Here is a 121,896-nt window from a genome sequence, read left to right as displayed (position 1 = left end):
TAATCTTCAGCTTCAAAAACTAAAGTTTTATGAAAATATAAGATAATACACATCCACATATCAGAATATTGTGGTATTTGCTAAATACAGAATATTCTATTTATTGTATTTATTTGCTTGTGACCTACCTTATTCTAAAGGTAATTTTAAAAGATTATTTCTCTACCCAAATTTTTCTTTAAGGAAGAAATTAGGGGACTGGGGTAGAGTACTCACCTAGCACGTGTGAGGCACCGGGTTCGATTCTAATCACCACATACATCTACAACTAAAAATAAAATATTAAAAAAGAAAAAAGAAATGAGGGCTGGGGTTGAGACTCAGCGGTGGAGCACTAGCCTAGCATGTGTGAGGCACTGAGTTCAATCCTCAGCATTGCATAAAAATAAAATAAAATAAAGGTATTGTGTCCATCTACAACTAAAAAAAATTTTTTAAAAAAGAAGAAAAAATGAAAAACTAAGGGTAAAGTAAGTGTCTGGATCTGTTTTCTTCTTTGTTAAACTAATTTCTTTACTTATTTTACTTATTATTTTTGCTTTGCAGTTCTGCAAATGAACCCAGAGCTTCTTACATGCTAGGCAAGCACTGGGCTGCTGAGCTATACCCCCAGCCTTCTATTACTTATTTTCTATGGTGTTAGAGGTCAAAACTGGGCCTTGTACATGCTAGATAAGCAGTCTCCTACTGAGTAAACTCCCCAATCCCTCTTTTATTTATTTTTAAATTGACTACTCAATAAAAATTGTATATATTTATGGTGTACAACATGATGCTTTTATTTAGGTACATTGTAGAGTGGCCAAATCAAGCTACTAACATGTTCATTACCTCATTTTTTTTTTTTTTTTGTGGTAAGAACACTTAAGATTGACTCAGCGATTTTCAAAAGAATAATATATTGTTATTAATTATAATTACCATATCATAGGACAGAGGGCTTGATATTATTCCTCCTAACTAAAATTGTCTATCCCTATTTTCAATAGAGGCCTAAAAGCAAATCTGAGTCATTAAATGGGGCTGAAGGTGAAGGTCAGTGATAGGCTGCTTGCCTAGCATGTGCAGTGACCAGGGTTCTATCTCCAATACTGCACCAAAACAAGTTTTTAATGTATTCGTTGAAGGATATGTGAACATAGAAACACATCATCAAGAGGAAACAAAATGAGGTGGCTTATTAGTTAAATGCTTAAAATTCTGTATGAACATGAAACATTTTATTTATTTATTTTTATTTTTTTTAATTGTATGTGGACACAATATAACCAACTATAATTCTATAATTCTTTATTTGTATTTGTTTATTTTTATGGTGCTGAGGATAAAACCCAGGGCCTCACACATGCAAGGCAAGCACTCCACCACTGAGCCACAACCCCTGCCCTGAACATGAAACATTTTATCATATAGAAATTGCTTTTAGAGATTCTTTTATTAGTATTTTTATACCTCTTTTAGTATTTTAATATCTCTTTAATTTCTCCTAAATTCTATAAATTAAAGATAAATCAATGATCAGTGGGTGGACCAAAGTCTATAAAGATGGTAATTCTACAGAGAATGGCAAAAAGGCATTCACTAATCAATTACTGCAGAGAAATTAGAACTTCTCAGTGAGGCAGCACATAGGCAGGGGCCTTGCTGGTCTAAGGGACTCAGCTGGTCCTTCAAAGGAAAAGGAGAGACTTTTCCTAACCAATTTGAATCAAGAGCAAAATATTGATTTTAAACTAATGGCTTGGATTTCCAATTAATAGAGTACTAAACCAACTATAATTCTATGATACTGTAGGATCTTGCTCTTTATTTCAGAAAGTATTGCACAGGTCCCATTAAAATTAAATTTATCTTTAATTCAAAACAAAGTTTTATTATTCATTAAAAACAGAAAAAAGGCCAGGCGCAGTAGCACATGCCTATAATCCCAGTGGCTAGGGAGGCTGAAGCAGGAAGATCATGAGTTCAAAGCCAGCCTAGCAATGGCGAGGAGCTTAGCAACTCAGTGAGACCTTGTCTCTAAATAAAAATACAAAATAGGGTTGGGGATGTGGCTCAGTAATCGAATGCCCCTGAATTCCATCCCTGATACCAAAACAAGAAAAAAAAAAAAAGAAAGAAAAACGGAGCTTGTTTAGTTATATGGAGATCAGATATCACAAAATCAAATATCCCCCTCATAACCCATACAAAATATATCTTTTTAAACTCTAAAAAGCCCTTTACAACTGGACTTGAGTTTGTGCCACATATACCATAGAATAATTAGATCCCACATAAAAATACGAATAAACCTTGGTTTGGGCCTTTTTATAGAAATAAGTTTTGTGAGTCATGCTTCTTTCTTCCCCCTTAACATGCCTGCCATTTCTGTTTGTGACCACAAACCACCTCCAAGTTATCCCCCAACCCACTCCACCCCTCCCCACCCCACCCCACACATAGTTGTCAGTTTTCTAAGACCAGAGGTAAGCATTGCCTTCCCTTGCACTGCTAGGCACTGGATACCAAATGTGACTGTGACTCTAAGCTCAGGACCACTCTCTCTTTTCATTCCTAGAAAACTTTCATATATTTAACAAGTAGTCAATCAATATTTACTGTATGCTACACAGTACTATAGCTGTCATTGGAAATAAGAACAAAACTAGACACACTTCCCATTCTTTTCAATATTATAGTTCATTCAAGTGAGACAGACATTACTCAAAAAATTAAATATGGTATTGATTATGAATAGAGACACATAACCTATGACATTATGAAGCAGGATCCAACTGTGTCAGAAAGGATCAAGAAAGCCTCTCTAGGATGTGAGACTTGAGCTGAGATGCAGAGGAAGAATAGGTGTTAGTGAGTCAAGGAGGGGAAGGAAGAGCACTCCATGATAGAGCCAAGTGAAATTTCAATTGGGAGTTAACCATGGTTGAATAGTTCTTGCCATTTAATTAAGTAGAATGTTTTCTGTTCTTTTTGATCCACGTCGCATCCATTTACTTATTGACTTAATTTATTCGGCAACTTCATGGCAGCAGAGGTAACAAGAGTGAGGATCAATTATAACATCAAACCCACAAGCATGGCTGGGTATGGTGGGGCACTCCTGCAGTCCCTGCTAGTTGTGATGCTGGCTTAATCAGGATTTTTTGCGGTTGGGACTAAAGGAACCGGCCAGAAGGACTATAGAGTTTCTGAGGTCTCAGTCCAAGGACAGCAGGTTCCATTCCTCAGGGATCAAAGGGAGGCTGAACATCATGGTGGAATATGTGGCAGAGGGGAAGCAGCTGACTTGATGAACAGAAAGCAGAGAGACTCCACACTCCAGATACAAAACATTTACCCCAAAGCCACAGCCCAAATGAACCACTTCCTCCAGCCACACCCCACCTGCCTCCAGTTACCACCCAGTGAATCCCATCAGAGATTAATTCACTGATTAGGTTAAGGCCCAATCATTTCTCCTCCAAACCTTCTTTCATTGTCTCATACATGAGTTTTGGGGGGACACCACATCTAGACCATAATAGATGCCAATGCAGAAGGACTCCCGAGCCCTGGAGTTGCAGGTCAACTGGGGCAACACAGTAAGATCTGGTCTCTAAATAGACAAATAAATAACCAAATAAAAATAAATAGAGGGCTGGGGTTGTGGCTCAGAGAAAGAGCACTCACCTAGCATGTGTGAGGCACTGGGTTTGATCCTCAGTACCACATTAAAAAAAAAAAATGAAAATAAAGGTATTGTGTTCATCTACAACTAAAAAACAAATATTTAAAAAAATAGAAATATACAGCATATTTTCCAAGCAACGATTTGAATGAATGAATTTGGTTAATTCTAATAATAAGCAGAATTTAATAAATAATAAAGATGGTTCAAAATAAAAAAAGGAGGAATAAGGATCAAGAAAACTCACTGAATTGATGATTACTGGGTGACCTCTAAGAATAGTGGGAACTCACTGAAATTAAGGCATGGAAGGCAGAAATAATGGATAGGCTAGGTAGGGCCTGGGGATGTAGCTCAGGGGGAGAACACTTGCCTACCTCCCTCTCCGTGTGAAAATGTCAAGTTTAACACTGGAGGGAAGGATACAAGTTTAGAGAGAGTCTTTGTCCCCAGCTCCAAGGTCAGAAAACTTGATGTAGATGTGGGAGACCATCACATCATGTGACCAGCATTTTTCCTCTCCTGATAGTTTGAGGCCCTGTTGGCCATCCCCCCAATGATCTGGCTACTCTTCAGTTGCTGAAGGTCTTGAGGGTAGAAATAATGCAACCAAATGTGTCTTCATGTGTAGGCGTGCCTTCCTGCAGCCCCATGGGTCGAGCTACGCTCCTCACCTGTTCCTTTGTGATATTACCCCTTGCCCTGTTTGGGATAGAATGTCCCATGGAAACACCCTTTGTGTGTCCCCTTCTCTTACTGTGCCCTTGGGTGTGGCCTTCCTAGATGTCAGTCAACCTGCTGACAGCAGACATCTTGAAGCTAGACTCAGCTCCTTGAAACCTGACTCCTTGCTTCATTTGAATGGCTTCTCCTCCATAAAAGGGGTCAGCACCTGCCCTCTCTCTCTCTTTCTCTCTCTCTCTGCGGACCCTTATGGGCAGAGGAGCCATCACAGCACCCCTAAAGAAAAAGGTATTTCTGTCTCTTATGTGGTTATTTCGTGAAGCCCAGTTCCCCTGGAGAGACCCCTGAGTGTTTAAGTCGCGAGCAACGCAGCATGTAGAGATCTTAGGTCTTGTTTCTCTCATGTTAAGAAAAAAGAAAAAAGAAATGGAGAGATGATGAAGGAACTAGAGAGAGGGTAAACCTCAGAGGGTGTACACTGCTAGTCAAATTTGGCTCACAAATGTTTTCTTTGGCCTGTATCTTAAAAGAGAATCTGGGTTAGCTGGCAACATTTTGTAAATTGTAAGATTTTCCATAAAACTCTGGATGTCTGTTATCTCTAGAAACTATGTCCCCATTCTCACAGGGCAACAGCAGGATTGAGCTATGTGTCCAGTGGCTCCCTGGGAAGGGACATGATTGCTTCAGTCCCCGCCCTGAAGTCTCAGGTGACTGACTTCAGGTATTGACATCCCCTGCCTGGTCTTGGCCATCATTGTTGAGGTCCTGGTTTTGCAGAGGAAGGGATTGAAGAAGTTGTGAGGAATGGTGGGAGAGATTTGGAGTAGAAAGATGAGCAATACAACTAACTGTGAGTTATCATCTTTTTACCTCTGGAGGGACTCCTCACTGTTGTGGTCACTGAGACCAAAATACCTGACAAGAATAACATAGAAGAGGAAAAGCTGATTTTGGCTCAGGGTTTTGGCAGTCTTGGTCCATACATGACTGACTCCATTGCTCTGGGCTGGTGGTGAGGCAGGACACCATGGCAGAAGGGTGTGGCAGAGGAAAGGACATGGCAACCAGAAAGCAGAGAAAGCTCTGCTCATGAGGAACAAAATATATACCCCAAAGAACACATCTGCAGTGACCCCCTCCTCCAGCAACTCTTTACCTGCCTGTAGATACCACTGGGGTTAATACCCATCAGTGGATCAATTTATCCACTGATTAGTTTAAGGCTCTCATAACCCAATATTGCCTCACACATGAGCTTTTGGGGTTTACTAATACTCTTTTGTGAAGCCTCTACTTTTTCTTCTCAATCTCATAGTCTTTTTGTCAGGGATCTCATTCATTCTAGAGGTTTCTGCCATCACCTCTACAGATACATTCCAAAAACCTCATCTCTCCTCTGTTTTTTTAAAAAAACTTTTTTGTAGTTGTGGATGAACAGAATGCCTTTATTTTACTTGTTTATTTTTATGTGATGCTAAGGATCAAACCCAGTGCCTCACACATGATAGGCAAACGCTCTGCCACTGAGCTACAGCCCCAACCCTTCCTTTATGCTTTAAAAATATATTTTTAGTTGTAGATGGACACAATACCTTTATTTTACTTATTTATTTATTTTTTGTGGTGCTGACATTTGAACCCAATGCCTCCCATGTGCTAGGCAAGCACTCTACCACTGAGCTACAACTCCAGCCCTCTCCTCTATTTTAAACCACATTCCAAGCATGTCATTCACTCAACAGCTGTTTATTGAGCACCTACTATTTGTCAAGCATTGTTTCAGACTGTGCTGACACAGTAGTAACTGACGAGATCAAAACAAATAAATACACTATGGAATTTCGTGTTGCTACCAAGTAAGAGAAAAAAAAAGCAAATAATGCTTTTTCGGGTGGACAATGTGGGTGGGACAGGATAATTTTTTTTTTCCAAAGGTGCTTTATAGCACCCATTTCTTCCCAAGATAGCACTTTTCTCACAAACTTGATCTTTGATTCCTTCCTCCAGCTTTTGTTTTGTTTTGCCAACCTCTATTGATTTTCCTTTCACTGTGTCCATAAATGCTTCTCTCCCTGTTTTTCTAGAATCTCACAGATGATGTCCTGTAGCAGACACTCATTGTCTCATGACTAGCTGCTTTTTGTGGCTTCCCACTGTTCTCCTTACCTTTGCGCTACCCACTTTCCTCCCCAGCTACTTTCACTTTGTAAACTATGTGGATTATTCTTCCTGGAACATCCCTGCCGGTGCCTCATTCTTCTCAATTTACCATTCCACTTAGAGTTCCAGGGAGACAGTGAAGTACAGTGGTCCAATGCACTCAGGCATTGGCAAAATTAATTTCGTGTCTCAGGCTCCTCATCTGGGGATAATTCTCATCCCAAGAGATATCATGGGCTGGGGCTGGAGTTCCGCAGTAGTGCACTTGCCTGGAATGTGTGAGGCACTGGGTTCGATTCTCAGCACCACATATAAATAAATAAAATACAAGTCTATCAACAACTAAAAAAAAAAAAGAGAGAGAGATCATGATGGTGGATAAAGAGGAAGTGTATAAAGTGCTAGCCCAATTCCAGGGGAATTTCACAGTGGATGTTTTTCTCCTTTTCATGACTAAATGAAGATGCTCTATCATCTTGTCTCAATCCCTCAGCATTTATTAGCAATTAATTACTATTAACATTCCTTTTCTTATGTATCTCACTAGTTTGACAGTTCTCACAGAAAAAATAAAAAACTTAGGTTTTCATAGGCAAAACCTTAGGAAATTCCGAATATTGTAGGCATTCCGGTCTGCCTTTATGGTTCTTCTAGTTGTGCCAACATCAGAGTGCCTGGTCAAGGGGGTGAGAGGGGCTGAAATCCAGCCTGCACTCTGCCACCAGGCCAGAGCTCTCAGAGCTGAATTCTTCAAGGGGAGGGGCAGGGGGTGCAGGAGAGGTAGACATCCATACTGACTCCTCAAGGTGTGGCTGGAACTTGCCTCTGTGCAGTCCTTCCTGACACTTGCCCATCCATGCCCACTTCCCTACAGTGACACATATGGTGTGTGATGATCATGGTATATGTATCTCTCCTGATCAGAGTTGACAGGGCCAGTGCTCTAGGGTCCAGGCACCAGATGCTCAAGGAAATGTTCAATGGGGTTATGGAATGAATGATGACTTCAAGAAAAGGAAGAGGGAGAAGCAGAAAAAATGCAGAGTCATGACAGAATTACAGACAAAAACGCAAGAAGGAGATTGAAGTGGGAGCGGAGGGGAGGCTACAATTCCTATTTAGGACTCTTGAGTGAAACCATTAGAATGCTACATCACATACAAAGTACAAGAGCTGTACAAACAGACTCTGGATCTGTGTTAGTCAGCTTTGCAGCTCTGTGACCAAAATATCTGACAAATACAACTTAGGGGATAAAAAGTTTATTTGGAACTCAGGTTTTTAGAGGTTCCGTCTATCATCTGCAGCTCCAAGACAGAGACATCATGGTGAGAGGGTGTGCAAAGGAAAGCTACTCAGCTGAGGCCAGCCAGGAAGCAGCACTGGGTGGGGGAACAAGGAACAAGATATAATCCTCAAGGGAAGGTCCCCAGTGACCTACTTCCTCCAGCCACACCCCACCTGCCTATCTTTACCAACCAGTCGTCTATTCAAATTATTAATCCATCAAATGTATTAATCCACCGATGAAGTTTCAACTTTCTTAAATCTAATAACATTGCTGTGTTGTCTAACATGAGCTTTTCGGGGGACACTTCATACTGGAACCAGAATAGCATCTATGGACGACTTTGGACTTTACTACAATCTTCTTTTATGCTGAGCGTGAGTTTTCCATCCCTGTAACAAATATTTAAGATAATCAACATTAACAAAGATTTATTTTGGCTCATGGTTTCAGAAGTTTGACCTGGCCCTGTTGTTTTGGGACCTATGGTGCATGGTACATCATGTCAGGAACGTATCGTGGAGGAGGATTTCCCTAGTGGCAATTGGGAAACAGAGAGACAGGAAAGCAGCCAAGGTCCCAGTCTCCCTTTCAAGGGCACATCCTCAAAGACTTAACTTTCTCTAACCCCTTCTCTTAACCCCTTTTCTTATGTGTCTAAATAGTTTGACAGTTATGTCCTATATTCTATTATGTCCTAAAAGTGCCAAGGGCTGGGGAACAAACCTTTAGCACATGGGCCTTTGGAAGACACTTTTGATCCAAATTATAGCCCTGGGCATGTGGCAAGTCTGAAGAACCAGACCTCCCATCGTCAGGAAAGGTGCCCTTCCTATTACTGTTTCATAGACTGAGGGAGCCAAGTCCTTATAATCTTTCAGAAGAGGGAGATTTTAGTTTTGCTATGATTTTGAGACTCAAAATTTTACTGAAGTTCCCACCAAATCACAACTGCTGACTGAGTCTCACCTCTCATATGATTCCTATAATATAATGTTTTCGAGGAAATTCTATTAAGCACTAAAACGTAACTCAAGAAATCACAGGAAAAGACAAAGACTAGTTTGTTTTTTTTTTTCAATAACTACAAGTGTATGTTTTGAAGCTAGTAAGCAGCTTCTGAATTATGGAAGCAACACCGAGTCTTCTTTCCTAGTGCCAGCATTTCTCTTGGAACTCACCGAAGTTTTTTTCTTTGCTTATTTTTTTTCATGGAACACTAAAGTAAAAAAAAAAAAATATATATATATATATATTTCATGCTTTTAAATGTATTTTATTGGTTTATTATAGTTGTACATAATGATGGGATTTATTGTTATATATTCATACATGCACACAACAATATAATTTCATCGGTATCATTCCACCAGAACTTACTGTACTCCAGAGTAAAGGATTAACTTTCTATACTAGTTTTGAGGAATACATAAGAATTCTATTGGTGACAGGCTAAACTTTAGGGAGAAAAAAATCACCAGTGTGCAAACATTGCCTGGTATGTCAATGAGAATGTACAGAAAAAGCAGAGTACACACAAGCATGGAGCCTGTAAATCAAATTCCTGCCTAGAGCCAAGAGAATTCCGTGAATTTAAAAAGACTATGCCAGAAGCATGAGCCAGCACTGCAGAGGGTACAATTTCTTTCTCTGCATTACATTCCCTGCATTGCGCTCATATAAGAGAAGGAAACTGAGCATCAGATAATTTATATTCTTAATATTATTTAAAAAAATAAAAACAGGAAAAACCCCTGAGCCACAAGGTATCAGTTCTGAGTACCAAATTAGTTTACTGCCAATAAAGTGACTATTCACCACAAGATTTAAGATACATGCTTCCTGGGGTTTTTCCAGGGCCATCTCAGCCTAATACCTAGTCTGGAGCCTATGTATATGGGCCAGGTGTAGAAATATGATTAAAATTTGAGGTTTAAGCCTGGTATTTAAGGTTTCACTTCCGTGTGTTTTAAACAAGGTCATTGTTCAACCACAGCAGAATGATAATGCAAAAACTGCATCTGCCCCAAAGTGCAGAGCTTTTAGAACTAGAAAAAGCAAACTCAAGGCCTTCCATTTACACCTCAAGAGGATCAGAGCCTCCTGAAAGGCTGGTTTTTGCACACACAAATGGAGCTGAGCTGAGGCTTTATTTTACTTTTGCCTTTGCACCAAATTCCTTTTCTGTGATGAGTTCAGGGCTGATGGGGAATCAAAGGCCATCAGGACATTGGTGGTATTTTCCAAGTGGCATTTTGGAGCGAGTTTTGGGAGTCCACTGAGACTTTAAGAGGCATGCTACTTAGGGGCAACCAGGCCATGAGGCAAGAAGGTTGTACATTAACATCGTTGTGTACCCACAAGGTTGTATCTTTATTAGATTAGATAATATTATATATTATGTACTTGTGTAAGGAAATTACAATCCACATAATTACATGACTAGTTTGAGCCACTGCTCACCACTCAGAGAAAATCTAAAGATTTTCTTCTGCCTGAGCCAGGACAAGCCTATTGCTCTGGCACTTTTGATGGGTGTAGGGACCTCCTTTACTTTGAAAAGCAAATAAGGAACAAATAGCTAATAACAGCGCCCAACAGGGCCCAGAAACAGCGGCTCAGGAGGCTTTTTCAGACTGATTTGTTGGTGGTCCTGTATTCTTGTTCTGAAAACAATCCATCATCGGGAGCTCAAGGTGCAGGCGAGAAGTCTTGGGGATGACGGGGGAAGAAGGAGACCTGATGTGACCCCGTGGGCTGGAGCCGCCCCCTGCAGGGTGTGATCTCCGGCAGGGGACGAGCCTAGGGTCGCTCAGGAACACGGAGTACGCTCAGGGCTGGGGGCCACGGCGCGGCGCGCGGCTGCAGGGCACACCCCCGGCGGCCGCCGCCGCCAGTTTCCGCGCACGTGGCTGTGGGGCCGGCTGCACCCCCGCCTCTTGCCCGCGGCCGCGCTGCCCCCTCCTCGCCGGCTCCCGGAGCGGCCAGCGCGCGCGGCGGCGGGCGGGGCGGGCCGCGAGTAGGGCTCGCTGGCGGCTTTCCAGGTCGGCGCACTAATACGGGCGATGAGGCTTCGCGGCTCCAGTCTGACTGACGCCGGCTGGGGCCGCCGTCGCCGCCGCCGCTGCAGCCGCTGTCTCGGTCCCCGCCGCCGCCGCCGCCGCCGCCGCCGGGCCCTGCAGCCTGTGGGCACGCGCAGCCAGCCAGTGAGTGCGCGGTGCTCGAAGCGGGAGCCTAGGGGACCCACTGCAGGGGGCGGGGGACAGCCAGACCTGGGGTGGGGGGCGGGATGAGTGGCATCGTGGGGACAGGTAAGAGATAGCCTCCTCGGCGACGCGCTGTGTGTGTGTGTGTGTGTGTGTGTGTGTGTGTAGCTGAGTTTTTTCTTTCTTCTGCACAGGGCAAGTGTTTGAGGTCCTCTGCTGAGTGGTTGGGCTCTTGGTCCTCTTCATCCCTGTCTTGCTCGGGAGAGCCTGTCTGGCGTGGGGAGGGTGTGATGGGCGAGGGGTAAGAGGGGCACTGCTCCGAGGACTTGGCCGCGCCGATCGCGGACGCCCAGGAGACGCGCGCGTTTATTCGCGCCCGCTGCCACCCAGGCGTCTGGAGCACCTGGGACCTGTCAGAGGATGCCTGTCCCGCGGCGGGGGCGGCGGCCGGGCGGGGCCGTGGCCTAGGGCGTAAGCAGAGATGCGCCCTGGCCGTCCTCCGGTGGCCCGAGCTCTGCGCCTGGGCAGCACCCCGAGAACAGACGCTCTGGATCCCGGACTGGAGCTGAGTAACCGTTTGCTGTAGCTGGAGAGCTGGGACAGCGGATAAATGGGTGTGTGTGTGTGTGTGTGTGTGTGTGTGTGTGTGTGGAGTGTGTGTTAGATTAGGTTGTGGCTCTTTGGAGGAAATGTTTTAAACTTCCTGGAAACCCTTTGGCTCGCTGGCCTTCTATTTTATACTTTTTTTTTTTTTTTAAACTTTGCTTACCTTTGGGGCACGCGAAGTGACGGGAGAAAGTTAGGAATGTTGTTCAAGTGTCGCTGGGCTAACGCTGGGATCGCGTTGGGAGCCGGGATGTTTGTCTTTTCCTTCGCCTGCCATTCGGTGCCAGCTCTCCGCAGAGGGGAGGGGGGCGAGGTGGGGGACAGATACAGGAGACTGACTGACGCCAGCTTGGTGATCGGAAGGAGGAGCGCGGGGGAAACATTTTTATGGATGGTTAATCGCTGACAAGTCTTCTCTTCTTCCTCCTCCCACCCTTGACCGTGAAAATTCGAAATGATAGTTTGGAAATACTCTGTGGACTTATTTCTGGGCTGGAATTGGTACCTCCTGAGAAATAAGCTACAAATGATGTAGATCTAGTTTTGGAACAAAATGGTATGTAAGTTCTTTACCCAGTAATTCAGTGGGATACACACCCACAGACGCTTTGGGTTGCTTTCGATGGATCCAATTTACAAGTACATTTCAGTGGCTTGCTGGATTTCTCGGATGATCTTTTTGGAAATGTGGTTTAGCAAGGATAATGGAGGATAGTTGTAAAGTCGTCAAGACATTTAATAGGGCTACCTCCTAGGCAGTAACAGTGGAGTATTCGCAGCATCTTCTGGGTGAGTGAAATGTGAGTACTCCAGACTGCTTTCTGCCTCAGGATGGCTGTCAGGGTGAGGGAATGTCATTGGATGTTTACATTTAAAAACTAGTGATCTATATTTAAAAAGGAAAGTAAAAATAAAACCCAAACACTTTCCCCACTCCAAATAGACAAAGATGGAATAAATAAGTTTCCCTTTGCTTTGTAGGAAACCACCAACGTGATTTGGGACCTGTTTCAAGTTTGTGGTTATCCAAGGACACTGCAGATAAGAAACCCATGTGGTCATTTATAAATAAGGAACATTTTAAATATGATAAGATGACAGAAGTTTTAAATAATATATCAGAAAAACAACTTTTAGTGGCCAGAATCACCTTCCTTGATGGCAGGAGAACTGTCCAGGAGACAGCCTTTAGGCCTCCATGTATTCTGACACAACCAACTCCCATTTTTATGCTTGATATTGGCTATCTTTGTCAGAGCTGTTTTATGCTGGAACTCTGTGGTTTCAAGCTATGCTTAAGAGAATGCCAACATGTTCTTGATCTGTGCAGACTTGTTTTTATCCGTACCTTGTTTTTATCCATGTTTACTGAAAAATCAAAGATAAAATTTAGGTTAACCCACTAATTACTTTCAATTCTCACATCTTCGACATCAGCCTTTTAAAAGTCAACATAAGCTATTTGGACTTTTTTCCTTTTACAGTCTTTTCTTCTTACTTGTATATCCCCAAATTACAAGTAATCAAAAAATATCCATAGATCTCAACTACTGCATCTCTGATTGACAAGGACATGGTATGAGAAAGAAAAGTTTTGGATTGTTCTTAATGAAACATTACTAAGGGTATCTGTAATTAATAAATAAATGGTAAATTTGTTTATCCTTTTCAGTCATGTGGTCAGTTGGAGGAGAAAATTATCAAGAAATTCTTTCCTAAGAATAAAAATAGTCAATTTTAATTTTGCAAATAGTTTAATTCTGATTAAAGAGTGCAATAGGCTTTGCTTAGTTGGAGGGCTAATGTTTAGTAAGTGGTCACTATAGCATGAAGGCAACAGATCAGTTTATATCTGACATTTACTCAGTAAAAAATAAAGTAGTAGTTTCAGTGTGTTCCACTTTAATATGTCAGAAAATTCTCTAGAGGATATTCTCTGATTTAAGGGTAGGTAAAGGTTATGACAAATAACTGGTTTGGGTTTTATTTTGTATACTACATTAAATGTTAAAATTTTTTTGAAGCTTAGTGCAGACTTTCTGTTTATTGTTTTGAAAACAGTAGAGAAAAATTCAGAAACAGGGAAGTGTCCCAAATAAAACAATAACTATAGCCGTATGTTGAAAACACAAATCTCAAATTGTTGTAATTCTAGCCTGTTGGATTTATATTTCCTTGGTTACTGTTGCTAGTGAGTTGAAAAGTTATTGTAAAGCAAAAATAAATAAAATGACCAATAAATTCATAAGTACTTGTTATAATAATATTTTTTTTCAGTAAAATTTTGTGTTATACTATCAACTGAATATGTGAAGAGTAATGACATAGCAAAATATAAACAAATATTCTCTGGCAATAAACTAACTTTTTAAATCCTGTAAATTATCTGTTAAGAAACTTAAGGGATGCTTGCTTGCTTTTCCTAAAGCTCTTTATCCTAGTACTTCTCGCCCCAAAACCATGCTGATCACCACTGTCACACTCATCTGCCTCATTCACCGGACTCTTTAGGTGTTAGCCTCAGGTCGACCCCCAAACCATTTTTCTGGGCTCTTCTTCCCAGTCCTTCCATATTTTATACTGCAGTTAAAAGAGTTAATTATAGTTTTCCATGCATACCCTTTTCTTTTCTCTGTAACTTTATTCACACTAAGGCATAGCATAGCCCTCCCTTGCTTCCGACTTCCCACCAGATCCTCAGCAATTTCCTTGGTGTGTATGCAGCCTTCAGATGCTGCCTTCTGTAGGTGGCTCTTGTGCCAGGTGTGACCTCCTTCCAACTTCTGTGGCTCTTTTTCTTTTCCACTTTTGTTGTGTCTTGAATTATTTACTCATACACTAATTTATTTCTTCCTCTGGTATGATCCTTACAAGATCCATGCAGGGAGGGGGTTGTGTTTCAACTATTTTTTTTTTAATTCCCATAATGCTGACCACAGAGCCCTATAGAGTAGTCAGTCAATAAATAGTAATTAAATGGCAAATATTTTCACTGAACCCATGGTCCCTTCTGAAATAAAAAAATCTGTAAAAGTATTTCACCGGTAGACTAGGTCTGAAAGGTCCATCTTTTAAGAAGCCAGTGTTGACCTGGAGCTAAGGACCTGTCAAGAGACTGTGACAAAAAGCCTGGGATCTCCCTGCCCAGTTGGGCCTCCTCTGGAATATTGTGGCTGAGCATTACAGTCAGGAAAGGTTCTATGATACCCTTATTGCATTAGCAATTTTCCATATCAGATTCACTAAATACACAATGGAAGCCATTTAGAAAAAAGAAAAGGCAGATTTTAATGTGATAAGGCCACCACCATGAAACTCTAATGTGATTCCATAGAAAATTGCTAACCATATGCTGACTCCCCCTCCCACCAATAGCCACATAAAAATTGATACTGTTTTAGTGTATATGTTTCAAACTCCCCTCAGAGAAAGAAAGCAGAGGGTCCCTGAGATGAGCTTAAGCTTTGTTGGGGTAGAATGTATAAAGGGTCTTATCAGCTTTGTCAGAGAACTGGGTCTCCCTTCTCCCTTGCTTCTTACCGTACTAAATCCCATCTGAACATTCATCATGTTGTGTTCATTGATTCGGTATTTATAGTGTTAATACACAATAATGTAAAAAAATAGAATCTGTGTATAAGTATCATGCCTGGTTAACATATGTGATTGTACAGTTTTTTTAATTAGTGGCTCAAGACAATACAATGATCTTGACATATCATACATTTGATTCAAATAGGGTATGAATTCTCATTTTTCCACGTGTACAGATTGCAGGATCACAGCTCTAATCAACTTGAAATCAATTTTCCAAGAATCAAGGAGAATACATTCTACAATTTAAATTCTATTTGACTTAAAATACAGAATTGTTAAGAAATAGATTACGAATGTGTCAGTGCAGGGCGGTAGGTCTTCAGAAGGCATAAGCACTGGAAAGGTTATGGTTCTTTGGCCTTATTTCACAGTCTATGTTTAATTTAAAGAAAAAAAAGTTGAACCCATAAAATAAATATAAAGGAGACCTACATGGTTCTGATTTTTCCTGTAATGACAATTTCAATTTCTTTTTAAAAATAACAAATATCAAATTCTGTTCTCTTTTTTTTCTTTTTCTTCCCCTTTCTCCCCGACTTTCTCTCACTCTCCCTGTGGACCCTGGTGTTCTCATTAGCTGACATCACTGATAGAATTATCTTTACATGAACTTCCCACTGGGGAAATTTAATATTTAATATCTGACCACTTCCTTTTTCTTCTTTCTGAAGTTTAAGTTTGAGGGGACTATAAATAGAAAATGTGCATCCCTCCATCATGGAATGGTTTAGGGCAGTGGTAGTGAAAAGCAGTCTTTGGTTTACAAACGTAAGGATTGCCAGAAATAACCATTTACTCCAGCACTCCAGTTCCCTGTTTTCTACCACTGGACAGAGGAATCTGGAATGTACACATATGCTGTGGGGTCACTCAGCTACATTGGTGACATCTAGGATTCTGAGTTGAGAAGGCTTGGAAGCAGGAAAGTGCAAACACTGTCTGGGAATAGAACTTGAACGCACTGATCCCAGGAGCCCATCACTAGATAATGCAGACCTTTCCCCTTCTAAACCCTATTTTAATCCATCAAATATCTTCTTCCATGCAGCCTAATATTTCTCATTTTAAACCTGTCAAATTGTTCAGAAGCCGGTCTTTGCTTAGTGTGTCCATGCATATCTTTGGACTTGTTTTGATGAAATGCAGGAAATGTTAAATGGTTAATGTAGTCCTTGAAGGATTGTGTCCTAAGTCCTTGTGGGCTGTAGAAGATGTGGAACAGACTTGAAGATCTGTTTTTGTTTTTGTTTTTTTTTAGCTGTTGATGGACCTTTATTTTATTTATTTACTTATATATGGTGCTGAGAATTGAACCCAGTGCCTCACACATGCTAGGAAAAGCACTCTACCACTGAGCCCCAGCCCCAGCCCTTACAGATCTGTTTTTTAAGGAGAGTTGGATACAAGTGTGAGCAGTTGTGTTGTCAACTTTTGTATCTAAACTTACTTGGCAGTGATCACGTTTCAGAAAATAGTGAGAACTCGGAAAAGGATTAGAAGATTCTATCTGTCTTCATCCATGTGGTAGCATATTTGATTTCTCCTATTACTTATGTACTTCGTTATAAATCCATGAATTTATCTTGCCTTTGTGTTTGCTGAGAATCGCATAGGAGAGAGTTGGTGTTTGACTGGATAGGGAGGGAGGAAGAGTAAGTAATTTTATAACTTTGGCATTAGTGCAGTTGTGAAGGTGTGAGTTACTCAGGAGTAAGGGGAGAGTGCTGTAGAAAGCAGGTGGACAGATGCCAAGGGTAAGCATCACAATTGGCCTGGGGTTAGCAGTATTCAGGGCTGCCTGCTTTAGGAAGGAAGAAGGTCTTAGTGGGCTGGCCAGGGAAGTCCATCAGCACTCACAACATTGTGTCTGTGGGAAAATGAATTCTGATTTCTAAGTGATAACCTAGAAATAGAGTACAGCTTCTTCATGAAGTGAAACCACCACTGATCAACAGTAGGAGTGATTCTTGTTAATGATATGAGTGACCACTAAAGCCAAAAATAGTGCTCAGGAATGTGGAAAGTAAGAAAATGTTTTAGGTTAAAAAGGTCTAAGGTCTCATGAGGTTTTCTTTCTCTTGATGCATTTTTATCATTCTTGCCTTGTTTTCTAGTGGTGATAGAATTTCATTTTCAGGAACAGGAGTTGTTTTTGCTGAATGCAAAAATTTTGTATACAGAAATGCTTCCTTACAGCTCATTGACTAATTATGTGTTTGTGCAAAGCCATCATTAGGTGTTGGCTGTGTTTGCAAACAATGAGAAGTTAGTGCCTAGATATTATTTTAAAGGAGTGGAATGTATACATTATACTGTTCTATGCTTTCTGTTGTCATTTCGCCTAAATTCATTGCAAGATATTCTAAGTACATATTTTTTGTGTGTGTGTTTTTTTCCCCCAGAATGTTGTGTGGATTTCATTTCGGGGGTTTAAAATATCAGGATGTTGTAGATGTAGAAATTGCTTTAGAATGTGGTCCTTGGAGGCTGGGGATACAGCTGGTAGAGTGCTTGCCTTGCATGCACAAGGCCCTGGGTTCAATCCCCAGCACACCACACACACACACACACACACACACACACACACACACACATGGGCCTTGTACATTTATGGAGCTTTATAGGCTATTCATGCAATCTTTATTTACTCTGTGCCTGTTGTATTTTAATTGTATACAAGGTTCCAAACCAGGTCTTGGGGGACTACATCCACAAAATGAAGTCACAAAACAAAAATAAAATCCTCGTCTCCAGGGTTTTATCACCTAGTTGCAGAGTATGAGGGAGGTCAGGAAAGCAGACATCAGAATGCTTCCCCAGGCTCCCAATACCTTTATCATATCTGGATGTATTTCTCCTTGTTTTTCTGGTTAGAATTCCATTTTTACGGTGTGTGAATTTTAAGTCACTTTTGACAAGGATAAGAAAGATGATCTCATTTGAGGTTTGAGAATATAAACAGAGGCAAAATAAAAGGCATAAGAGGGACAGAGGTTCTTGATATAGAGTTTTGTGAGAGTGTCAGGACACTGAGGGTATGACCAGGCTATGGGCCTTGTCTGTCAGGAAGTAAATCCTCTCTTTCTCCTCCTGCCCTGCTATGGGCATAGCATGAGTTTGAACCCCTTCTAGGAAACCTCCCCCAACCCTTTCAGCTGGCTGGGGACTCTTCTAATCACAGTTAAAATAGTGCACTTTTACCTATGTGCCAATCACATGTTTCGATTTCTGGTTTCTCCTGTGCACTGTAATGTCATGGAGGAAAGGGACTCTATCTGACCTTGAACTACTCAGCCCCAGCATATTAGCACTCTCATATTAGCATCCTTGACACCTTCCTTTCTCTTTCCTGAATAGTTTGGGGTTTTTTTGTAAGTAAGGTGGAAGGGGAGATTCAATTTGGATTTTAATCTTCAGACAAAGAATAATTATTAAACTTTAACCTGTCGCCAAGAGAACCTTTGAAGGGCATGACTAGGAGAATGACATGATCAAAGGGCCATCTGGGGGGGAGGGAAGACAAACTGCAGTGGTGTGCATACTTCATTTTAATGGCCACATTAACACCTAGCAAAGCAGGTGTGCTGGAACTTGACACTCCATTGCTACTGCTGCGTGGATGTCTGTCACAGTTATAAATCTGAGCTCCCAAAACAGCAATCTGAAACAGCTTATTACTGAAGTCTTCTCTGTTGGCTTGTAAACCCACCCCTCAGGCAGCCTTTGGCCAGGAAACTGCCCTCAATATACACATCAATAAAACTTTTAAAATTGCCCACACACCATTCTTTTAAAACATTTAGGATGTTATTTGTAGACACTTAACACTTTGCAGGTATTCGTGCTCCAGTGGTGTTTTATATAAGATCACTTTAATTTCAAAGAAATTCATTGTATTTTTACACAATTTATAAATTGTGTATTTTTTACACAACTCACACACACAATTTTTTACACAATTAATTGTATTTTACCACAAAACTGAGACAGCTCAGAGGCCCCTTCTTGACCCAACTTCTTGTGATCATGCCAGACAGATTTCAGACCTCACTCAAAGTAATAGGCATGAGTTTATTGGAAAGAATAGGAAAACGGAAAAGGGAGTAATTCTCAAGGGAGAGAGTGGGTCCTCTGAGAGAAAAGAAGGCTGGCATGCCTCTCCTGCCTTCCAGATTTATTGAGGGTCCTAGGGAAGTTTCCAGAGATTTATCCAGGTCCACCTCTTGACTTTAGACTGACAGCACAGGAACTGCACCAACTGCCTCTGAGAGAGGATGGGGTGGTGCTCACATAGCTGGAATTTAAGGAAACCGAGTCGCTGTGTTTTTGCCTCAATTTACTGCCCCCTGAATCAGTAGCTACCCTTTAAGTGGCCCTCTGCAAGCTTTCTTTGTGAGGGTTTTGATGTTTTAATTGCCAAGGTGATGGAGGTTGTGATAGTTTAGGTGATCAGGGAGGGGTCAGGCTTCCTGGTCAGGTGTGACATGATCTTGACACAATAGGTTTTCTTAAGGGGATGTAGTTTAGGCAGGGGGAGGTTTTGACATAACAAGTCCCATCTTTTAGGTGTTTGCCTGTCAGATAAGGCTCCCTGTGGTTTTCACTTGCCCTTCCTTGTTCTTATCCTGCTCACCCATTCCGTGATTCACTAGCTACCTAACAGTATCACATTAACAAAGCAGTGCAGAGTTAGACTGATCACATGCAGCATAATGGTATCGCGTTAACAAAGCAGTGCAGAAGTTAGACTGATCACTTACAGCTTAATGTTATCAATAAAACTGGATTTTACCTTCATTCACTCAACATTTAATTACTGGCCTTCTGCATGCTAGACCTGGTGGTATGGGTCATGATATGGCATGGCCTGTGGACTTTAAAAGATGCTCAGCATCTTTTGGGGAAAGCACATAACATATAAGGAGTCAAGTGTGACAAGTGCAATTAAAAAGGCATATGCTTGATGCTAAGGAAGCCAGGGCAGAGGACAGCCATGGCCACCACTGCCTGGGAGGCACACGGAAGGTTTCCAGGAAGCTGGCTTCTAGCTTTGTCCTGAAGGAGGAGCAGCATATAGCTGCACAGAAGCCCTGGGTTCAGGAGGAGCAGGTGATTATCTAGGGAGCGAGGGGAGATGAGGCAGAATGTGGGCTGGAGAGGCTACACTTTTGAAGAGCTTTGCTTGAAGTTGATATTAGGGTCATAGGTACACACCCTCACCCCATCGTGCTTGTTTTATAAATGTGACATGTATAGATACACACTTGTAGAGGTTTGGGGAAAACATTTTAAAGCACACATATTGACACTTGTAATCTCAATTTACAGGAATAGTGCTGCAGGTCATACATAGCAAGGTGTCTTGCAGGAGTGTGGTGGGATCCTCTTTGGGCTTGGAATGAAATCCTGTGAGGGGCCCTAACAGGTGGATGCTCTTGGGGAGATGGCTGATGAGGGCAGGTGCAGTTACCTGGGGTGGAACAGGTTCACTAGGGAAGTCTGAGGTGGGACATGTCTAGCAAAATGTGGCAGGGCCCATCATCAGGATTTGGTGATCTACTGAATATGGGATTGAGGAAAAGAAATCAGGATAATTTGCACATGAGTGGCCTTGTCTAGGGTGACTTCATGTTTCTGGCTTGACCAAGTGGTTGGAGAGTGGTCAGGCTTCTGGCTTTGAAGTCACTTTGCTGTTGCACCACTTGCTGGGAGCTTCGCTCTTCTGGTTTGGATCTGGAATGTCAGATGAAGGCTCCTGGGTTGAAATCTTGGTCCCCAATACAGCAGTGTTCAGAGGTAGAGCCTGTGGGAAGGTGATTGGGTCACCAGTTCTCTGAAACCCCCAGTGGATTAACCCATTGATAGATTCATAATTTGATGGCATTGTTGGCAGATAGTGGAAACTGTAGGAGGTGGGGCCAGGTTGGAGGAAGTAGGTCGCTGGGGTGTGCTCAGAAAGGGTATTCCCCCCACCTCATCTCCCCATCCTACCTTCCCAGCTGCCATCAGCTGACCAGCTTTCCTTTCCCTCACCCTCTCCACCATGATGCTCATCACAGGCCTAAAAGAAATGGAAGCAGCTGACCATAGACTGAAATCTCCAAAACTGTCAGCTAAAATAAACCTTTCCTTCTTTAAGTTGCTTTTCTCGGGTACTTTGCTACTGCAACAGAAATCTGATTAACTCAATCCCCCTCTCCCAGTTTGATGCTCAAATTTTCAGTAAGTTTGGAAATTATATAAATACACTTATTTAAACCAAGTCTAAAATAATTGCCTAGCAATACGAGTGTTTATCTTTTTTTTCCTTTTCATCTCTGATCTATTTTTGAGATTGTTTTTCATTTAGGGGGCATGTTTTTACTCTTACAATGAGGCATGCAGGAGGAATAAACTGAAGTATAACTATCTGTTAGTAATGAAAAATAATATTGCAATAGTTTACAGTTTTAAACTGCTTTGTCACACATTCCTCTCAGCATCTCTGTATGAAAGGTCCAGATTATTGTTTCCATTGTACAGAGGGGGAAACCACATCAAAGTAATTAATTACTTGAAGATCACAGTTAGTAAGGGAGCTAGCATGCAGACTCAGTCTTCTTTCTCTAAATCTTGTATTTTATGTATTACCTCATGTTGCCTCTTGTTCATGGAAGCACTAAATCATGGGCCCTTCCAAACTCAATAAGTATTTCCAAACATATACCAGAAAGAATATAGGTTGGAATGCTGGCAAATTAAGCTTAATAGTTTGGGTCACTTTTAAGGAAGAATTAGAATGCTGTATTTTTTTCAGGCAATATTTTTAGTATTGGGCACATATTTAAACATTGTAATGATAAGCAATTCACTACCATTACGTGGGCGTTCTCTTCTGAGTTGCTTACCATTACAATGTTCAATTATGTGCTCAATACTAAAAATATTGCCTGAAAAAAATACAGCATTCTAATTCTTCCTTAAAAGTGACCCAAACTATTAAGCATGTCCTTTAGATTTCTTCCTTGCTGGCTTCATGCCCTTTCTATTTTGCCTTTCCTGTATATTGGCATTAATAAAATAGCAAACAGGAATGGAAGAGTTATTTTGTCTTCAAAAGAAGTGGTTGCAAGCCACAACATTATCTAGCCTCTTTTTTTTGTCCTTTAAAAAATTTTTTATATGTTCTTTTTAGTTATATATGACAGTAGAGTATACTTTGACATTATACACACATGGAGTCTAACTTCCCAGTCTTGTGGTTGTACATGATGTGGAGTTACACTGGTCCAGTGTTCGTATATGAACATAGGAAAATTATATTTGATTCATTCTACTGTCTTTCTTATTCCCATCCTCATTGCCTTCCCTTTATTCCCCTTTGTCTCTTTAATTAAAAAATAATAATTTTAAGGCTGAGAATGTAGCTCAGTGGTTGAGTGTTTGACTAATATGAGCAGTGCTCTGACTTTGATCCCCAGCACCACACACACAAAATAATAATTATCATCATAATAATAATAAAATAAAAATAATTTAAAATTTCCATTGAAACTTAAAGATCTCAGGGCTGGGGCTATAGCTCTGTGACATGGTGCTTGCCTAGCACATCTGAGGAGCTGGGTTTGATCTTTAGCACCACATAAAAATAAGCAAATAAAATAAGAGAGCCTGAAAAATGATTTAAAAAAAGAATCATTAAAAAAATGAAATGATGTCTAATACACTTCAGTGATCTGGCTGAAAAATCAAACTATATGAGTGGCCAAGAGAACTGTACCTCAGGGATTAAATGACTCATTCCTAAATGACTTATTAAGTGTAAGTTCCAAAGACACCAGTCTACCTTAATACTTCACAGAACAAGCACAAGGATGCCTGGTGTAACCAAGTCATCTTTTGGGCCAATAAATCACTTTTAGTTAGGGCCTTCAGTTTTATGTGAAATGCAGTATTAATATAAGAAATCAAGTTGTTGTTGTAGTTTTTCTAATTTCAAAGTGAAACTATGTATGTATTATTGGCTTTTCCCCCCACCCAATTAAATTTACTTACTTATTTACTTTCATTTTGTTTTTCTTATTTTTGTCACCTATTTTGTGGTCTTTTATTAGATGAGACTCAAACAAGCATTATGTCACTTCTTCTGAATTACATGTACCGACATCCAGGAGTGATGATAAAAATATTTTTAAAATGAGCTCCAGGATACTTGCTAGGTCGGCGGTTAGGTTGGCTGTGCCATGAGGCCTGGGACGCCTCGGCTGGTAACCGTGGGCGAGTTCCTCTCTAGCTCCAGTCTTAGCGCAGTGCTCGGACTGTAGCTGTGTCTGTGTGTTATGATGCCGTCTCGTACTAATCTGGCTACTGGAATCCCCAGTAGTAAAGTAAAATACTCAAGGCTTTCCAGCACAGATGATGGCTACATTGACCTTCAGTTTAAGAAAAGCCCTCCTAAGATCCCTTATAAGGCCATTGCACTTGCCACTGTGCTGTTTTTGATTGGCGCCTTTCTCATTATCATAGGCTCCCTCCTGCTGTCAGGCTACATTAGCAAAGGGGGGGCAGACCGGGCCGTTCCTGTCCTGATTATTGGCATTCTGGTGTTCCTGCCAGGATTTTACCATCTGCGCATCGCCTACTATGCGTCTAAAGGCTACCGGGGTTACTCCTATGATGACATTCCAGACTTTGATGACTAACACTCACTTCAGCCCTGAGACAAGTCACAGTGGAACTAAACTCAGCTTTAAGATATTGAACAGAAACTATGGCTAAGGGCTGAGGAGTTATGCAGTTTGCAGATGTTTGACAAAACAATGGCCAGAGTTTATGGTTCCATCCCAAAAATGTTCATTGAGCTTAATTAGCTAATTAGGAAACGCTGTGTTTTTCATCTGGCCGTGGCAAAACTCAACAAGTTTTTCCACATGAATTTGTATCATGGAAGAATAGCAATGCTAATTGGGAAAACAGGAGATTATCCTGTAGTGGAAAGTGTTACCATTCCCACCCTCTTTATATTGAGCATTTCTTTTAAGTAGTCTTCTTTGTCAATTTGTTATTGTAGCAAATGGAAGAGTGTGGTATGTCTAATTTCTTAGTTATAAGTAATTTATTTTTAAAATATCAAAAGATCTTATCCCCTACACTTAACTCTACTTTCACATTCTGGTGGAAGACCTCCCTAAAACCACATGTTAATGTGGATCCATCTGTAATATTTTTTACTTTGTTTCTTAGTGACAGGAACCAGGAATTTTTTGAGCCACAGAGTAAGTTTTCAAAGTATAAGCACTGTCTTGACCAGCTCTGATCTTGTTTCGCAATAGGATGGCCTGCATATAATTTGAGTCATTCTATCCTTTGTAGATCAAGATGTTCTATATATCATGCCTTTAAAGACTGAACTTTTGGCTGTTCCCTAATGAAAAAAATGAAGATAAGTGGTTATTATTTAGAGTGTATAACTCTTTTGGTAGCACCTGGTACTATACTGTCATTCTGCTGAAGATCTCAAGACTTGGCTTGGATCCCTGGAGGACCACATCCTTAGGTTGATTCTATTTCTTTGCTTGAAAAAGTGACTTATGTTCAAAAGAAATTAAAATGTCAGAATCCAAAAAAAAAAAAAAAAAAAAAAAAAAATGAGCTCCAAATATTCTTGTGTTAAATAGTGTACTTAAATCTGGTTAATCCAATGATAGTCCTCATGCAGTATGTTCCATTATATTCCTATTCCAGGAGGGATCATAAAGCCAATTTTATAAATGAATGAGCTTCAAATTATTTGAAGTCATGGAGATCCTGGTGTCTTAGTAAGTTTAAACACAAATTTTAATATCAAATGTGTTAGTACACAAAAATAAATTTATATTTTTGCTTTCTTTCAGATTGCTCATAGTTGTTGAACCTAGGAATATCTGTTGAATTTAATTTTGTTTTGACTGGAGAAGGTTAATAATTTGCTTTATAAGATTAGCTGATTCTGAGAAAAGAAAGTGGAATAATATTGATTAATGGTCTATAAATTTATTGTTGTTTGGCTCTGAGATAGAAAATAGATAATCTTATTTGAAAAACAATCTCTGCAGAGATCATTCCATACTTTCCCTGTTTTCTCAGTGTTGAAGCAAATGCTATTTTAAAAATAGCACTTCCCTCTTTCCCCAAACCACTGCCATCGTCGAAAATTGATATGTTTACATGAATTGGCATTTAGTACAGGTAAAGACCCGAAAGGCAGACAGAGCATAGGGACCTCACAGAGTGTGCTGTCCTTCAGAGAGTGCAGGCTTTTGGAAGGAGGGTCACCTGTATAATTGGGCCTGTGGGATATGAAGATCTTCCAGCATTTACTTTACAGGGTTTCTGATTACCATGCACCAGTGGCACATTATTTTCCTTTGGAAAATTCAAGTTTATCAAAAAACTCCTCTAATTGGCAAAAGGAGATTTCATTTGTAAAGTCCTTGAAGAGGTGATGAAGCACATTATTACAACATTTGGAATGGAATCTGTCTTTATTGTGATAAAATATACATTAAAGTTACAATTTTAAACATTTTTAAGTGTACAACTAACTCTGTGGCATTAGCGTCTCTTGCTTCCTCCCAGTGGCACCTCCCTCCCCAAGTTGTGACACCCAACTCTGTATTCAGACATTGCCAAATGTCCTCTAGGATGCAAAATCACACCCCTCTTCCTTAACTGAGAGCTGAGATCCAGTGTGTTAAAACCCTGAGCTGAGTTCTCATAGCAGAATGGTGAAGAAAGAATGAGAACAAGAGAAATCCCAAGTAGAGAGAAGAAAGGAAATTACCAGTAATTAACACATACAAGCATCTATTCTATTCTAGGCACCGGACCTCAGTGTCATAGTCATGACATGGGTAGTTGAATACCCATTTTATGTGAGGAGGTACAGATATGAATGACAGTCGCTTGGCTAGCATGTGTTAGGTCCTGGGTTCAATCCCCAGCACCACCACCAAAAAAAAAAAAAGTGAAACTGGAAATGTATATGAGGCACTGCTGAGAAGAATTCCATCTGGGGAAGTCACAGAGACCTGTGATCTGAGCTGGGTTTGAAAGATGAATAGATGTGTTACCCCTTGAACTGGGTTTTGCAGTGAAACCAGTGAGGCAATGAATCACCCATGCGTATTGGTTATTAAGTTGAAGATCCAGCTTGAGAACAAGATCTCTTAGGCTGTCATGTCTGTCCCAGGAATAAAAGGCCTGGAACATAATTAAGGCTGAGATGATTGCCTGGAGCAATTGTGCATTTCTTTGAGGCTTGAGTAGAGTGGTTAACACCTGGAAATCCCAGAGCTTTGCAATTTTAGTGATGGTTTATATACTTCATGTACTGTTTTATATCTTCATTGGTGAAAGAGTATCAGGAGGTAGGTAGCTTCCTTCCTTCATATGTCAGACTCCCTGCCAAGTTTTGACAACCCATTGTTGATTTTGAAAAAGTTAAATAGTAAGAGGCACAATTGCATCATTTGGTTAACAGTCCTTTATTATCAATTCCTTTATTAATCAACAGTCGCTATACTGTAATGGAACCTAGAAACAGATGGGACCATGTGGGCTTAATTTGTAGAGTGGCAATATATTGCTTCCTGTCATAGCAGCAGTATTTGCTGTTATGTTAGATAAATACAATTATTCAGTGGCAGTTTACATAATATATATTAACAGTAATGGTGCTTTCCAGACTTCCATAGTTATTTACATTTTAAATATTTTAACATTAAGAAACAAAATAATATGCATTAGAGAAAATTGCTGCTGAATTTCTTAAACTGCATGAAATGTTCCCTGGAGCTCTGCTTTTTCTTCACTGGCTTCAGTCCCATTAGCAACAACAGTGTTCAGACTTGCTGATGTCACTGTGCAGTTATTTAATTTGACTAAACATGATTAAAGTGTTTATTTAAGATTTTGTTCAGAATTTTTTACAAAGGTCACTGTGGCACTTTTTGCATTGCAGTGTATATTTTCTGATATGATTGTAAAATTTTATTAACTCTTCAAAAGGAATTATTTATATGCACTAAAGGCTTTGGAGAGTCTTGAGATAAGATGCAAAAGCTAATTTCTCTCTCAGTTCAGAGAAAACAATACATTGTTATTTATTCTACTTTACCTTATCCAGTGTTCATTCAGTGTGACAGATTTTTAGTTTTAGTGCAAGGGAATTAGTAAAGACAGAGTTGTACACAAGACTAATGGCTGCTGCTTGCTTTTCCTGTCAAGGTTTAGTACTCCTCCTTCCTGCCCCCGGGACTCTTCTCTAGCAGGAATCCCTCAACCATGGTTTTCTCTTCCATTCTTTCTACAACTCCAACCCTCACACTCATCTCAGCTAGAGATGAAGTCATCTCAGGAGCTCATTTATTTCATTAAACAAATGTTACAGACCTAGGGGCCGAGACTGTAGCTCAGTGGTAGAGCACTTGCCTAGCACGTGTGAAGCACTGGGTTTGATCCTCAGCAGCACCACATAAAAACAAATAAATAAAATAAGAATATATATATATATAAAATGTTACACACCTAATATATGCCAGAGCCCATTAGGTGCTATGTACAACAGTGAACAAAATGGTCAAAAATCCACCTCCTAAGTTTCCCCTTTTTGGAGAAAGATAGATAACTAACACTTTAAAAAACCAAAAAAGTAAAATATAACACAATCTTGAAAAAGAAGAAGAATGTTAGAAGACTCATGCTTTCTAGTTTCAAAACTTACTACAAACTCACATTAATCAAAAGAGTATAGTGTTGGCATAAGGATAGGCAGGGATCAATGGAATAGAATTGAAATTCCATAAACTCAAACATCTGTAGCTAGTTGGTTTTTGTCAAGTGTATCAAGACCATCCAATGGGCAAAGAATAGCGTCTTTAAAAAATAATATGGGACAATTAGACAGCCATGTATAAAACAAAATAAAACAACCCACAAACAAACAAAGTTGGACCCCTTTCTTTTGCCATATCCAATATTATCTGGAAATGATAAATGACCTAAATATATAAGCTAAGACCATAAAACTTTTAGGAGGAAATATAGGGATAAAACTTGAGGATCTTGGGTTGGATGGTGGATTTAAAAATATGACACTGAATCATTAGTAACAAAAGGAAAAGAACAGAAAATAATTGAAATTAAAACCCTTTGTGCATCAAAGAACATTATCATGAAAGTTAAAAGACAATACATAGAAAGATATTTGTGGATCAGTTATCTCATGGTCTGTGTATGCAGAATATTTAAGGAACTCGTACAATGTAACAACAAAAAACCCCACACAGCCCAATTTTAAAATAGGCAAAGGACTTGTGGATTTTTAAAGAAGATATATAAATGGCCAGCAAACTCATGAAAAGATGTTCAGTATCATTAGTCTCAGGAAAATGCAAATCAAAATCCCAAGGGTCACCACTTTACATCTTCTACAATGGCTATAATGACAAACAACCCCCCAAATACAGAAAATAAATGTTGGTGAAGATGTGGAGAAATTGGAACTTTGCTTTTTCTGGGAGTACAAAATAGTTCAGCTGCTATAGAAAGTAGTTTCACAAGTTTCTCAAAAAGTGAAACGGAATTATCACATGAGCCAGCAACTCCACTACTAGGTTTATGCCCCCTGACAAATGCTCAAACAAATATTTGTGCACAAATGTTTATAACAGCTCTATTCACAATAGTCTGAAGATGGAACCAACCAAATGTCTATCAATGGCTGAATGGAGGAACATATTGGGGTGTGTGTGTGTGTGTGTGTGTGTAATTTATCTATTTATTGTGGGTGTATATTTGGTCAGAAAAAGGAAGGAAATACTTTTGCATAGTACAGTGTCAATGAGCCTTGAAAACATGCCCAGTTAAAGAAGCCAAATATAAAAGATCATTTATTATAGGATTTAATTGAATATCCAGAATAGGCAAATACATACTGGTCATTACCAGGGCATGGTAGGGAGGGAGATATAGGAGGAAACTGCTGAATGTATATGTGATTTTACTGTGGAGTGATGGAAATATTTTGCAACTGGATAAAAGTGGTGTTTGCACATTGTAATGAATGTAACGAATTCCACTGAGTTGTTTGCTATAAAATGGGTGATTTCACTTTAACAAATTTTTTAAAAGTTAGTAAGACACATAGTATATTACTGAGAAGGCCCCTGGGGGAAAATAAATAAGGAAAGGCTGGTGGTATAGTGGTGGTATTCTGCAACTTAAAATAAAATGGCTAAGGAAAGCTTCTCTGAGATATTTGTGCAAAGTTGTGAAGGGCATTTGGATGGCCTGTATGTATACACCAGCAGGAAGAGTATTGGGAAAACAGTAAATGCTCTGAGGTAGTTACGTGCCTGGCAGGCTCAAGAGAAAGTAAGGAGGCATTTGTGGGAGGAGTAGGGAGAGAGTAGAAAGAAAGGAGGTCAGAGTCTGTAACAGATCCATGCTCAAATAGGGTCATTCTAATATGCCACCAGGGGAGAGAAATATTGGTATAGAATTGGGAGTGCCATTGAAAGGACTTTGATTTTACTTGGAGTGAATCAAACCATTGGAGGGGTTTGAACTGACCTATTTGTTTTAATAGGGTTGACATGGCTGTTGGTGTTAAAAATAAACCCAGAGGGGTAACTGGGAAACAGGAATACCAATCAGAAGGCCACTTGAATGATTCAATAAAATTTGTTTTGCTTCTGCTTTTTAAGAATGATACAGTCTCATTCAAACTATAGTTTTCTGTTTTTATATGCTGATAAATTAGAGACTCCTTCCCTCCTCTTCCACCTCATTCTCTGAGCTCCAGATATTGAACTGAACTGCTGATTGAATTCTGCTGTGATATTTTACTCCCCCTCCAACCCTCTATTTACCTCACCACCTCAGACTCAGCAAGTTCAAAATGGATTTCATCACATCTACATCACCTGCAACTTCAGTTTTTCATGAATTTGCCATTTTAATGAATGAAATCCTATCACCAGGTTTGGGCCATTACTCCTAAAGTCATAATCCTAAGTATTGAAATTCTAAAATAACATTCTGTAAAGTCTAAAATTCTTTGTCTAAAATTCTAAGACATAAAATTATGGCAAAAAATGATTTTTTTTCCAAACAGAATTGCTTAGTTACTGCAGACACAAGAGTCTAATGGCTAAGAGCAAATGAACCATAATCATAAAGAAATAGGTCAAAAAGCAAAATGAGTAATTGCATATCACTGTGGTTGGTAGTTGCATGTTCCCCACTTTATGATTGCAGTCATCTGCCTGTGATGTACAATGTAAGTCTTTTGAGATCAGTTAAAAAAGAGAGAGAGATGAGTTACCATTGCATATACAATTGTCCAGTCAAGATTTTGAGAAATTTTATCTTTAATACATAGAGACGTCCAAAAAGACATCACTTCATCTGTTGAAGAAGTTTTAACAGCTGTATGTATAGTGTTTACACACAAAGTCAATGTTATGGTGACGCATTTAAAAAAATTTTTTTAGTTGTTATAGACCTTTATTTATTTTTTTAATAAAATTAATTTATTTTTTCTAATTAGGTATATATGACAGCAGAATACATTTTGATTCATTGTACACAATTGCAGCACAACTTTTCATTTCTCTGGTTGTACACTATGTAGTGCCACACCATATGTGCAGTCATACATGTACCTAGGGTAATGATGTCCATCTGATAGACCTTTATTTTATTTATTTATATGTAGTGCTGAGAATCGAACCCAGTGCCTCACACACGCCAGGCAAGTGCTCTCCCGCTGAACCCCAGCCCCAGTAATGCACCTTTTGTGGAGTCAAATTTGCTAAAAAAAAAAAAAAATGCACAAAACAAATTAGAACTCTCATAAAATCATTTCACAGTATATATCTCCACTGTGGGAAATTATGCAAAGATTAAATAGCATAGCAAATTTTTAAAAATGACAATTTAAAATAGCGCAGGAAAAAAAAAAACTAAAGAGAAAACAAACAAAAAGCCAAAAAGAAAATTTGATTTTCCAGATTTTACACATGGAACTTTAATTTTTCATAAGTATGGTTTTAAGATTTTTAAACTTTATAAAGATTTTGATTTTGAGGACTTCAATATTCATGATTATGGTGTTTAGAATTATGTCTTTTGGGATTTTGATCATTACCAACCAGCACTCAGGTGCCCAAGAAATCTGAACTTCTTATAGCTTCTTGATCCTTACAGTCAAGATTTTGGGATATTTTAAATTCTATGGTTTTCTCATACAAAGTTTAAAATTCCCTGTCAACTTATACAAAAAACACTGCCAGGAATTTGGTCAGAATAATATATATAATGTATAGATTGATTTGGGGAGAACTGAAATCCTAACAATATTGAGACAAAATCCATGAATGAGGCACGTCTCTCCGCTTAATGTCTTTCTGCAGTATTTTGCAGTTGTCACGGTAAAGTCCCCCCCCCCTTTTTTTGTTTAAAAAATGGTTATATTCCAAAAGGTTTTGTGGCTTTTGATGCTATTTTAAATGTTTTATTTAATTAGGAATGCAATTGGTTTTGTACATTTACCTTGTATCCTGCAACTTTCTAAATTTACTAGTTTTATTGTTGTGAGGTTTTATTTGTTTGTTTGTTTGTTTTTGGTTAGATTCTGTAGGATTTCCTGCCTTTGTTGTTTCTGTTGCCTGTGAATGCAGACAGCTTTTCATCCTGATTTCTAGTTTTTGACCTGTTTCTTTTCTTGCATTCTTGCACTGGCTAGGACATCCGTACAATCATGATGGCAGTTGGGAGAGTATGGTTTCCTAGTTTTATTTCCTGTATTATGGGAAAACATTTAGTATTTCAGTAGTACATTACTGTAGGTTTTTTCAGTTGCCTTGTTCACATTGTGGAAATTTCCTTCTATTTTTAATTTGCTAAAAGTTAGCAATTTTTTTTAAAACTCATGAATAGATACTAAATTTTGTCAAATGTTTTCTTTGTCTCTTTTAAGATGATAATGTGACATTTTTGCTTTATTCTGTTAATATGGTGAAAGATGCTGCTTATCTTCAAATGCATCTTGGTGATAAAACTCACTTAGTCATGATTCATTAACCCTGTTTATATTGCTGCATGTGATTTGTTAGTGTTATGCTAAGGATATTTACATCTCTATTTTTTAGTAATATTTGTGTATATTTTCTTTTTCTCATAATATTCTTATTAGATTTTTATATCAGGGTTATACTGGAGCCTTTGAAAGTGTTCCTTTCTCCATAATCTAAAAAATTGTGTATTATTTCTTTTCTACATGCTTGATAAAATTTGTCAGTGAACCCATTTGGGCCTGGTGATTTCTCCCAAGCCATTAAGTAAAAATTCAGGTTTTTTTTTTTTTTTTTTTTTTTTTTTTTTTTTTTTAGATATAAGGTAGTTCAAATTTTAAGCTTCTTTCTGTGAAGATAAAAAATCAACTTCTTTGTTGATTATCATTAATAAGGGTAATCTACCCTCTTATTAGTCTATCAGATATTTTCATTACCCTTGAGTGTTTTTCCTAATGAACTTTGGATAAAGAACCCCCATAAGTTGAGAACTACGTGAACTGGGCAATTACATCTGAAAATGTAAATGCAGTCTTCTTTATTCTAGTCATGTGGTAGTTTAATTTCATTAATATGTATCAAAATAGAAGTTTTTCTGTGTTTTATTTTTATAAAAAAACAAGTTATCAAAATTCTGCATTATTCTTTTTTGTTGTTTAGGAAAAATGTTAACCTTAGGATTTCCTCTCAAGATGTCCCATATTCCCTCAGTTAGTGACAGTTTTCAAACAGATGGGCATGGATATATTTTAGATTTCCACCCTGTGATAGACTATTTTTCTTTCTTTCTTTTCTTTTTTTTTTTTTTTAATGTGTGTATGTGTGTGTGGTGCTGGGGATTGAACCCAAGGCCTTGTGCATGCAAGGCAAGCACTCTACCAACTGAGCTATATCCCCAGCCCTGTGATAGACCATTTTGAATAGCAGGGTTGGCTTAAGCAGAACTTTGTCATATATACAAAGCCCTTAAGCAGGGCTTTGTCATATATAGACTACTATGAAGCACTCACAAAGAATGACAGATTTATATAATACTAACAGAGAATACCTTCAATCCAGCTGAAGAATGATTAAATATTTTTAAAATTTCAAATGAATATTTATAATATTTGAATGAATATTCAAATTAATATTGAGGATCTTGACATGTTATGAATATGCAGAATAAAATATCTAGAAGTAAGCACAAATTAGTAATAGTTAAATGGAAGAGTGAATGGTAATTTGGGAATTGTAGTTCATGGTTACTTGAGATTTAACTTTTTCTGAAATGTTTAAATTTTTGTGATAACAATAGCTTACTGTAGAACTTGTGTTTTTAGAACTGTAAATGGCCTTGATAGATTTATTTATGACTACAGGGGACATGCTTCTAAGTTTTTCTTTTTGTTAGCAATTATTGTGAAATTGTTGTAAACCAACCTGTTTTTTTTTTTTTTAATTATGGCACAAAGACAGTGAAGTTAAATGTAATTTAGAATTAAAATTAGAAGTTGGATATTACTCTGGCTACCATGAAATAATAAAAGCAAAATATTTAATAACATGAAAATGCTATTTATTGAAACAGGCAGTGCCGCAGTCCGGCTGCAGCAAAATAACTGGGGGGTGACGAGCAACTTGTGTACATTGATACAGCAGGAGTGGGAGCCGTTTATTGTAGGTCAGGAGGGGTATATATACATTCCACACAGCTTATCTTAATTAACATAAACTAGATACAGCAGTCAACCAATAAGGAATCTCCACACTTAATGGCTCGCTGGTGTTACTTCACAAACCACTCCCTCTGCAAAATGCCAGGTGCCATCTTGACTTGTTTACAGACTCTAACAAGGCAGAATTGAAGGCATAGCAATACATGAATTCCTATTTTTAAAATGTTGATGTAGAAAAAAGAAAGAAAAATGTAAAAATGTTAATAGTGATTATTTTCTCTGGTTGGATGAACAATGGTTATTTGAACCTTCTTTTCTGGAACTTTTTAATCTTTTCTAGGCTTTTTTTTTTTTTTTTTTTAAATGAACATGAATTTCAGGGAAGGAAAATGAGGAAAGGGAATGTTAAATTCTTAGCAATTCCAAACATGCTACAGTAGTACAGGGAGTATGGGAACATTTTAAAATGATGGTAGGATTAGAAATGTGTTTTAGAAATCTGACAATTTATAGATGAGATTTGGGAGGAGTGATGGGAGATCAGGGGATTATGAAGAAGAGATGGGTTTGGATGATGTTTGGAAAGTAAAAACTGAATAAAATCAGCAACAGGTAGGTGGGGGTGGAATGAGAGAATGAGGAAGAGGTTAGTTTTCTTCCCTTTATGTTTGTCAATTTAAAATGAAGTAATTTCAAATCTATTTTGTAATTGCACATTACTCTTTGATTTAGGTAACATAAAATAGGAAACTGCAATTCTTCTCTTTCTGTGATAGTGACTGGAGTCTGAATCCTTTGACCTTTGCTAAGATGGTTCAAAATAACCCAGAACCACTAACTTTCAAACTGGCCAGGAAAACGGAATTTCTTTCACATGTATTAATATATGAATATAAAACCATGATCCAAATCCTTCTAGTGTCTTTAGCTTAAATAACTGTACTAGGTAACATTCCCTAGGATAACTTTTTTTAAAAGTACTAAATTTTCTATGACTAGAATTAAAACTTACTTCATGTGCAGTCATTAGCTGAACAAGTTTTCTCTGAATATTTTCATCTACACTAAACACATCTCTTTCCCCCCCTGAAATTCTATTTCATTTGTACTCAACAGTGATCCAAATCTAAAAGACTTTGTAGTAATCGTGCAGAATCATGATTTATATTAAATCAGTGTCTGCAGAGGGTAACAGAAGATATTTTACAATGCCTGCAGATAATTTTAAGTTGTCACATTTGTTGGGGTGGGCTCTACTGGTATCAAGTAGATATAGACCAGGGATGCTTTAAACTTTCATCAGTGCACAGAACAGTTCCCCAGGTGAGAGACCAAGTCTAAATGTCAGGAGTGGTGGGATTGAGAAACTTGTGTTAGATCCTTTGATGGATACAGTTTTCATGGCCGCTCAGATTGCAGCAAGGGATATGGTTCCAGACAATGCCTTGTCTATGGGCAATCACTGTGCATATGAGTGTAGAGAGCTGAGGCTCATTAAAATGGGATGAGCATGGCCTGTGGTGTATGTCTATAATCCCAGTGGCTCAGGAGGCTGAGACAGGAGGATTAGGAGTTCAAAACCAGCGAGGCACTAAGCAACTCAGTGAGACCCCATCTCTAAATAATACAAAATAGAGCTGGGGATGTGGCTCAGTGGTCGAGTGCCCCTGAGTTCAATCCCTGGTACAAAAAAAAAAAAAAAAAAAAAAGAAGAAGGGGAAGAAATGAGGATACAGAGGAAGATATAGGTTTGAGGAGTTAACTGACCTAAAGCTAACCGGCTGGCAGGAACTGACTGCAGCAGATGGAGGTTAAGTGGTAGAAGGTAGGCAGTTTGGAGCCCCCCCTCATTACCAGGCTATTCAGGAAAAACTGATAATCAAATTTCCCATGGAAACTAAGAGTAAATGACATAATAAATATGAATGATATATCAATAAGGGTTTTTCTTCTCTGCCATCTTTTTAATGGGTTTGCTCGGGATTCTAAGTGAGAGTGGAGGTTCAAGGGACCCCAGCCTCAGGTGAGAGGGATCTCCACTGGGTCCCAATCAGTGTGCCACAACACTGGATAAGTGAGGATGAGAATTACAGAGTGTCAGGCAGGGAGGTAACAGAATAAATAGATCAGAGCAACTCTATAAGTGATGGGCTTTGAAGAGGGGAGAGGAAGAGATAAGAAAGCAGAAAGGCATTAAGGAAGACTCAGAGCCAGGAAGGTTCGTAGTCCATAATGAATAATTTAGCTCTTGGGCTAATGGTTTCACATTAGTTTTGTAAAACTTTATAACTTGTGGATAGTGGATGCTCAATAGATACTTGTTTTTAACCTTCTTGGTCATTGTTCTAAGACTATTCTGGTTATAGATTAGAATTCTTATTTTTTTGTTAATCTTTGATAGTTAAACCAAAGTCTGCTAAGAAATATCCTTAATTTTATGAAAGGAACCATGATATACATGTCCTCTCAGATTCTGTTTTAATTAATTGTTTTATTTTGTAATGTTGGATGCATTCAAAAGAATATGTGCAGCATTTATAAAAGTTATAATGGAATATAATAACATAACAATGTAATATAATAATATGTTATAATATCACTAATGTCACATCTCTGCCTCTTACCCAGAAGTATTATTGTCTTGAATTTTGTATTTTCTTTGTCTTGACTTTTAAAATATAACTCAATTACATATGTATGTATCCCCATGGTACTTAGTGTTCGTTTTTGCACTTTATAAAATTGATTTTGCACTTTATAAAATTGATTTCATATTCATTACTTCTAGGCTCTGCCTTTTACAGTTAACATTATGTTCCTCAGATTAATCTTTGTGGGTTTAGTTAATGTATTTTTATACTGTATAATATCCATTATGACATTATTTCATCATTCTGTCTATTCATTATTCCAGATGAGGAATGATTAGATGATTTCTACATTCTTTCTATTTTAAAGAATTCTGCTATGAATATCATACTGTGTGAAATAGTTTACTTAAAGAATTTCCTTACAAACTTTTTAATAACTATAACCCAACAGGACATACACACAAATCTCTGTCTTCAAAAATAAATTTAAAAATAAATAAATAAAAAACAAAACAAACAAACAAACAAAAAAACCACTGTTTTCCCCTGCTATGAGAAATGACTGATAAAATCCAGTCTATATTTTAAAATGCTGGTAGAGACCTGATACATTGATTTCACTTATTATTTCTACCTGAGATTATATTCCAGGTTGTGGAATTGCTAGGTCTTATTATGATATGCAAATTTTAACTTTATAAGATGATGGCAGATGATTCCCAAAATGTGGTATCCAATCATTCCTACAGATTCTTCTTAATTGTATCCTTATCAACACTTGGCATTTCAGACAAAGATAGGTTTTCAATAAGAAGTCTTAATTTGGCAAATGATATGAGCACGTATTAATGATTTTTTCTTATATTCTAATTTGACAACTGAAAATTTCTAGCCCAGTAAAGTGCCAGTGTTTTAGAAGACTGCACAAGCTTGAGTTGTCCTATATTTGATTTGAGCTCATGCATAGGAATGTCCTCATATTTTCTTTGCTTAAAAGTGCATCTTGTTTATTATTCTCTTTGCTTTGCTCATCAAGGGTGCAACTATTGGTATAATTCAGTTGTGGTTTGGGGCTTGATTATTTTGAAGTTAAGTGTCTCTGAAAATTATCTGCTAAGTAAAACTCAAACCTACTAAGAAAACATATTGTTCTGCTGTGGTATGACACAATTCATTTCTAAAAGGACTAAGAATTTTATGGACATTTGGTGAGATTAGTTTTAAAGCTCAAATGTTTGGTTATATTAATTAAGTAGGTTGTTGGATGAAATGTTTGTGTTGATTTTGTCAACACATGCACTTTTGTCTCTAAAACTTGGATACAGCTTAGTTTAGTGAGTTTATGGGACTTATCATCTTTTGGAAGACAGAGAATGTCCTTCTTGATATTTTCTTTAATCCTTTTAGGGTACTATTTCTGTAAGCTGGTCTATCCCCTCTTGGCTTCTGCTGTATTTCATGATTCTTCAGTATATAACAACTACTTGTTAATCTAGATGCAGTGACTTAATCTGAACACTTCATTTCCCTCTTCTATTTTTTTATATTTTTATTGGTGCACTATAATTATACATAATGATAGGATTTTGTTACATATTCATACATGCACACAATTTAACAATATAATTTGGCCAATACCATTTCCCAGTATTCCCCCTTTCCTTCCCCTTCTCTCTTCCCCTGGTCCCTTTTTGCTCCTCTACTGATCTCCCTTGGATTTTCATGGGACTGTCCTACCCTCCTTCAATCTTTCTTTTCCTTCTTCCTCTCTAGCTTCCATGTATGAGAGAAAACATTCTGCCCTTGACATTTTGAGTTTGGCTTATTTTACTTAATATAATGTTCTCAAATTCTGTGCATTTTCCTGTAGATGACATAATTTCCTTCTTTTTTTATTGGTTGTTCACAACATTACAAAGCTCTTGACATATCATATTTCATACATTAGATTCAAGTGGGTTATGAACTCCCAATTTTTACCCCAAATGCAGATTGCAGAATCACGTCGGTTACACATCCACAATTTTACATAATGCCCTATTAGTAACTGTTGTATTCTGATACCTTTCCTATCCTCTACTATCCCCCCTCCCCTAATTTCCTTCTTCTTTATGCCCTAATAAAACTCCTCTTTTGTGTGTATGTATCACATTTTCTTTATCCATTCATCCATTGACAGACACCTAGGCTGGTTCTATAGTTTAGCTATTGTGAATTGTGCTGCTCTAAACATGGGTAGGCACGTATCATTGTAGTGTGATGACTTTAATTCTTTAGGATAAATACTAGGGAGTGGTATAGGTGGGTCATTTGGTGGTTCCATTCCTAGTCTTTTGAAGAGCCTCCATGCTGATTTCCATAGTGAGGTCAGCTACGACTGTGTCAGGCACTTTGCTTAACATGTTTCGGAGCTGGGTGATTCTATTAGAAGTTATACTCCCCTGAAGTGTAATCTTTTGAGTCAGTGGTACAATCAAGCCTCATCCCCCAATTATGTCATATTATATATATTTCAACAACTCTATCATCATTGTCAACAAAACTATTTCCCACATAGTGTGGCATTCTGTTCTCTTCTTCGTTTGTTCAACTTGATAAAGTACAGAGCTCATTGCTCACTTAAAGGAGCTCACTTATCCCAGTGCTATTTCAGAGTTTTGTTTTGTTTTTAATTTCTAGAATTCTTTCCCAACTTTGACAATCCACACTGTAGGTCCAAAGAGGCACTTGCTTATGTGGTAGTCAAGTAACAGTAAAAGGAGTGGATGAATCTGCAGTGCAGAAACATTAGGACTCCAGTTGATGTCGTTTCCTTAGTTATATCAAACCTGTGTTTTCAGGGAGTTCCACCTGGAGAAAATGGTGGTGACCTGGAGCAGTTCTGGTGCTGGTCCTGGAGTTAACCCAGCTCACGTCCAGGGAGCCAGGGAAGCTGTCCTGTGGGTACCAGTTAGCTAGTGGTTCTTACCAGGCCTTTTTTTTTTTTAATTTTTTTTTTTAGTTGTAGTTGGACACAATATCTTTATTTTATTTATTGTTATGTGGTGCTGAGGATTGAACCCAGTGCCTCGCCCGTGCTAGGCGAGTGCTCTACCGCTGAGACACAACTCCAGCCTCCCTCACCAGGCCTTTATTGTAAGAAATAAACATTGTTTCTGGACTTCTCCCAGAGTTCTACAGGTATCATTTCATTTCTACCTATAGGTAAAAATTTAAAAAAAATAAAAAGCAACATATCTTTTTTCCCCCCAGTAAACCTTTTAGGAAGGGCAGAAATAGCCCTCAGATATCTTTTATGACATTCTAAAGACTCTCCGTATTTGAAGCAGGTCCATGGCACTATATTCTGACTTGGAGCTACTATTGCTCAGGATGGGGACTCTGGGAAACCATGTGCATTTTGTAGCATGTGGCACAGCATCAGGCACATGGCAGAGCCTCAATAAGTGCCTGTGAAAGACTCAGACAATGAACGAGAGCCTTGAGAAATAGTTCAGGAAGGCTTCTGAGAGGATATTTTAAAGGACTTTTTACTCCTAAGCAGTAAAATGTTCTTGGTAGTATAGGCAAAATGTCCATTTATCCTTCCTGAGGTGTGTATTTCTCAGACTACCAATGTGGGAGAGAGGAGAAGGGAAAGGTGATGGTTGTTGCTTGCAACTACGAACTGCGGGCTGGAGTTCAGGAAGTTAATACATTTTTTTCATAAGTTCCATAAATGTGATTTGTGTGTTGGCAAAGAAGAGATCCTGAATAAAATATAAGGGATATTTTTTTGTTATTGTTGTTCTTTTTAGTTATACGTGACAATTGAATGTATTTTGACATATTAATACATACATAGAGTACATCTTCCCATTCTTCTGGTTGTACATGGTGTGGAGTTACACTGGTTGTGTAGTCATATATGCACATAGGGTAGTAATGTCCGATTCATTCTACTGCCATTCCTTTTCCCAACTCCCCTTACTTCCCTTCATCCCATAGGGAATGTTTTCAAAGACATGCTTTGTCCTCTGTGTGGAGGGGCTGTGTGGCACTCTTCTCTCCATGCAGGTGGCTTAAATTCCCCATTTGGGCTGAACTGCATTTGAGAAAGAGAGAAAGGAGCGGGGAATGCATATCTTAGAGGGGAGCCCATTTCTCTTGTTCCTACATGTACTTCAGGGTTAAAAAATGGGATCAAAGTTGTTTTAAGGTGACTTTACAACAACCAGAAAAAAGTAAAAAATACCAAGTTATCTCCAAAACCAATTTTAAGTACTTATTAAAAAAAGAAAACTATCCATTTGCCATATTGGAGCTAAGCTATTCTGCATGGATATCATCTGATATTTAGAATAATACAGCTTATCTGTTTTCTGAAGGAAATGCTGGGAACATTTTTAAAAAGGGGGGTTCATTGATGATGGCAATAAAATAATACTGTATTGGTTACACAAAAGCTGGAATGGTTGTAAATTCTTAAAGTTTTAAGGATGTTTGGTGTTTTGATGGGCAAAGGGTTTATAAGATAAAATGTCCTCAAAACTAATTTGATTTGTTCTACAGTTTGCTGACAATGGTATTCTTTGGTGCCCAACAAAAATATTTAGATGGTAAGATGGGCATGATATAATTTTAAGGTTAAAATTATATTTGGAAGTAGAAATGTAAAGTGAGATCTCTTAATTCTACCAAAGGATCTAGATTGTTTCTGACTACAGAATTCGATATAGCTTTAGGAGTCAGTTTTCTAAAGCTTAGCAGTTAACTCTAAGAACTACAATGTAGAGAGCTTGGTAAATATTTACTGAATGGAAGGCTATTTATTCCTGAAAAAGCTGAATGTGAATCAGGTTTTTGTAAATGGAACCATGCTTTTACATGTATTATGACTTATTTTTTAAGACAGATAATCTTTCCCAAGTTTATATTTGTGGTAAATCCGGATTTTCATGGGTCAGACATGCTTGGACGAAAGTCATCTTGTGTTGCCTAAGGTCTGGTTTATTCTTTTCGAGGTTGCTAAGAATTTTTTTTTTTTTTTAAGGGAAACAGTTATTCACAAGTTTATAAACAATTCAGTAAAAATAGATTTCTAAGGATCTTCAATTTGTAATTCATAAATCATTCATGCTGAAATGCTTGGCCTTGTCTCCTATTCTCCTTGAGAATGTGGGATGTTTTATAAACACATGAAGAGTTACAAATATACAGTGCAAGAAAGAAAGAATTGCATTGTTAGTAATGGGATGATATAAGTTTGTGTATACATGAGATTTCAATCAAAGCAATTTAATACAAATAAAGACTGAGGTCTATATTAAGAAAGGGTCTGGGTGACAGAGTATTTTGTTGCAATGCTGTTTGGATTCGACTGCTCCTTAAAGGCCATTTTGGTCCTTTTACATTGTTTCTCTGCTTAGTTCTGGCTATCTTAACGTTTTAGGACAAGTAAGAACTCCCAGTAAATGGTTTGCACACTTTTAATCCCAGCAACTCCTGAGGCCAACCTGGTCAACTTGGTGAGATCCTGTCTCAAAATAAAAAATAAAAGGACTGGAGATGTAGCTCGGTGATAAAATGACCCTGAATTCAACTTCCAGATCCAGAAAAGAGAGAAGAAAAAAAAAAAAAAAAAAAAACTCCTGATAAATGGGTTGTTCCTGTGTGTGTAAGATGGTCACTACTTACTGTCTATCCAGAAACCCAGGTCTTATCTTGGGAGTGAAAGAAGTATGGAACCACATTTTAGAGCAAAGGGAACATTATTTTCTGAATGGATAAGGGAAATTCAGTTTTCTATAGTCTTAGCAAGAGCTGGACCAAGAAATTTGGGCACTCCAGAGACTAGTCAGATGGTACTGCTTTGAAACACGTTGAGAAAGAGGTAGATAGAAACATGATTTGTTAAAAAGCTTATTAATATGCCACCTTTTTATCCATCCATCTATTGAAGGATATCTAAAAATGTGGCATATATACACAGTGTAATTTCACTCAGCATTAAAAAAGAATAAAATCATGGCATTGGCAGGTAAATGGATGGCGTTAGAGAAAATAATGCTAAGTGAAGTTAACCAATCCCCAAAAAGCAAATGCTGAATGTTTTCTCTTATATAAGGAGGTTGACTCATAGTGGTGTAGGGAGGGAGAGCATGGAGGATTAGATGAATTCTAGATAGAGAAGAGGGATGGGAGGGAAAAGAAGGGGGCAGGGGATTAGCAAGGATCGTGGAATGTGACAGACATCATTATCCAAAGTACATGTATGAAGACTTGAATTGGGTGTCAACATACTTTATATACAGAGGTATGAAAAATTGTGGTATATGTGTGTATTAAGAATTGTAATGCAAAATAAGTAAATGTATAAAGGCATAAATTGGCGTGAACATACTTTATATAAAGAGACACGATGTGTAATAAGAATTGTAATGCATTCCACTGCTGTCATGTATTTTTTAAAAAAATAAAATCAATAAAAGATAAAAGAAAAAGCTTATTAAGAAGAAATTCCTCTATGAGTTTTCTTCTGAAGCAGAATCAGAGCTTGGCAAAACAATAGTCAAAATATTTCCCACTTTTCTGCAGACCTCTCCTCAGTTTTCCATTGTGATTTTTTCTGGTAGAAGCATTTTCCGGCTGATATAGAATGCAAAGTGAAATGTTTTCTATGCTTCTTCTCCCCCGGCTCCTGTGACTTTTGCAGGGTCAATAATGTGACCAGTTTTTTTGTGCATCCTTGGAGGGACGTGAAAGTACTTATCTTTAGTCCCTTGTTCTAAGCTATTATATTAAAAGGATTCAGAAGACAAGTTACTGCTTTCTCTAAGGAATGTGAACACCTAGGTTACCATTTCAGAACTTCTGGCTTCCTCACTTGCCAGTGCCGAGTGGTCAGCTCATCACAAAAAAATATTCAGGAGTGTTATTTTTTTCCCCACTTGATGGCACCACCTACATTTGTAGGAATGTGACCAGTTTATATTTTGAGAGTTGATCGCAGTGATATTTTTTATATGTATTTTCTTTTTGATTTTTTTAAAATAAATGACAGCAGAACGCATTACAATTCATATTACACATATAGAGCACAATTTTTCATATCTCTGGTTGCACACAAAGTATATTCACACCAATTCAGGTCTGCATACATGTACTTTGGATAATGATGTCCACCACATTCCATCATCATTGCTAACCCCCTGTCCCCTCCCTTCCCCTCCCACCCCTCTACCCTATCTAGAGTTTGTCTATTCCTCCCATGTTCCCCGCTCCCTACCCCACTATGAGTCAGTCAGTCAGAGAAAATATTCGGCATTTTTTGGAGGGGATTGGCTAACTTCACTTAGCATTATCTTCTCCAATTCCATCCATTTACCTGATGGCAGAGATATTTTTCCAACTCATTTTCCCCCACGTACTTGCGCCTTCATCCAGCTCTAGCTGTCCCCTTGTGTCATGAAGGGGAAGTGAGTCTGATCATAGTGGACTCTGGGACTAGACTGGGCAGCCTAAAAGGTCAGGGCTCATGTTTTCGAGGGCAGAAGTACTTTTTCTGAAGGTCCTTGGCAGAGGGTGACCTTCACAATGGCTTTGTTGTCAGCAGTGCTGGCTGCTGGCCCCGTGGGAACAAGCCTTTTGCTTCCCATCCAGAACACACTCCCACTCCCAGACTCACTCAAATCAGCCTCCGCCCTGGCCCTGAGACTCTTGCAGAGGAAACGTCTTGTCTTGCTGTGACCTGATGGACCCCCGCCTGCATCTGCTCCTTTCTCCTTTCTTCCCTTCTGTTGTCCTCCTCCCTCTTGTGCAACATGAATCTCTCCTTCTCACTGATGAATTCCTCTCAATCTGTAAAATGCCTCTAGCAGCCCCGTCTCCTTCACTCCCTTCCCATCCATCCCTCCACAAGCAGCCAGTGCAATCATTTAGAAATTCAGTCAGATCATTTAATTCCTTTGCTTGCAAAACCTATTCAAAGGCTTCCTTCCTTTGCACTTACAGGAAAACCTGTTTTCTGCACGATGCCTTCCAGGCCCAGCCTGGGCTGCCTCCAGCCACTGCCTGCTGACTCCTCCTGGAACTCAGGCTTCATTTCCTTCATTTACCCGGATGCACCCAATCCTCCCCACCCCTAAGCTGTGCTATTCACTCTTTCTTCGGCAGTTCTCCTGGAGTGGCTGTCCTTTCTCATCCTCTTGGCTGAGTTGTTTCCTCCTCAGTGCAATCTTCGGCAGTAGGTCCACATGAGTTCCTTGCCCCTCCATCCATCCTAACACCATGTTTGTCTCCTGCATAGTACTTCATGGTTTGTCAATCCTTCCTTGTTAAATATCCACGCAAATTTCTAAGCTCTGGAAAGGCAAGGGCCGTGTCTGCTTTGCATTTAGTAGGTATTCAGAGTAGGCAGAAATGTTGAGAGAAATGAATGAACGAATGGTGATTGACAGACACAGCTTAACTCTGGTTTATCCTTTCCTTTGGGACATGGAGCCAGCGCTGCTGTTCTTCCACTTTCTCCCTTAGAATTGCCATATTTTGGAGAATGAGGGGGCCTTCTTGCCATCCAGGCTCCTTCCAACATTGTCTTCCCTTTCAGTCCAGCTCAGGCCCAGCCCTGGGTGCTGGGCTCTTTCACTCTCAGCCCATACCTATTGAGGAGACACCCCATGCTGCTTCTGTCCCGTCTCCTTTAGGAGGAAGGTGGTGTTAGAGCGGGGAGGGTGTGCGTCTGAGCCAGACTGCCCAGGTCTGAATTTCAGCACTACCACTTGCTTCAGGTGTGCCTTGACCTACCATGGGGTCATGTCCTGATAAACCTATAGTGAGTTGATAATATCGTAAGGAAAAAACATAAAAACACAAGACACAGTATCCCCAAAGTGCTGGCAGCATAGCATGGGGAGACTGTCAGTCCTCTCCCCTTGTGATGGCGAGGCTGCCTGGGAGCTATGGATTCTGCTGCTGCCCAGCCTCTTGGCCTCTTGGGTAGGCATGGATGGTGTATTGCTAGCCTGGGAGAAGATCAATATTCAATCTTTGAAGTACAATTTCTACTGAATGCGTGTCATTTTCACACAGTTACATAGTCCAAAAAAATCATAAGTCAAACTATGGTGAGTTGGGCCCCTTTATAGTTGTATGATCTTGGGCAAGTTACTAGATCTCTGTGTGCCTTTGTTTCCTCATATGCCAGGACAGAGATTAAATATGTAAGTGTACATAAAGCACTTACCATGAGAATACTCAGTGGCTTTAAGCCTTTCTTTCTTTCTTTTCGTTTTCTTTTTTTGTGATACAGGGAATTAAACCCAGGGGTGCTTAACTACTGAGTTTGTGGTTCTTTTTATTTTTTTATTTTGAGGCAAGTAGGCTTTTTGAGGCTCTCTCCTGGCACCAGTTAGTGAGATTAATCAGCTCCTCTCTTTTATTCCTTAGTTCGTTCACTTTCTCCTTTCCTTCTAATTCAGTAGGTTTTAAAAATCTTTGGGGGTAGGTCACACAGGCTATTTGGAGATTTTGAAGAAAAATACCTATGGACTGTCTCCCCAGAAAAATCTATATTTACACTATCACCCAGTGTTATGGTTTGGATGTGAGGTGTCCTCCAAAGCTCACATGTGAGACAATGCAAGAAGTTTCAGAGGAGAAATGATAGGGTTGTGAGTATCTCAACCCAATCAGTATTACGTGATACCATTCCTGTGTCTCAACCCAACTAATCCCTGATGGGATTAACTGAGTGGTAACTGGAGGCAGGTGGGGTGTGGCTGGAGGAAGTGATTTATTGGAGGCATGGCTATGGGGTATATATGTTGTACTTGGAGAGTGGAGTCTCTCTCCCTCTCTGCTTCCTGATCACCATGTGAGCTGCTTTCCTTTGCCAAACTCTTCCATCATGATGTTCAGCCTCACCTTGAGCCCTGAGGAATGGAGTCTGCTCTTTGTGGATTGAGACTTCTGAAACTGTGAGCTCCTAAATAATGCTTTCCTCCTCTACAGTTGTTCTGGTTCACAGAACAGATTTTTCACAGCGATGAAAAATCTGACTAAAAAACACAGAATAAGCAGATAATTCAGAGATCCAGAATTATAGTAATGCATCTCTGTCTTCTTCTTTGTTGCTGTGGACTGAAGGTCTTCCAGCCTACAATGAGATGCTCATTGGTACACCTGATAACTGGGACTGTCCCTTCACAGATTTGTAGGAAACCTTCAAATACAGGTGGGAATTTTCTTGTCCAGAATATGACATTGTAATACCATTCTTCTGTTTATCCAAATGCATGAAATTAAGTTGATACACACATGAGGTAGTTTACATTTTACAGTACAACCTTATGGTTGTTACTCATTTGGAAACACATGGGGATGCCAGGCTAGACTAAGTGAGGACAATGTTGACTTAATCAGACATTTACTTCTGTATATGTGTGTTTTAAACCAAGTTTCTTTTAAAATGTGTACAGTAATGAGACATGCTATATACATGCCAATGCTGATAGTAGCAGCCACCTGTTTTCTAGGTTGGTGTTCTTTTGGATTTGTTTTTAACATTTTTAAATGCACATCTTATTGCTTAAAATTACTAGTGTCTAAAAAGTGCTACAGAAGCCATCAAGAAAACAGTCTATTTCCCGAATGGGGTTAAATATTCCTTTGGAAAATGTGTTCAGATTCTAAGTTTGGTTAGTAAACTTTTCTAGAGGGGAGGCCAAGGTATTCTTAATGTTGGCCATGAATGTTTTTGAGGGAGGATTAGAGAGGCAAAAGTGATAAAATTGAAAAAAATTAAAAGACAAAGATGTTCTGACGTGGTGGTAGTCTCTTCTTCAGGTCCTTGTAGAGCAGAATGTCACCTGATCCCCAGGCTGACAGCAGTGCGTGGTCTGGCGGATGATGGACACTTCCCTTGGCCAGATTGACCACAAAGCAGTGCCCATGAAAGAATCTCAAAAGTTCCATGTGCTCATTGCTTAGCTCTGCTCCAGAGAAGCCTATCAACATATTCACCTTAAATAGTTTTTTAGAAATTTTTTCCCCACAGGATTAAAAATCCTTAATTGACTCTTTCAAGGAGCCCCAATGAGTGAAAAATAATCTTTAGTATGCGAAGGGAAGTTGGGATTTAAACTGACAACTTATTACCAAAAAAACCCCTGTCTCCCAAACTTTAATGTAGCTGGTAAATTGTTTTTATTTTTTTTTCGTGGAATCACGTACAGTTAAGTCGTCGTGTGTGCATGTGGCCAATTCTGCTTTTATTTTAAGTGGGCCTGTTTTTAAAAAAAAAAAAAAATGAGAAGTTGTTTTGCTCACTCAGTTGGAGTTTATTGTAAAACTTGGATGCCAGGAAAAGAAAGAAGTACAGTTTTTGTGCTGCAGTTATGTGAAGCAAGCCACAAGTGACTCAGAGCAAGCACAGCCATGGTACTTTTTTCTTTCTGCCCAAAGACAGCAAGCTCCAATGGTCAGCAGAAGGCATTTGAGCGATCTGGGGTTCTGAGTGCCAGATGACACACCAACTAATAGCATCAAACACAGTGACACCAAGCATGTGTTTTTACTCTTATGCCTTTGCAGTCACAAAAGTAATTCCAGGGCTGGGGATGTAGTTCAGTTGGTAGAATGCTTGCCTCACTTACACAAGGCCCTGGGTTCAATCCCCAGCACCATAGGCACACATAAAAAGTAATTCCAGAAAGAAACAACTGGAATACAAAGTAGAAACTGTGTTGTGCTGCTTGCTGGATGACATTTGTTATTCAAAGGGTCAGTTTGATGCTTGTGGAAAACAGTTGCTGTTTTGCCCTGCTCTGTGCCACAGAGTGTCATGCATGAAAATCTCACACCAGCGGTAGTGGTGCAGCATCAACGGCAGTTGAATGAGTCATATGCTCCCATGTGGCACATCCAGTCAATAGCCATGTATCATGGAACCACTGTCACCCATGCAGACACTGAAGCAAAGGCGGAGCCCATCCAGATCCACAAATGAGAAAATAAGGAGCTGCAGAGAGAACACATGACTTGTCTAAAACCACACAGCTTGTCTGTGGCAGGGTTGTACCATTCTCTTGTGAGACTAGAACTGCACAAGGAAATCTTAGACTATTTCCCTGGTCTACCAAGTCAGTTTTATTAACTGTGATTTTAATCTTTTGAAGTACAGTTCATTTATCCTATTAGGAATCCTTCTAGAGCCTTCCAGGTTGAGTAAGAATTGTTCATACACCACCATCTCCTCCTGTCTTTCATAGCTTTTGCTATCTTATGTGGGAATCAACTGGCTAGTTTCTATATAAATACCTCCTGTGCATTTATCTTTATACAAGGTGCCTTGTTTGTTTATTTTGTTCTTCTTTGTACTTTATTAAAACAGCGTAACTGTAAGAGCAGAATTAATTGACCCTCTCATTTTTGCAACAGTAGTTTTTTGTTTGTTTGTTTGTTTTAAGCTCCCGTGGAAGTGCTCTATTTTAGTTTATGTGAGCCTGGGCAGTGGTGTCTTCAGGAGGCCATGGTAGGCTAGCATCTGCAGTCTATGGGCATTCAACTCTATGGGCAAAGCTACTGGGAGCCAGGTTGACAGTACTGAGCAGATGGGGACAGTTGGAGACCTCACTGTTGATGCTAATGTTATGGCTAGTTGGGGATAAACAAGAGGCCCTTTGTTCTTTTAATGGCTAAAATATAGGAATGAGAATGAATTTATCTTTATGAAGCTTAAACGTCTCTGCCTGGATAAACAGAAGTTATTTACATAGACAAAAATCTTTGTGAGAGTCCAAATTTTATTTATTTTATAGAAACTATTAGCACAAACAAGAACCTTAGTGTTTGTGGGTTTCTAAGTTTGATTCACTTTAATACTTATTTCTTCTATAAAAAATACAAAAAACATACAAACAAGTATAGAGAATCATCGTTTCAACTTCGGTGTACCCAAAGTTTAACTTTTTGCTGTTTTCTGTTCTGTTACCAGGAAGTCATTGTTATGAATTTGGTGTTTATCATTCTGAGATTCTAAATTTAACTCTTGGGTCTCCCTTAATGCAAAGGCCTCTGTTTAATTGGACAGGAGCTGTCTTGCAACTATAAAATCTTGGTTTTGGAGCCACTGTGAGACTACTTTAATTATTTTAAAGGGGCAGTGACCTCAGATAGCAGAGAGCCTAAATTCAGGAGGATTAAGAGCTATATTAGCTTAGAGCTTTTTAGATCCTAGATTCAGTATTAACTGGGAATTCCCCAAGGAATTCAGTGGCCCCTGCATGTCACTAATCAAGGTAAACCTCAGAGAGTTTGAGGAAATGTATGGTTGAGGAGTAATGCTTTTTAAGTAGTTTTGATTGCAAGGTGCAATAAGAAAAGTAAATAAATTTTGCATTTTGGACTCATACTCCACATATACCATAAACACCACACATACACAGAGCATATGCCTCTGAATGAAAAGTTGGAATGAGCTTATACACACGTACTTTATTACACTTACTTTTTCTTTGTTAGCTGTCCTGCAACATAGTCTGTTTTGTTTTGTTGGTTTTCCAAAAGCTATTTTGTTCCGATGATAAATTGATTTCACAGGCCATTAGATAGAGAGGAACTCACAGTTTAAAAAAACAAAAGGCAAACTCAGCCCACTTTAGCAAACTGTCATTTGCTCTATACAGCAAAAGTTTTTAAGAAAGTGTATTGAGTTGAACTTTAGTGAACATTTTTATAAAAGGCTTTTCTCTACCACTGACCTAAACATAAAGATTGATGCTGCAATTTACGAACAACAAATCCGATGTAATGCTAAGCAGCATCTAAAGCTCTGTAAGGGTTTGGGTTCCTCTGTGTCATGCCAAGTCTCCTGAAAGCCCCTCAACCCTACAACCACTGCTGTGAAGCGACCTGTCTAGATAAACATAACCTGAGCACTCTACTTTATAAATTCACAAATTGTTGAGCCACAAAATCAACCTTCCCAAATAAAACTGGGTCTAAGTCAAACTGCTAACTGAAAAATAACAACTTTTGAGTCCTTAACTCTCCTTTCATCACAGTTTACTTCTGTATAATCCTAAATAAGGTCCACATGAGGAATCCAGTGATGTAAGTACTGCATCCTACTCATTAAATCTCATTGATTTTCTCCCATCGAGAAATTTCCTCTGTCTCTACATCCAGCCTCAATTTTTTTTAATTTTTTTTCCCCCAATGCTGGGAGTTGAACCCAGGGCCTTGTGCATACTAGGAAAGTGCTCTACCAATAAGCAACATCCCCACTGTAGTCCCAGAAACTTGGAAGGGAGACAGGAGGCCCACAAGTTCAAGGCCAGCCTCAGAAGTTTAGAGAGACCCTGTCTTGAAATTAAAAAAATAAATAAATAAAAGAACTAGAGATATGGCTGAATGATAGAGAACCCTTGTGTTCAATACCTAGTTTTTTGTTGTTATTGTTGTTTTAAAGGCCCACTGGCAAGGGTTCAGTTTTTCCCTCCACGGAAGCAAAGGAGAAAATTATATTTAATGCATATTAAGCAATTGTTGGAGATTGTGAGCTACACTGATTCCCAGAGATTAAAATGAGTCAAGCTTTCTTCAAACTGTGTTCAGAAGCAGCCACTCTGAACATTAATGAGGTGGCTGGTTTTAAAGTCTGTTAGAAAGAGGAGGTTTTGTTTAAGCCAGTGCTTTCACAGAGGAGGAAATGCAGTTCTGCCCCAGGAAACTTCAATGGGTCTGTTGAATGCCCAGGAAGTAGTGCCACCTTCAGATGAAAGGGTAAAGAATCCAGCTGATCTTCAGCAGAGTATCAAATGTGAGGACAGCACTTCTTGGTGTTCACATCTATGTATGTGACTGTGTGGGACTTGGAGAAAAGCACTTTTCAACCCGTTTTGTTCTTATGACCTCTGTTCACTGTAGAAGTTATGGAGAACTCCAAATAACCCGTATGTGGGTTTGTCTGTCAGTGTTTTCCATTTTAGGAATTAAAACTGAGACATTTTTAGAACTACTTATTGATTCATTAAACATAATAAATCCGGACTGGGGTTGTGGTTCAGCGGTAGAGTACTCGCCTAGCACATACAAGGCTCTGGGTTCTATCCTTAGCACTACATAAAAATAAATAAATAAAATAAAGGTATTGTGTCCAACTACAACTAAGAAATAAATGTTAAAAAAATAAATCCATTACATATGAACACAAGCACATTATTCTACTAGAAATTATGTTTTCAAAAGGACTTTAGTGAGAAGAGTGCCATTGTTTTCTACCTTTGCAGATCTCTTTAATGCCAGGTAGAGACCCAGATTCTCATATCCCCTTCCGCACACAGCCTATTGTGATTTGTTATTTTGGTTGAAGAGCAAGAAGTGGATTTAGCTCACACAGATATGTAATTTGGAACTCACAGCCCCCTGAAAGAGTCTCAGGGACTCCCAGGGGGATCCCTGGAACATAGTTTGAGAACTGCCACCCTATTAGGTAGTTTGGAAGAAGATAGGTTCAAGCAAGAGTGGCTGTTCCCAGTGGGGAGACTACAGTGATCCTAATCATATTTTTCCCTTTTCATTTGTATATATGTCGTACAATGGGGAGGGGCAGATTACCTGTGCAACCTATAAATGAAGAAAGAAGGTCTATATTGCTGGAAGAACACAGGAGCTTAGAGACCCAGGTGGAGAAGTTTACACTTGGGAAATCCATGAACTTAATCATTTTCTTAAATAGGGAAAATGACTTGGTCCAAATTAGGTTTGGGGATAAATGGCTTAGAGCAGGAGGAGGGCAGGAGGGAAGTCACAAGTTGCCACTATGATCTGAGGGAGTCCTTTTTACCACAAGGTCCAGACCCCAAGTGTTGGGTAAATGGAGAGAAAAGACAAACTCTGAAAGAGGTTTTTAAGACCAGTGTCCAAGACCTGGGTGAAGGGGTATAAGGGAGGGCAGTGTCCAAAAGATGATTGAATTTTCAAGTTAAAACATTGGAACGGTGTTTCCTTTTCTGAAAATCAGCCTGATGAAGCTCACGCAAGTCTCACTTTGTTTTTCAGGGTTGGCCAACCCATGCACGGGCTTAGGAAGAAGTCAGCACAATTCCCAACTGGAATCAGTCACAGTTGCTTCCAGAAGAAAAGGCCAATTTGTACCTATGCCCTCCCTGGAGAGTTCCTGGCTGCTGACCAGCCGTGAAGGGCCGTGAGTCCGGTTTCGGTGTGGGGGGACGTCTGTGGCCCACCTCCTATGCACTCCAGCACCCCCATCAGCTCCCTCTTCTCCTTCACCAGCCCCGCAGTGAAGAGACTGCTTGGCTGGAAGCAAGGAGATGAAGAGGAGAAGTGGGCAGAGAAGGCCGTGGACTCTCTAGTGAAGAAACTAAAGAAGAAGAAAGGAGCCATGGATGAGCTGGAGAGGGCCCTCAGCTGTCCTGGGCAACCCAGCAAATGTGTCACCATCCCCAGGTCCCTGGATGGGCGCCTGCAGGTGTCCCACCGCAAGGGTTTGCCGCACGTCATCTACTGCCGGGTGTGGCGATGGCCAGATCTCCAGTCCCACCATGAGTTGAAGCCATTGGAGTGCTGTGAGTTCCCTTTTGGCTCCAAACAGAAAGAGGTGTGCATTAACCCTTACCACTACCGCCGGGTGGAGACTCCAGGTGGGTTTTGTTCATGATGTCCCCGTTTATTTCAAAGTGGAAGTTAAAGTTCCACTGGTGGAGAATGGTGGGGTACCCACCAGACCAGGACTTCTACCTATAGAGAGAAGAGAGGGAGGTTTGAAACGTTTTAAGGAATGAATCCAAAATTTTGTAATCAGGAAAACTTAGAAAAAATACATATTTTAGTTTCGAAGTATATGGAAGCTTTATGTGATTTTGAAAAATGCATTTTATTTTGATGAACTTTGGAGAAATCATCATGGCCTTTTCCTAATTCTTAAGGCCTTGGAAGGGCTTAAAGTATCCTGGAAAATTAACCCCCGCCACACACACACACACACACACACACACACACACACACACACACACACCACACTGAACTAAATGAACTGAATTGATCTTTGATTTGTATTGAGCTAAACCAAAGTTTGTTTGTTTGTGCTTCCACTTTATTCAAGCTTAGATAAAGGGAAGTTAGCTCATCTCTGGATCTGAAAACAGCCAAAGAAAGAGTTGCTGAAAATTATTTCAGGGCTGAAAACACCAGGGGCCGGGGTTGGGGGAGATCAGTGGTTGTTTTTAAAGACATTTTTTATAGTGCTGGGGTTTCTACCTAGTACCTCTCACAGGCTAGGCAAGTGCTCTGCCACTGGGCTATACCCTCAGCCCTTAATTATGGTTCTGACTAAAGAAGAGTACTGTTCTAATACTCTTCACATATCTGTATGTGTGTGTCTCTGTATATTTCACCCCCATTTGGGAGAAGTCTAGTATTTATCTCTTTGTTCCTTTGCACAGACTTCAATAGTTTTATTGAAATTCTATTTGGACTGATTGTTCTTATGGAATTCTGGGCAGAATTCATACAGTTTTTATGCTTTTTTTTTCTTTTCTGTTTCATTGGTCATCTGCCTCATTCCAGGAAACCGAAGGATCACATTAGCTCCAGGAGATTGTCTCGGTCCCATCAGGAGACAGGGCTGTCTAGGGAGCAGCTTGAACATCCAGTTCTCCTTAATGCAATATCTCCATGTCCGGCTCATGTCAGTCTTAGGCAGGCATCTTTTCAGGGTCCCCAAATTTGCCATCATGTTGCCAAGTGGTTGTTAGGGATGTCATGACGAAGTGGCTTCTTATGGCCACCATGCAGACAGAGACCCTGGGAAGACCATTAGAAGGTCCTATGTTCTTGGCAAATCTGATACATTTCTCCTAGATCACAGAGGTTTTTGCTTTCTTCCCTTCTTCCTACTTCTCTTGAACTCTTTGCATATTTTTAAAAATGTGGAGTAGTGTGGTGTGCTTCTAGTCCCAGTTACTCTGGAGGTTGAGGTGGGAGGATCCCTTGAACCCAGGAGTTCAAGGCCAATGTAGACAACCTTCCAGAATACAAGTTAAAAAAAATTTATCTGAGATACAAACATTATCCCATCAAATTTCTTGAGTTAGACCCCATCTCAAAAAAAAAAATGTCTGAGTTTATGACAAAAAATGGCTTGATTCTTTTTTGTCTCCAAAGATTTCAATTATATTTGGCATCTAGAATGCATATCCAAAGAACATCTCAGGAGGCTGAGGCAGGAGGATTGCAAGTTCAAACCTAGCCTCAGTAAAAGTGAGGTGCTAAGCAACTCAGTGAGAGACCCTGTCTCTAAATAAAAGACAAAATAGGGCTGGGGATGCCCCGAGTGCCCCTGAGTTCAATCCCCAGTGCTAAAAAAAAGAAAAAAGAAATAATTTATCTTCCTAAGTAATGTAGTTAAAAAACATAACAGCTTGTAAGAAGTATTTTGTAATATATATATATTAATTTTTCCTCTTGGATATTAAAAAATATACTTTTAAAGAATTACTTGATTATTTAGATTTTCATACCATGTGAAGTTTCTTTTAGGATGATATGTGAATGTTTTACATCTGTAGATATATTTCATATCATCTTAGGTTTGAATTTCTAGAAAAAATGACTCAGGATGGTATAAATTTAAAGTAACATTTAATGTATACAGTTTTTTTATTTCTAACTGATATTTTTAATAGAACAATCAGCTTTTACATCTAGCTATCGAGCCATGTGCAGAATAAATAGTTTGAGAACAACAAAAATGTTAATCTTAACAAGTTTGTTGAATACCTAGTTGTTATAAATGGTTAAGTTTTGTCTTTGAAATCTCATTTTTTTTTGACTGTCTATTTTAGGTACATTGAATTTTTCTTTTCATTCTGATTTTCTTTTCATTCCTATGATCACTTAAATAGTTGTCTTCAGTGCTTTTCAAGCTATCTGTAGTAAGAGACCAGTTGTAGATTTTTACATTTCTAATCCTTGGAAGCAGTACTTTTACAATAAAATGAGTTGCTGGGCAAATGAAATTTAAAAAAGACTTCCAAAATACAAGGTCAATTTAAAAAAAATTATTTGAGATAGATACAAAAATTACTTCATCAAATTGCTATTGAAAGTTTCTAAACACTTAACTCTGAATTTCAATACAATTTTTTCAGACTGGTATCCAACAGTTGATGAAGTGTCTCTAGTCCTCAGGCCACAGGTTGCCTGGCTCGGGTCTAGTAAAAGCTGTGCAAAAATGTTTACATCATTCACGATGATTTTGTTCCATGTGGCTGGATGTTATTGCAGGAGTGTGATTTTTTTATATATAAAATAATCATACTATATCAATACCACACAACTTTTGAATAAGAGACCAAAGTTGCTTTTTGCATTGCACTCCATGTGCCCAGTAACTCCTGCTATTTCCCCCTTGTAACACCGAGATATGAAGATGGCATAGTTTTTAAAAGGTGGCTCAAAATAGAAATGAAAATCTGTAATCCAGGTCTCATTTGTAAGCAGTCGTGGAGATGTGGAAATGGCATTAGCTAATTAGGGATAGCTTTGTTTTAAGTGAAAGTGTTTAAAATTATGACCAGTTGCAAATCCTTTTCTTTTCTTTTTTCTTTTTTTTTTTTGTACTGAGTACTGGGGATTTAACCCACTGAGCCACATCCCCATTCTTTTAAAAATTTTTTTATCTTGAGACAGAATCTCTCTAAGTTGTTTAGGGCCTCACTGAGTTGTTGGGGCTAGCCTTGAATTTGCCATCAGTTGCAAATCTAAGGTTAACTGAGTTAAAGCCCAAACAAGCCCCAAACAAAACAACCAGAATAAGACCATTAGTTTTCTTTACAAACAGTCACTATCCTTGGTTTTACCTGGATGGTAAAAATGCATACTCTCAAAAATATGTTTTACCCTAGAGGAAACTATCTTTTTGTTTTTGTTGTTGTTGTTGTTTGTTTGGGTACCTGAGATCTACTATTGAAGAAATGGGAGTCCCTGCATTCAAAAGGGCATGAGGCGTCATGTTCATCAGTGTTAGGAGGTAACACTTAGACATCTTGCATTAAAAACGAAGTCACAGAGATTATTCAAATTCTTCTTTATAAAAAAAATGTGTGTTTATTTGAACACTGTTAACATTATGATGAAGAAATATCACTTGAAAAGAAGCCATTTGTCATTTACTGTGTCAGCCCCTCTGTTCAGGAGCTACGTCATCTTTTATCTGTAGAGACAGAAAATACATTAAAGGAAACATCATGGTTTATCATCGATGTCACTTTTGCATGGTGGTCTTGAATGTTTGGTCTCTAATATCATAAGGCAGAATATATAAGTACTAGCTTGTAAAGGGGGAAGAAATATTCTAATTCTCTACTGCCCTCACCTATAATGATTTTAGTTTAAAACCTTTCATTTACCTGCTTGAGTTTATTTTTTGTTCATAAAACTGAAAATTATTACTTGTTAAAAGAGATAAGTGTATTGTAAAAAAAGCAAATGATAGGTTTTATGTCACTGTACCTCTGATGTTATTGTCTGATATTTACTTTTATAAGACCTTATTTTTTAGAGCACTGTTAGAATATGTACATTTCATGAGATCCTTTAAAATCAATACTTGCATGTGATAAATCAGTAGTATGCTTAGAAGTTAAACCTACCCCATACATCTCCAGAAACCTTTTCTTTCAATAAGTTGTTTTTTAGTTCTTTGCTTCTTTGATCATGTCCCCATTTTCTCTGTTTCTCCGGGCCCATATTGGTCACAGGCTACACTTCAACCCTTATGGCATCTCCTTTATCCAGCATATGATGCTTTAGTCCCTGGGAGCTTTGAGTGCCCAGGCAAAGCTTACCCTTGAGAATTTGAATTCAGTCCTGTGTTTCTTATCAGCTCAGGTCAGGGCTGGGGAGCACCTATGTATTTTTAAAGAATGGAACCCCAAAGGAAGCTACTAAAACGAGTAAATTTTACTTATGGATTTTCTTATTGTTGCTTATCTTTTACTTGTTTATCCTTATTATTTTTTACCACTGATATTTTAGTTGATAACTTTTAGTTCCTTGCCTTTAAATCTTTCCTTTAAATCTTTAAATCTTTTTTGTAAGGACAAATAGGATGTTTTTATTCCAGTAGCATTACTGAACCTGAAATTGAGGCTGATCGTCTAAATAATTCAACATGGTCCCTGAAGGAAAAATATTCTGGGCATCACTTAGGGTTTTATTGCAAGCAATAGAAACCAATTGTGCCTTTTAAAAAAAGACGTTATTGGCAGAATTAAAGAAGATGCAAACAATCAGGTCTCTAGAAAGCCAAGTATTAGGTCATTTTCAAGGTGGGAGTGCATAGGCAGTCTCTTTGAAGTGCTGACATTGGGAAGATCCTCCTTTGAACTTTGTCATCAGCTGTGACATTCTGCTTAAGATGCAGGTGGCAAGGAGGAAGGCTGTTGGTTTGGTGTGACCCACAGACTCACTTCTTGGGTAGAGATGGGATCGTCATGGAAAGTTGTATGATGAGCACAGTGAATAGCAGAGGGGCAGTTCCCAAAGGAAAAATGGTTTTACCATCAACAAGCGGACAGATGAGAAAGGCAAGTGTCCCCCCTGTTCTCTCCTGATGAGCAACGTTCAGTGCTCACTCTCCTGTCGCCTTCTGCTCCTAGTGCTGCCTCCAGTGCTCGTGCCAAGACACAGTGAATACAACCCCCAGCTCAGCCTCCTGGCCAAGTTCCGAAGCGCCTCCCTGCACAGCGAGCCACTCATGCCACACAATGCCACTTACCCCGAGTCCTTCCAGCAGCCTCCGTGTCCTGCGCTCCCTCCCTCGCCCAGCCACGTGTTCTCACAGTCCCCCTGCTCAGCCAGCTACCCCCACTCCCCAGGAAGTCCTTCTGAGCCAGAGTCTCCATATCAACACTCAGGTCAGTAAGAGCCATGGTCTGTGGGAAACTATGGGAAATTAGGACCCGAAGCTACTATTTATAGTGGACAACCACAATAATAGTCATTGTAACTGACACTTGTATAGTGTTCTACAGGTCACAAGATAATCTCCATAGGCTGTGTTGGAGACTCTCTGTAAGATGATCAGGACTGTACCCATTTTTTTTTCCATGTCATATGGGGAATGTGCTGACATCAAAACAATGTTTAGCAGGAGGCTCACACAACAGTGTGATCATCATGCCTATGAACCAAAAAGGATCAGGACTGTGCCCTATTTGCCAACGTGTTTTTGCTCTGATTCTCACTTCTAAACACTCTCAGAAACTAAAAAGATTTGAACACCATTCCTGGGAATAACCAGGAATTTTTTTTTTTTTTAAGCAATAGAAATAAGATTAGAATACATCTCTAGCCCAAGCAGAAAGATATGACCTGAGGGTAGGCAAAGTGGAGGGTCAGGGGTAGGCCTTTTCTTTGGTGGCTTCTTTCAACCATCAAAGGAAGTCCCTGGCTACAAAAGATATGTGCATAGCTTTCTTCCAGCCAATGCTTTTTACTTTTTGCTCTGTGAAGCCAGGGCACCAGCTTGAATAGAGAGCTCTTCAGTAACTATTTGCTGAATTGAAAAAGCCTATAAAAGGGAAAGGGAGAATCGAGCACACAGCCATAGTTGCATGTGCTGCCACACCTGTGAAGTGGGTCCAAGCTGACATATGAAGAGATTTAAGTACACTCATAAATGTAAGATAGGGGCTGGGGATGTGGCTCAAGCGGTAGCGCGCTCGCCTGGCATGCGTGCGGCCCAGGTTCGATCCTCAGCACCACATACCAACAAAGATGTTGTGTCCGCCGAGAACTAAAAAATAAATATTTAAAAAAAAATGTAAGATAAATAGGTAAATAATATCCCAGGACTAACAATTTACTTAAGGTCAACGTGAATACATTTGGTGCCAGCGGTGGTTACAATCTGCTGCACTCATTTATTATTCATGAATTCACTTTTTTAAAAAAAATATTTTTTACTTGTAGATGGACACAATATCTTTATTTATTTATCTTTATATTGTGCTGAGTATCGAACCCAGCGCTTCACTTAAACTAGGCAAGTGCTCTACTACTGAGCCACAACCTCAGCCCCATGAATTCACTTTTAAAAACAGATATTTATTAAACTCTAAATGCAAACATTGCCTTAGGTTACTGAAAAAGGAATTAAATGTTCAACAAAAATTGTTCCTTTCTCAAAGAACTTGTAAAATGGGGAAAGATAAAGGAGTTGCCTCTTCCCTTCCAAGTTGCTTTTTTCTTTTTGCCTCCTCAGCAAGTTATTTATATACATACTTTCACATTTATCACTTTGTATTTTATGATTCTTTCTTTTTCTATGTCCAGCATAGAGCCGGCATAGAGCTATTCATTAGTTGCTTATTGAGTAAAGAAATTACCACGCAGGTGTTTGGAACATGTAAAGCTCAGAATTCTAGATAAGAGGTTTCATTGACTCAGTGTACTAATGACTATGCACCTGTTAAATGCACGGCACCCCGACAAGACTAGAAGTGCAGTAATGATTACCTTGGCCTCTGACCTTCACGAGGCAGTGACTATAGAGAGCATCATGTAAATCAGGCGATAGAGGCTGTGACCAGCAGTGACTACAAGGACTTGAAGTAAAATACGGGTATGGGATTGGAAAGAGGCAATGAATTAGAGGAGGCAGAATCAATGGGACTTGATATGGAGGGCAGACTGAGATCCTGGACAAAATCTCAGAAGTCCTCACAGAGTGTGGGAGCAGGTGGTTGAAGTCCTGTACCTGGCCAAGTTCACTGAGAGGGAGGCATTACAGAGAGGGCAGAACTCTGGTAAAGGGACAGGATAAATATGTTGCAAAATACATATTTACATAACACATCTCTGCTATAATGATTTCCTGTACGGACTTTGCATTTTGACTCTGGTTATATAAGCAAGGTGATATTGTCCCTCCACTTTCTGTCTCCGAAGGGCAGAGCCCAACCAGGATGCAGAAGCTGATTAGGTTCTCACGGAAGGCATAGCACTGTGCATTTCAGAGAAAACAATTCTTCTCTGAATGATTAACCACAAAACCACAAATGCCAACCTGAATAACAGACCCATACATAAGTAAAAGGAACTTTTGAGATTAATTCGTTTGCCCCTAATTTTTTAGACAGCTTTATTAAGATCTAATTCACATGCCATATGATTGATTTAGTTCAAGTATACAATTCAGTGATTATTTTTTTTGATATATAAGATTAATCTTTTTAAGTTGTGGTAAAATATGCCCATTATAAAAAATTGTCATTTTAGACATTTTTAAGAGTCCAATTCAGTGGCATTAAGTACATTCACTATGTCATGCCTTCATCACTTCTATCTATTTGCAATTTTTTTTTTATCACTCCAAGGAGAAACGCCTTACTTATTAAGGAATAGCTTCCTATTTCCTACCATCCCCAGCCCTGGTAACCTCCAACCTACTCTCTATCCCTACAAATTTGCCTATTCCAGGTACCTGATTATAAGAAGATGCATACAATATTTGTACTTTTGTACCTGGCTTATTTCACCTAATGAAGTGTTTTCACAGTTTATCCATGTTGTAGAGTGTAAAAATACTTTATTTTTTGTGATTTAACAATATTCCATTTGTGTGGACATACCAACTTTTTTTTAAAAAATCATTTATCAGTTGTTAGATATTTGGCTTATTTCCACCATTTGACTTTTGTGAAGAATTCTGCTGCAAACCCTCGCAGGCAAGTATTTGTTTGAGTCACTTCTTTCAGTTCCTTTGGGTGTAGACCTAGGAGAAGACTGCTGAGTCATATGACAATTTTGTATCCAGCTTCTGAATTGTCTAGATCAATTTACTCCAGGACCTATAAAAGAGCCATCTTGCTTTATAACTTTTTCACTAGGGTCACAGTCCATTTTGTCATAAGGAAATACTTTATTCATGGCTTCCTAGTGTGGCCCATAAGCTCCTGCATTAGAATTGGCAGGACCTCTTAGAATTTAGGACCTCTTAAAATGTACATGGCTACTGATCTGATCAATCAGAATTTCTGGACGTGTGATCAGGAATCTGCATTTTTAGCAAGTGCCACTGGCTTTTTTTGTTCATTCCTCAGTGTGAGAACTACTTGTGTAGTAGTTGTACTGATCTGCTCTTCTCTACTGTTGGATTCCACCAGGAGCATTTCCAGACCCTTCTGAACTAACATTAGGAATGGAAACCGAAGGAATCAGTTGTTCTGAGGTCCTCTCTGAAGTTTTCCCACCGCCTCAGAGTTTTTATTGTGTTATGAATGACTTCCTGATAAGCTGCCATCTATGTAATGCTAAGGTCACTGTCTGATCAGGACTGATACTAGAGGAGAATGACCCTCTGCTCAGTATGCCCTGGGCCCAAGGTTATAATCGATTTTCAACTCTTCTGTTTTGGAGGCATATCTTGAGGCTCCTCAGGAACAACTAATTCATTACTGTGACCTTTGTACAATCCATGGCAATTTGGGAACTGAAAATAAATAATTTCAAAGAAGAATCAGCTTTCTATGTGTTTTACAAACCAGGTAACAGACTCTTCTATTGATGAAAGCTCAGAGAACAGCTTCTCAATTTGAAGATCTTAAAGTCATTTGGACTCAATGCTAATTCACAAGTCAGAGGTAAAACTAAGCAACTTTTCAGAGGGAATCTTAGAACAACCAATTTCTTTGGTAAGACACTCAAAATGTCACTTTAGAGGCATTCTGTTATGTTAATATGGTCTTTCTTTAGCAGTAACACTGCCCCCCAAGCCCACAAGTTTAACAGCAGAACAGACTGGACTCTGCATAGTTTATCAGCTGACAAAGCCTTTGTTTCACTGCTTTCCTGTCATTGACCCCCCTCACCTCATCATGCCCCATAAACCCCAGGGACCCAGAATGGCTGCACTGTAGATGCCACTGCCGATATAGTCTTTTAGTACAAGCAGTACCTGACGGTGATAAATCACAGGTGAACAGCTAAATGTCTCCAAGAGAGTCTCCTATTACCCAAAAACAAAACAAAATGTGTTTTAAGAGGCAGATAGCATGGCTCTGCATTTTAAATTTGGTGTTCTTCAGTGCTTAGAATGAATGTTTTATCACCTTGGTTACAAAAGTAAGTTAATTTTTAATTTTAACCTAGCATTTAGAAGTTTGTAGGGCTTTGTTGTTGGTGATGGTGATGATGGTTTTTGTTTTGTTTAGTCTTATTTTTGTTTATTTTGAAGCTGGATCTCACTGTGTTGCCCACGCTTGCCTGTAATTCCTGGGCTTACGTGATCTCCTGTCTCCCTGTAGCTGGGTGCACATCATCTTGCCTGGCATTGAAGTTTATAGTTATTAACATTTAGTATGGAATTGGGGACTTAAAAAAGATTAGAGATTTTGTTCCATTGTAAAAATATATGTGCACCATAGGTTTATAGGTAGAGGAGTTGTTCAACTTTAATGTTCTTACAAACCAAGTAGCAATCTGAATATAGATGCAGTTTTTGATTCTGTAGATCTGGGGTGGGGGTTCAAGAATCAACACTCCTTGCAGGATCTCAGGTGATAGAGACATAACTGTCCCATGAACCACATTTTGAGTAGGAAGGGTCTAAAGGAGTTTACTATTTAAAGGATCTCTTTATTAAGTGGCGATCATTTTGTAAATCAAATAGCAATCCTAATTTATTGGTTTCACAAAATTATATTTTAGTGCATATAGGAACGAATTCTAGATATGAGAATTACTAATGTATTCAAGGACAAAATATCAATAGAAAGAGAAAGGGTGTGGATAGAAAAGAAAGGAAGAACTCTGTACTGTGGTTGGGAGCCACAGTTACAGGAACACTTGCTTTAACATTAATGTGTGGGGTGAAAACATAACATTCATGGGCTTGCAGATGAAATATCCAGCTTTCTTTAAAGTACTTTTATGCCATTTGTAACTAGATATCCCAGGAGAATGTAAGCCCCTCTAAGATTTTTTTTTCTTTCTTTCTTAAATAAAATTCTGTTCATTATTTTGATTTGGGTTTTATCATACCCAAATGATTTTTTTTTAATTTTAAGAAATTATACTTTTTGGCCTAGGGATTTAGTTTGGCGTAATAAAGAGTAAGATGCTATCTTTCATATGTAAAGATGAAGTTACCTGCTAGCTTCATTTGAGCTGTTTACTTCAGGGGTGTTGATTTTCTACATCAGTCTGTTCATATCATCTTTTCCCTGTCCCCATCATGATCAGTAAGCATATTTATAGATACTATAACCATGGAAGATTAACAAGCCTCTGCTCCACAAGCTACCCCCCAAACAGCTTCCATTAGGCAGGTTTAAAAGATTGTGAAGTAGTCTCGCTAGTCTTAACAGCCAACCTTCTGGTTGAAAGCATTCATCTCCATTTCCCTGTGGATCTCGGGCTTTGGGGTCCAGGTATGACAGTCATGAAGTGCTTTCTGACTTCCTTTCTTTCAGACTTCCGTCCAGTGTGTTACGAGGAGCCCCAGCACTGGTGCTCGGTCGCCTACTATGAACTGAACAACCGAGTGGGGGAGACGTTCCAGGCTTCCTCCCGAAGTGTGCTCATAGATGGATTCACCGACCCTTCAAACAACAGGAACAGGTTCTGTCTTGGACTCCTTTCGAATGTAAACAGAAACTCCACCATAGAGAACACCAGGAGACACATAGGAAAGGGTAAGAGCAAATGTGTCAGGCCTTGATGTAGCCTTCTGAGCTGAAAGAGTGGCCACAAACTGGCCGTGTGGCCTTGTGGAAAGAACCCAGGGCTGGCAAACCGTGGGCGGGTTCTTGCGTCACCAAAGGAGAGAGCTCATGGGCTTTCAGGGTCCTGCTCTCTCTGCCTTTGCAGTCATCAGGCCACCTTTGGGGGTGCTGTGTTGCAAACCCAAGAAAGATGACACCTTTGGAAGAAGGATGGGATTATTCAGTGGAGGTATCATGTATTACTATTGAATTGCCTAACAATGCCAACTAGGATGATTTCTAAAGAAGAATTCTGTCTGGATGGTTATCGGCATGAGGTAAAATGATCTGCATCCACTTAGAAGTGAGGGAGTTAAAAATATGAAAGAATTATGCTTGAAAGCCTTTGATAGGTGACTGGGGCTCTCCCGTGTCTGGCTGTTCTTGTGGGTGGGCACAGGCCTCACTGGTCTCTAACCTGTGAGCCTTGGGGCCTGTCTCATCCATATTAGCAAGGGTAGCACATCCCAGCAGAGTATGAGGCCAGGCTGAGGGTCTTTGAATACTTTCTTTTATTTTAGAATTGTTGGTGTCTGCCTGATACTACTCAGGAGTCACAGAGAAAGAACCTTTAGAGTTGGTTGATCTTTTCTCTTCCCATCTGGAAAAGTAGTCTTCAGTTTTTTTCTCAGATTTCCAGGGAGATTCATTATTTCACTGTGTGATGCTTCCTGAAGTCTTTCTTGCATACCCCCCAAATGTCCCCTGTTGTATTAAGCCTACCAGCCATTGATTAGAAACAGGTGGAATTCATTCATTGATGTTGATGCTTAATGAAGATAGTTACTTCATGTTTATTTACATTCTGATTCTTCCGTAGCACCTTTGAGGCGGCTTACAAGAAAAATTTTGCTTTGAAATAATAACTACAAAATAGAAAATCAGAAACCAAGGTGGGGAGGGAGAGAATTCAAGTACAGTCACTATCTGTCTATGGGTTTTTCATATCTGTGGATTCAACCAAACTCAGATCAGAAACATTCAGAAATAAAATTGCTTCTGTACTGAACATGTACAGACTTTTCTCTTTTCATTGTGCCCCAACAATGCAGTGTAACAATTATCGAGGTATCATTTACAATGCATTCAGTATTCTAAGTCACCTAGACATCCAGGGTATACAGGAGGAATGTGTGTAATAGTATACAAACACTACACCATTTTATATTAGGAACCTGAGCACCCTCAGAGATTGGTACCTGCCGTGGGTCCTGGAACCAAACCCTTCCAGACACCAAGGGACGACTGTGTGTCATCCATAGAGAGAGCATTGTGACTGTGCTTGTGATTTTTGTGCTAGGTTTCCTGAGAGGGAGTGCAGAAAGAGGAAACTTAATCTCCATGTAGTTCTTATCCCAACGGGCAAAATAGTTGTTACTCTAAGGAAGAAATAATTTTATTTGAATGAATTCCTAAACAAGTTTCTCAGGTGTGGCTCTATTTTTAAATGATTTTTGTAGGAGACTCTTCAGTAAAATCTAAAGACAAAACATTAACACATAGCACTGTGGAGCTGTTCACTGAAGGCCTTACAGATTGGTCTCCATAGTAGACTTCTCCTGGTGCTAGTGACTCCAAAGAGAATTAAAACATTAAAGAGCTTGTTCAAGGTGTTATTGATGAGGACAAGGAGAGTAGGTGCCTATGTTGCTGAGTAAGAGCTAATCTATAAAAGCAAGAGCCAGGATGCAACCTGCTTCAAAACCCAGGCTACCTAGCTCTGTTGGTGCCACCTAAATGGAAGGACAGGCTCTCCACTTTTGTTGGGTCTCCAAGGCAAAGTCATAATAGTCTCAGAAATCTGCTTAGAAATTACTCTAATATGAAAAAAAAAAGATTTTTTTTAAGAGACACCATGAGGCATGTCATAAAGCATGGCAGCAAAATGTTTTGGCTTGGGATATTTTAAATCAAGGGGCATTGATCTATGAGATCACAAGAATAGCTCTCAGGAACTGCTGTGATTATTTGCTTCTGAGCAGCATGGCTTCCTGGGGCACCAGCCCAAGTCTGTAATGCACTGCTAAGTTAGCAAGAAAGTGAACTTGCTCTGCAGAGTTAACTAATAGAGATGCAAATTTCAGAGGTATGCATTCATCTCACACATACATACTGAGCACCTGTTCTCAGCCAAACTGGACACCAGGGGTAAGGGCAGAAGAAAAAACAAAAGCACCTGCCTTCCTGGATTATGGGCAACTAGGGAAAGAAAGACAGGAGATAATCTATATAGTATGTCATATAGAGAAAAACTGAGCAGGGGTAGAGCATGACTGAGTGTGAAATGGGAAGATAGATTTAAGCCAAGAGTTCATAGGATATAAAAGGATCCTGTGGACTGGGGGTGTAACTCAGTGGTATAGTGCTTGCCTAGCATGCACAAGGCCTCAAGTTTGATCTGAGCACTGCAAGCATATATATGTGTATTTTTTTAAATTTTTTTTTGAGATTAGACTGGGGAGAGGCTAAAGGTTGAAGATGGCTTAAAAAATTCTTTTTATTATAGTTAGTGATGAGTCATTTCTCTTCTAAAGAATTACTGTTAGCTTTGCAACCATTTTGTGTTCTTTGTTACTTAAATTTAGCCAAGCTGGCAGGCCCTCCAAAAAGAAGTTAGTGTTGTTTCCCAGATGGCAGTGCATGCTTGCGGATTGTGTGCCCTCTGGTGCGGATGGTTTATGCTAGGCTGCCCAGGCCTTTTCACTCCGTTTTCTATCCAGTGGGACATACCGTGAGGCAGTGGGGCTGGTAGGAGGCATGCATTTGCAGCCATGCAGTAGTTATCTGGTGCAAAGGGAATTGAACCCATTCTTCTGACCTCACCAGCAAAAATGTTTCAGATAGCTACTAACAAGCCAGCACTAGCAACCAGAGCCACCTCTTAACAGCAGAGCAACCCCTCGAATAACAGGGGTAATGGCCAGTGTCTCATTGTGGGGGTTCTTCTTCTTCCTGCAGAGAAGGGTATAAGCCACCTGAAAACTTAAAGTTTAAAATAATTAGTGAAGAACAAAATACAAAGAGCCAGAAATATGTTTACAAAAGCGGAGCCCTTAATACATCCAGTCCACACAAGAGCTGGAACTAGACAAATAGAAAATGGCTCCCATGGTTTATTGAAGTGGGGTCCCATCAAAGGCAGGGATAAAGTCTCAAGGGTGGAGTCTTGCTTCGTGATGTCTTGCAGTCAGCAGGTTGATTGGCATCTTGGAGGTCACACACCCATCTGTGTGGTTTTAGCAGTTTACCCCGTCTCTGGTGCCCTGTGGGACCTTTGGTAGAGCTTGAATAGGGCTCACAATGAGTCAGGGCAGTCGACCAGAGGAAATGTCCACCTGTCATTCTCAGACACCAGATTCTCCTATTTAATAGGTTACAACGCATCGTAGCCCATGATGGCTCTCGACACTCAAAGAGTCTGCAACACTAAATTCTAATCTGGGATCTGTCCACATTCTTCTTTGAAAACTAAGCAACGCACTTGAATGCTTTCCAGTGACTTGCTAAAGAGTAAAACAATGATGGTAATGATGATGGCTATCCCTATTGATTTCCTCACTTCCCTAGGTGACACTTTGAAAGAGACAGGCTCATTTCCCTTCTGCAGGTGTAGATGTGTGGCATTTGACCTGTCTGATATTTGTTCTTCTCTCTGTGGGAGAAAACAGATGTCATTATGATAATTACTGAGGCATTAACCCCAGCTATTGAGTTTGCTGAGGTAAATCAAGATCACCCTATCAAAATTTCTCATGTATCCCAAGTCATTTCATTGTTTTGGGAATTAGTTTTTCGCTTTTTTACAAATCTTTCACTTTTTACAAATCTTAATTTTCTTTCATGTTTTAAGTTCCATAGAATTCTAGAAATTCTTCCTGTTCACGAAAGGAATCATCCTGATGCCAGAGTCTGGTCCTTGTTAGTTCCTTGGAAGGAGGATTTGCCCCTCCAGGTGTTATTAGAATTATTTTTTCCCCAAGGATTTAGTTTCCCTCCCTCAAAATAACCCTTCCATTCTGCTTTTGAGCATGGGTATGGCTTCTTCAACTTTGAAAAACAAATCCTAAAAAAAGTTTTAACATAGAATGTCATAACTAATGCAGTCATTAAACTTGACATTGCAGAATATCTGGTATCCTGGAAAAACCCTCATAATATATTACTAAATGAAAAAGAGAGTTTTAAAACATCATGTAGAGAATGATTCCAATTTTTTAAAAACTTTTTTTTTCAAAATAGTTGGACATAATACCTTTATTTTATTTATTTATTTTTATGTGGTACTGAGGAACGAACCCAGGGCCTCACACATGCTAGACAAGCACTCTACCACTGACAAGCACTCTATCACAATCCCAGCCCCCCAATTTTGTTTTTCTAAAATGTACTTCACAAAAGACAAAGATATATATAGCAGATGGTAGCTGTGATTGTTTTGGGGCTGTGGGATTGTGGTGGGCTTTAATTTTCCATGTCTAGATTTTCTATAGTGCTCATGTGTAGATGGGGATCCTGAAGGTATAAGGGTGCACTGGGAACACTACCACAGTAGTGAGAGAGAAGAGTCACGGCCCAGTTCAGCCCAGTGCAGGCTGAGTAGCTGAGTGTGTGACTGGCAGTGATGGGACATTCAGCATAGTGCAGTTGGACCCAAACCTGCTTGGTCATCTGTGTCCACAAAGACTTAGTCTTCAAGTACAGACTTACTACGGCCCAGAAGTGATTATGCAAAATAGGAAAAGGTGCCCCTTCCTTAAGAGAAATCACTGTCCTCTTGGTAATAATTATACCAAGTTTGGAAGACAATGAGGCAAACCCTGGAGTTGTGCTTTAGGAACAGTCCTGTGGAAGACACAGCCCTGTCCTCTGATGTAGGTTCTGGTGTGGATTTGGAAATCTGTATTTTTATTTTCTTGATTATACATCATTGTAGAAAACTTCAAATATACACAAAATTAGAGAGAGTGGTGTAATGAGTCTTCGTGTCATCTCTAGCACCAGTAATGATTGACATTCTTTCCTCTTTTTTTTTCATCTGTCCTCCAAGCTGTTTTGGCTAGAGTATTTTATTATTTTTATGTATCTATTTATTTATTTTTGTGGTGCTAGAAATTGAATCCAGGGCCTCACACATGCTAGGCAAGCTCTCTACTACTGAGCTGTATGCTCAGCCCTTGCTAGAGTATTTTAAAGCAAATCTCAGACTTTATAACCTTTTGTCCATCTATTTCAGTATGTATCTCACTTTATAAGAAATTTTTTAAAAATATAACTATCATACCTAGAAATATGTACTTTTTTAAAGCTCTAGATGATCCTGATAATCAGCTAGGCTTTAAAGTAGCTGTGTAGAAGAGAAGGCAGCAAAGACAAAGGCAAGGTCAAGTAACCTCCAGGGAGGCATTGAGTTGTGTGAGTCAGCTTTTTGTTGCTGTGATCCAAGGACTGACAAGAACAACTTAGAGGAAGGAAAGTTTATTTTTGGCTCAAAGTTTCAGAGGTTCAGTCTATGATGGGCTGACTCCATTGCTGTGGGCCTGAGGTCATGGGGAACATGATGGAGGAGGGCCCAGCAGAGGAAAGCTGCAGAGCTCATGACAGCCAGAAAGGGGGGCGGGGGCAGGAACAGATATAGTTCCTGCGGGCATGCCCCTAGTAACCAACTTCCTCCAACCCTGTACCCCACCTGCCTACAGTTACCACCACTAGTCCATTCAAATTATTACTTCACTGAACGGATTAATCCACTGCTGAGGTTACAGCTCTCATAATCCAATATTTTCACATGAGAACATTGCAGCATTCCCATTTTGGGGGGCATTCCAGATCAAATCCATAACAGTAAGTTGAGGTTTTGCTCTTAGCAGGGTAGAGAGGCTGAGTTCTTTGAGCAGGAGGGGGCATTTATCCTCCGTCCCAGTCAGAAGATAGATGTGCATACCTACACTTTCCTGACTTCCTCCCCTGACTATGAGTAGATCCCTGGGCATTGGGTACTCTCCCTATGATGGCATTGCTCTCCTTCCATTCTTCCCTCCTTGTGTCCCTACTTTGAGACAATAGAACCGGATTAAAGGGACACACTTGCATTCTGACCCTGCAGACCCAAATCAAACCCAAAGTGCCACCACATAAAACTCACTGTTCTCATAAAAAGTGAGTGGCAGTCCCAGACAAATGAAAAGTTTAGATAAAGAAAGACACAGCCCAAGTGTGAGCAGAATCTGCCATAGGACCACATTGCCTGGTTTCTCTTGTAACCTCTCTTTTTCCTCCAGAATTTTTTTATTAGTGCATTATAATTATATATAATAGTAGGGGTTCTTTATTACATATTTGTGCAGGCACACAATATAACAATATCAAGTAGTGCTTTTTCTTATTCCCTATTGCTAGAAGTTAGAACAAGCTATAGTCCACCATGCGGCCTGCGCAGTGGTTTCATTAATGAGGTTCTAGGCATAAAGTTAGCTAGATGAGATCGAAATAAAACACACAGACTCAGTTACCTTATTTCTATTGCCAGGTCGGAGACGGCTCTCCTCTCTGGTTCCCTCCTCTAACTGCCCAGCAGGGCAGCAAGCATTACTCAGGGCTAGCAGGAGAGAGAGAGAGAGAGTGAACACGCCTGGGAGTAGCTTTTTATTGGGGAACAAGAGATTCAGGGGAGAATTCCATCCAATGAAGGTTGAGGGGGGACTGCACTCCAAGGTCAGGGTCAGTGATTGGGCCCCCCGGGTCAGTGGTCAGGCACACCCCCACATGGATGGGCTATCTCATCAGGAAAGGGCCGGGAAAGCTCCGACACAGCCAAAGTGCCTCAGACCCTTAACAGGAGCCACCCAATCACGTGTCAGAAATGGCTTCCCACATTATAGGATTATAACAATAGCTTTGTTTACATTGCTTTGTCTAAAGCTTCTCCATGATAATAAAACTTTAAGGGCATATTTTATTGCAACGAGAATAGGGATGATTTCATCAGCAACTGACAAATGTAGCTGTAATGAAATCTGCACATGTTCATTTTTTCCTGTACTGGCTTCAAGAAATGTCACATAAATCAGGGAATTCACAAATAATAACCTTTTGCAATGAGGTTTCAATTCTGACAGAGATGTGAAATTTTATGGGACCACCTGCTAGTATTCATGATCAGAATGAAATAATGAATTCTATGTTATTGCTGTCTGAAAATAGTTGTCAAGTATCCCATGCTTAAAAATTCAGCCTTTCCAGTTTTGTAGACTAATCTGTAAGGTAGTCTGAGTTGCTTATCTGTGCTTCCCAAAGTGAGGAAGTGTCTGCTTCTCCTGGAAATTTACTAAAATGCAAAAATTGTCTGCCTGACTTCAGACTTACTGAATCAGTGAGCTATCTGGCTTTTCGTTTTGATTTTGTTGTGGTGTGCTGGGGATGGAATCTAGGGTCTCACACATGTGAGGCAAGCGCTCTACTGCTGAGGCTGAGCTACACGACCCCACCTTCTTGCCCAGCCTGCATCTGTAGAATGAGCCCTCCAGGTGATCTGAGTGCAGGTTAAAGCTTGAGAACTGTTTTACTTTGTGGCCATCTTGGATCTGATACATATGGTTGGAAGCCACAATTTTGTCCTTCCAGATTTTTGCAAATAAAATCACATGTCTACTGGATTCTTATATTGATGACGCTGTCTCTGGCCAAAAGCTGGCCTCCTCACAGTGGGCATAGGTTCTGACCTTGCCTGGTGTTTGCAGTAGTCTCCACATTCTTCACCTTGGCTCTCTTCTCCTCTCTCGCGATGCTGGGCCACTACCCATCCATCTGCCCAGGCTCTCCTCTGCTCTTCTCTCTTGGCCAACTTGTACTGTGGTTGCAGATAAGCCTTTAACAGGATTGAAAACCATCCCCTAAATAAAGATCAGGGTCAGATAACAAAAATCTTATCTATTCTACTTAATAGTTTCCAGTAGGATTATATATTTGAAGGTCATTCAGTTCAAATGCATACTAAAGGCTTAGTGGGCCTCACTCTAGCTTTCTCCACCTGCTTTCCCTCTTTTAGGGCCCCCTAACTCCACCTTTGCCTAAGAGGCAGGCCTCCCCCCAGAGCACAGAGTGGCTAAGGGGGCCGTGCTGGCACAGCCTCACTATGGACCAGTCAAGTCACTACTTCCTGCTTCTGTCCTGCTTCCTCTCTACCTAGTGTGCCTGGGTCCTGAGTGTCAGGCCATTCAAGAGAAAATGAATAATGGGGATGAGAAAGAAAAGGGAGAGGAAGGCTGGGGAAATAAAAAGGGGAGCCAATCCGACACAGGAAGTGTAACAGTGGCCTGAAAATCCAGAGCTCTGCTTTATCTGTGGGACTCTGGGTCAGTTTCTTCTGAGCAATGTGGCTGGAGAGTACAATACTGGAATTTCTTCTTCTCTACTGCCTACCTGCTCAGGCTTCTCTCTCTTCTGTAGATACAGGCAAAATCAAATTAAGGGAAAGAAGACAGGGGCAAAGAAATAAGTATGCTGGGAGGTAGTCAGTCACACAGCATGCAAAATCACCTCCTGTGCTTCTTATAACCCGACACACTGAGCATCTCTGTCATAATGTTTCCTACACTAGGGTCTGAGAAGCCGTGGGGGGCGATCTATAAACTCTTTTCATTAAAAGTTTTGTATTTTCATTTTGAGGAAACCCAAAACATATTATGACATGTATATTCTGGATCCCTTTGACAAATTCCTCTTAACTGCATGGTGGTTGTGCTGACATCTAGTGTTAGAGTTTTTCCTCCATTAAAATTGGAGAAAAATTATTTTTGTATTTAATATTCACTAGACTAGAATGTCTTCATTTTTTCTAACCCCAGTCCCTTGCTGTAATTTTATATTTAATCTCAAACCCTGACATCAGGTAAGAAAGAATCAACTAAAATTTAATATGGAATAAAAATTCACAGGAGCAGCAACATTCTTAGGGTGCTCTTTAAAATGATCTCTCTCCAATACTGTTAGGTAAAGTGGTGTATTTACTTGTGAGTTTTTATATGACTGTGTCTGAAGTGTTGGGAACATCATTGTTCACAAGTCATATAGACATTGTATGAACTGTCTTATAATAGTGGGTGATACACCTTTTAAATGAAATAGATTACTTTGAAGGTTCTATTAAGAGAAAAAGATATAACTGTTAGTAAAATAAATTTTATTTATTGTTTCCTCTGGAGTGGATTTATTGCATCTACTTAAGTAACATTTTTGTGATATTGTCATTTAAATTTTTGTTTGCATATGCATATGAAGGATTATTTTTTGAATGATGTATTAATTTTGTTTCTAATATTATTAAACCTTATTTTGGAACAAATAAGCATGAGATTGAGAGTGATGGAAACAATAGTATACGAAAGTCTACTGTTGACATGGGTTGCTTTTTTGGAGGGGAATTACTGGAGATTGAACCCAGGGTGCTCTACCACTGAGCTATATTCCCAGCCCCTTTTATTACTTTTTAAAAATTCTGAGACAGGGTCTCACTAAGTTGCCCAGGCTGGCCTTGAACTTGCAATCCTTCTGCCTCAGCCTCCTGGGTTTCTGGGATTACAGACATGTTCACCCAGCCATGGATTGTATTTTTAAATGGACTTGTGGAAATGACAGAAATGACAATGGGAAAACAAGTGGGGATTTGGGTCACATGTCTGATTGGTGATAGGAAAATGCACCTGACAGCAGAGGCCCATCTTTCCAGCAGGTAAGAGTCACTGAGAAGAGAACAATGTTTGCAGGCCGCGCTGTGTTTTTGTGTCCACAGGCGTGCATTTGTACTACGTTGGGGGAGAGGTGTATGCCGAGTGTGTGAGCGACAGCAGCATCTTTGTGCAGAGCAGGAACTGCAACTATCAGCACGGCTTCCACCCAGCCACGGTCTGCAAGATCCCCAGTGGGTGCAGCCTCAAGGTCTTCAACAACCAACTCTTCGCTCAGCTGCTTGCCCAGTCAGTTCACCATGGCTTTGAAGTCGTTTATGAGTTAACCAAGATGTGCACTATTCGGATGAGTTTTGTTAAGGTAAGGAGTAATTGCTTTTAGAAAATAAAAAAACAGAACAAACTGCAGAAGCATTCTTTGGTGGATGTGGCAGTTGTACAGCCAATTCAAGTAGATAACAATCCTCTCTCTTTTTTTAAAAATTCTGTTAATAGTTTTTAAGAAGAACTCTTCTATGAGTATGGATTGTTTAGCAGTTTTGTGAACGTTCCTAAGCATGTTATTTTTTGGGAAAAAAAAAGTTAAAGGAGCTGATTTTTGTAAATGTAGAACTACTTGCTTCACCAGTCCTCAGAGTAGATTTTAATAGCCCTTTAAAGTGACCAAGATAAAAGATTGTTCTCTTTTTTTTTGTGCGCAAATTAAATTCTTATTGTTTTTAAAATAATTTTAGCAATTATATAAAAAGCAAATGTTAAGAATTCATAGTTTGAAATTTAAAAAAAATGGTTTATTGAAACCATTTCTCTTTCATGATGACAAAGCAGCTTTATTCACATTCACTGTTTGAATAGCATTTTTGCATGTAACTTAATTAACAAATTTCAGAAATCTTTTCAAATGCTCTGTTGCTTTAGAGCCAGCAGAGGGCATTGAATTGCTGTTAATGAACCATCATTCCAATTCCAACCCTATGGCTTTTTTTTTTTTTTTTTTAAATCCAGCTCTATTTTTAAAATTAGGATGGAATGCCAACATCTCATAGAAATCTGAATTTGTCTAAGATCAACTAGATATATGTCTCAGGTATTCAGCTTTTAAGTTTGTAAAGCTAGACAATTTATATTAAAAAAAACAAACTGTTGCTAGTATTACAGTGCCTAAAAAATATCTAGAAAATATAATTATATATGATTAGTTTAAAAATTATAGATCATAGTGGCTCAGTGGTAGAGCATTCATCTAGCACATTCGAGGTCCTGGGTTCTATCCTCAGAACCACAAAAAAATAAATAAATAAAATAAAGGTATTGTCCAACCACAACTAAAAATATTTTAAAAAATTATAGATCATATAAATAATATTTTTAAAAATTGTAGATAAAACACTATGGGAGTGATAGTTCAGATCATCTCTTAAGATCTTTTTGGCTCTGATGTTTACTGATGGATCCTAGGACTCCTTCATTCATTCAATCAACAAATACTTACTGAGCACCTGCCATGTACCAGGCCCAGCGCTGTTTTAGGCATTGGAATATTCTGATGGTTACTCATGGATCTCTGCCCTTATGGAACCAATATTGTAGGAGGGAGAGAAAGGCAATAAATAACAGCCATAATAATGAGAAAATGTAGAGATAGATAGGTAAAGGGAATTGGTTGCTATGGTTGGAAGGTGTCACATGATGTAGGCTTCACTGAAGACGTTTCAGCAGAGACTTGCAGATGATGGAGTTAGTCATGGGACTCTTTGGGGAATGAGCAAGCAAAAAGTCTAACACTACGGGTATGCCTGGAAATTTGGAGAAATAGGCAGGCCAGTGTGACTGCAGTCAACTGCGTGTGGTGGGAGGAGATCAGAGCAACCCTTCATAAGCCACCACAAGGAATTTGGTATTTACCTGTGAAGAGGTTTCATGGTCTGACTTACAGTTTTGAGGATCACTCTGCTGCTGCGTGGATAATAGGTATGAATGCAGGAAATGTGAGAGTGAGAAGGCTGTTGCAATATTCAGGTGAGAGATGATGGGTGCGCTCCTGCCAGGAGAGCTCCAGGAGAAGGATTCCCAGTTTCGAAGGCAGATTTGAGGTGGGTGTGAGGAAAGAGAATTAGGAAGATGAAATGTTGTCTTTGACCAAGAGGGAGAAGATGCAGGCAAGTCAGGCTTATAGATAAAGTTCAGTTTTGGTAACAGCAGCTTTGAGATGTCTGTCACACATTCAAGCAGAAATGTTGAGTGGAGAGTTAGAGGTAAGAGTCTGTTTGTAAATGTGGAATTGTCTGCATATGGATGGTATTTAACTCCCTGAGTCTGAATGAGATTTGAGTTTAAACCGAGAACACAGGAGGTCTGCGACTGAGCCCAGGTACTTCAGTGTTAGAAGGTGAGGGAGAAATAGCCAGTGAAGGAAACTGAGAAAGCCCAACCAGCAAAGCAGTTGGACCAAAACTCTAATAATGCATAAGTGGATTAGTGAATCTAATAATGGGTACATGGATGGGCTTATTTGGAAACACGGATGATTTATCTATGGTAAGAGGTAGAAAAGCCACGTTAAGTGGATGGAGAGTCTCATTTCCAATGGCTTCATTTTTCTTATGAAAATAAGGGGAAAAAAAGATCATCAGTTTCAAGTGCAGACAGGGGAGCAGGTGCTAGGGGCTTTTGGGAATAGGAGTGAGGGTGAAGCAGTCAGCTAGAAGGGGAAGCAAGACTGGGGAATGTGGTGCCAGGTGGCAGTAGAGGGCCACTTCAGAATCGTAGTCACAAATATAAAATGTGACCATCCATGGTCAATTCCAATTTTTAAATAACTCTACCAAGAATAGATTCACTGTTCTCAATAACAAAATTAATACATTTGGGTGTGATCTACCTTTATTTTTTAAAATAACTTTCTATTGATATGTAAAATATAGTTATAGGTAAGCAAGTTTTGGTAATCAACCCTGAAAGTTAAGAGGGCCCTCTAGTTTTCTTCACAGAGATTACTGGCCCATAAACTGTAACCATTCTGTGCAGAATGCAAAGGGTAAAAGAACGTAAGGTGGCATTTCTTCCCTTATGGGAGGGGAGATGACTTGCCAGCATTTCCTGGGTGTTGGGCCTGGAACCCCAGACCTCCAGGTTGGCAGAGAGTCATGTGAACCCAGAGCAAGTGCACTGATTCAGACTCCTCTGGTATCTGGTGGATGCAGTGGTCTGGCTCTCTGTTGTCAGGACCTGTCCAGTGTGTGAGTTCTGCCAAGGATCCTGTGCTCTGCCTAGAGGCATTAGAGGCTGATACAATCACTCTGGTTCTGTTCTTGCTTTTCAGGGTTGGGGAGCTGAGTATCATCGCCAGGATGTCACGAGCACCCCCTGTTGGATTGAGATTCACCTTCATGGACCACTGCAGTGGTTGGACAAGGTTCTGACTCAGATGGGATCCCCGCATAACCCTATTTCTTCAGTGTCTTAACAGTTATGTCTTAAGCTTAATTGCTATAGAATAGATGCTATTGCAGGCAGTGGCTTATATCATTTTAGATTTGCAACTAACCCAAGTTTCTAAATACATGTGTAAATACATATAATATACACTATACATATTTTTTATCACCATTTGTTTTGTGCTACCTAGTTAACCTGGGGCCTGTACAGTGTGATTGGAAAAGCAGTGTTTTCAGTCCCATGCTACTTCTTTTGTGGGAGAAAACAAATGAAAGGTAAAGGTATCAGCAACATGTGAGGCCTTTGATGGAGCCCAGGCAACTCAGCATGTCATATGGCCCAACAGAACCGCTTCATATGGCCAAAGTCAGGTTTTGGTAGCACTAGAGCAAACAACACTTTTAGACAAAGCCAAAACCAAGCAATTAAAACCATATGGGTTAAATGATCTCACTTTTAGTGCTATTGGCAAGGGGAAAAATGATCAAGTTTGTACAAGGAATTATGTGAGGTAAGCCACAGCTATTTTATTTCTGCTGGACTATTGTGCTGATATCAATGGTACATTTTAAATGAATTTAAACCATGATTAGAAAAGAGAGAAACTGTGAAGCCAAGAATCATATTGCCTCAACCTACCACTGTAAAAAACAAAAACAAATGAGTCCAGTAAGGGAAAATAAATAAGAAAGTTGCACGGAATACACTATAATCCCAATTATAAGGTAAGTCCAGAATTTAGTCCAAGAACCACCCAACGAGAGCCCTGGTTTCCATGTTGGAAATCAGGTTCAGGTCTTCCTGGTGATTCGACTTCTGAGTCTGCTGCCATGTGTTAAGTCCTGTGCAGAGAAGCAGTAACATCAAAGGGTTAAACAGGGAATCATAACATTTACTCACATTCCCAAATTAAAGCTTCTATTTCAGGGAACCCTTCTGCTACATTATCCTGCCGGTTGGCAGATATTAACTATTTACAGATTATTGAAATAATAGTAATAGCTCTGAAGACATCTAGACACAATGTTGGATGAAGTTTATAAATTAATTACCTTTGTGCCTGTATTGACTAAAATATCGACTGTTTACATCTGGTAGCCTCTTCTAAAGCTAGTTTCCTACTTGGAAATAACTTCACCAGTAAGGATAATTTCATATATGGTCATATAATTTTGTGAGAACAGTGGTACAGAATAACAGGACATCTTTTAAAATATACCTAATATTAAAAACATATTCTTCTTTGGATGATAAAGGGAAATTTTTAGATACTTGCCACCCACAAAACACCACATTGCTTGGAAAAATATTTCACACCCTCTTAAAAATGTTTAAGTTAACATGGAAGTTATGCTCATAACAGACAGCACTTCAGTAATCCAGAAGGTTGTTTCATTTAGGTATTCTATCTAGCATTAGTGCACATGTAGCTGTTTCTCATTAAATTGTATTCAAGATAGAAATGATCATGTGAAAAAGATATGAGTGAGCTGCTATTTTCACCTCTTATAATGACTAGTATTATATAATAGAAACTCCATATATATAATAGAAAGTAATGATTCCATTTTACATTAAAACTAGATGGCCCATTTAGTGTTTAGAAAACCCATAGTTTATTGGTTCATCAACTCTGTATTGTTCACCTATATGTGCCAGGTACAATGTCAGGTACTATGGAATTAAAGGCAGACGAGACAGTCCCAACTTTTGTGGAGCAGAGAGTCTAATAGTGAAGTCGTTTGCATAGACGTTTGCATTTTCATGTTTTTTTTTTTTTTAGAACAAAACGTGAACTTCCTTTTGCTTAAAAATGTATAACTGATTTTTTATTATTATCTCTCTTTTGAAATAGGCACTTGCCTCCCCATTTTCTAATCATTCCCCCATTTTCCCTTCTTGGAGAGGTCAATAATTATGGTGGTTCTCATATTAGTACCATTCTTTATGGGGGAACATTAAGAATACATAGCTTTTGCTATTGAGATCAAACACAGTTTTCTTGATCTTCCCACAAGTTGTCAAACTCATCCTCTTGTAATCCATATCTTCACAGAATTAATCAGTAGTAATGGCTTATAAATGACATTTACAAGACCAAGAATATAAACATTTCCATGCAGCTTTAGGAAACTAGGACAACTTATTGCAGTGCACCTGAACTTTTTCGGTGAAAAATAAATTATGAAATCAGCACATATCACCAAATGTCACACCAAAAGACTTTATTAGGATATTTGTAAAACTCAGAATTGAGAATTGATAAGTAAACCCTCTGTTTATTGTAATGGTAACATTTTAATCAACTTTTTTTTTTTCTTTTGTTGCTAGGAGTTCCCAAAAATTGTAATTTAGTGTTTAATTTTAGACTTCTCAGTGTGGTCATTTAGCATTCATTCTGTGAGTTAGAAAAGCCAAAAAATTGAATATAATTCTTTTATAGGATAGTGAACAAAGTGGACAGGGTAGGCCTTTGAATGCATCACCGCCACCGTCGTCATGTTTCAGGTTGCAATAGACAAAGATCATGAGACAGAGAACAGTAACATCTAGGCCTACTCACAAGAAAGCCAGTATTTTTTATTGTCTGTTAAAAAGGAGATGTGAAAAGTTTGTTTTAGCTAGATGATATGTTAATAGCTACCAGGGCTTTGGAACCAAAAAGAAGTCACTGTTTAACACATATACTTGATATGTTAATTTTTTTTATACTCAGCATAAATCAAGAAAAGTTGGCCAACTGCTAGCATTTAGGATCCTTTTTTTATTTTCTCCTGTGGATGTGGATATTCCCATAACAGCAAACAACAACAGTAACCAAAGCATCTTATAAATATACTTGGTAGACTTTAAGCTCCTAACTTTGTGTCCCAAATATTTGGTATATATATTCAATAAATAAATAATCAGAATATAACATGCATTCCAAATTGTCATTCCTATTATGATTTAACAGCTGAACTGTATGAGAAGGTTAGGTGATCCTGGCACATGTTAAAGATAAGTTCCAATGACTGTAAGACACACCTACAAAAAAAGAAACTATCTCTACTTGAGTGGAGCAACGCTTTTGATTATAATAACCTTGGCCTCGATTATCCTTCAAATCATACTTATATTGTCATCTGATTGTTTATAATAAAGAATACTGTACCCGATATGTCTTTTGGCTCATTTTTCCTACAAATCTCATACAAGGATTCACTGTACATGGACCTATAGCTTCCTAAGACAATTCGTCTCAAAATGTTCTATTTGAAAGTGGGATATTAAAAAATTCATCATGCTGTCTAGAAATTAGGTGGTGGTTCTGAATTAAGCATCTTGGGATGACTGGCATTGAGAATAGAATCTTGGGGCTAGGGCTATAGCTCAGAGGCAGAGAGCTTGCCTAGCACGCATGAGGCACTGGGTTTGATCCTCAGCACCATATAAAAATAAACAAAATAAAGGCATTCTGTCCATCTGCAACTGCAAAAAAAATTTCAGCTACCAGGGCTTTGGAACCAAAGAAGATATTTTGTAGAAATTTTATAGATGATATACAGATGCTGCTCAATTTATGATGGAGTTATACCAATAAACCCCTAAAATGCATTTAATACACCTAATCTAAAACCAAAATCCTCCATTTAGCAGCACAGCACACTGTGGAGTATTGGTTGTTCCCTGGAGATCATGTGACTGGGAGTTGTGGCTTGCTCCTGCTGCTTAGCATTGCAAAAGTTTCATACTGCCTCTAACTGGCCAGGGAAAAGGGCTAACTTCAAAATCTGAAGTGTGATTTTTTTCAGAATACATATTGTTTTCACACTATTCTAAAGTTGAAAAATCATGAAAAATAATTCAAACCATTTTAAATCAGGAACCATTAATACATAGAAGGATTTTTCAGGTTAGTAGCAAATATTAAGCAATATACAATGTATAGGAAAGAATGATGAATTTTACTATTATAAACATCTGTACAATGTTATACATTGCCTATTAAAAAGATGCTAAGGAGACCTGGCGCTGTGGCACACATCTGTAATCCCAGTGGCTCAGAAGGCTGAGACAAAAGGATCGAGAGTTCAAAGCCAGCCTCAGCAAAATTGAGGTGCTAAGCAACTCAGATGGACCCTGTCTCTAAATAAAATACAAAATAGGGCTGAGGATGTGGGTCAGTGGTTGAGTGCCCCTGAGTTCAATCCCACAAAAAAGCTAAAGAAAGGATAGTGAGGAAAAACTTAAGATGAAGTCCATATCTAAAAATATAATTTTTAAAATCCCTCCATATAAATTTCCATGTAGTCTTCAAAGACAGGAGGAAAAATCTAAATATTTTGTAGATATTTCTAAAAGATTAACTTTCTTATTAACTTGATCAGGAATTTTCAATTTTTTTTAAGCACTGGAATCCTTTATTCAAAAGAAATATTTTGTGAAACCCTAAAACATTAATGTTGAAAGACAAATCATGCAGGTTTAGAAACAGGTGGGGATCAGGAAACTTTAGGTTTAAGTTTTTGGAGGACGGGGGATATAGCTCAGTGGTAAAACACTGGATTAGCATGGGCCAGGTTCTGGGTTCAATCTTCAGTACGAAGAAAGAAAAAATGGTAAACCTGTTTCTGGAGAGCAGGAATGGCTTCTCTGTTCCTGTATCTCCATAGTTCCTGACCCTGTTCTTGCAACTAATATTTGGCTTTCAAACATACCTTCTCAAACATATCTTTTAAAATACACCATGGTATAGACATAAAATACTTTTGTTAAACATATCCCATCTTACAGAAGTAATATTTTCATCGTCCTAGAAACTTCCATATATTCATTAATCAGATTGCTTTTATGCAGCTGGTACAATGATAATAAACTTTCTACCTTTAAGGAGCTTACCACTTTGTGAAGGAAGATAAATATGTAAATCATTAAAATTCAGTTTGCTATCACCTATGGTAGGCTGCTGGGAGGATGGGAGGAGTGATACCTTCTTCAGGCCTGGGCTGATTCAACTTCTCTTCTTGCCATCAGTTCCCTTAGCAAGTCACCCCAGACATTCATAAGCCAGGGTAGGTGATTGGCCTCTGTGCTCCCATAATAATTATGCCCATCAATGGTTAGTTATCTGTTCCTGTGCCACATTGTTTATTTGTACATCTCTCTATCAGCTGTGAGATTTTTTTTTTTTTTTATATGAGGGGCACTTAACCACTGAGCCACATCCCCAGACATTTTTATTTTTTATTTTGAGACAAGGTTTTGCCAACTTGCTTTGAGCTTTACTAAGTTGCTGCTGAGGCTAGCTTTGAACTTGTGACCCTCCTGCCTCAGCCTCCTGAGCCCCTCGGATTATAGGTGTGCAGCTGGGAGGTTTTAAGGGCCGGGTTTGCATCTACTCATTTTCAGCATTTTCCAACTTTGGTTAGAAAGATATTTGGGGCATCTAAAGGCAGAAATGGTATTTGTTTCCCATTCCCTTTTTTAAAAAATTGGTAAAGTATTGGATTTCTCACCTTCAAAATAATAATAATTGCAAATCTCCAATACATGTCAATTGATTATGCACAGCAGGTCATCAGGTAAGTCTGCTTATGATTCAGTTTGAAAATAGTTCTTCAGCTACACATCAATCAATAGCAGAAGTTTTGACAACTCTAAACTGGCTTATTCTAAGTGTTTATTCTCAAAATATGAATCTGAAAATAGCAAGAAGCACCAGGAACTCTGATGTTGCATCGCTGAGTTAACAAAAAGATCTTGTTGATTTTAAAATTTACTTCCTCATGGTCACCAATGGCTCCATAATTTGCATGCATCTGATAAAAATGTTAGATGTGACCTCAGAATTTCACTAGTAATAAAATGAAAAGTTGTGTTAAAATGGAGCAAATATAATGAAAATTATATTCAGTTTGGCTTTTCAGTAAGAAACTATTCAGACCTGCAATGTGTTATTTAGAGATAATTCTTGCAAGTGGCAGGCTAATTTCATAATTTAGAAAGAAAAAAAAACCCAAATTATCCGAATAACCCACTGATGTGTAAAAAACAATTTTAAGAATTCCAAACATCAAGTTATAAAGGTATTTTGTTAATTCTGATGCCATGAAACAGTTTAATCTGTATTTTCTTATATACATTTAGTTTTCAGACTAAACATGATACCATCTTACAATTCATTTGTTAACAATTTTGGTTTTCTTGACAAAATTACTTTAAAAAGAGTTAAATATAATTCATCACTATGTGAATGTTAAAAGTAAATCATCACTAAGTGAATGTTAAAAGTAAATTTTATCTCAATATAATGTACAATAGCTCAACTTATGATCTTTTGGCTTTACAATTGTGTGAAAGCCATAGCATTCAGCTAAAACTTGGATTTGCAGTAGTTTGCATATGCAGACTAGCAATATGTAGCTTGCTGCTCTCTGGTGATGCTGGGCAGCAGCAGAGAGACGCAGGTCCAACTCAGTCACATGATTATTGGAAAACAATGGACACTCTACACATTACTGTGTTTCTAAGCTATAATGTTCCATATGTGTTATGGTTTGGATGTGAGGTGTCCCCTAAAAGCTGATGTTTGAGGCAATGCAAGAAGGTTTGGAGGAGAAATGATTGGGTTATAGCCTTAACCTAATCAGCAAATTAATCCCTGGTGGGATTAACTGAGTGGTAACTGGAGGCAGGTGAGTTGTGGCTGGAGGAAGTTGTTCATTGGGGGTGTGGCTATGGGGTATATATTTTGTATCTGGTGAATGGAATCTCTCTCTCTCTGCTTTCTGATCACCATGTAAGCTGCTTCCCTCTGCCACACTTTTCTACCATAATGTTCTGCCTCACCTTGCATGCCAAGGAATGGAGCCTGTTGTCTATGGATTGAGACCTCTAAAGCCGTGAGCCCCTAAATAAACCTTTCTTCCTCTACAGTTGTTCTGGTTGGGTCTTTTAGTCATAGCAGTGAAATAGTTGACTAAAACAATAGGTTAGAGGTATTAAATGCATTTTTTACTTAAGATATTTTCAACTTGCAATGGGTTTATCAGGATGGAACCCTATTGTAGGTCAAGGAGCGTCTGTACATTTAAATGATTATAATGTATGTTTAAAAGATTTTGATATTTAGGAAAATGTCTCACTTAAAATCATTTTTTTGTGTATGTGCATATTGCATTGTAAGAGTTCTCCAGGTTTTAAATATGATTTCCTTAACAGATCAATGATTTGCAAATGTTTCCACCCATTCTATAGGTTAACTTTGTACTCTCTTGATAGTGTCATTTATTTTTTGTACATTGTGAAAAAAGGTTAAATTTATTAGATTTTTTCCTGAGGGAGTTTATTACATTATAGATACTATGAAAAAGGTTTGGAAACAAAAGTTGGCAAAGCTGGTATTTGTTTCTCCTGGTCTGGAATAAAAAGGAAATATAAAGCTTGGTTTTGAAGAACTACAAAGGTTTCTTCAATTATTGAAGGAGTAGAAAATAACTCAAAGTAGTAGAAAGAACTTAGGTGAAATAGAGTGATCCTTTGGCATTATATCATATAAATAATTCACAATGGCCTAAAGTAAAGGAGAGGTAGAAATAGGCAGGAGTTTGGAGGTAAAGTTCCTGCATACTAAATCAAGACTTCAGGACACACATTCTTAAATCTGTAATGACAAATCAAAGTTGTGCTACTATTTAGTTAAAAAGCAAGAGTATTGCCAAGCATGATAAAATCCCCTTCGGGATCATACCTCAGGAAAGCTACAAATTGCTTTGGAAAATAGCTCTCCATATTTGGGAGTTTGAGGCTCCAAATTGTTCTGCTGCTTATAAGTTTTACAGTTAAAAGCTGGTTGAGGTTTAGAAAGAGCTGGTTGAGGTTTAGAAAGCTTTGGTGAGGAGAAAAGGATATTTATTGTACTAAGGGTACAATAAATACTACATATTCTGTATTATTAGAGGAAATGCCTTTTGACTGAAAAAAGGATGCAATCAATTCTCTTATGTTCAATTATAATTTTTTAAAAATACTTTTTAGTTATACATGGATATAATATCTTTATTTTTTTATGTGGTGCTGGGGATCAAACCCAGTGCAACACACTTGTAAGGCAAGCACTCTGCCACTGAGCCACAACCCCAGCCCCATCAATTATAATTATTATAGCATCGAATTCAGTTCATCAGTTTTTTTACATTGGATAAATTTTTCTTTTAGATAAGAGAAGCAAGAGATTCTAAGCAGTGCTTGCTTAGAACCTGATGAGATCCAGCCTCTCTCGCTGCCACCTCTTGAAAACTTATATTAATTTCCTATTCCCTGCTGTATAAGAGGTACCACAAATTTAATGACTTCAGACAACATTCTCTTACAATTCTGGAGGGCATAAGTCTGAAATCAGTCTCACTGAGCCAATGTCAAGGTGTTGGTATGGATGGTTCTTTCTGGAGACTCTAGGAGAGAACCCATTTTCTTGTTTTTCTCTAACTTCTGGATTTGGTAGGCTGCCTGCATTTCCTTGGCTGGTGAAGCTTTTCTTGAATCCCTTCAACTTGCTTCTGTCACCACAGCTACTTCATCTTCTTTAGGCAAATATTCCTCTTCATGCCTCTTTTTTTTTTTTTTTTTTTGGTGGAGGGGACCAGGGATTAAACTTAGGGGCATTCGACCACTAAGCCACATCCCCAGCCCTATTTTGTATTGTATTTAGAGACAGGGTCTCACTGAGTTGTGATTGTCCTGCTTCAGCCTCCTGAGCTGCTAGGATTACAGGTGTGCACTACCGTGCCCTGCTCTGTGCCTGCCTCTTACAAGGGCATTTGGGATTATGTTTAGAACCTACCTAGATATTCAATCTAATCTCTCCATCTCAAGATCTTCAATTTAATCACCTCTGCAAAGTACCTTTTGTCATATAAAGTAACAGCCACCAATTACAGGAATTAGTATATATCTACCTTTGAGTGCTGGTATTCACAAGGACACATTAGTTTATTTTGCTTCTCGATAAGAGCCACTAACTATTGGTATTAAAGATAAAAATTATTAGATTGTGTCCATTGTTCTGCTCTTAGGTCATTCTCATAGTCAGCTGTCCAATAAACCTAGGTTTCTGAACTATTAACTGAGGAACTGTGGTAGATTTTACTTTAGTGACCTCCAGTGAACCACACATCCTGGTATCCTTGGCTGCTTACCGTAGTACTCTGGGTTAGTTATGTGACCTGATTTGGCCAATGGCATGTTAGCAAATACCAAGCAGAGGTTTGGTAAGTGCTGGCACAGTGGCTTGTCCCCATATAAGAATCTTGGCTAGACTACTGAGTGAAGACATGTCTATGAACAGAGGTTCTAAAGCAGGGGCCAGAAGACACCCTAAGGGGCCCAACAGTAAATGTTTTTGATTCTATGGCCTGTGTGGGCTCTTTGATTATCTCAAGCACTCAATTTTGCCACTGTAGTAGAAAGCAGACATAAATAATAAACAAGTATGATTTGTTCCAATAAAATTTATCAATGCAGAAATTTAAGTTTCTGTAACTTTTGCACATCACAAAAATTTAAAAATAAAATTTAGAGGGCTGGGGTTGTGGCTCAGTGGTAGAGTGCTTGCCTAGAATGTGTGATCTCCAGCACCACATAAAACAAACTGAATAAACAAAATAAAAGTATTTAAGAAACAAGAAGCCCTACAATGCATTATGATTGTTATTCTAGTTTTGATTAGTATTCTGGTTCAATTTTCTATGCCTATACGTCAGCTTTTTAAGAGATTTATATTAAAAATGTATCTATTTATGGGGCTGGGGATGTGGCTCAAGCGGTAGCGCGCTCCCCTGACATGCGTGCGGCCCAGGTTCTATCCTCAGCACCACATACAAACAAAGATGTTGTGTCCGCCGAGAACTAAAAAAATAAATATTAAAAATTCTCTCTAAAAAAAATGTATCTATTTAAATATTGTAAAAGCTAGTTTTACCAAATACCAAAAATGTAAAAACTACTGCTTATGGAAGTACAAAAACTATTGTTCGGATTTGCCTAGGGGCCTTTGGATTACTACATCGTGCTATGTAGGTATGAAAGGCCACCTTGGATGTTCCAGTCACAGCTACAGTCCCAAGCCACATTGTGCAGCCTCACGTGACATTCCAAGAAAGATTACAAGAACGTCTTAGCTAGGCTCAGCAAACATAGATCATTGTGAACCAAAAACTATAAATAAGCAAACAAAAACAAAAGTTACTTCAGGCCACTATGCTTTGGAGGGCGTGTTAGAAAACTGAAACAGTTGTCATGATTCTATCAGATATGTGGAATATTGATAAAACTTTGCTTTTCGTTAATCAAGAAGTCAGATAAGAGCAGCTCATCACAAAATATAGGCAAGATTATGTGAAAATATCTATCTACACAAGCCAGGTGTAGTACTGTGCACCTGTAGTCCCAGATATTTGAGAGGCCGAGGGAGGAGGACTGCTTGAGCATGAGAGATCGGGGCCAGTCTAGGCAACATAGTGAGAACCCCAACTCTTAACAAAATTTAAAAAATAAAACCCTACAATGCATTATGATCAATATCTACTTTTGATCAGTATCCTCGTTCAATTTGCTCTGCCTATATAGCAGCTATTTAAAAGAATCCTGTTCAAAATACCTATTACTCTCGTTCATATTCTATAGGAAGAATTGCCATTTTGGTTGCTAGAAATAAGTTCATCCATTCCTGCCTCCTATTCCAATGCATCTCCTAGCAAGGGCACCATGTAGGAAGGCAGCACTGGCTCAGGACATTGTTATTCTTGCTGCTGCTGTTCTTTTCATGGTCACTGCATTGGTAGTCCTGGCATCTGACCTTCAGTGGGCTGGTCTGAGCTGCTCTGATAGTCAGAAAGCCCCCCAACTACCCTTCCAAAGTGAGTCCCTAAGAATGAGTTCAATATTCTTGATGCCCTTCAGAATGGGTAGTGCTTGGGTGGGCAGGGGCCCAATTGCTAACAAAGCAGGAAATATTCAGAGAAGTAAGATACTGGATAGACTTTATGATGCCAATGTTTGGCACTAGTAAGCAAAGAACAAACTTTATTTTGCCAAGAACAAACTTAATTCTTTATTGCTGGCACAAAGAGGCAAACAAGAAATAGAACAGACATGGGAAACACAGTAACATCATCTCTCATCAGAGAAGTATGGGGACACTCAGGTAAGAGATTGATTTTTCTTAGACAGGCATTTCCCTGGCTCTAGGGTCCACTAATTAGGACAAGAGAAAGGTATGATGTACATACCATGAGGGATAGTTAGAAAAGGCCACTTTTGGAAGCATAATAGGAGCTTGGAAACAAGGATCTCTGAACACGACCCCACTAAAAACAAACTGAAGTTTCCATATTAAGACAATCTTGGCTGATCTTAGGAAACATGGATCTAATACCTGGGGGTTCCCTTATTTTCTGAAGGGAAATACTGCTGTGACAATGACTTTCACTAGTCCCCATGAGTTTCTGCAGATGTATATCTAATCAATATGACAGCGCAAGTATAGGTTTGCATGCAAAGTTTAATACCATCATATTACCCTAATATATGGCAATAAATTTTTGTGGAAATGTTTAATATTAACTAATATACTAATATTAACATATCTTATTAGCTTTTCAAAGACAACCAGTATAAAATCTTATTAGTGATGTCTGTGATCTTCACTTTGAGAACAGTAGATCATTTAAGGTGCAACTATAGGAGGAAAACAAACAGAAAATCCTACCAGTCATAATTTATTTGGTTGTTTTCATCTGATTTCTGTTTTTGTTTTCATGCTGCTTGTACTCTTCAGTCCTCTTAATCCCAAGTTAACAAATAGCCCATGAAAACCAGCATCTGTTCTTATTGAATACATCTTAAGAAAAGCCATGTGCTTTTGTTACTAGGGTAAAGTTATGAAGAGGAGAGACCTATTTATACTGTTGTAGTAGACAATAACAAGAAAAGCTCATCTCTAATACTTTAGAATAATACAAATGATTATTTGGAATACTGTATGATAAGGATAATAGGGGTAAATAGCCCATCTCTTAACTGAAAGGTGAGATCAACTTACCTAATTATTAAATATGTCAAATATTTTCATTGAATGTTTAAGAAAACACTTGGTGACTTCAAACTCCATAACAGCAGCATTTAACCCAGACATTTTTCTATGTGAGGCAAGTCTGTTAGACAAATGATAGTTTGGCTCATTTTCAATAATATTGCTATGTGAGCACAGGATTTAATGTAACCACAGTATCAGCTGTTACGAGTATAATACTCATATACCCATTGTCCACCTAGAGCACTGGTTGTTGTTAAGGATAACATTCATTTTCTTGGCTAAAGAAAGAAATGAGGGAGTAATGTGATAAAGAGTACTAAAATTTCCATATTATAGTTATACTAAAGGAATTAGGACTATTTGTCAATATCCATATTAATTATATTTTCTATTTCTATAAAAGAGAATGGAGAATTATAAGTCAGGGATCATTTCAAAGATACTAAATTGAGACTTTTTAAAGCAAGACTAGAAACCCTGAAGCCCTAAAAGAAATGTTGCACACATTGAGAAATATAAAAATTTGAAGCTGTTATGGCAAAACACAATACACAAAAGTAAACTTTAGATTTGGGAAAATGGGATAAAAATGGCAAAGGGTTCATTTTCAGAATGTTTATCAGACTGTAAGTGCATTGATTAGGAAAAGAGAGCCTAATGGAAAAGTGGGCATAAGCTATGACAAGACACAATTCATAAAAGAGCAAATCCAAACAGCCAATAAGATGCTCTCATTTACTAATTGTTCTGGGAAATCCTAATAAACATAATAAGTAGCAGTGCATATTCATTAGAAAGGCCAGAGTTAAGAAGAACAGTTAACTCCTTCAGGTAAAGATATGAGGAAACTGAACTGTCCCTCTCATTGGTGGCAAGAATATGAAGTGTTAAAACTCTTTTTTGGAAAAAAGGAATATAGCCACATCTATTGGCAGGAAATTTATATAATCCTCATTCAGCAATGCCATTTCCGAGTGTCTTTTGCAAGGCCACGAAACCACCAATACACACCAGGACTTAAGGACATGTAAAGATGTTTGCTGCTGCATTGTTTACAGTGTAGAAAACCACACCAGTTAATGACTACCACCATTGAAATGGACCGAATGAACAATGGTACACTCACATCAGGAGATGCTTTGCAACCATCTAAAGGAGTGATTAAGATCTGTCTACACAAGGGATTGCCACATGGTACTGGTGCATAAAAAGCAATTCATGGACCAGAATGTATAATGTGCCCATATTTTAATGAAACAATGACAATTCTAAATGCGTATATGTGTTTATATAAAATTAAATGAGCATGGGAAAATACATACTGGGTTGTGACAAAGATTACCTTGAAGTTGGGCGATATGTGGAAGGCAGGATGGGTGAACCAAAAAAAAAAAAAGAAAACAAAACAAAACAACATGGGGGAATCTGGAAAGAAGCTCAGAACATATGATTATAACTGGTATATTTAATGTTGTATTTAATGTCATAGTACATCTATTGTTTGTTTTTGTTTACCATCTATTGAAATGCCTATTATATTAGAAACCAGGCACTTATTTAAAAGTGTAAGTGTTTACTTTAGCAACAACATATCACTATGGAAAGATCTCCACTTTTGGAGGTAGACTGATGTTCAAATCTTGGCTCTCCTCTAACAGAACTGTTTTACAGTTACTGTAAACTTCTCTGAGTTTCTTTCCTCATCCCTAAACAGACAATAATACTTGTCATAGTTTGAGGTTTAAATGAATTAGCACATAAGAAATTACTTTCTAAAGTAATATAATTAGGGTTAGTTTAAATAAAATTCAACTTCTAACACATTGCAAAAACCAAGGCTTAATCTGTAGAAAAGATTTATTCTGGGGCTGGGATTAAGCTCAGTGACAGAGCACTTGCCTAGTTCATGTGAGGCACTGGGTTTGATCTTCAGCACCACATAAAAATAAAGGTATTGTGTCCAACTACTATCTATCTATATATTTAAAGCTTTATTATATATATTGAAAGCTTTATTATATATATATATTTAAAGTTTTCTTCTTACGGTCCAGTGATAGTGGATATATCCTCAGGATGCAAGGTGCATTTTCATATTGCACTGGCCTCACTGCAATGATTACAATAGTATGTAATAAGTAACCTGGGATGAGAGGGCATCTAAGTCCAGTATCTGTGCTATCTTAAACAACTGATTTAAACTCTGCAATCCTGCTTCTGTATCTATAATAACAGTTGTGCACGCATTATAGATTGTTGCAAAGAGCACCTAAGTATGTAGAATTATTTGGGAAACTATAAAAGTCCTAGGAAACTGGTTTTTTTTTTTTCATGTTGTCTTTAACTTACATTTTGTGCACTTTCAGTAGGGAAGTATGCATTTGGGACCTCAAGATGGATGGTAAGAAACTCTGGGTGAGGATAGGTTTGTAGTTTGGATATGTAATGTCCCCAAAAGGTCATGTGTGAGACAGTATAAGAATGTTTAGAGGTGAGGGGCTGGGGTTGGGGGTCAGTGGTGAAGTGCTTGCCCAGCATGTTGTAGGGCACTGGGTTTGATTCTGAGCACTGCACATAAATAAATGAATAAAATAAAGGTCCATCAACATCTAAAACAATTTTTTATTTTATTTTTTTTTTTTTTAAAGAGAGAGTGAGAGAGGAGAGAGAAAGAGAGAGAGAGAGAGAATTTTATTTATTTTTTAGTTCTCGGCGGACACAACATCTTCGTTGGTATGTGGTGCTGAGGATCGAACCCGGGTCGCACGCATGCCAGACGGGCGCGCTACTGCTTGAGCCACATCCCCAGCCCTAAAACAATTTTTTAAATGTTTAAAGGTGAAATTAGTTTATTATTGTTGTAACCTAATCAGGGAACTAATCTACTGATATGGATTAATGGGTTGATAACTGAATGGGCGTGGTGGGAGAAGGTAGGTCACTGGGCCTTTGGGTTTGTATTTTGTCCCTGGTGAGTAGAGCTTTCTTTCTTTGCTTCCTGATTACCATGTCCTGAGCTGATTTCCTCCTCCACACCCTTCCACCATGTTTTCTGCCTCACCTCAGGCACAGAGAAATGGAATTGGCCATCTATGGACCGAGATCCCTGAAACAGTGTGTGCCAAATAATCCTTTCCTCCCCTAAAATTGTCAATGATGAAAAAGCCGACTGAAATGGGGGGTGTATGAATCTCACTACAAATATGTGCACATATTTGCAAAGGAAGATTCATTAGTAAAAGCTTATTTTTTTCCATAAACCCAAATAGAAAGCAAAGGAGAAATAATTATTAAGTACAAGGTGTCTACTCTTTTTAATTTCTGACACAGTTTTTAGTTTGTAGTATAAAAATATTTTTGAAAAGATTCTATGTGCATGGTAAAAATTTAAATAGTATAAAAGGTTATTTCAACAAGATTGTCTCCTGACCACCCTTGTGGCCCTGTCCTCCTACCCAAACTACCAGTGCCCCCAATATTCTTTTATGAAAGCAATTTCCAATTCTATATACATGTATGTCTGCATGCATATCCAAATTTTAGTAATCTACAATTTGCCTATTTATGAATAGCAACTAAGAGTTTAATTACCATCTACTTACCATTCTTGGCAAATATTGAGACACACTTTTTTGGAAGGATACCTGGTTGATTGCCTTCTTTTTCTCCACAGTAGTTTGAGCTGACTATTCCTGAAGCAAAACAACTATTTTATAGTTTTTTTCTTTCTTGCCATTTAAAAAAATTAAATTTCTACATACTCTAGAACTGCTGGTTAATGAGCTGTAACAAACTGCCATGGGGTTCCTCCTAAGTGAGCCTTCCTTGACTCCCCTTCTGTCATTAAATCCTTTGGCTTTGTTTATCCAATGCTCTAAGTCAAATTCTTCCAGAAGCAGACTAGGAAGGGTCTTTAGTTGAGCAAAGGGCCTACTTAATTGATATACATTGGTATAAAGTATAATAAAAATTGGGGTAGCCATTAACTTATTATAATGAGTAGTATTTACTATTTACCTTCAAGCCCATAGTTTCCTTAAAAATCTCTTGTATCCTCTCTCTTCCTACACTTGCACTGCAACATCACAGAAACCTTTAGTCCCTGTGGGTCTCATTCATTCTCTGCTCAGCCTTAACTCTCATCTCCTATTAAGTACTGTTAAAAACACCCTAACACCCTCATCCTCTCTGTCAACTAATTGAACTCTAGATCAAACCTATAATTTATCTTTTCTACTATCACGGCTGGGTAAGTCTTGTCAAATAATATTACCATGAGAAATTTATGGCTCCCAGGAGTCCAAGTCTTTAATGCCACTTGCCACTTCTTTTACCTACAGTATCATTTGGGGTACAAATTTGGCTGGCTATACTAACAACAATTATGATAGACATTAAAATGACCATGGGTGGGAGGAACAATACATTCCATTTTTCTTTCAAGTAAGTAGTCCCAAAACATCCCAGGCTAGGGCTGTGATTCTGTTCCCTGAGGCCATCCAAGCACACAGTTTCCTTTTATCTTATTTCACTTTCCCCCAGTGAGTCACCATTTGGCCCATGGATCATCTACTGCTTTGTCTACATTCCAGGCAGCAGGATGGAGGAAGAGGGGAAACTGGTTGCTTTCTCTTTTTAAAGGTACTATCTGGAAGTTGTACACACGGCTATTGCTCAATATTCCACTGGCCAGAATTTATTCATGCCACATCCACCTGCAAGGACCACTGAGAATATCTTTAAACAAACAACTATTTAAAAAATTTAAGTTCAAAACATATACTGCAAAGGTAAAAACCATAAATACATAAAGGGTTGAACTTTCACTAATTGAATATGAATGCATAACCAGAATGCTGAACAACAGAGTAGCACCAGAATGCTGGAAGCCTCCTGCCAAGTGGAACCACTGTTCTGTGATCTCAGAGCACAGTTGCACCTGCATTTCTATTTTATTAAGTGGAATCATGCACACATTATTTGTGTCTGGATTCTTTGGCATGATATTAATGTGAGAATTGTATTTTATATATTATTGTTGCAGGGCTTCATTTCCAATCAAAAGTGCATTACCATTAAAGCAGGCTACCAGCTGCTGGTTACCGCTCTCATTGGCTTTAATGTAGTTACTGAACATTTTTTCTATAAAGTCCTTTACCACTTCCTGTAGCCCATATTAACATATTTCTCTCCCAACTTTGCTGGAAAATGGAAGTTGTGAAGTCCTTTATGTTTTTTTTAACTATTTTTTATAGTTGTCAATGAATCTTTACTTATTTATATGCAGTGCTGAGAATCAAATTCGGCGCCTCACACATGCTACTAAGCAACCACTCTACCACTGAGCTACAACTCCATACTATTCCTTTGTTTTTATTACAAGTATACACATCCATACTTATAAAATTTCTTTTAATCTAATATGAAGCTGGTACAACATCACTCCTGCCACATTCTGTTAACAATCATCATAGGGTCTGCACAGATTCAAGGAGGTGAAAAAATAAAATCCAATTCTTAATGGGTCACACTGCATAAGAGCAGGTGTGAGGGAGCCTTGTACTTGGCATTCCCAGCCCAAAAGCATGGGCATAACCACTTAAAATCATAGTAATCATATTAATATCTATGAGAAATAATGTTATTGTTTTAAGCCACCATATTTTTTAGTGACTTGCTATGTAGCGGTAACTGTAACAATAGTGTATGGATTACCTACTGTAACATGAATGCTGTGTTAATAAACCATCCTAGAACTATGTCCCCTACAATTTTTAGCATTTATTATTGCTTCATAATCTACAGGTCAATAGGATCATTCTGCAAATCTGAGCTAGGCTCGGCTGATCTTGGATGTATCAAACTTATTTGCAGTAAGCTATCTTGCGGGTCAGGCTATTACTCCAGTTGTTGGATAGAAGTCTAAAAAAATAGGTGGAAGAGTTTAAAACCTTAAGAAGTCTACTTGTGGCTGATTCACTGTTATTTAGTCTGAATTAACTTGGTCAAAACAAATCATAGGTCAGTCCTCTAGATTTAAGGGGTAGGAAAATAAATTCAGTCTTGGTGGCAGGAGCTGCAAAGTCATGAGTACACAGAAGGACACAAAACTGGGGACTAAATAAATTTATCCCAAATAAGAAAAAACTATCGTTTTCATAGTTTTAAAGGAAAAAATTTTTCAATGTGGTAGGCAACAAAACTAAATTGTATCCAAAAACTGCCTATTCTTAATTCAAAATAGTAAAGGGGCAGCTACTTTATTCTAAAATATATATCCTAGGATGAAGATTCCGAGCCATTCAATGAACTTCATTAGGGTTTAACAACAGTAATCATCTCAAAGCTCTACTCACTACATATATTTCATCCCTTTTCACTCAGCTTTCACTGGCCTACTACTTTTCCTCCTTTCCTCTTCCTTTTATTCCATCTGAAGAAGCAAAAGCTGATTTTTTTTTTCTACCATAAAAATTAACTTAAGCTCTAAGGATTCAATAGAGCTCCCAACAGTGTCAGTACAATAACAAATAGGAAGTATATTCCTCTGCATCCAATGTGAAACAATTAAAGAAAATAGACAAATAAATAAGACAACTGAAAAGGTCAACAACTGAACTTTAATGATATAATTTTGGCAAAAGTGTTTCTGCAGATATTTAAGTAGAAAACATACATAAAAATGAAGAAAAACATTCTTTCTCTCCATAAGTGCTTTTTAGAACAGCTATGACTAACTTTAACATAATATATATCTCAGAGTTAAAAAACAAGAAACTAACAAATTTTTGTAAGTTCATCTTGGGACACATACATTTATTATTCTAATATCTCTTGATATTTGATTTGTTATTTTTATTGGTAGCTTTGCCTTTTCAAAGTTTTCCTAGGAGAAAATACAAAAAAAAAATGTGTTCAGATTACCCATCATTCTTTAATAGTATTTAGGAATAACACAGTCTTAAAACACAGTCTTAAAATAGTTGAACATCAAAAACCATTGATGAAATGTTGAAGTGCTGTTATTTTTAGATTCTTCTTTTTGAAAAGAATCTCTTTTTCATTTTCTTAATGAAAAATAAATATTAAGATTTGTTTGTCCCGGCATTGGGTTGAGATACATCTATACTATTCATAAAATCAACACATAAGTTATTAAATAACTTTCACTTACTATTTACTGTATCATTTAAAAATTTTTTTTTAAATTTTCATTTATTTTTTAGTTTTGGGTGGAGACAATATCTTTTATTTTTATGTGATGCTGAGGATTGAACCCAGTGCCTCAAGCATGCTAGGCGAGTGCACTACCATTTGAGCCACATCCCCCGCCCCTACTGTATCTGTACTACCTTTCCATTCCATAAAAGGGTCTTGTCTAATGGGAGAGCAACACTAATAGGTAACAGAAAAGTGAGAAGCCAACTTTAGAAGATGTATTCATTCTGGCATACTTGAATCTTTCATGTAGGTTTTACTAGCACATCTCTTTTTTTTTAAATATTTATTTTTTAGTTGTACACAATACCATTATTTTGTTTATGTATTTTTATGTGGTGCTGAGGATCGAACCCAGGGCCTTGCACGTGCTAGGCAAGTGCTCTATCGCTGAGCCACAACCCCAGCCCACCAGCACATCTCTTAATTGCACAGACAAATAATGATCAATGATAACTTTCCTTAGACGTATAAAACATGCTTACCTCTCTGTCAGCTCCAATCTTAACTGCAAAGAAAGATTATTGTCAGAACCCAATTCTAGGTGCTCAAACTACATCATATCTTTACAACTAGCTATCTTAAGTGTTTCTTAAGAGAAACATCATTAGCATTGCTGGTAAGATAATTTTTAGTTGTGTGGGACTATCCAGACACTGCAAAACATTCAGCATTCTTGGCCCACTCACTAAAAACCAGCAATTTAAGTCCACTATGACAACCTAAAAAATATATGTCCAACTACCTTTTGATGAGAACCACAGAATTAGATATTCCAAGATTATTACCTGTTAACTTCATGACTTGCACAGAAAGTAACTGGCTTCATTATCTTCAGTAACAATGACTGAAGTGGAACATACTTTTAGAAAAAATTTTGATTAAATGCTACTCTGGGGAGATAAACTGATATTTTCAAACTCATGTTCACCTGAAAGGATGCAAAAAGTGCAGTACTTATTTATCCCCAAATGTACACATACATTTACAGGAAAATGTTTATATTCTACTGGCATATCTTACCCAATTATCTTTAGTATAAAAATATGTTCATCTATTACAGTAAGAGAAAAACATGTTGAGGATCCTGATAAGTTTCCTCACACAGATGCTCCTGGAAACTGCTGCTGTCTTTGCTCCAAAACTTGCTGATTTAATAGCTGCTGCTGCTTCTGCAAAAACTGCACTACTTCTGGACTTCTTAGTAATGACTTAAAGAAAAAAAAGAAAAAAAATTGTTAAGAATGTTACTCTTATATGGTCAGATTGTATTCATGCTATAGAATTATTCTGATGTGTCCCTACACAATATACACTATATTTACAAAATTAAACATGCCTTAATCAAACTCATTGTTGTAGCTGATGGACTGCAATCAAGCTGCAAACTAATAATAAAATTTGATGTGATTTTGGCCCAAATAAGTTAAAAAAGAAAAACCAAATAAAGTGGGAATATTATCATTAAATATTTTCAAATTTTATGAATTATTTTATATTACTTTTTATTGAACAGTTTGATTTAAAAAGTATTTGTAAAGATAGTCCAAAATCTTATTAAGTAAATGTACAATTATCTACTAAGCTGTTATGATACTTCTGGACATTTGAATTGCTTTTTGACTATTATTTTACTACTTGTGATAAATACATTTCTGGCATTCTCCTTACACTTAACTTTATCCATATTTAGAATTTACTTTTTGCAAAATATTAGTTTTGATTTGAGTCAAGAGGTGACCATTTTAGACTCCTGATATATACTACTTGACTGCTTTGTAAAACTGCTGTACCAACATAGGACAATAGAATGTCAGTGCCCATTTCATGAAATCTTCACCATTATTGTGTGCAATTATTAAATAATTTTCACTTACTGTTTACTGTTTCATTTTATTGATATTGACTACCTTTTCATTCCATTTAATACTAATACTTTTGTTTTTTATCTTTTGCAGTGTATTGAGGCTAAGGTTTTTCCTCATCAAATTATGTGAATGTTTTTGCCAGGCAGGGTGGGATATGCCTACAATCCCAGCTACTTGGAAGGCTGAGATAAAAGGACTGCTTGAGCCTAAGTTCAGGAGTTTGAGACCAGCCAGGGTAACACAACAACAATGCTATCTCGAAAAAAAAAGAAAAGATCTCAACCATATTAACCACAGACTTTTATATTTGTGGCAATTATTTTTTTCCCTTTGTTACTTTGCATTTTGATTTTTACTGTTTTTGACTACAGCATTCACTTTTATGGGTCAAATTTATAATCTTTTTTGTTACTTTGTCTTTTAAGCTAGAAACACCTAATTCCAAATTTTTTAGATAAAATCCCAATTCTATTTTTTAAAAATTTTAAGACTCAGGAATTTGGTGTACAGTGGGTAGGTATGTTCTTTTATGACCTCAAATTACTAATATTCCAATAATTAGTGAACACTCGATCCTTTACTATTTACTTCTGATTCCTTCTATCAAATTTGCAATAGAGATCTGTATTAAATATTGGCTTAATCATACTTCAACATTAAAGCATTATTCCATAAACCTCAGAAAACAAGGAAAGTCTCTTTTAGAATTCTATCTTTCTCAGATAGTCAAAGTTTAGTTTAGTCATTGAAGAAACAGAATTAAAAGTATTCCTGCTCTTACAGTCCTCACGACATCTATGAGATTCAATGTGTGCTGGCAAGTGGCAAAATACAATTTTGGTAGCCAGTTAATAAGTTTTAAAATCTCAAACACTAAAACAGTTCCACTTACAACAAACAACTTTCATTAATAGATTTGCAACTACTATACAAGCTGATTCTTACCAGTCTTTTCTGATTTAACACTTGTTCTAGAAGAGTAGGTCTTGCAGGACGATCCCCAAAAGATCCTGTTCTTTGTTTGACAATAGAGAGTATATTGTCTGGACTTTCCTGGGATATGATAAAAACAAACAATATTAATAGTTAACAGTATAATAACCCACAACGGTAAGCATTTCAGAGATGTAATGAACTGATCTTTGCTTCTCTTCCTTTTGCCCAGTTCCTCTGAAACTTTGGGAAAGCCTCTCATTGTCATAGGAGAGGTGCTATGGAAGTTAACTATATCTCCTCAGTTCCTGCCCTCCAGGATTTCAACCTGGATTCTTCTGCATATTGAAGGGGGAAAAGTTGGGGTGGGAGGGTGATGAGTTACTTCAGAGCTATCTTCATTGTTATAAAAAAATGTCAAGCGGAATTGAACATTCTCCTCATATGGAGCTATCTGGGTCAAGATACAGAGTCTGCCTGCCTTTGATTGAAATATATGAACTCAGAGGTAATTTTACACTGCTAATGAGACACTAGATAGTTTTTAGCCCAATTTATAACCAAAATAAGGGTGAGGCAGTAAAACATTGCTTAAACAAGCAAATGATAAACAGCTTTCAGAATTCAGTAGAAGTCACTAGGGGGAAAAATAAATTGGTTTGAAAGTATTAGAGAGCACTGGCATAAATAGTTTCTTGCCACTGATATAAATAAAACCGGTAAGTCCTATAATGATGCCATTACCCTCAGATATCAAAATCTAAACAAAATCAGCATACTTACTAAAAATATATACCCCTAGTTACCTTAGAAAATCTAAAGTACTTAACAATTTCCCTGGCATAACAAAATACTGTTCCAATTATCTGAAGTATTCTGACTCTCCTTTTATGGAGCAGTATGGGAATAAAAGTGAAGCTCTACAATTAGACTGCTTATGTTTGAACACTTGCTGGCTGTGTGACCTAGGCCAAACTACTTACCCTTCATGTGACTCAGTTTCCATCTATGTAATACAGAACCTACCTCACTGATGAAGAGTTGTGAGACTCCACTTACAGCCTAGCACAGAAGAAACAGCCTCCTTTCTGGCCTATACACATTTCCTCTGCAAAGCCTTTCCAGAGTATCTCAGCCTTCAATGAGCTATTCCACCTTAAACTACTATAGCAGTACTATGGTGGCCCTTATTATATTCTAAATGGCTATTTTCAACAAAGATCAAGACTTAGAGCTCTTATAATCTCCTCAAAACTGGGGAAGTGTCACACAAGAAAAGACAAATGGCATAGTATTACAGTAATTAATTCTCCTCCCTAAAAAGACAAAACCCATGCAAATTATTTTAAAACAGAGAAATTATTAAAGTTCTTTTTGGCAAGGGGTTATGGATAGGGAGATGCTAATTTACTATCTATTTGTCCTTTATACATTTCCCCCCACACTATAGACATAAATGATGGTAATTCAAAACAAAAACAAAAAAACAAAACAAGTAAACAAAAGCAGCCAAGGATAAAATACTTCCTTGAAGAGGAGTATTATCTTTTCTCTGTAAAGAATTCTGAAGTGTATGGGTACCTGTGGAACATATAAGGGACAAACCTGATTCCTTTTACTAACTTCTATTCTGTACTAAGATGATTATTTGCATAAATTCTTTAATCCAAGATCTGGTAAAATATATTATTTTACAAGAATAGAGGTGGGTCTAGGATCTACAGGGATCCTGAACTGTATGAATTTGTATGCAACATTAAACATCTGTATATTTTTTTTTTTCTGGAACAGTCTTCATTAGGTTTTATCAGATTGTCAAAGGACTCCTTTTACCTCTAGTAAGTGATGAGGACAATTCCAAAAGATACAATCCCAAATGCCATAATTCCAAGTACTGAACTTCCAAGAGATCAAAATCACTTAAGCCTAAGTTCTCTAATGTCTAAAATCCCCAAAATAATAATTCTGAGAAGTTAAAATTCCAAAAACCATAATTCAAAAGGGTAGTACCACACAGAAAATGATGTGACTGCAACCTCCATCATCCAGGAATAAGTGGGCATGTCCTGGCAATAGGGTTTTCGGCAAGTGTGGGGTCTCTTCTTCCATCTCCCACTCCCCAGGACCCCTGCAATACCTCCAGTTTGACGTTTCCTGCGCTGCCAGATGAGGTGGCCCCACCACAATTCAGGGCCTGGTCGCTTTTCTTCTTTTTGTACTTGTCCTTGTACATCTTGTTGCGGTGTTTCTTGCACATCCACGGCTTCCGCTGTTTGGCCACTTGGCTCGTGGTCTCATTGCAGCCCTCATAGGTACAAGTCTTGCTCATGTTGCCCCCGCCGCTGCCCCGTCTCCGGGTTCCCCCGCTGCAGCTCTCGCCCCCTGAATGTGTCTCCTCGTCCTCCAGATCCTCCAAGCTGGCTGTGCTCTCGCCTCCCCCTGGGGGGTCCGAAGTGTCCAACAGGTCCGCTTCATCCTCCCCTGCGTCCTCCTCAGCATCCCCTGACACTTCACACGGGTACCCAACCGGCTGTCCCACTCCGACGCTGCCGGATGGGAGCGGGGCCTGCCGCAGGACGCTCTCCGCGGAGGCCTCGTCCTGCCCCCCACATGGGTGCATCACCAGCAGAGTGAACTGAGAAGCCGGGGCCGCGATGGGGGCAGCAGCCAGGGCCGCGGCTGCAGCAGGGGCGGGGGGCCCGGGGCAGGGCACGCCGCCTCCGGAGCCCGGCCCCGCGCCCTCGGCGACACCCGGCACCTCCGTACTGCTGAGTCTTGGCCGGGGTCCACGACCCCAGATTTTCAGCACCTACGGAGCCCAACAGCACTTGACAAACCAGAAGACAGCCAAGCCACAGGAAAAGGCGCTAGGTCCGCGAACGGACCCCGACTGCGTCTGCGCAGCACCACGTTCGTGAGCGTCCTGACGGCAGCGGCTCTCGGAGCTCGGGTCTCTGAGGGCGGGGCCGAGTGGCGCCGGACCTGACTGACTGCGCATGTGCGGCTCAACCCAAATTCTCTGGCGGGAGACGCTGAAACAGAAGCTGAGGTGCCTGCGCTGCCGTTGAAGCGTGGTCAAGTATGGCAAGACCACTCTTTTTGGCTGAACTTACTGTATTTAGAACGTCTCAAACTGCTTTTCTATTGGAATTCCACTGTGTAAATTAAGACACTTCCTAAACATGTTTTTTGTGTGTTTCAGGGTTGGATTGATTTTAATTCCATTTTCAAATCGTTCCAGGGTCCACATTACATTTTTTTTTAAAGGAGAGAGAGAGAGAGAGAGAGAGAGAGAGAGAGAGAGAGAGAGAGAGAGAGAGAGAGAGCGCGCGCGCGCTTTATTTATTTATTTATTTAATGTGGTGCTGAGAATCGAACCCGGGTCCCGCCCCTGCCAAGGGGGAGCTCTACCGCTGAGCCACAATCCCAGCCCCACATTACATTTTGTACACATCTTTGTTGTGGAACGAGAGCTATTTATTCAATTTTCACTATTCATGTCTAGCTCCTCTATGGCAAGCGCTGTAATTATTTCTAACTCTGAATTCTCTACCATATTCCTTTTTGATGGGTTTAGTATTACTCTGATTTTTATACATCATAATTACTGAACAGATTATTTTTCTTAAAGAATTGTCCCGTGTGTTCCACTCTGGTCCTGCTGGAAGTTACTACATCTCATGGTTGGATTAAAATGATGAAATGGAGTTTGTATGTGTATGTGTGTGTGTGTGTGTGTGTATATATATATATATATATATATATATATATATACTTTTTTGTGGTACTAGGGAGTGAACTCAGGGCCTTGTGCATGCAAGGCAAACACTCTACCAATTGAGCTATATTCACAGCCCCCTTTAAATTTTTTTTTTTACTTGACAGTAGAGTATATTTTGAAATACAAATATAGAATAAATATAACTTGTTCCAATTATTGTGGCTGTACATGATGTGGTGTTGCATTGGTTGTGTATTCATATATAAGGATAGGAAATATATGTCTGATTAATTCTACCGTCTTTCCTATTTGCTTCTCCCCTCCCTTCCCTTCATTACCCTTTGTCTAGATCAAAGTCAAGTCTAATCTTCCCTTTCCTTGTTGTGGGTTAGCATCCACATGTCAGAAGGAACGTTCTGTCTTTGGCTTTTGGGGACTGACTTATTTCACTTAGCATGATATTCTCCAGTTTCATCCATTTACTGGATGAAATGAAAATGCCATAATTTCATTCTTCTTTATGGCTAAGTAATATTCCATTGTGTACATATATACCACATTTTCTTTATCCATTTATCTGTCTGAGGGCACCTAGGTTGGTTCCATACTGTGAATTGAGCTGCTATAAACATTGAAGAGCTGCATCATTGTAGATGCTGATTTTAAGTCCTTAGGGTATATTCCAAGGAGTGGGATAACACAGTCAGATGGTAGTTCCATTCCAAGTTTTCTAAAGAATCTCCATACTGCTTTCTAGAATGATTGCACCAATTTGCAGTCCCACCAGCAATGTATAAGTGAACCTTTTCCCCCACATCCTCGCCAACATTTATTGATGCTTAGATACTTCATAATTGCCATTATGACTAAGGTGAGATGGAATCTCAATGTGGTTTTGATTTACATATCTCTAATTGCCTGAGATGTAGGAATATATATATATATATATATATATATATATATATATATATATATGTATATATAACCTTTATTTATTTATTTTTGTGTGGTGCTGAGGATCAAACCCAGTGCCTCACACATGGTAGACAAGTGCTCTACCACTGAGCTAAAACCCCAGCCCTCAGATATTTTTTGACCTTTTGATTTCTTGTGTGAAGTGCCTATTCAGTTCCTTAGCCCATTTTTTGATGAGTTATTTGTTTTTTTGATGTTAATTTTTTTTAGTTCTTTGTATATCCTGGCGATTAATGCTCTGTCTGAGGTGCTGTTGGTTAAGATTTTCTCCCGTTCTGTAGGCCCTCTGTTCATATTCTTGATTGTTTCCTTTGCTGTGAAGAAACTTTTTAGTTTGATACCATCTCACTTGTTGATTCCTTTTTATTTTATTAATTTATTTTAATTGAGTATATGACAGCAGAATACATTTTTAAAAATGTTTTTAGTTGTAGATGAACACAATACCTTTATTTATTTATTTTTTATGTGGTACTGAGAATTGAACCCAGTGCCTCACACATGCTAGGCAAGTGCTCTACCACTGAGCTATAACCCCAGCCCCCAGAATGCATTTTGATTCATTGTATACAATTGCAGCACAATTTTACATTTCTATGGTGGTACACAATGCGTCGCACCATATGTGCGTCATACTTCTACCTACAGTAATGATGACCATCTCATTCCATCATCTTTCCTGCCCCTATTCCCCTTCCCTCTGTACCCTCTCCTTTCCCTCATCAAAATTTCTCCATTTTCCCCCACACTCCCCCCCCCCACCCATTATGGATCAGCATCCACTTATCAGAGAGAACATTCGGCCTTTGGTTTTTTGGATTCGCTTAATTCACTTAGCATGATATTCTTCAACTCTATGCATTTACCTGAAAATGCCATAATTTTATTCTCTTTTATTGCAGAATAATACTCCATGGTGTGTATATACCACAGTTTCTTTATCCAGTCATCTTTTGAAGGATATCTAGATTGCTTCCATAGTTTAGCTATTGTATATTGACCTGCTGTAGTATGCTGTTTTTAAGATCCTTGGGTATAGACTGAGGAGTGGGATAGCTGGGTCCAGTGGTGGTTCCATTCCAAGTTTTCTAAGGAATCTCCATACTACTTTCCAGATTGGTTGCACCAGTTTGCAGTCCCACCAGCAATGTATGAGTGTGCCTTTTCCCCCACATCCTTGCCAACATTTATTGTTGTAGGTATTCTTGATAACTGCTATTCTGATTGGCATGAGATGAAAGCTTAGAGTAGTTTTGATTTGCATTTCTTTAATTACTAGAGATGTTGAACATTTTTTCATATATTTGTTGATCAAATGTATATCTTCTTCTGAGAAGTGTCTATTCAACTCCTTAGCTCATTTATTGATTGGGTTGTGGTTTTTTTTTTGGTATTAAGTATTTTTTAATATTTATTTTTTAGCTTTATGTGGACACAATATCTTGATTTTACATTTATATGGTGCTGAGGATTGAACCCAGGGCATGCTAGGTGAATACTCTACCACAGAGCCACAACCCAGCCCCTGGTGTTAAGTATTTTGAGTTCAGAAGTGTGTGTGGCAAAAATTTGCTTCCAAAATGTAGGCTGTCTCTCCACCTCATTGACTGTTTCTTTTGTTGAGAAGAAGCTTTTTAGTTTGAGTCCATCCCACTTATTAATTCTTAATTTTATTTCTTGTGCTATAGGAGTCTTATTAAGGAAGTTCGTTTCTAAGCCCACTTCTTCTAGTAGGTGCAGAGTCTCTGGTGTAATGCCTAAGTGCTTGATCCATTTTGAGTTGAGTTTTGTGCAGGATGAGAGATTGAGGTTCAATTTCATCCTAGTACATATGCATTTCCAGTTTTCCCAGCACCATTTGTTGAAGAGGCTATCTTTTCTCCAGTGTATATTTATAGTGCCTTTATCTAGTATGAGATAACTATATTTATGTGGGTATGACTTTGTGTCTTCTAATCTGTTCCATTGGTCTTAATATCTGTTTTTGTGTCAATTTCATGCTGTTTTTGTTACTATAGCTCTGAAGTATAATTTAAGCTCTGATATTGTGATGCCTCCTGTGTCATTTTTCTTGATAAGTATTATTTTGGCTATTCTGGGCCTCTTTTTTTTCAAAATGAATTTCTGACTGCTTTTGCTAGTTATATTAAGAACATCATTGGAATTTTAGTAGGAATTGCATTAAATCTGTATAGTGCTTTGGGTAGTGTAGCCGTTTTGACAATATTAATTCTGCCTATCGAAGAACATGGAAAATCTTCTAAGGTCTTCTTTAATTTCTCTCTTTAGTGTTCTGTAGTTTTCATTGTAGAAGTATTTCATTTTTTTGTTAGATTGATTCTAAAATATTTTATTTTATTTTATTTTAGGCTATTATGAATGGTATAGTTTTTCTATACACCAATGAAGACTCAGCTGATTCTTCTTTGGTGTATAGAAACACAACACATTGGGTGTTAATTTTATATCCTACTACTTTGCTGAACTCATTTATGAGTTCTAGAAGCTTTCTGGTGGAGTTTTTTGGGTCTTCTAAATATAGAATCATGTCATCAGCAAATAGGGATAGTTTGAGCTCTTTTTTTCCTATTTATATCCCTTTAATTTCTTTCTTTTGTCTAATTGCTCTGCCTAGGATTTCCAGGACTATGTTGAATAGGAGTGGTGAAAGAGGGCATTCCTGTCTTGTTCCAGTTTTTAGAGGGAATGCTTTCAATTTTTCTCCATTTACAGTCATGTTGGTCTTGGTTAGCATATATAGTTTACCAAGGTATGTTCCTACTATCCCTAGTTTTTCTACTGTTTTTTAGCATGAATGTATGCTGAACTTTGTCAGATGCTTTTTCTGTATCTATTGAGATAATCATGTGATTCTGATCCTTAAATCTATTGATGTGATGAATTACATATATTGATTTTTGTATGTTGAACCAACCTTGCATCCCTGGAATGAACCTCACTTGATCATGGTGCACTATATTTTTTAAAAAAACTTTTTTTTTTTTAAAGAGAGAGTGAGAGAGGAGAGAGAGAGAGAGAGAGAGAGAGAGAGAGAGAGAGAGAGAATTTTTTAAATATTTTTTAGTTCTCAGTGGACACAACATCTTTGTTTGTATGTGGTGCTGAGGATCGAACCCGGGTCGCACGCATGTAAGGCGAGCGCGCTACCGCTTGAGCCACATCCCCAGCCCTTAAAAAAACTTTTTTATAACTTTATTTTATTTATTTACTTTTTATGTGGTGCTGAGGATCGAACCCAGTGCCTCACCTGTGGTAGACAAGTGCTCTACCACTGAGCTATAGGTCTAGCTTAGCACTATCTTTTAAATATATTTTTTTGTATACAGTTTTTCAGTATTTTATTAAGAATTTTTGCATCTATGTTCATCAGGGATATTGGTCTGAAGTTTTCTTTTCTTGATGTGTCTTTGTCTCGTTTGGTATCAAAGTGATATTAGCTTCATAGAAGTTTGGAAGGATTCTTTCCTTTTGTATTTCATGGAATAATTTGAGGAGTATTGGTGTAAATACTTCTTTGAATGTTTATAGAACTTGGCTGAGAAGCCCTGTGGTCCTGGGCTTTTCTTTGTTGGAAGGCTTTTGATGATGTCTTCACTTTCATTGTTGGAAATTGATATGTTTAAATTTTTTATGTTTTCCTGATTCAATTTGGGTAGGTCATATATCTCTAGAAATTTGTAGGTGTCTTAATGATTTTCTATTTTATTAGAGTATAGATTTTCAAAGTAGTTTCTGATTGTCTTCTGTATTTCACTAGTGTCTGTGGTGATATTTCCTTTTTCATCATGAATTTCAGTAATTTGATATTTATCTTTCTCTTCATTAGTTTGGCTAAGGGTTTGTCAATTTTTTATGTATTTTTTTCAAAAAAACAACTTATTTTTTGTTGCTTTTTGACTTGTTTTTCGGTTTCAATTTTATTAATTTCAGCTCTGATTTTAATTATTCCCTGTCTTCTACTGCTTTTGGTGTTGATTTGCTCTTCTTTTTCTAGGGCTTTGAGACATATAGTTAGGCAATTTAATTGGTGACTTTCTATTCTTTTTAAAGAATACATTCAATGCAATGAACTTTCCTCTTAGAACCACCTTCATAGTGTCTCAGAGATTTTGGTAACTGTGTCGCTATTCTCATTTAAGTATATATATTTTTATTTCATCCCTGATTTCTTCAGCTGTCCATTGGTCATTCAACAGTGTATTATTTAAGTCTCCAGCTTCTGTTTTTTATTTTATTATTGCATTCTAATTTCATTCCTTTATGATCTGATAAAATACAAGGTATTATTTCTATTTTTTTTTGTATTTGTTAAGAGTTGCTTCGGGGCACAAGATATCATCTATTTTAGCGAAGGAGTCATGAACCACTGAGAAGAAAGTGCATTCAGTTATTGATAGATGAAATATTTTATATATGTCTGTTAAGTATAAATTGTTAATTGTATTTTTTATTTCTGTAGTTTCTTTATTAAGTTTCTTTTTTTAAGATCTATCAAGTGGTGAGAGGTATATTAAGGTCACTTAGTATAATTGTGTTGTGGTCTATTTGGTTCTTGAAATTGTGAAGGGTTTGTTTGATGTATGTAGGTGCTCCATTATTTGGGGCATAAATATTTAAATTGTTATGTCTTGTCAATGTATTGTTCCCTTAAGAAGTATAAAATGGCCTTCTTTGTCCTTTCTGATTAACTTTTGGCTTGAAGTCCACTTTATCTGATATGAGGATAGAGACCCCTGCTTATTTATGAGATCCATGTGAATGATATTTTTTTTCCCATCCTTTTACCTTCAGTCTTTGCCTATGAGGTAAGTCTTTTGGAGGCAGCATATTATTGGGACTTATTTTTAAATTCAATCTGCCAGTCTATGTATTTTGATTGATGAGTTTAGACCATTGGCATTCAATGTTATTATTGAAAAATGATTTTTATTCCCTGACATTGTGCTTTATTTCTGTTTTTTATTTTGAATTAGTTTCTCCTTTGATTGGCTATTCCTTTAGTGTAGTTCCTCCTTTTGCTGTTTTTTCACTTTTCACTTTTATTTTTTATTTCTTCTTCATGAAATATTTTACTGAGAATGTTCTGTAGTTCAAGCTTTTTAGTTGTGAATTCTTTCAACTTTTGTTCGTCATGGAAGGTTTTTATTTCTCTTCGCATCTGAAGCTTAATTTTGCAGTGTATAGTATTCTTGGTTGGCATCCATTTTTGTGCAGCACTTGGTATGTATTGGTGAACTGCTGGGCCTTAAGGATTAACCCAGAGAAATAAATCAGTTGAGATCTGGATTGGTTTCCTTCTGAAAGTAATCTCTCATTCTTCTCTGGCAGCCTTTAAAATTCTGTCCTTATTCTGGATGTTGGATATTTTCATAATAATGTGACTTGGTGTGGGTCTGTTGTTTTTATTTTATGTATTTGTGGTCCTGTAAGCTTCCTGTATTTGGTTTTCCATTTCATCCTTAAGGTTTGGGAAATTTTCAGATATGATTTTATTGAAAAGATTGTGCATTCCTTTGATTTGTATCTGCAAGCCCTTATCCATCCTGATAAATCTTTTAAGTTTGGTCTTTTCATGCAATCCCATATTTCTTGAAAGTTTTGTTCATGTTATTTTAATATCTTATCTCCATGGTCAGCTTTATCTTCTAGATTATATAATTTGTCTTTATTTCCTGAAACTCTGTTTTCCAATTGGTCTGGTCTGCTGGTGATGCCTTCCTATGAATTTTTAATGGTTTATTGATTTCTTCATTTTTTGAGAATTTCTGCTCGTTTTTTTTTTCTTTTTTAAGAACCTCTCTTTATTGGATCTTTTGCTTCCTGTATTTTCTTCCTTACATCATTTTTACCTTTGCAGATCAATTTAGCTATGAACATTCTAAAGTCCTTCTCTGTCAATTCTTCTACTGTGGTGTTATTGAATTATATTTATTTGTTTGAGATGATTTTTTTCCCTTGCTTTTTCATGTTGTTTGGGTGTCTACTCATTTGACAGTATGATTTTGAGGCAGTAGAGTTTCTTCCCTGTGGACTTATAAGAACTCTGAAGGTTTCTAGTACCTTACAATTTAGGGGGAGACAGATAATACATCAACCAATACAAACCATTTATAGCATCCAACCAAATAGTTCCTGCTTAGATATCTATTATGTTAATTGTCACAATAAACAGAGATGATGTGTTTAGTTATTGTCCACAGTTAATACAGTAGGATTATGTACATACTTACACTTTTAAGTTGTGAACAGAGATAGAAAAGAAATAATGTAGGAAATGATGCTTGTGAGGGAGGGGGAGAGAAAATAGAAGTAGAAAATAGAGGAGGAATGATAGATCAGTTAAGATTGGCTATTAGTAGAGGAAAAGACATAAAGAGGTTCAAGGGAAACAGGTGAGAGAAAAGGTGTATATAATAAAAATTTAAAAATTAATATTTCTTTTTTTAAAATTTTTAATATTTATTTATTTTTTAGTTCCCGGCGGACACAACATCTTTGTTGGTATGTGGTGCTGAGGATCGAACCTGGGCCGCTCGCATGCCAGACGAGCGCACTACCGCTTGAGCCACATCCCCAGCCCCTTAAAAATTAATAGTAAAAATAAAAGTAAAATAATACAAGAACAAAACTGCTGTAGTATAATGAAATATATTAGTCCTCAAACTTTTTATCTATAAGAAATAACTGCCTTAGCGGCTGGGGTTGTGGCTCAGCAGTAGACCCTGGGTTCGATCCATCCTCAGCACCACATACAAAAATAAACAAGTGAAATAAAGGTGTTGTGTCCAACTACAACTAAAAAATAAAAATAAAATAAAATAAGAGAAAGAACTGCCTTAAAAAAATGTTAGGAATGAGAAAAACAAAAAACAAAACAAAAACCCAAACAAAGCAAGACAAAACTAAACAAACAAACATAGGTCTGAATATGTATAAGTGTCCATGAATCATTCAGGTCACAATTGAACATTGTTCTTCATTGTGTTCTTTAAGGTAAGTCTTAACATTTTCATTAAATACAGTGAAAATATCTGAAAAGAAACATCAGATGACAAATATTTTTTTAAAAAACAATCTATCATTTTCACCAGTTCATGAGCAAATGTTGATCTCTTTCTTAGTCAAATCCTAGGAGGGAATGATCCTGCTGTATTCTTAACAAAGCATACGTAGATAAATGTTCTTTTTCTACTTACTCATTACTCTTGGTCTGGTTAGATTTATCATTTGACCTATTGGAGAAGAAGGCAATGACTATATAATAAATAATAAATCCATTCACATGAAGATGTTAGGGTATGGTGTGGATAAACCATCAGTAACAGTGTTAAGGGAGAGATTTGGAATTAGACAACTTGTTGACACTGTTCTGTGTGACCATAGGAAGTTAGTAATAGTCTCTTTGAATTTCAGTTTTCTCAATGGTAAAACAGGGGAGTCAGTGGCCTCCTGGAGTTAGTTGATGAGGGTGGGTTGTTAAAATTCCAGAAATTTAATGAGCCAGAGAGTTAAATACTATCAGTATTAAAAAATTAAATCTCATGAACTTAAATTGTATGACAAATACGATTAAAAACTCAATATTGATCACTTTCCAGTTATAATTATTTTTAATTATTTTACTCCATTTTACCATTATTTATACTCTTAAGATTATTTATTGTATGTGTTTACACATCTCTTTCCAAATTTGCATTCAGTGATGCCGTATTGATCCTTTGAAATCAGCCATGATGGGGATGTTTACTCCATGGAAATTTTTATTTATTTATTTTAAAAATTTTTTTTAAACATTTATTTTTTAGTTGTAGATGGACACAATATCTTTATTTTATTTTTATGAGGTGCTGAAGATTGAACTTAGTGCCTCATGCATGCTAGGCAAACGTTCTACCTCTGAGCCACAATCCCAGCCCTCCATGGAAATTTTTAAATGGTGCAAAGCAAGCTTTGGCTTATTGCTTATTATCTCTAAACTTAAGAAAGTGATGAGAGAAAAAAATAGAGTGAGAATTAAAATGTTGATGATGAGCAAACTTAAAATATGTCATGTCTGAATTCCTCCAAACTGGGGAACCGCTATAGTTAGGATCTGGAATACCTCCTGTTACCCAACCATAGGTGGAAGCCTTGATCCTCAGCTGGTCACTTATTGGGAGGTTGTAGAAGCTTTAGTAGGTAGGGCCTAGTGAAGGAAGTTAGTTCATTGTGGGTGTGCCCTGAAGGGAATATTGAGATCCCTGTCCTTTCCTTTCTCTTTTGACTTTTTATTTCCTGGTTGTTATTGGGTGAGCTCACCTCCTCTACCACATGCTCCCACTATGATATATGTGGTGTTACAGGCCGAAACCAAGATGACCGTGGACTAAAAATTCTGAAGCCAAAATAAATCTTTCTTCCTTTAAGTTGTATTTTTTTTTACAGTAACCAAAATCTAATCTAGAAACCATTCTTTCAGTATTTGAAAACTATCATTCAATTCAGCAAAGAAGTAGTTGACATCAGTGAAATACAATTTTTTTACTCCTTAAGTAAATTAAAATATCAGCGGATATTTATGTCAAAGGTGCACTCATTTATCAATTGTGTGACTCCATGTGTTGAATTGGACAGAAATCAAACTTATTTTGTAGTTTGAATTTGTGACACTATTATTGATGAAATAATTATAAAACCAACAGTGTAGCAAGTCACATCAGGGTGTAGGTATATGGAATTTATAATACAGAGAATGTGTCCTTTTTTCTAGGTTATTGATTTTCTTGTCATAGAGTTGTTTATAACAATCTGTAATAATCCTTTGTACTTCTATTTTAACAAAAATCACTTCATTACAATAGTACTTCTATTATCAGTTGTAATGTGTTATGTTATTTGGATATAAGGTGTCCTCCTAAAAAGCTCATATTAGACAAGGTAGCAATACTCAGATGTGAAATTAAGTTATGAGAGCTGTAACTTACTTAATGGATTAATCCATTTGGTGGATTAATAATTTGAAATGGACTATTGTAGTGGGTTGTAACTGTAGGCAGGTAATATGTGGTTGGAGAAAGGTCAGTGGGGGTTTGCCTTTGGGGTTTATATTTTGCCTCTGGTACCTTGATTTTGCTTCCTGCCTGCCATGAGCCAAGGAACTTTCCTCTACCACACCCTTCTGCGATGATGTTCTGCTTTACCTTGGGCCCAGAGCTGTGGGGACACCCATCATGGACTAAACCTCTGAAGCTCTGAGGAAAAATTAACTTTTCCTCCTTTAAGTTATCCTTTTTAGTATTTTTTTGTCACTGTGACTAATACAAAATGTATTCTTTTTAAAAAAATATTTTTTAAGTTGCAGTTGTTTACTTAAGTTTCACTTATTTATGTGGTGCTGAGGATTGAACCCAGGGTCTTGCACGTGCGAGGCAAGCGCTCTACCACTGAGCCACAATCCCAGCCCTAATGTATCCTTTTTAATCTCTGGTTTTATTTTGTTTTCTTAATCTAAGATTTTATCAATTTTGTTTAAACTTACTGTTTTTGTTTTTATTTTATTTTATTTCCTGGTACCAGGAATTTAACCCAGAAACTCTTAACCCCTGAGCCATATCCCCATCCCTTTCTATTTTTTAGTTTGAGACAGGTTCTCACAAAGTTGCTTAGAGACTTGCTAAATTTCTGGCTTTGAGCTTGTGATCCTCCTACCTCAGCCTCCCAAGCAAACCTACTGCCCTTCAAATAGATTTATAGGTTACACACCAAAAAGTCCACAAATTATAAACATGCAGACTCAGTAATTTCTAGAGTTGAACAACCATTATTAAAAAGTTCTATAACGTGTCCATCACCCCTCAAAATAGCCTTTTGTCCTTTCTCAGTCAATCCTTGCTACTTCCAGCCCTACAAAACCACAAATCTACTTTATATATATATAGATTTTTCCTTTGTGTATATTTTATATCAATGTAGTGATCATGTTATTTATACAGGGCTCATTTCACATTGCATAATTTTTGAGATTAATCTATTTTGTTGTTTGTGTATAATTGTTCCTTTTTGTTGCCGCATACTATTGTATTGGATTTGGCTATTATTATATAGACACTTGGATTATTTTATGATTTTGGCTACAATTAATAATAACAACAAGTGTTACTATCTAGGGCTTATCAGAAAATAAGCCCTCAAAAGTATACCCTGAAGGAATCTATAAATAAATGAATGAGTCAAGGTAAAGGAAGGAGGCTGGGTAGACATAGAACCCTTGGTTCTAGGCTGGCTCTGTTCCTAAATGTCAGTGCAATCAACCAGTCAGGAACATGACTTTGGCCTTTAGTGTCTTTCAACAGTGATGAATTTAACCTAAATTACCTCTAAGCTCTTACCTGAAATTAAATTTAAATATAAACAGACTATCTCAAACATATGAAGATTTTTAACATTATGATGGTGCAAAAGTGAATGCAACTTTTCTAATTTTGTCCCCAATAACACTGGCTCAAAGTGAGCAAGTCTCTAAACTGAACAAGAGAGTGGGACACAGTAGGCCATGCCTTGAAGAGTGTGGCTGGTGGGCTCCTGTCTTCACCCTGAGGCCTCCCTCCCTTTTGTCTAATCAGCCTTAAAAAAGAAAAAATCTTTGGAGCATCAATTTTATTATACAAGTCATGAGAAACATCTCTCCCATCCCAGAAGCATGGGACAAAGGACAGAGAAGACAGGGCAGGAGGAGTGTCCCAGGGAAAACAGTCTCTGATGTCTCTTGCAGGTGGGAGCACAGGAAACTCCTGATGTCCAGGTCTACTCCTGAGTGGAACCCATGTGGAGAAGCCTGTGTGAGGTAGCACACCTCCCTCCTGCAGCTGTCTGAGTCCAGGTGACTGATGCCCACGCTGTGATGTCAGGATCCAGAGAGCACAGGGTCCTCTGGCTGTCCATTGGTTTGGTCTGTCTCAGCTGTCCATCCCCCTGGAGCCACTGTGTTTCTGCCCCTATGAGATTTCTGCCCTCTTTCCATGGGAGCCACATTTTTGCTGACACATGGCATGCAACAGCACAGCCATTGAAAGCAGGTGGTGATCCTCCCAGCCACTGTCTTCCGGCCTCTTCTGTTGTCATGGGGTTGCCCTGTGGAGATGTCTTGGAAGGAACTGCTACTGTCTGTTGCTGCAGTCCACCTACTGAGAATACTCAAGGGGCTGGGCAAGTGGGGCACAGAGTCATGCTGGGAGGCTATGGCAGGAGTGGGGGTCCATGTAGTCAGAAAGCAGAGATTAACGGCAGGCAGGCTGGACCTTCTGATGCTTCTCATCCCTAACTGCTTGGCCTCCTCAGGCAGCTGGTACTCAGAGGGCAAGAGGAAGTTGTAAAGGGCAGGTTCACTGATACTCCTCTTTGGGAGGTCAGGGAAATTGGAAGGATCCAAGAGGTGTGGGCTAGGCCTTGGCTTTACATGCACAGCTTTCAGCTGGAATTTGTAGCTTGCCCCCTGGCTTATCTGATGCTGGAGTATCAGGTATGTAGCCATGGCGTCATCAAACTTTCTATTGGCCACAGACACCCAGGTATTGTATGGGTCACAGCCCATATCAAACAGGATTGCCATTATTGCAGGATCTGGGTGTTTAGGGAGTGGGTCATGATAATTATATGATAAATATTCACTCTGCCTCAGCCATGGGTGCTGCAGGATTTGCTGTACTGTGGGCCGCTGCTTGGGGTTCACAGTCAGTAGTTTACAGATGAGGTTTTGTGCATAGGTAGGAATGTGGTGGGGGATTTGGTACCTTCCACACACGATCAGCTTCAGCAGGTGCTTAGTGGTGATCCCCATAAATGGGCATTTCCCTGTCAACATAAAATACAGAATGACTCCCAGGCTCCAGATATCCACTGGGGGCCCCTCATATTCTTGCCGCAAGGCGATTTCAGGAGCAAGGTATGTGAGAGTGCCCCAGAACCTGTTCAACTTCAGCCCAGCTATGAACCTGGCACTTAGGCCAAAGTCGATGAGTTTGATGTTGCCTCTGGCATCCAGCATGATGTTTTCCACCTTCAGGTCTCGGTGCACGACACCCTTCTTATGGCAGTAGTCCACAGCCCTTGCGATCTGCCTGAACAGTCTCCGTGCCTCCTCCTCCTGCATGCCACCAGCCTGGATGTGGTGAGATAGCTGTCCCCCACTTGCGTACTCCATTACGAGGTAGGCATTTTGGACAGTTTCAATAACCTGAAATAGCTGAATCACATGTGGGTGGCTCAGAGTCATCATGATATCTGGTTCAGAGAGGACTGGAAACACCTGCCCCTCCTTTGGCAGGATTTTTACTGCCACCTCTGCCCCAGTGAGGAGATGGCGGGCTAGTTTCACCTGGCCAAACCCACCATGCCCAATGGTCTTTAGGAGCTGATAATGGTCTGTGAAGGGAATCTCATCACAGGAGCAGGGCTCCTGCAGCACTGCACTAGTCTGACTACTCTTACAATTCATCCTAAGCAGGAACACCAACTAAGAATGCTAGCTAAAAACAAAACAAAGCAAAAAAAAAAAAAAAAAAAAAATCAAAACAACAAACCAAAAATAAAAAACAAACCAAAACAAACTCAAATCAAAAAAACCAATATCCAAAGACCACAACCACAAAGCATGCTATAGGCCACCACCAAGAGCTTCCTATACTTATGATGGACAAAAACCCAGGCCCAGCATCTCTTATAATACCTGCTCTTTGAAATTTCCTCACTTACTCCTTGTGAAGTCAGGGCCAGTAATGGTCCAGTCATGCCTGGGCAGAGCCCCCAGTGATTTTGAGTCCCCAGACCTTTGCCACTTTCTGAATAAGATTAAGAAAGGATCCTACATCCCCCACCCCACACCCGCTTCCAGTAGCAGAAGGGGGCGGAGCTGTGCTGTCTGCTTGGCTGACCGTTGGCCCCTCGGCCAACGCTCAAGCACAGCTCCCTTGCCACCCCTCACCTCCGCTCCTCGCTGGCTCTGGTTCCAACCCCCTAACTCCCATTCCGGGAAAGGGTTAGGATCCCTCTGGTATGATGGCCCTGGGCCTCCCCAGCCTCCCACTGGCCTAGAGCCGGTCCACCCCACAGCCGTGAGTAGGGGCGGGGCTGCGGACTTAGACTCAGGCCCCCAGACCGCCTCGGCTTGCGCAGGGGCAGACACCCTAGCCGACTGTAGGGGGAGACACGTCGCGCTGCTGCAGTGGCTCTGGCCCCAGGTCTAGGAAACCTGCACTTCCCCGTGGGTTTGTATTGTCCATGGTGGGGCTGGGCCACGTGATTGCCCCCACAGCTGCACAGGTCCCAGGTCCAAACCTTCTTCTTGGAGTTTCTAGCTCCCTTCCAGCTCCGCTGCCGCACCCACGAGTTACAACTGCTTAGTGCACCTGGACAATGATGCTAATCTATTCCTCTTGGTGCATGGCCCGACTTCTGTGGGCACTTCTAGCAACCTGTGTGGTGTGATGACACAGATGATGCTGGGAGGAATGTCCTCTGAGATAGGTGCTGTGTGGTTATTATCTCAGCTGGTTAGTACTGCATAAACATAAATCTGGGTCTGGCCAAGTATTACTTCAGCCAGTGGAGCTTGGTTTACAAATCCCATCCATGCCAGTTTACCCTAAGCGATCCTCACAGAGGCCATCTACTCTTTTATCTTCCACAGCGCTCTGCTGCACTTCCAGAAGGTCTGAACCAAGCTTCCTATCCACATGCTGGTTCCACGCATCATTCTTTAGCCTATGCAGGGGGAAATCTAACATGTGCAGTTATTTAAAACAGCAGTGGCACTTTTACTTCATTTCATGTGTTTTTGATACACTTTCCCTCAATTTTTTATAGTATATTGGCTGGCTCCTTCTTTAGGTATTTTGTCGATGATTTCCAATGTTCAGCTTTTTCCTCCCATGGCTTCATGAAAACAATACAATTAATAAAAAGGAATAACTATTCCAAAAGACTCAGTCTAAATTATAGGACGGTCAAGCTGGATGTGCAAAACACTGGCTGCATTGGATTCATCAATGTTTTAACTTCCTTTGAGGAAGCTGTCTTAAGTTTTCATCACTAGGACTTAAAATTACTGTGAAAATGAGGTATCCTGAATTTCTCAGTGAAGACTTATTCTTTTGAGTGATGTATTAAATACTGCTGGAAAAGACTCATTAATTAAACTTCATATAGGTAAAAAAACAAAAAGTATTTCAGGAGCTTTGGGCTTCAGTGGGCTATTAAGCTGATATTTTACTTGTTTAGAAATTTAAATTTGTACAAAACTTCAATGGATTTTTCATTTTAAGTCTAAGAATCTATCATTACTTTTGGCTTTGAAAGACCTCAACATATCTATACTCAAGGTATCCAATTCCTTTTTCTTCCAACTCTTGAATAATTAGTTTCAAAAGGGTGGTAACACCTCACTCACACTGTGATACTATAACAAAATGCTGTGTTCCTTAAGACACTGTAAAGTATTAACACCTATGAGGGTGAGAGGGAGGAGGGGTTAATCATGATTTCCCCATAAGGTCTTCTCAGATTTTTTTTTTTTACTTTTATATGGACATTGTATTTCTTTTTTTAAAAAAAATTATTTGTTTTAATTAGTTTCACATGACAGTACAATGACCTTGACATATCATACATTTGAATCAGATGGGATATAATTTTCATTTTTCTGAGTGTACAGGTTGCAGAATCACATTTGTAGTGCAGTCACAGTAATAATAATGTCTATTTCATTCTACTATCCTTCCTTTCCCCCCATCCCCTCCCCTCCTCTCCCATCACTTCTCTCTACCCAATTTAAGGTGATGCTATTCTTTTTTTTTCTCACATCTTCATACATGTATTTTGTATAACAATGAGGGTCTCCTTCCACCTTCCATGCAATTCCCCTTCTCCCTCCCTTTCCCTCCCACCTCTCTTCCCTATCTAGAGGTAATCTTCTTCCCATGCTCTTTCTCCCTACCCCATTTTGAGTCACCCCCCTTATATCAGAGAAGACATTTGGCATTTGTTTTTTCTGGGATTGGCTAACTTCACTTAGCATTATCTGCTGTAATGCTCTAATGCCATCCATTTCCCTGCAAATGCCATGATCTTATTATTTTTTAGTGATGAGTAATATTCCATTGTGTATATATGCCACATTTTTTTTTTTATCCATTCATCCACTGAAGGACATCTAGGTTGGCTCCACAGTCTAGCTATTGTGAATTGTGCTGCTACAAACATTGATGTGACTGTGTCCCTGTAGCATGCTGTCTTTAGGTCTCTTGGATATAGACCAAAAAGAAAAAAAAATAACCCAATCAACAAATGGGCCAAGGACCTGAACAGACACTTCTCAGAAGATGATATACAATCAATCAACAAATACATCATCTCTAGCAATCAGAGAAATGCAAATTAAAACTACTCTAAGATACCATCTCACTCCAGTAAGAATGGCAGCCATTATGAAGTCAAACAACAAGTGCTGGCGAGGTTGCAGGGGGGAAAAGGTACACTCATATGTTGCTGGTAGGACTGCAAATTGGTACAGCCAATTTGGAAAATAGTATGGAGATTCCTTGGAAAGCTGGGAATGGAAGCACCATTTGACCCAGCTAATTCCTCTTCTCAGATTTCTCATTGGAATCCCTGGAATGCAAAATGCAGTGGAAGGAAAAATGATGAAGGAAAAATGTGGAAGCCAAGAATCCTAGAACTAGCAAAACTGTTCTTCTCATAGGGGGAAGAAGTAAAGGCATTCCCAGATGACTGAGTCCCTTTGTGCTGCTGTAAGAAAATACCTAAGACTGGGTAATTAATAGAAATTAACTTCTTTCAGTTCTATAAACTTGGAAGTTCAAGATCAAAGCACTTCATTGCTTTATTCTTACATGAGGAAAGGGGCATTAGGGTTGAACTCATTCCCTTAAGCACCATCTCCCCCCATTCCCACCTGCCTGCAGATACTGGCAGTTGAATCCAAAGCTTCACACATTTTAGGCAATGCCGTACCACTGGGGTACATCCCCAGCCTTTTAACTTGAGACAAGCTCTCACTACGTTGTTCAGGCTGGGCTTGAATGTATGATCCTCTTGCCTCAGTGTCCCAAGTAGACAGGCTGACAGCCTTTTGTAGTTTGGACATGAGGTGTCCCCCCAAAGCTCCTAGGTTAATACAGGAATATTCAAAGGTAAAATGGTTGGATTGTGAGGTTGTAACCTAATCAGATGCTCCTAGTTTCAATGGAATAAACAGGTGGTAACAACATGCAGGTGGGGCATGACTAGAGGAGGTGGGTCACTGGGGACATGCCCTGGAGGGGTGCTTCTCTCCTGTGACTTTTCCCCCTCTTTCTACTTCCTTGCTTCCATGAGGGGAGCAGCTTCTCTCTGCTGGGCCCTTGACCCATGATGTGCTGCCTCACCTTGGGCTTTAGAGCAATAGAGTTGGTCATCTATGGACTGAGATCTCTGAAATCATAGCCGTGGATAAACGGATAAACTTGTGATCCTCTAAGTTGTTCTCAGGAGTTTCGATTACAGTGACAAAGAAAGCTAACTGAAATAGAAATTGGTACCAAGAACTTGATTATACTTTGCCATGTCTTGAGACTCTGTATGAGGTTGAATGTAAAAATGATGGACTAACTAATCTGGTGGAGGAACTTTCAGGATAGCACAATGTTCAGTCACTGACATGGCTATTGATGTCAATCTTTAGCCTGGTTTACTGTGAGAATGGGGAGGAGAATACAGAGCTAGCAAATTTTAAATACTTGCAGTTTGGCCAGAAAAGTACATGTAAAGCTGGGGATTAGAAAGATGTGCTTCTTGAAGAGATTTCAGCTTCTAAGGAGATGCTAAGTAGTTTGCACAAACACAATAGGAAAGATACCTTATGGGCATCTCAGGAATATGCAAGACCCCCCTCCCCCACCAAGGGCTCCAGGGAACAGAATAGCTTATTTTTTAAAGAGATCATGGGACCCTCTGCTGGTCCAGGGGATGCCTAAAGATTTGTTCAAGTGCTGGCGAGGTTGCAGGGGGGAAAATGTACACTCATATGTTGCTGGTGGGACTGCAAATTGGTACAGCCAATTTGGAAAATAGTATGGAGACTCAAAGGCCCTCAAAGGCCACTTCATCCTTGATTCCACACACAATGCATATACTTGTTACATTGTGACATCAGTAACTGAGGGGGTTGGGAGTGGAGATGTATAGGAGTAGCCTTCTGTACGTTACTAAAGTTGTAACTCCAATGGTTTCACATTAGTATGGTGTTTCTTTTTCCCATGTTAAAAGGAAAGTCCATTGAAAACACACAGAAATACCTGTAGAACATATCTAAAATTAAAGAGATGGGAAAAAATATTTAACTTCAAAAATCAACTAGATAGGAGAAAAGATAATCATACAAGGATGCAAGTCAAAGTGAATCAGTAGCTTGCCCTGCTCTCCATGTAGGTCCTATATGCTTCTTGTATTTGGTTTTCCAATTTATTCCTCATGCTTGGGAAATTTTCTGATATTATCTCATTGAAGAGATTGTAGATTTCTTTGGTTTGAAACTCTGTGCCTTCCTCTATCCCAATAACTCTTAGATTTGGTCTTCTGATGCTGTCCCATAATTCTTGTGTT

At 38.6% G+C, this 121,896-nt stretch overlaps 4 protein-coding genes and 2 pseudogenes across 4 annotated transcripts; 3 read left to right on the top strand and 3 right to left on the bottom strand.

Annotated features, from left to right (window-relative positions):
- The first annotated feature begins 11,094 nt into the window (after nt 1-11,094).
- Nucleotides 11,095-77,543, top strand: Smad9 (SMAD family member 9). Its single transcript, XM_026395133.2, has 6 exons — nt 11,095-11,116; nt 52,601-53,202; nt 58,222-58,479; nt 64,039-64,260; nt 74,117-74,373; nt 77,335-77,543. The coding sequence occupies exons 2-6, from the start codon at nt 52,791-52,793 to the stop codon at nt 77,476-77,478; spliced, it is 1,293 nt and encodes a 430-aa protein (XP_026250918.1). The 5' UTR covers nt 11,095-11,116; nt 52,601-52,790; the 3' UTR covers nt 77,479-77,543.
- LOC144250006 (transmembrane protein 230) lies at nt 23,407-24,672 on the top strand. The gene has a single exon (XM_077792367.1). It carries the CDS (start codon nt 23,533-23,535, stop codon nt 23,893-23,895), a length of 363 nt encoding a protein of 120 aa, XP_077648493.1. The 5' UTR covers nt 23,407-23,532; the 3' UTR covers nt 23,896-24,672.
- On the bottom strand, nt 58,673-58,763 carry LOC113187377 (small nucleolar RNA U13; annotated as a pseudogene).
- Nucleotides 77,544-96,167: 18,624 nt separating the features above from the next.
- Nucleotides 96,168-102,543, bottom strand: Rfxap (regulatory factor X associated protein). The gene is made up of 5 exons (XM_026395088.2): nt 102,427-102,543; nt 101,683-102,354; nt 99,558-99,665; nt 97,230-97,955; nt 96,168-96,412 (listed from the first exon to the last, which is right to left on the bottom strand). Exons 1-4 carry the CDS (start codon nt 102,541-102,543, stop codon nt 97,845-97,847), a joined length of 1,008 nt encoding a protein of 335 aa, XP_026250873.2. The 3' UTR covers nt 96,168-96,412; nt 97,230-97,844.
- Nucleotides 102,544-115,144: 12,601 nt separating this feature from the next.
- LOC113187350 (sperm motility kinase 2B-like) lies at nt 115,145-116,734 on the bottom strand. The gene has a single exon (XM_026395087.2). It carries the CDS (start codon nt 116,732-116,734, stop codon nt 115,145-115,147), a length of 1,590 nt encoding a protein of 529 aa, XP_026250872.2.
- A 280-nt stretch (nt 116,735-117,014) lies between these two features.
- Nucleotides 117,015-118,206, top strand: LOC113187349 (aquaporin-11 pseudogene; annotated as a pseudogene).
- Nucleotides 118,207-121,896: the final 3,690 nt, after the last annotated feature.

The sequence above is a fragment of the Urocitellus parryii genome, chromosome 2, assembly GCF_045843805.1.
Source record: "Urocitellus parryii isolate mUroPar1 chromosome 2, mUroPar1.hap1, whole genome shotgun sequence".
NCBI lineage: Eukaryota > Metazoa > Chordata > Mammalia > Rodentia > Sciuridae > Urocitellus > Urocitellus parryii.
The sequence above is the reverse complement of the archived record's forward strand: the minus strand, read 5'-3'. Positions and strand labels throughout refer to the sequence as shown.

What these genes read in the sequence shown, in the direction of transcription:
- LOC113187350 (XM_026395087.2), bottom strand. Translation starts at nt 116,734, where the DNA reads ATGAATTGTAAGAGTAGTCAGACTAGTGCAGTGCTGCAGGAGCCCTGC.
- Rfxap (XM_026395088.2), bottom strand. Translation starts at nt 102,543, where the DNA reads ATGCGCAGTCAGTCAGGTCCGGCGCCACTCGGCCCCGCCCTCAGAGAC. An exon ending in CAGGAAACGTCAAACTGGAG is followed by an intron (nt 99,666 to 101,682) that starts GTATTGCAGGGG and finishes ATCATATCCCAG; the next exon opens with GAAAGTCCAGACAATATACT. An exon ending in TGTTAAATCAGAAAAGACTG is followed by an intron (nt 97,956 to 99,557) that starts GTAAGAATCAGC and finishes TTTTTCTTTAAG; the next exon opens with TCATTACTAAGAAGTCCAGA.
- Smad9 (XM_026395133.2), top strand. Translation starts at nt 52,791, where the DNA reads ATGCACTCCAGCACCCCCATCAGCTCCCTCTTCTCCTTCACCAGCCCC. An exon ending in CCGCCGGGTGGAGACTCCAG is followed by an intron (nt 53,203 to 58,221) that starts GTGGGTTTTGTT and finishes TTCTGCTCCTAG; the next exon opens with TGCTGCCTCCAGTGCTCGTG. An exon ending in GTCTCCATATCAACACTCAG is followed by an intron (nt 58,480 to 64,038) that starts GTCAGTAAGAGC and finishes CCTTTCTTTCAG; the next exon opens with ACTTCCGTCCAGTGTGTTAC.
- LOC144250006 (XM_077792367.1), top strand. Translation starts at nt 23,533, where the DNA reads ATGATGCCGTCTCGTACTAATCTGGCTACTGGAATCCCCAGTAGTAAA.